Below are 142,687 nucleotides of genomic sequence, written 5' to 3'. Positions count from 1 at the left end.
TCACTCGAAAGACTCCACCACAGACCCTCAGAGGGGCTCCTGGCCCCCTTCCTCTGTTCTCTTCACTTCCTGGCCACCTACCTGGAGACCTCGTCTTCAAGATCCCCTGCAGGACAGTTGGCCTCCTCCCCACCCAGTCCTGGGACATTGAAGTCACCGATGGGGATTATCAAAATCCCCGGAGCCTGTGAGGAGGAGGCGGGGGAGGAGGAGGCCACAGGCACACAAAGAAGCTACCCCTGGCCTCTCCCTGAGTGATTTGCTTGAATGGTGGTAGGAGAAGCAGGTGGAAGTCAATTTTCATTCTCCTGGAACTACTGGAAGGGAGAGGGCTATTTGGAAGTTTCTGAGAAGTGAAAGGGATTCATTGGCCCCCAAATAAAAGGATCAGTAGGCATCTGCCCTTTCCTTTTTCCTCTCCTGAGGAGAACCAAGGGCTAAAACACAGTGGCAAGGAACTAAGGACTACCCCACAGTGGCAGCTGCACTTAGGCAGAAAATAGACTCCGGCAGTGGCTGGAGCGATGGAAGGAGCTGGTTCTAGCCCTCGACTGGCTAACAAGTTGGCCCACCGTGATCTGGCCTCTGGCTTCCTCTCTGGCTTCTGGTGCAAAGATCGTAACTCAATCATGTGGCAGATGTTATACAAATGTTTATTGAAATGAATAGTTTAGGTTCTCCTGCTAGTTTGCTGTGTGACCTCTGGCAAGTCACCTAACCTTTCTGGACTTCTCTTTTTTTTTTTTTAATATATAAAAGGAAAACATTGGCAAGATGTGACTCAAACACACTTTCTGGCATGTCCACCAGCCAAAGTGATATGCTGTCTGCTGCAGTCTCACACAGATCACGTAAAAGGAAAGTTTTACACCCAATGGGATAATCATGATTTTCCACTACTAACTATTATCTTTGTGAAATAAAACTTTGTCAAAACTTTGTCAATAAATTTGATTCCTTTGTCAAAACTTTGTCAATAAATTTGATTCCTACCAATATCGTTGTATCTTTTTACTTTAACATTTACTAAGATGTTTTTCCCCTTGGAGAGACAGTAAAATGTAATGGTAAAGAGTGTGAGCTCAGGAGCCCGACTACTTGGCTGTGAATCTTGGCTCTGCCACTTACCAGCTGTGTGATTTTTTTTTTTTTTTTTTTTTTTGCGGTATACGGGCCTCTTACTGTTGTGGCCTCTCCCGTTGCGGAGCAACAGGCTCCGGACGCGCAGGCTCAGCGGCCATGGCTCACGGGCCCAGCCGCTCCGCGGCATGTGGGATCTTCCCGGACCGGGGCACGAACCCGTGTCCCCTGCATCGGCAGGCGGACTCTCAACCACTGCGCCACCAGGGAAACCCAGCAGCTGTGTGATCTTCAATGTGTTCCTTAACCTCTCTGTGTCTCAGTTTCCTCATCTATAAAGTGGAGAACACGATATATCATAAGTTTGTGATCTGAAGGGCTTAGAACAGTGTCTGGAGCACAATAAAGGCATACCTGATAGGTGTTGGGTATTATTAATGTAATAACAGAATGCCTTTAAACACGTCTTAGGAAATGTGGGCTCTTTGTTTTTATCATGCTGGGTCCTGAATCTTTGCTAGATGATCAGTTAGAAACATAACTTCTAAAATCCTGAGAAGCCCTGAACAGGATGATCTTTAAGGTCATCCATCTATGCTTCCAGCTAGAGTGTTGGGGGTGGGGTGTATGTTCCTGGTTAATAGAATATTCTGGTTAACAGAGAGTAGCCCATTCCTTTTAGTTTCATTCCCTTTGTAGTTGAAAATTTATTTGAAATGCACAAACCCGTTTCCTTGCTTTAGTCAGCAAGGTGATTAATATTCCTTTCTGTGGAGACCTTGAGGTATTATTGGAAAGAGCCCCGACTAGGCTGTGGGGAGGCTGACAAGTCTGTCCTGCCTCCACCCCTGGCTTCTGTATCTGTAAAATGGGGTGCGGCGGGGGGAAGGATGAGACCTGGCGGGAGCTGGGGCTTTCCCTTCTCACAAGGAGAGATCAGGTGGGATGAGTGCTCCAAGAGAACTTTGTAAACTCTAAAGTCCTGGGCCCCCAAAAGGGTGCCTCATCTTCACCAGAGAGATTCTGCTCCCTGGGAGCCCATTTCCAAGGCAAGAAGTCACCCCTCCCCAGGCCTTCCAGGGGAGGCCCAGGAGATGGCCTAAAGGGTGCTGGGCCTGGGACTTTACCCCAAGGAACAGGATGTTGTTTTGTTACTTTTCTGATCTTGCTTTATCCTAAAGTCAAAATAAAAATCCAGTTAATGGACAGTTCTATGAACTGAGACTTTAGACGTTGGATATGTGTGTTAAAACATGTGATGCATGTATGTGGCATTCCCTTAGGACCCGACCTTGACCAAGGTTTCCAGAGTTCACCCTCACATCTGGCCAACACCACATGCTTTGCTGATGTAGTTGTTCATTCATTGAAGAAGAATTTATGGAGAATGAGTCAGATGCTGTTCTAGGCGCTGGGGAGACAGCCATGAATAGGACTGTGCCCTCATGGACCCCACTCCTAGTTGGGGAGAGATAGATAATAAACAGAGAGATAAATAAGAAGGGCAGTTTTGGGACTTCCCTGGCCATCCAGCCATCTGGTGGTTAAGACTCTGTGCTTCCACTGCAGGGGGCACAGGTTCCATCCCTGGTGGGGGAACTAAGATCCCACATGCCGCGTGGTGTGGCCAAAAAAAAAAAAAAGAGAGAGAAGGGACGTTTAGTTTGTGATGAGTGCTGCGAGGTAAGTAAGCCAGGTGGACATGACGGAGAGTGACTTGGGGCCTAGGTCACTTCCTCAGGACAGGACAGATTCTGCTGCATGGGCAGCTTTATGTAACAGAGATTGTCCTAAATTCTTTCTCTTTAATAGAGATACACTACCGTGCATAATAAGAATGACAGTAGTTAACAATGGGTGAGCTGGCAGGAATTCCCTGGAGGCCTAATGGTTAGGAATTGGTGCTTTCACTGCTGTGGGCCGGGTTCAATTCCCTGGTTGCTGGTGCCACATCCCGTCCTGAATGGTTTGCAAGACTCATCTAATCCCTTCAACAGCCCCACGAGGAGGGTATTGTTATCCCCTCTTTACAGATGAGGACATTGAGGCACAGAGGTTAAGTAACTTTCCCGATATCTCACAGCTAATAACGAGTGAAACTGGGATTTGAGAGTGCTGATGGATTTATGAATATCGTTGCTTTGAGGGGCTACAGTGTAGCTATTTGAACTGTCTCTGGAATAGTTACACTCCATTAAGTATTCTTCATTCGATTTGACCCATTTTCAAAATGCATTTGGTAATTTGTAGGTTTTATTTCATTTAGTGAAGAGGGCTTCCCTTGGGAATTGATTGGAAAGCTGGTGGTTCAGAGAGGTTCGTAGTTTCTAGGGTGGTAAAGAAAGCGCAAAGTCGTGGCATAGGAAAGCTGCCAATGCTGTGGAGACCATCTGGCCCAGGCCACTTACTGTATAGATCAAGAAACTGAGTCCAGAGAGGGTATGAGTCACCCTAAGACACACACACATCACACACCACACACACACACACACACACACACACACACACACACACACCACACTTTGGGTCCTCCCTCCAAGCCTCCCACACATTTTGAGGAGCATGTCAGATTCTATTAAGAGTAACCAAGTGCAGTGTTCAGACACCGTTTCAGCCTGTTTACCCAAGGACTCCACAGCTTTGGAGGCAGCAAACATGCCCATTTGTAACTATTTACAAAATGGTGTACACCAAATATGGGCTTTCTATAAACAGATTAAAGAGTAATAAAGTGGCCCCATTTGCATACTAGAGCGCCGTGCTTCCATTTTAATGAAGCTTGCTGTCGCAAAACCATTTTTATGGCTTGTCAAACAAGCTGAAGCCCATGGCTGAACATGGAGATGTGCTGTCACTCCTTCCTTCGGTGTGTACAGGGCACCTGCTGTGTGCAGATGGGGCTGGGCCCGGCCCCTGGACCATCTGCTATGCTCAGGAAACCCGATGCGTACCTACAATACTGTTAAATAGCAAGGTTGGACGCCATAGTCCACGTGAGCCGCGTGAACAGTAATACTAGTAATAAAATTTCATCAGCGTTTACCATATGTCAGGGTGCTGGATATCTTGTCTGCTCCTCCAAATCTACCCTCTGCCCGCCGCCACCCTGCCCTGTGCCCTGGGAGGCTACCTCTGTGGATTGCATCCCCCAGGCTTCCTGTGAAGTGAACTCCTCTTGTTGGCATTGCCCAGCGGGAGGCACCACTGGGAGATGAAGCGGGGAGAGAGTGGGGTTGAGGTAGGTGTTTCAGGATGCAGGGGCCACGCCTTCAGTGCTCATGGCGCCTGTCTTGGCCCCTCTCCTATAGTGTAGCTCTGTCTCTGGGTTCCTGCTTCTTCTCTGTACCCCTCTAGGCCTAGGGGTGCTAACAGTGCCCCAGTGGTGCCAGCCCTGGGGTTCTGCACCACCCCCTGCTGCCTTCCTCAAACCTGTGCATATCTCTGCAAACACCTGCTTTGGTAAACTCTCCTCAGTGGTTTGAATAAACCATCTGTTTCCTGCCAGGACCCAGATGAGCACAAACAGCCTGAGCTTAGCCTTTACGGATACGCTCTCCATCCTCCTCAAAAGATCTCTGTGAGGTAGAGGGTGTTATTAGCCCCAGTTACAGATGAGGAAAATGAGGTTCAACTTGCCCAAGGCCAAAGAGGTGACAGAATTTGGCCACCTGTGTTGCTTGATAGAATTTTCAGTCTATCCATCAACAGAGATAAACTCTTAATCACTGCCTCACCTGCTGGAGAGGAAGACCGACTCCAGTCCTGTTTACCTTCAGACACCTCCAGAAAGGGAACTGGCTCACCTGTCACGAAATCGTTTATTAACAAACATTTATAGAGCACCTACTATGAGCCAGGCACAGTGCTAGGCACTGAGATTTAGTGTTAAAATCAGCTCCTCCTTTCTATGGAGGAGACCACAGCCTGGTCCCTTTGTTCTCAACCATGGCGAACACAGCCTGGTCCTTTGGTTCTCGACAACGGCGGCACGTCAGAACGACCTGGGGAATTAAACAGAATCAATGTCCTGCCGCCCCACCCCCAGCCAACTAAATCAGAATCCCTGGTGGTGGAGCCCAGCCATTAGTGTTTTAGAAAACTCCTCTAGTGAGTCTAATAAGTGCCAAGGTTGGGGACTGGGCTCAAGGGCCACGCTTGTGTGCCACAGGGGGTCAGAGAAGGTAGAGAGAATTTGCGGCTGAGCAGGTTGGGAATGTGGGCTGACTTTGGAGGATATGGAAAGATGGAGGTCAGTAGAGGTGAGCCATCTAGGCTGGGGAATAACTGGCCGGCATGTTTGTGATTATTCATTCAACAAACACTAGTTGGGCAGAAACTCAAACTCAAGCAAGCAGTGTAGTTCATGTGCAGAGGTGGACCTTCTGGCCCCCAGGGCACAGGAGCTTCCCTCTGGGACTTGGGATTGAGCTGGGCGTAGGGGAGCCATCCACACTCCTCCCTGCTCCTGAAGCCAGGGACAAGCCTGTGAAAGCTGCTGGCTGAGCCTGGGGCAGGACCAGAAAAGAGGGTATGGCCTGGACACGACCTCCATCAGCTCTCACCACCGAAACATGGACCCTGTGGCTCTCACTGGGTCTCTCCACTTCCTGCCAGGACTTTAATTCTCTATCTTGCTTCCCACCGACCCAGACAGGATGAAAGCAATTTTTGAGTAAATGGAGCACCATCATGCCCTCCCTAGAGCAGCCATGAGGCCAAAGTCTTGTTCTAGGAGATAAGTGAGGTGACACCCGGGAAGGAGACTGAGGGGAGACACAGCCCCGTCCTCAGGGAGCCCCAGAATGAGAGGAGAGAAGAGTGACCATTTCTTCAGAGAGCTGGAAGTTTGAGTGGGGAGACACCACATGTGAGGGAGCCTCACCCCCATGTAGAGTTAGGACGAGACGCCTTCTGATCGGGGCTCCTGCCGGCTACTCCTGAAGCCAACAGAGCCTTCTGGTTCCCACTGCACACTCCACCTTCCCCAACAGCGGCGACCACCCCGTCCCAATGAAGTCCTAGGCCAACCCATCCTGGAGGCAGAGACCTTAAAGGAATGGTGGTAGCCTGAGGGCGGCCTTGTGAGTGGGGGACACCTGACAGCAGATGAGTTCTCTGTGTCTGTTTCTCCCTCAGGAGCGGAGCAGAGTGCGAAGTGCAGAATGAAGGAGGGGAAGCGGGAGCCAGGCTGGGCAACCTCAGCCCAGACTTCTCTTCCTTAGAAAGACCCCCCACCTCCCACCACTTCTGCCGCTGCTCCTTTCAGACACCCTCTGCTCCTCCCCCTCACCACTGTGTGGTCCTTCTGCCTCACTATTTGTATCTAGACCCTCCAGGGCCCACAAGGACACCAGAAGGACCAGCAGCTGATAATGACAATTGACATTTACCATGTGCCTGGGATTGTTTGAAATCTTTGTCTATTATTATTTAATGCTTACAACAGCATTGGGAGGTGGTTTCTATTATTATCTCCAGTTTATAGGTGAGGAAACAGAGGCACAGAGAGGGTGAGCAATTTGTGCAAGGTTGCATAGCTTGTAAGCACCAGAGGTTGGACCCAGGCTGCCCCTGCCCTTGCTGGCTTGCCCTTCTGTCTCCTGGTAAAGTGTGTGGATTGATGAGGTGTAGATGCGAGGCCAAGGCTTTGGTAGATGGAATCAAAGGAAGCAGGCCTCATGTCCATGTCCCTTTGGCTAACTGTCCCTGGGAAGGAGGGAATTCAAGCTGGAACTTGTGTAGATTGTTTCCCCTGGTTCTCCTGTTGAGAGGCTGAGGTCTGGGGCTTGAGGGCCCTCTGGCTTGGTGTAGAGGAGGAGCAGGGAGGGTCATAAATTAACCACCCTCTGAGACTGGCAGGTGCATCCAGCCCTGCACAGATGGCAGCCCAGGGCGGGGGCAAGAAGCTCTATTGGATTGGCTACATCTGGAGCCAGCGTTGGCCTCCTTTCTTCTCTCCTCCTGGAGAGGAAGGTAAGTCACGCTGGCTTCAAGGTGACCCAGGGTGGGCCAGGAGGCAGCTTCTAGGCTGTGCGCCCAGCCCCTGCCAGAGGGGTCACCCATGGCTGAGTCTGTAGGAGGCTAAACTGCCATTGGAACAAGCCCTTCCTGGTGCTAGGATATGTGCATTAGCTCACTTAATCCTCATATCAGCCCTGTGTAGTAGGGATCGTTGTTATCCCAGTTTTTCTATAGGTGCAGAGAGGCCAAGTCGCTTGTCCAATGTCACACAGTCCCTGTGAAGTGCAGAGCCAGTGTCCTCGACTACCAGGTACTTGTCTTGCAGCCTGGTCGAGTCAGCCCACACAGCTGCACCTGTGCCTCAGTTTCTTCTCTGAGTCTGCAGCCCCCAGTGGAAACAGAGCCCTGCCTGGAACTCCTGCCTCTGAGCCTGGGGTCCTGACCCTTTTTGCCCAGCTTGGCCCCTTGCTCCACCATCTTGCTCCCCCAAGGGATTCATTGCAGAGATTATATGATGCCTACACCTGGGCCTACAGGTACCTGAGACAGAGCCTAGCATGGTGGTTCAGAGCTTGGCTCCTGGACTAGTTCTGGCTCTGCTGCATGGTCCTGGGCAAGTTATCTAGCTTCTCTGGGTCTCGGTTGCCACCCCTGCTAAGTGGGGATGATAATCTCTGGTGGGGTGGCCCAGGAATCTGAATTTTTAAGTTAATCCTCCAGGTGGATCTGATGTCCACTAAAACCTGAAGCCCCTGCAGGTGGAGGGGAAGGGTGGGGACATAGACTTGTTTGGATGGACGTTGGTCAGGGGAGATCAGATCTGCTAACCCTAAGATTCTCTGACCCCTCACCCTTGCACATTGTACTCCTGCTGAGGAAAACTCTAGGGACCCCACCTCCCCTCGCTGTAGTGCCAGTCTTCGAGTTGTATTTTCCATGATCACCTAAATCCCTCCTATATGACAAGGAGCCCCCAGGCAGCTCCATTAAATACTGAGTCTCTCTCCTTAGAAAGTAGACACAGTGATTCCCTCTGACACAGCTTTACGGGAGTCAGTGGGCACGTATGAGAGTGTGTGTGTGTGCCCATGTGTCTGTGTGTGTGTGCCTGTGTGTCTCTGGATCCGTGTGTGCACAAGCTCTCTCAGCAGCAGCATGTTTCTGGTGATGAAGGGCCTTGGGCTGGTGTTTCTGTCTGAGTGGCGGCAGCTGCCCTCCACAACTCGGATCATCTCAGCTTCCTGGCACCCCACATCCCAGAGCCCAGCAAACCCAGCTTCTGGCCTCTGTGCCCTCCGGAGCTGAGGTTACTTTAACTATTTCCTGCCTAAAGTCCGGGGTGACATCTTTAATTATTTATTGCCTAGCAGGCCAGCACAAAGCCACAGGCTAAGACAGCAGAAATGGGAGCCCCTGGAGGCCACCAGGCTGAGGCCCTGGGAGCAAAGTGTAAGGGCCATAAAGTCCACTTTGAGATCTGCCCGCTGGCTGGTACCAGTTGTGTGATCGGTTAATATCTCTGAGCTTGTGTCATCATCTTTGAAATGATGACAATAATAACGATGTTATGAGGTTGTTAGGAGGACATGAGAGGTCCAGAGCCCAAGGTCTAGTTGGGGAGACAGACTCATGATCAAATTATAATATGGTAAGAGCCAAACTGGTCTTAATAATAATAAAAAGCAACATTTATTGAGTGTCACATATCAGTGTCACACACTGGACTAAGCACTTTGCAAGCCTCATATAATCCCCACACCAATCCCATGAGGTGGCTTCTGTCATTATACCCATTTCACAGATGATGACATTGAAGCACAGAGAGGTGAAGTAACTTGCCCAAGATCACACAGCCAGCAAGAGGCAGAAGTGGGATTTGAACCCAGGCAGTCAACTCTTGCATCAGGAAAGACAGAGGAAGGTGGGAACAGTTCTGCCTGGATAGGTGAAGATGCAGGTCAGGAAGTCCATTCTGACCTCTGCTGTTGTGATGGGGGTGGTAGACGTGTCCCCAGGGGGACAAGGATGAGGAACAAAGGCCCTGCTGAGTCTGATTCATCCCCCCACCTGTGACCAAAGGTTGGTGGAGGGTCGCAGCCCCGAGGCCTGGTGAGGTGGGCTCTGTCACCTGTCATCAGGGTGGGTATTCCGGCTCCAAGTATCCCTCTTTGCTGAGAGTAATAAACCTGCCTCCTTATCCCCCTCTAAAGAGGTCCTTTTGTTACTCCTCGGTTCTCCCATCACCACAGCGCCAATAATCTGCGTCTTTATGGCCGACAGCAGACACGCTGAGCTGGTTAGGGATGCTCCCTTGCCTGGTGTTTGCCCAGCATCTAAGAGGAAGCCTGGGCCCCATTCCCACTCCTCCAATGCGGAGCTGAGGGGCTTCTTTCTTTTTTAATAGTTCCACTCCAGGAGCTGAGTACCCTAATCTCTTTTCCAATCTATGGTTACAACACTTTATTAATTCTATAGCCATATGGTGTGTAAAAGGTCTCCTGACACTTGTGAGTCTTGGCTGTAATGACAGACGCCTAGAAGGTACTGACTAGGTTGGAGGTAGGGTTGGGGCACTGATGCTTACCATGTGCCTGGCCCACTATGTGCCAGCCACTGGTGTACACAATGGACATCGAATCCTTCCCAGTGACACCCCTAAGAGACGCATGACCTTGGGCAACTTACTTAACCCCTGTGGGCCTCGGTTGCCTCATCTATAAATTGGTGTTAATAATAGGACTCACTTCCCCGGGTTGTTGTCAGAAATAAATGAGTTTGTCCAAGAAAAGCAACTTAGAATAAATAGGGTCTCCACAGAGCAAGCCTAGCTGGGGTGACAGCGCTAGTGAGGGTGACAGTGTTTGAGGTTCGGGGGCTGACATTACTCTCCCAGGTCACACAGCCAGGATTTATGTCCAGGCCTCTCTGGCTCATTCTCCTACAGTGTTTTGGCATCTAATCCCAGGCCTTCATTCTACAGTGAAGGCAAAAACGGAGCCTGGAGAGGTGTAGCGACTTCCCCAAGAGCACACAGCAGCAAGCCAGGAGGCATGTGAGAAAGTGCCCTGCATGGGTGACAGACAGCCCAGTTTGGGTCCCAGCACTGATACAACTCACAAGGCACTCCCCTTCTCTGGGCCTCAGTTTCCTCATCTGTAAAATGGGTTAGGGAGTTAGTCAAACCTGATGGGCTCTAAGGCAACTTCTAGTTCTATGTTTGAGTGGTAGAAGCTAGATCTAAACCATAGAGATTTTGTGTGTGTGTGTGTGTGTGTGTGTGTGTGTATGCGTGTGTGTGTGTGTATGCGTGTGTGTGTGTGATTATTCTGCTAGTGGATATTTAGTAAGTTTTTGCACAGAATCTGGGACGCCCTTGACCCTCTGCTCGGCCCCTTCCCCCACTGGCTAGGCAAATACTCATAGAATTGGGCTGGAAACACAGTCCCTGGGCCCCCAGTATTCAGTCTGGGCAGGAAGTAGCGGGCCGTCAGCCAGCCCTCCAGGATGCTGATGGACATCTTCCTGGGGACCAGCATCTCCTCAAGCTCCAGCTGACCCCCTTGCCAGGGAGGGAGGCAACCCCACTTGGGCCTGTTGGCTGCACTGAGGCCTGCAGGCATGGCGGCCCAGCACCCCCCAGACAGGCCGGGACTGACTGCAGCCTGCCCGGAGAATAGCCCTGAGCAGCTGAGAAGCTGGGCACACCAGGACCATGGTCTGTGGGTGGTGGCGCCCCAGGTGCTCAGGGGAGCATTCTGCCTCCTAAATCACAGAGATTTTTAATGGTAGATGGGACCCTAGACTCAACCTTCACAACATCCCTGTACTGTAGGCATCATAAGGCCCCATTTAACAGGTGAGGAACATGAGGCCCAACACCCCACAGCAGGACCGAAGCCTGGACACGGAGCACAATTTGCCCAAACTGGCAAAACAGATTCTCCTGATTCACTATTCTATGCTCTTCGCACAAAATTGTGCCCCAGCCAGGGTAAACATGATCTTGGGGGGCTCCCTCTGGCCCTGCCCTTTGAGATGGGGTGGAAGGACGGAGAAGAGGGAGTGTGCTCCCACCTCCACATTCTCTTTCCACCAGACGACGACCCCCCACCCCAGTCTCTCCAGGGCTCCTATGTTCTGATGGCTGGAAAGGATCAAAAAAACAGTGAGTTAAAAGCAAAAACCCACAGCATTTTCTTCACAATTCCTCTGCCCTTGAGGAGGCATGAGTGTTCGTGGAGCTTTCAAGTTGTCTGGAACAGAAACGGGACCCTTTCATGGCTCTTCCTCTGTGTTTGAGGCCCTCCGTGCAAAGTGCTATTATTAGCATTGCCTTCACTACCTGCCAAACAGGCTTCCCCTCCAAGAAGTAATTAAATGTGTTATTTGGTGCAAAATAAAAGCCTGTATCCGCGTCTGCAGCCTCAGACACCATCACGTTCATTTTTGCAATTTTTACAGTTGGGGAGTCTTGTGGCTACATGACATCTAAATAAGGCGATTGGCCCTGGGGGAGGGGGAGGGCAGGATGGAAGGCAGAGGGCAGGCCCTGCTGACATCCTGGCAGTCAGATTAAGTGGTTTGTGTATGGGCTGGAAGTGGGGGCCACTGGAGAGCTGGGAGGACTGAGGTGCCTGGGTTTGAGCCAGGCTGGGCCACCCCCTGGGTGATTAGGTGGAGAACAGGGATTAGAGGGTGTGACCATCGGCACCCCGCCAGGTGACCTGGACCCCCCCCCCCCCCCCATCGACCCTGGCCTTGGCATCTGGAGGCTCTGCCTCCTCTTGCTGGAGTGATCTCCGGCAAGAAGCCTCCTCGCCGACTCTACAGGAGCCAGAAACTGGGCTTTTTTAAGCCTCCATATCAAATCTGTTTGCTAGCCCTGCTGGTTTGATTTACTAAATGGCCTCAAATCCATCTGCTTCTCTTGCCAGCTGTCAGGCCTTAGTGCAGATCCCATCGGAGCGGAGGGCAATGGCAAGCTGGGGTTTGAATCCTGACTCCACCATCACTTGCTCAGTGACCTTGGACTCGGGGTGCCAGATTTAGCAAATCAAAAATACAAGATGCCCATATGAATTTCATATGCAACATTCAGGACATATTTATACTTTTAAACATTCCTTGTTTATCTGAAATTCAAATTTAACTGCTTATTCTGTATTTTATCTGGCGTCTCTACCTTGGACAAGCTCCTTAACGTCTCAGCTCCCTTCTCTGTAACGTGGGGATAATAATAGCACCTACTGCATGGGTAGTCCTGAGGGTCAAATGAGTTAAAAATGTAAACTACTTAGAACAGGATGGTAATAACCACCCGCACTCAATTAGTGTGTTAGGAAATGCTTTTTACCTTGAAAACTGCCTTGCAAACTCAACTGATGTGTTATTTCTGCTGTACCTCTCCTCTCCCTCAACTTCATCAGAGCCAGCAAAGGAGCAAAGTCGGGTCTGGGGATGGAGATCAGACCTAAGGGGAACTTGCAGGCAGGAGCGGGTGGGAGACAGCAACAGGTGACAGGCGGCATCCATACAGTTCCTTCCCGGCTCTGGGAGCAGTCAGTTAGTAAGTGTAGAGCAGTTAATCTCACCCAGAGGGAAGGCAGGAGGGAGGTTATGAGTCTGGGAGGGGTCTGCTGGCCTGTGGAGTCTCAGAAAGAGATGCAAGTGCCAAGAGCTGGCTGCTTGGCAGCTGGGAGGAAGGCAAGAAGGGCTGGCCACCTAACAGCCTGGTTTGAGGGCTCCCAGGAGGGTGGTCATTCACTCACTCAGCAAACATCTACCAGGCAACAGTTGGGCACCAAATGCTATTTCACGTTCTCTCGCCAGCCACTGGTGCCAACGTCTGGGATGCCATTAGAACTTCTCTCTGTGGGGGCCAAAGTCTCCCTAGGTTCCCTGTTAGCACGCAGCACCCCCAGCGGGTTGTGAGAGCTTGGGGGCACGGCCCGGAGGCTAGGGTTCAGTTCAGCCCCAGCGCTCCTCACTATGCGATCTGTCTGCAGAGGACCCTCTGTGACCAGGCCTCAGGCTGCTGGGAGGATTGTCAGAGACTTGTCCCCAAAGCAATAAGGTGCTGCCGCTGGGGAGACCTGGGCTGGGGCACACAGCCAACGACAATCTCTCTACGACAGTGAGAATGAATGAACTGTGACCACACCAACCACGCGGAAGAGACGCACAAACACCACCAGGTCGGCTGGGAGAAGCCGGACGCAGAGAATACATAACATATGATTGTATTTATGTAAAGTTCAGAAACGCGCCTAACTACACCGTATGGTTGAAGGAGCTCACACACTATAAAGAGCAACAGGAAGTGATTGCCTGGGACCTGAGGGAAGGAGAAGGTGGATGGGGAAGGATCCACGGGGTCGCTGGGTGCTGGCCATATTCTGGTCCTTGAGTTTGCTTTAAAATAATTCGTTAAATGGAACATTTGTCTCATGACCTTTTCTGGATGTGGATTTGTTTTGTAATGAAAAAAGAAAAAGATTACAGGAGAGAGAAGAGGTGTGAAGGGTCATCACTGGGGGGTACCACAGTCTCAGGTTTCATGGTCTACCTTCCTCCAGAGAAGGGCCTCCAGGGAGAAGCAGGAAGCTGACCTCTCCTTGCCCCCACAGTTAGAAAGTGAAGCTGGCCCATCCCTCTGGAGTGGTACCCTCAACCAGGGCCCACTGGCCTGGGTCAGACTCATTAAGATCCTCCTCAATTCTGCCCTCAGGGTCCAGTGGGACAAAGAGAAACCTGTGAGCCATGCAGACACCTGGAGTGAGGGAGCAAATTGGAAGAAAGAGGTGGAGGAGAGGGAGGGATGGGGAAAGGGAGGAGGGAGAGGGAGGGGAGAGAGACAGAGAGAGGAGGCAGGTGGGGATGGGGACCCCGGGACCGCAGTTCAGGTCTATATTCTTAGCCAGTCCGCTCAGATGATACAGCCTTCCAAGCCTGTCCCTGCTCCCTGCCCCAGGAGCAGGGATAATTATCGGAGATAATGATCCCCCGGCGATGGGGGTATCTTTTTTATTAACCCCAGACCTTGTGCCCAACTGTCCTTCCCGAAAAGGCTGACCCCCCCCATCAGCCCCCACCTCGGGCTGTGCCAATGGCAGGTCCCTCTGCCTGTCACCTTAATTCCTGGGTAAGTGACATTTAAGGGCGAGCTCTTCAATGGGCCATAACAATTTATAAGCTGTGCAGCGGCGGGTTGTTCCAGGGCCGGCAAGTGGGGAGCAGTCACCCTCTATCATCTGCTGGGGTGAGAGGGTCAAGTGATGCATCGTCCCTCATTAGAGCCCATGCCAACCACGATGACACAGCCAGAGAAGTAAAGCAGTTTAGCAACCCATTTACTTTTCATTTCAAGAGTCACCCTCCCTGTCAGGAAAGCTGCTCTTGACAGGGCAACAGGGAGACACTGCGGCCTTTAGGTGCCTTATTTCCACCCTCCCCTCCCTCCCAGCCGGGCTTTGTGCTGCTGCCCAGTCCCCAGGCCTCTCCCCACCCTGTTGCTCCTTCGGGCAAACCGCCCCCGCCCACCCCGCCCCCCAACGCCTCGCCCCTAGGACCATTTCTGTCAGTGTTTATAAAGCACTTTCATGCACTGCAACTTCACTGAGCGCTCAACCATTCAAGATCCAGTGCCAGAACACTCAGGGGCAGGATTCGAATGCAGGTCCACGGGGGACAGCAGACCCTTGCAGAGAAAGCTCACAGAGCGGGAGGCCTTGAGTGGTCCGGAAGCCAGATGAGGTATGAAGAGGGGAGGGGCCTGGCCCTCCTGGATCTCCTTCCAGTTCTTTCTCATCTCAATCTTCCCTACTTTCTCCTCTCTGTGGGAATCTCAGTTTTCTCCTTTTATCTGTACCTTCCTCTTTCTTGTCCTCCCTCCCTTTAGTCCTCACCCCACCCCCACCCCCCACCAACTTCCTTTTTGTCTGTCTCCATCTCTGACATCTTCTAGAGAACTGGCTTGGTGAGCGGCAAAAGGAAATGTCTTGCATGGGCCCTGACCTGCAAGTACCTGAGTTAAAATCCAGACCTCGCCCCCTTGGGCTAAGCCTCTTAACTTCTATGAACTTCCATCTCTCCCGGCATAAAACGGGTCTAACAGTCTTTACTTTTCAAGGGTTGTTATAAAGAATAGAATAAATCACACTTTATAAAAGGCCTGGCCCAAAACAGTTGTCCAAGAAATACTAGTACTGGAGGAAGAGCTGGCCTGCAATCCTCCACAATTCAGGACCCACTTTCCATGGCGTGGAGTTTTTGGCCGAGGAGCGGCTACCCGGCCAGTGACCCCTTTTACAGACCCCTTTTGTGTTTGGGTGGGGCAGTGTCTCTAGTTCTCACCAGTGGAACACGTGCAGGGCCCCCTCCAGGCAGAGATCAAAAATTGGGTGCACCCTCCTGAGTGTCTATCCTGTTGGCTGATCAGGGAGGAGTCAGAGATCTTAAAGGAAGGCAGAGCCACAAGAGGGACAGAGGCTGGGCCCCAGCTGGTCACGCAGCAGGCCACCCCAACAGCAACACTTGCATCAGACTGTGACTGAGGGAGAAGTGAACTTTTAGAGGTCAGGCCACTGAGATGTGGGTGCTTGCCTGTTACAGCAGCTTCCATTGCCTCTTCTTTTTTCCTCTACTCATCCCAACCCCTGGCTTCTCTCGATTCCTGTTCATCTTTCTGCCTGGTAGTGAGGCCGCCACATCCCTCTAGGCCAGGCGGTTCCATTCAGGCCCCCTGAACCTCTTTCTGCCTCCCACTTCGGGCCTGCTTGCCTTGCTGTCCAACATGGGGCTGAAAGCAGCTGTCTTGGCTGTCAGGCTGAGGGCAGAGTGGGACCTTCTTTCCGGGTACCAAGTGCAGTCCCAGCCTCAGTAGATGCTGATGGGGTGGTCTGGCCATCTAGGGCTCCTGCTTAGTCGTGTGGTCCTCTGGGAACTGGTTTATGGAGACGCAAACCACGCTGGATTTCAGAAACCCCCCTTCCCCCCATAGTGCTGCTCAGGGAGAGAGGAACCAACAGCCATGGGAGCAGTTAGCCTTGGCCTCCAAATCCTCTCTCTCCCAGCTTTCCATCTTTCGGGGGCAGGCCCTCCACGGACCCTCCTCCTGCTGCCTCCCAGTGGTAGTGGGCTGGGAGCCTCATGAATTTTCACCATTTTCTGCGATACTTCCTTCTTCCCAGGCTCACTTAGCCCCTGCCTTGCTTCTCCTGACCTCTCCCCACCTCTGCCTGACTTGTCATCTCTGTGCCCCACTGCCCATCCCCAGGTCCCAAGGGGGTGCCGTGACACCGATGCCCATGTCTTCCTTGAAATAGAAGCACAGCAAGCGTCTCAGAGAGGTTACCTCCTAGGGGGACAAGCTTTTTCTTGGCCTTTGCCCTGGTAACACATGCAGTCCTGGAGGAGATGAAGGCAAATTGGATAAAAAAATCTGTCTGTGGCAGATTCACTTTCCTAGGATTAAGCAGACTTTCACGCTGGCCCAGCCAGGACGCTGCCCTGAGTTATCCACCCCTGACGGCTAGTGGGCAGCATTTTCCCTCCCCGACCTTCTCACCAGGTCCCTGCCTCAATTACCTCAGCACATCCAGGCCCCTCGGTCACCCCCCTCCCAGCTGGGAGCCCCGACCCCTATTGCCAAACCACGACCTGCCCTTTCTTCTGATTTCTGACCTGTATTCACGTCCTCAAAAAAATGTTTTTAACGTTTTTAAAATTTTATGTATGAAGAGCTGAATGGATCACTTGGTCCAACCTGATGATGCCTGCGTCCTTTGCATACAGCCGGAGACCCCGGCACATACTGAGGCTGTATTTCCAGATCAGACTACGCTGGTTTGAGCAGCTGTGGCTACAGTGAGAACTCTGGCTGAAGTTTCTCCAGTAGAGCTGCTGGTGACCCAGCTTGTTTTCACGGATGCCATAAAACAAAAGGCTGGAAGGATTTCTTAGGCCAACCTCCTAGACTCTGGTTTCCAGTCTCTTCTCCCTACAAACTGGGGTTCAGCTCCGATTACCATGAGATGGGGTTGGAGAGGAGGAGCTGGAACAGCCCCTCTGGACCAAGAGCTCAACCTCTAATCAGCTCCGTGACCACGGGTGGGTCATTCACCTGGGAATTCTGACGAGCTCAGACCTGCTCTTGAGGACTCCATCCAGGAGACGGGCTTACAAGCAGCCAAGGGCAGTGAAGTGTTCCTGGGCGCCTGTGCTGTGAGGCCCACAGGGGTGGGAGTGGCCAGTTCCATTGAGGATGGCGCCAGGCTCGGCCAAAGCTTCACCCATGGAAGGAGGCCGGAACTAAGTCCTGAAGGCTGGCTGGGAGTCGGGCAGCGGGAGCGAGAGAGCAGCGGGGAGGGTGTTCCAGGTGGAGGACACAGCACCGAGCATTGAGTCTGAGGCAGAGGAATGGCCAGGGGGGAGTAGATGGGGAGGAAAGGGGGACAGGGTGCGAAGGTCTTGCCAGCCCTGCTAAGGAGTCTGGACATTTTCCTGAGGGTGGTGGGGGCCACTGAAGGGAGTTAAGAAAAGGAGTGACCTGATCAGATGTGTTGGTTTCCTCTGCTCTGCAACCCTCTTACTTCTATCCCGACACCTTCACTGGGTCCCAGCCCCGAGCTCAGTGCCTGACACATGTGGATGGATACCACTCACCCATGTCTCTCCCAGTGTCCTTAGAATAAAATCCACACTCCTCAGAGAGCTTGCCCTGCAGGCTCTTGCCCACTTGGCCCATCTTACTCAAGACACCCCCTGGCTCACTGCCCCCACCATTCAGGCCCTTCTTAGGACTTGGTACAGTGCCCAAGCTTGGTGTTGCTTTGTGGCCTTTGCTGGGGCCGTTCCCTCCTCCTGGGCCCTGTTTCCCCACTCCCCACCCCATGCCACATCCAGTCTTCCTCTTGGCGGCTCCTCACCAGGAAGGTCCTGGTCACAATATCCCCCGATTGGAGAGATTTCCTGAGCACACGATCTAAGGAGGCCCCCATTACCATCATTCCCTCCTGTGTGACACTCCTTTCCTTTGTAGCATTTAACCCAATTTGTCATTATGTAACTGCAGTTTGTTTGGGGTCTGTCTGCTCTACTAGACTACAACCTATGCAGGGAGCATGTGGCTTTTGCCTTCAACCATGACTCCAGGTCCTGGCACCGAGCCTGGCACAGGTTCCAGAACTATTTGGTGAAGAACTGAATGAGGTTTAAATCTCTACTCAGACCCAGGGCTCCCCAAAGGCAGGAGTTTGCCTGTCTTTTCAGCCTGGGACCCTCCACCCCTGCCCAGAGCAGGGGCTGCATTGCCCCCTCTTTCTTCCCTCCAGGTTCAGAGCTGGAGCACGCAGCACAGGTGGGGTGGAGGCAGCTGGGGATGTGCTCACAGTTCAGACCCTGCAGTCTCCCCCAACCGACAGAGCCAATGCTATCGAGCCAAACACACGGCATAAGAAATCTCCAAGGAAACCCCTCCCAGTCTCCTGAGCTTACCACCTAGCCTCAACCCCCAGCCACTTGCTTGAAAAGGGACATATCTTCTTCTTATCTTTCAAGATATCTCAGCACTCACTTTCCTGTGTCCATCTCAATGAAAGATAATGTGGCTTAAAAACCTGAGCTATATGGTAATAGACACACACACACACACACACACACACACACACACACACACACATATCCCTGGACACATCCCTACTTCCACCCTGGAGCTCAATAATCTTTTCTGTCTCTTTGTTCTTTTCCACATTCACCTCTCTGGCCCATTCTCTGTGTCTCTGTTTCTACCTATTTCAGTCATCTCTCTCTGTTTTTGTCTCTGGCAATCTGCGTCTCTTTCCATCTGCCTCTGTCACTGGCTGTGTCTCTGGCTTCTCTCTCTGCCACATCTTATGTCTCTCTTCTGTCGCTGTCCATTTGTGTCTGTTTCTCTGCATCTTGGTGTCTTTGTTTGCATCTGCCTCTTCTCCCCCTACCTGCAGGGCCTTCTGGGCCTCACCGCCATCTCTCCAGCTCTGCAGCAGCCTGTCTCTCCGTGAGCCACTAGCTCACACTTAGTAAGCTCCCAAGGCAATCACAGAAAGAAGAAAGGGAGGGAGCGGGGAAATGGAAGCAAGTGGTAGGCTGTCAGCGTGAAGTTGCCCTGAAAAAACATGCAGCTGTCCCTTTTATCTCTCCTTCGCAGGAAGAAGCATGGAGCAGGGGAGGCAAAGAAGAGTGGACATAGAGGGGTGGTAGATGACAGGGGCCCAGACAGGGCCTGAAATAAAAAGGGATGGAAATTTCCATGACCTCTGGCTCCTGGTAGTGGACTTTTGACTCTAATTGCTGGGAACAGGGAACTGTTAGGAGTCTGAGATACAAAAGGATAAAATAAGAAAGCTGTGGGAAGAGCAGTGAGTGAGTGAGTGAGTTTGTGTGTGTGTGTGTGTGTGTGTGTGTGTGTGTGTGTGAGCTATATTGTAGTAGTCATTAGTGCTATTTGCTATAAAGTTCTGTGTCTCTGGCTTCCTTTGGTGGGATCATATGACGGGTTCTGGCCAATGAACAGAAGAGAGAACATCACTTCTGGGCAGAAGAATTTAATTACTGGTGCGAGACCTTTCAGAGGTCTTTCTCTCTGGCACAGTGACCAGCAAGGTTTCATCAGCTGGGGTGACTATGATGGGCAGAGGCTGTGATGGACGTCTAGTCTGAGCAAGAATGAGGCCTCAGTGTTTTTAAGCCACTGAGATTTTGGACTTGCTTGTTAATGAAGTATAACCTTGCCCACCCTGACTGCTACTGTATATATGTTAGTGACTGTGTCTATGTCTGTACATGAGTGTAAAGTGAGCAAGCATGTTTGTTTAAGTATGTGTGTGTGCCTACATATATTTGGAGTTATACATACGTAAGCACGTGTGTTTATGGGTGTATGCGAGTACAGATCTCCATGTTTTTGGTACATGCCCAGCAGTAGGCAAAGAAGGAAAAGTTCCCTCTGCTGTCTCTTCACCTCCTGTTTCGTTTAGAAACACAAAGGGCCATATCTTGGTCCCAGCTTGCGTCTTCATCACAGTCCCAGCAGCTGCCACTTTCTCCCTCTTCCCTCACCCCAGGCAGTGTGACAGGCTTTGGGATGGGCACGTGACCCAAGACAACTTCTTCGGGATTTTGCTGCTGGAACTAGCAGGGAAGAGCAACTCCTCCCTTTGGGGTGCTGGACACAGGAAGGTGTTAGGTGTCCCTGCTGTGGAGGAATGGGTGGTCAGGCGTAAAGAAGCAGAGCTGAGAGAAAGAAACAAGAAGGGCCTGGATCCAGTGCCACCCTTTGTTACTAGTTACGTGGGTCAGAGTTTTTATTTGCCTGCTCACCAAGGCTGTGTAGCCCAGCGGTTAGTGCGTGGGCTCCAGGGCTGACCTCTGGGGGCTGCATGGCCCAGGCTCCCTGCCCTCTAGCTTTGGGTTAGGTCGCACCATTGCGGAGCCACACAGGAGATGGAGGGAGGGAAGAGAGTGAGGCTGAGGTATGTAACCTCCTGACTTTTTCCCTGTGAGCCACAGGGGGCTGGCTGTGTCCCTCCACACCGAAATGTAGCTCTTGTCCAGTGACCCCTCCACACGGCTCTCCCTCCAGGTCTCCTCAGGCCTGGCTCCCCCGTTACCAGCCCTGGAGCTTCAGCAACCCCTGCTCACTTTCCTAGACCCTCCCCGCATCTTTGCACCTTGCCCACACCTTTTTAAAACTCTCTCTGAATTACTCAGTTGGGAAGTCCTCTCAGTTTCCAGCTAGACCCTGAATATGAATAAGATGCCCATATATTCAGACAAAACTATAATTCAAAAAGATACATGCACCCCTATGATCATAGCAGCACAATTTACAATAGCCAAGACGTGGAAACAACGTGAATGTCCATCGACAGACGAATGGATAAAGAAGATGTGTTTTATACACACACACACATATATACATATATATATATATATATATTTACACACACACAATGGAATACTACTCAGCCATAAAAAAGAATGAAATAATGCCATTTGTCGCAACATGGATGGACCTGGAGATTATCATACTAAGTGAAGTAAGTCAGAAAGAGAAAGATAAATACCATACAATATCACTTATATGTGGAATCTAAAATATGACACAAAAGAACATATCTATGAAACAGAAACAGACTCACAGATATGTAGGACAGACTTGGGGAGGGCAGGGGAGGGAAGGACTGAGGGTTTGGGATTAGCAGATGCAAACTATTATATATAGGATGGATAAACAACAAGGTCCTATTGTATAGTACAGGGAACTATATTCAATATCCTGTGATAAACCATAATGGAAAAGAATCTGAAAAAGAATATATATATGTATAACTGAATCACTTTGCTATACAGCAGAAATTAACACAACACTGTAAATCAACTATACTTCAATTAAAAATTTTAAAAATGAATAAGATGTCCAGTGCCAAGTCCACAGGGAACACTCAGTGTTTTTCTCACCGGGGCTCTCTGCTGCACCTGACCTGGCACCATTCCCTCCCTCCCTCCCCAGCTCCCCTCTCCTCCCCTCCTTCCCCAACACAGCACTCTATCAACTTCCTTCTTTCTGACAGTTTCTTCTTGGCCCCTTCTGACCTTCACCCTTGCTCTGCTCTCTCTCCTGGGCAGTCGCCTCTACTCCCCCTTGGGGTTTCAGCCACCCAAAACATTGCTGGTCTAGCCTTTGTCCATGGGGCTCAGGCCAGAATATCTAACTACCCCCAGATAGTCAGTCTAGGTACCCTCAGGTACCTCAAACTCAACATGCTCCAAACTGGGCATATTCCCCTAAGCCTGCTCTTTCTCCCACCTCACCCTTCAGAGGGTGGCCAGACTGTACACCCACACCCAGGCCAGACACCCAGGAATCAGCCCTGACTTCTATTTTGTTCACTCTGTGTCATTCTCTTAGGTCCTAATGCTTTGACCTCCAAAATATTTCTTGACTCTCCCTTCTCCCAAACCCAGTTCTTTTTCTTTCTTTCTTTCTTTCTTTTTTTTTTTTTGCGGTACACATGGGTCTCTCACTGTTGTGGCCTCTCCCGTTGCGGAGCACAGGCTCCGGACACGCAGGCTCAGCGGCCATGGCTCACGGGTCCAGCCGCTCCGCGGCATGTGGGATCCTCCTAGACCGGGGCACGAACCTGCGTCCCCCGCATTGGTAGGCGGACTCTCAACCACTGTGCCACCAGGGAAGCCCCCCAACCCAGTTCTTATGACCCTGACGAGGCTCCCCATCGTTTCCCCTGGACTGCCGCAGTAGCCTCCTAACTGGCCTCTCAGTCTCTATCCATACCCCCTGCCTCCAATCCACTCCACATTACAAACCTACACTTGTTACTTCCTTGGCTCAGAACCCTTCAGTGGTTCCCTACTGTGAGCCTCCTAGATGGAGAACAAGACCTCTATGATCTGAGCCCTGCCTCTTTCTCCTCAAATCTCTTTCTGCTCCTGCCGAAACTTCACCCCAGGAATACAGAGCTGCCTCTACGCCCCCCACCCTCCATGCCTTTCTGCCTTTGCTATGCTGTCCCTTCTGCCTGCCATTCCCTCTCTGCCCACCCCCCTGCACGCCAATTCTGGCCAATGCTGGACAACCCCCACTGCTTGTTAAAGACTGTTTTGGTGTCACCTCAGGTAGAAGCAAATTAGCCGGATTTTTTAAAAATCTCGATGGCTGTGAACTGGATGCGGGTATGTGAAACAGGGATGAAGACTTGGTCGGGAGAGGGGGGGAAACAGTACAAGAAAAATATCCCACATTTTGCCCACTTCCTCTGCATTTTTCCTTCCCTGATGCTTTCTGTAACGTTTCAGGACTGAGAATTCCCTGGGTTTGATGGTGGCTACAACCCTGCAGCTTCCAGGCTGTACTGCACTGAGCCAGTCACTTAACCTCTCTGTGCCTCCCGAGTTGGCCTCTCTGCAGAAGGTTCTCTATGGTTCTCTGTTCCCAGGGGCCCTAGGGTAGGGTAATAAGCAGTCGCTGAAAAGAACCGTGAAGGCACGTGTTGGAGGCCGCAGAGTCTCTCTCCTCTGGAGGGCGTGAGGCTGTGCCTCTGGCTTCCAGCTTCCAGTGGACACAACGAACCAGAGGTTTAGGCAAGAGATCTTTGGTTCCAGCAGTGACAGCTCCACCTCCGGACCCTAACCCTCCCTGAAGGCACTGCTTTCCCGGCATATGCTCCTCCTATCTCCTCCTTTGTAGTTTTCTACCATCCAAGCTGCAGACAGATCTGAGCTGGGGCTGAGGGAGGGCCATCCACAGCTGTCCATCCCGGATGCATCTGCTCCCCATCTGTGTGTCTGGGAGGGCAGGGCCAGGGAAGGGCTGCCTACCCAGGCTGTGACAGGCCCCTACCCCAGCTAGGTTTCATCCCAGCGTCAGCTGATAGATGGTCTTATCTGCTTCACCCCTCAGGCCCCCCATTCTCCTAGGAGTTTGCCTTGCCCTTTCTAAAACAATAGCTTCTCTCACTGTCTCTTTCCACTCTGTACCAGCTGGCTCCAGAGAGGAGCTGGGGTCGGGAAGACCCTGAGCATTAGGGGGAAGGGGAGGGAAACGATTTAAAACAGGGAAGAGGGGCAAGCAGAGGGAGTGACAGGGTAAAGGAGCAAACGGACTTGGGCAGCTCCGGAAGGCAGAGACCCTGGCCTTCAAAGACTTGCTTCCATTCTGAGGCAATCGGCCTCTTGCCCTTCCTTGGGGAGAAGTTTTCAACTAGGGACAGCATCTATGAAGGCAAGGAGATGGGGGAGTGGGTCCCGTGGGCCGAGCAGTCATGGAAACAAACTCCTCGGTGCCGGACCCACAGCCGCCTGCAGCCCCTCCCCACCCCTTCTCGCGATCACCACGGCCGTGGGCGCCCCCGCGCGGCCACCAGCGGCTCAGCACCTTGCCACGCGGGGGCTGCACCCAGGGGCCTGGGAGCCCAGCTCAGGGCCAAGGGAGGACAAGGGGAGAAGCGATGAGCGTCTTGACCTATGGGCCTGCCCATCTGTTCATCTCTTGGCACATTCATCACCCATCCACGTGTCCAGGCTCCTTCAGCTCACCCCCTGTATCCTGCCATCCACCATGGTTACCTGGGCAGCAACAGCATCTGCGGGTGTAAGGCTCTGCCCATTGTCTTTTCTTTAGTCCTTTCTGTTCAGGAAGCCCTTCCCTGTGTCTATCCATCTGCCTTGTCTCACTAGGTACCGATCCTTCCTCTTATTTCCCTGCCTATCTAGGGTCAAGGCATCTATCACAGATCCTGGATCCTTCCATCCTCCCCTGTGTTGCCTCTGAAACTGTCTCTCTCCATCAATCTACATGTATCTACACATCTATTACTTGGGCGGCTGCCTATACATGATGTGGGCCCCATTATCCATCATTTATCTGCATATGTAACATTCATGCTTCCAGCCATCTATTATCCATCACCTCTCTTGCCACCTCTTTGATGTCATGCATTCCACCATCAGGGGTTAACATTGTCAGACCTGTTTTCCCCAGCCCCAAAGAACAAGGGGACGTGGAGGGAACAGAGAGGCCACTGGGAGGTGGTTAAGAGAGCCAGGGGCTCAGAGTTTAGAGGGGAGTGGAAAGAAGTGGATATGCATCGGATGAGGCTGTTCTGCTGGGAATTCTGTTCATTGTCTCTCTGTCCCTCTCTCCTACCTCCCAAAAGATCAAGAGGACATGGGTTTGATTTGCAGTAGGAGAGACCTAGGCTAGACATAGGTGTACTTGCTACTGAAAGGGTGGATGGAGCTCTCTGGAGGGAAGGCTGAATGGAGACGGTCCAGGCTTCGTGAGTCATGGGGTCAGGTGGAGATGGAGCTGTGACCGAGGCCAAGAGGACCTCACCCTCACCCCACACTTCTGGGATCACAGGATTTTGCAGAAGGAGGTGCTTTCCTTTGGCTGAGGAATTATGACTTAATCACAGCAGCGCAAATCCCTGCGGGGCCAGTGTCTCACATTGGTTTTATGAGCATCACTCCTCATGTTGTTGGTGATACTGCATCTTTTCCCTTGAGCATGGTTTCCTGGAGGAACTAGTAGACTGCAGCTCCTTTGCTCCTCTGGTTTTCACACATCCTGTTTCCTCCCCCGCCCCTTGCCTCCCTGGCCCCCCTCACGCACACAGAAGTTGCAGAAAGGGAAGCAGGAGGGCCCTGTGGACACCTTCAGTTGAGCTCTGTCACATCCATTTCTGTATCTTCTGTTCTTAGCTCAACTTTGGCTAGAAACTCACTCAAGGCCAGTTATAGGACTGAAATTTCCCCCAGAGTTTTCTAGCAGCCATCTGACCCTCAGGGCACTTCTCCAGGTCCTGGACCTCCTGAGGTGGTCAGGAATACCTTGTGAGTGAAGAATGGGGGATACTATCGCTTCTGTAATCTTCCTCGGGGGTTCTTGGTAGGGAGATACCCCAGGGCTGGGTTTCCAGGGGAGGCTGGTGTGAGGGCCAGATATTATGAGGATGATTTCGCAGCCCACCAACTCCAGACAGGGAGGAGAATGTACCTGTTCCTTTTACCCGGCGGGAAACTGAACACCTCAGCTCCCTAAGCTGCTTTAGTTTATGGGGTTATTGGCATCCAAATTTGCCAGGAGTGGAGGGCCTGGGGATGAGAGATGCAGGGGATGGCCTCCTGTGGGCCTCCCTCCTCACAGCTCCAAGGGTTAAAAAGCACTTAGCAGCAGCACATAATAAAAGCAAATGTAAGAGAGAGAATATCCTAAGGATTTAATAAACTGTAAACAAAATTATCACAATTCTTTTCCTAGCCAGTTGAGTTTTCAGTGATTAAGAAAATACAATTTCCTGTAATTAAATCTTAACAAGAAATGTTATTAAAAACACTCTGTCCCAGCTCCTGTAATAATTGCATGCTCTCCTAGAACAGTAAACAGAATTAGACTTTGCAGCGTACATGCTAATCCATGTGTCATTTTGATCAAATTTGTACTAATAACCTGTCTGCTTATTCTGAGACAGAGAAAGAAAACAAGAAGAAGCCAGGCTCGGAGGGCTAAAGCAAATCCTGGTTGGGGAGTGGGAAGCCAGGGGTGCTGGGTTGGGCTCCAATGATAAGTGTTAAATTTATTGAGCACATACTATGTGCCATACTCTCTGCTAAGCATGTTACACATATAATTTCACTCATTCCGCACACAACCTAGAACCATAGTTGCCATCACTTATAGACAACGAGACTGAGGCTCAGAGAGGTTTAGTAACTTACCCAAGATCACTGACAGCTGGGTTAGAAGCCTCACAGCCCAGACCCTCAGAGCCATTTGTGTAATATGGCTCTGGAGTGTGGCTAGGGCCCTCCTGGAACCTGAGCTGTACCATCGGATGAGAACATTCTTTGTCCATAGGAACTGGCCTGCCTGATTTTGCAGAGGACTGTTGCTAGCTAGGAGGAAGAAATTCCTCACACTGGGACATGCAGGCTGTGGAAGCAAGGGAGACTGTGGCATCTGCTTTGAGAAGTTTCTTTTCCTTTCAAAAAAGCCAAGCAGAGGGAGAGGAGCTTGTGGAGGGCCTGGGTATGAGGGCAGAGGGCTGGTGTGTGTTTGGTGCAGGGTGCCAGCTCTGCCAATGGCCCTGGAGCACAGCTGAGGACGTTCTAGCACAGTTAAGAGTTGGGTGTGGAGCCATGGAGGTCAAAACCGCACCTCCTGCACCTGTACATGCATGCGTGTGTGTACACGAGGGCACAGGAAATGTGTGTGTGGGGCAAGTGTGTGAATATGTATGTGAGTGTATGTGCGTGGGTGTGTAAGTGTGTGACGCTGGTGTGAATGTGTGTGCATTAGTGTGTGTGGGCACACGCACAACCCTGGGGCCTGTGGCTGGTGCAGGGGGATGGAGCCAGTCCAGCGCATGAGCCCTGGCTCTTGTCTGACCACAGCAGCCTCATCCCCGGCAGGCTTCATTCCCCTCGGAAGACCAGCCTGAAGTTATCCTCAGCGCGCACACAGGGGCCAGTGCCTCCATCTCTCACTCCCAGTCCACTAATTAGCTCTCCTAATTAACTTCCTGCTGGGATGGAAGGGGAGGGCTTTCCCTTTCCCTGATTCTCTGGGGACCAGGTTATGCTGACCTAGAAGTCTCCACCCGCTACCGGCATTCCCCATTCCCATCCCACAGCCCTTGCTCCTGCTCCGAGAAGCATGGATCCCGGCAAGAGGGTGAGGAAGAGGGGTCTCCATGTGTAGGACCCAGCTCAGCGAACACGTACAGCCCACCGGCTCTGTGCCCAGCACTGTGCTAGGCGTTACGGGGGAGGAAGTGGGGATGACAGTGGCCAAGACAAGGGGACTTCCCTATTTTAAGCCTCCTTCTCCCAATCCCTCCAGCTCTGAACCTTGGCCACATCCTCCATCCTATCCCTCCTTCCGTCCCCGGGGCAGCAAGCTGCCTCTCCCATCTTATCTCTCTTGTTTCACTGCAGAGACTTCCACTTTGCCAGAAGGCCTATGCCTTGGATCACCTGAGCCCTAGCTCATTCCTCCCGCCTCCTTCCTGCTTCTGGAAGTTTTAATCAGGCTGGCGTCTTCTCCAGGGAGCCCTCCCTGACTGCAGCTTGATCTCCCTTCTCTGCACGCCTGCTGGACTCTTGTCTGCTTAGGCCAACCGTTGGGCTTTGGCGTATGCTGTTCACTATGACCGTTTCCCTTTTTACAGGCATCTCCTGCCTCGCTAATTAGAATTTAAACCCTTTGAAATCAGCGGCCCTGTCTTGTGCCTCTTCTTGCAGAGCCCAGCAGCGTGTATAGCACAGGCAGGCTGCTCCGAGAATCTCTGCGCAGCGACTGGAGAAGGAGAAAGATGGACGGGACAGGGTTCCTGCTCACTTTTCTCACCCCTGGGGAGCTCTGTGCGTTGGAGAACTCCTGGCCCCTGAATCTCAGAGTGGATGGGCCTTAGATGTCTTGTCTAAGGTCTCCCCGCAAGTGGAGACTAAGATAGGAATTCTTTGTGGGTGACTTACTGTGAGAGTAGGAGAGCAGGCGAAGCCAAGGTCAGGAGAAAAAGCCAGGTCAGGATGAGGTCTAACCCACAGGAGACTCTGGAGCACAACCAGCACCGCGGGCAAGAGATCAGCTTTTTTTAAATTATTATTATTATTTGGCTGTGCCACGTGGCATGTGGGATCCTAGTTCCCCACGAGGGATCAAGCCTGCGTCCCCTGCATTTGAAGCACCGAGTCTTAACCCCTGAACCACCAGGGCAGTCCCAGGATCTGCTTTTTATCACCTCCTCCCTGCCCCCAAGCAGGCGGTCATTGACAGCCCAGGGTGGGGAGGGGAGTAATCGTCAGATATCTGGGCCAGGTGGATCTATTGGCTGAGAGTAATTCTTCTGAAAAAGGGGCAGCTGTGAGCCCTTAGCAGCTGGGGCTGGATGTACCAGCTGATAAAAACAATCTGGGTGCACCAATAACACCCACTGCATCCCCAGAATGCCCTTCATACTAGGTAGCCATGGTTTGAGTCTGTCCCAGAGGTGTGTAGAAGGGAGGACAGAGCGACACTGGTCCCAGACTGTCAGCCTATGGGGGCACCAGTCTGGAGAGTTTTTATGTCAATTTTGCACTGAATTACCCTCTTCCAAATGCATGAATACACCCTATTTCATTATGCATTTGCCCACATCTGGGTAAATTCTATCCCATTACTTTGCCCCAGCTTCATTTGCCCTCACCTGACCTCTGCATGGACCCTTGTAAGGGACACTGTCCCCACCCTCAGCCCCTGCTGCCTTTGTGCTGTCTGGACCCATGATCCCACCCCTCAGCTTTAGCTACAGTAGGGCTTTGCACTGAAACAGAAGGGGCTGGAGAAGCTAAGGTTTGGGGGAGGGAAGTCATGAGTAGGCGGAGGAATCTGTCAGAGACAGGAGTGCAGGGAAGGGAGAAGCAGTTCCTGGTCAAGAGGAGACCATGCAGTGCAGAGAGGTTGGCTGGGAGGAGCAGTGGTCCATCCAGAACCCCAGCTGATTCTAGTTCCCTGAGCAGTTGGGTTCCTGTGAGATACCCGGGGCTTCCCCGGGGAAAGTAAAAAAAGCCTGGGCCCATATGGCTGATTACCAACCTGGCACCATCTCGCCTTCTTCCTTAGACTGTAGAATCCTGATTTTGTCGGGGGGAAAACATGCTCAAGGAAGTGGACCCAGTCTCTGGCCCCAGGAGATGGAACATGGTTGGTCTAAGCCAACCAAGCTAATCCTATACACTTTTACTAGTTTTTTGTTCAAGGGTAAGCATGTGACCAAGTTCTGGCCAATGAGATGGAGGGGGAAGGCTGCTGGGGGCAGGGAGCCTTTTGTGAATGATCCTACTCCTTGATTAAAGGAGATAGGTAAGGAAGCATGCACCTTCTTCCTGTCTTGAATGTGGCTGAGTAAGGGTGTAATGTCTGGAGCTATGGAAGCCATTTTGTGACCATGAGGGAACAAACCTAAGGATTAAAAAGCCTACCATTGTGAGGATGATGAGGTGAAAACGTGTAGAAAGCCTGGTCCTCAATGACATCACTGAGCCCACTCAAGACACTGTGACTGCCTACAGACTCCTCATATGTGACATAATTAAGTGTCATTATTGCTTAGGCCTCTGTTTTGTGTGTGCGTATGTGTGTGTGTGTTGTCTGTGCCAGATATCTTCCTCCCTGTCTAGATCCACTGTGTTTCACTTCCCCCTCCTCCTCTTTGCCTCAGGAGACTTCTGATTGTGTTTGGCCAATAGTGAGCCCTGGCAAAAGACCAGAAAGAGAGAGAATAGTGACAATGGGGTTGTTTATTTCCCTGGCTCTCTACCTGTATGTAAACTTGGGCTGCTTGACGGTCACCGCTCCTCTCAAGGTGGCCTGTTCTCCATGACTCTCTCTTCTCTGAGTTCCAGTAACCCTCATCCCTTTGAGCTTTGGGGTGGTGACAGCTCCATTGCTGCCAGCCCTGGGTTTCTTCATTTTCCCCTGTGGTCTCCCTAAATCCCACCCATACCTTTGTAACAAATCCCTTTGTAAATAAGCCCTCCTTGAATTATCCTAGCTTGAGTGAGTTACCTACTTCTGTTGAGATCTTGACTAACAGTTTTAATAGCCACAAGCATTCTTAACCGATATGACCCTTTATTCTTGAGTTAACGTTAATGGCTCTCATAACCAGCAGAGCCTGGCTGGAACTGTCTCTACAATAGCTGACCCTCCAGGATCGCCATGAGTCCCTCCCGTGATGGCTGTTCACAGGTGTTGTGGGTGGAGCATCTACTTTGGACCTAGACAGACTTGGACATGAATCCCATCCTTTTTGGGTTTTAGTTGCAGGACTCTCTCTTGGCAAGTCATATATTCTCTTTGGACCCCATATTCACAAAATGCATACCTTGCAGAATTGCTGTATGGTTTGGAGATACTGTTTATAAAAAGACTATCTAGAAAAAGAAGAATCTTTAAATATATCAATCTCTCTCTCTCTCAATGGACAGATCTTTAGGATATACTATGAAGTTTTAAAATCACAATATCTGGCATTCAGTAAAAATTGGTAGGCATACCAAGAGACAGGACCAGATCACCTTAGTCAAGGAAAAAAAATAGACAATAGAAACAGACCCACAAGTGACTCAGATATTGAGGACTTAAAAACAGCGATGATTAATATGTTCAAGAAGAAGAAAAGACGAAAAATCATTTAAAATGGAATATTTCATCAGATAACAGAATCTATTAAAAATCAAATGGAAATTGTAGAACTAAAAAATAAAATAACTGAAATTAAGAACTCCATATATGGGTTTAATCAGAGGATTAACCATAGAAAGAGAAATATAACAGGCCAATAGAAAATATCCAGACTGAAGCAAATACACAGTCATGTGTATCCTATGTTACATTTTAGGTAAAGCCGGGGAGGGATAAGAACATATACATATATATTTGTTGTTGTTGTTAACATCTGTCACCATACACAAAAAATTTTTCTTGTGATGAGAACTTTAAAGCAACTTTCAATTATGCTATACAGTATTATCAATTATAGTCACCATGCTCCACATTCATCCCCATGAATTATTTATTTTATAACTGGAAGTTTTAACCACCTTCACCCATTTTGCCTACTCCTCACCCAGCCTCTGACAACCACCAACTAGTTCTCTGTGTCTATGAGCTTGTTTTGTTTTGTTTTTTTTAGGATCCCACATATAAGTGGGATCGTACGGTATTTGCCTTTCTCTGTCTGACTTATTTCACTTAGCACAATGCCCCCAAGTTCTATCTGTCTTGTCACAAATGGCAAGATTTCATTCTTTTCATGGCTGAATAATATTCCATTTATATATATATATATATATATATATATAGATAGATAGCACATTTTCTTTATCCATTCATCCATCGATGGTATTAGGATAAGAACATATGCTTTTATTTACATATGAAAGGTTTGGAAGGATGAAAAGCTGTATGCATGAGGATAGGATAACTTGGGATAGAACAAGCCTTTTCACCATAAACCTTTCTGTGTTGTGTGTTGCGTTTTGAGCCATGTGTATGTATTACCTGTTCAAAATAAACAAATAAAAATAAGTGCCTTCACTTATTTTTCAATAAACTATAGCTAGCATAATTTCTTTTTGAGGAAGTCTAGTTTGATAACTAGTTTGGTTCCTTATGTTAAACCCAAACCTACCTTTCTACAAGTTACATGCATGATTCTTGCTCATCCCTAAAGAATGGCAGAATACAAGTCCACTCAACCTTCCATGTGACAATTACATGGCTCCCAGCAATATCTTCTGTGCTCTGGTTAATACTCTCAGATATTTCTGTTGTTTTCAATCTGACACAGTTTCTAGGAGCTTATATTTCTGACCACTTTCTTCTGACCTGGTTAATGTTTGCCAGTGTACTTATATTAGGCCCAGAACAGAACACAACAGGTGAGCTGGGTTCTCACCACATTGGGACTATCACCTCCTTTGACCCAGTGGTTTTAGTTCTTTTAATGTAATCTAAGAAAGAGCAAGCTTTTATGGCTATCACATCAAATGTTTAGCAGCTGTTAAACTTATGGTAAGCTAAAGCTGGGTCTTTTTCACACAAACTTTTATTGAACTTAACACCCTCACCCTCTTCTGAATTTATGTAGATATTAAACAGCAGATCACTTTTTCCCCAATCTTTTTCATCTTTTACATTTCAGCCTGTCAAAGTCTTTTCAAAACTGGATTCTGGCAGCTCTCAGTTCTGAGCAGGTTGGACGAGCTGCTTAAACAAGGTAGCGTGTATCTAAGTGGTGTGATGAACGAATACTGAAACTTTTTATTAACGTGTCCCAGAGTCTCTTTCAAATTTATTCAGTGGGGGTTATCTTCCCCTGACACAAATGAAAACACCGGCAGGCCTATGATTTTTTTCTGCTTTCTTAGGTAAGTGATGGTTCCACAGTCACTTTTTTTTTTAATGACAGCTTTACCGAGATATAATTCACACATCATCAAATTCACCCTTTTAGAGTGTACAATTCAGTGGTTTTTAGTATATTCAAAGAGTTGTGCAGCCATCTCCATGATCAATTCAGGAACACTTTCGTCACCCCAAAAAGAAACCCTGTCCCCATTAGCAGTCACTCCTCATTCCCCTTGTCCCACCCCATCCCCTAGGCCACTATTGCTCTAATCTACTTTCTACCTTTATGGATTTGCATACTCCGGGTGTTGCATATAAATGGGATCATACAGTCTGTTGACTTTTGTGTCTGTCTTCTTTGACTCAGCATAACATTTTCAAGGTTCATCCATGATGTAGCATGGATCAATATTTCATTCCTTTTTATGGCTGAATAATATTCCGTCCTAAGGATATACTACATTCTTTGTCCATTCATCAGTGATGGACATTTGGGTTGTTTCACTTTTTGGATACTATAAATAATGATACAATGAACATTCATGTACAGGTTTTTGCATGTACGTGTTTTCATTTCTCTTGGGAATATACCTAGGAGTAGAACTGTTGGGTCAAATGGTAACTAACTTTTTGAGGAGCTGCCAGACTATTTTACAAAGCAGGTACACAATTTTACATTGGCTCTACCAGAGTATGAGGGTTTCAATTTCTCCACATCCTCACCAACCCTTGGTTTTACCTGTTTCTTTTTTTTTTTTTTTTTTTTGCGGTACGCGGGCCTCTCACCGTTGCGGCCTCTCCTGTTGTGGAGCACAGGCTCCGGACGCACAGGCTCAGCGGCCATGGCTCACGGGCCCAGCCGCTCCGCGGCATGTGGAATCTTCCCGGACCGGGGCACGAACCCGCGTCCCCTGCATCGGCAGGTGGACTCGCAACCACTGCGCCACCAGGGAAGCCCCCCCCCCTTTATTTTTATTTATTTATTTCTAATTTTTTTCTTTTCCATTATGGTTTATTGCAGGATATTGAGTATAGTTCCCTGTGCTATACAACAGGACCTTGTAGTTTACCCATTCTATGTATAATAGTCTGCAGGGCTTTGTCATGCTCTAGTCAGCCTGTCCTGACCTTATTGTTCTTAACTCTCTGTTCCTGCCCCCAGCTCTCCTGGAACCACTCGCCCGTCCCATCCCTCTGAAGTGTTTGCATGGGGCTTGTTGTTCACACAGTCTCAGTCTTAGAATTAGTGGGGAGCCCTCGGGCGCCCGACAGCAGAGTAGCCAGGTTTGAGAGCCCAGGCTTAGCTCCTTCATGCCAAGTGGGGTCACAACCCCTCACCTCAGCTTCCTCAGCTGTAAACTTGAGTGTGAGGCTAGCCACTCACCTTACAGGGCGGTGGATTCTTATGAAATTAGTTAAGTGGGAGGGTCCTGTAAACTGAGTGAGGGTGGGGAGAAGTTGGCCAGGGAGGCTGGGGTCTCATGGACACCCATTGACTTCCCAGTGCCACCTTTCCAAGGCCACCGGCCTCAGTGACTGGAGCAAGGTACCCCAGACCCTCCAGTTACAGGCCTGTCTGTGCCTCCTTTCCCGGGTCCCAGACTCCACTTCCATCCCTGTCCCACGTCTCTGGGGGTGAGGGGAAGAGTGGCAGTGCCGACGCTAACTCTAGGGTTAGAGTCCGTATACTCAATCCTCACCTGCGAGTCCAAAATGAACCTGTGCGTGTGTACCCTCAGCCCAGATTTGAGACTGAGGAGAACACAGTGACAGTGCAGTGCACACACCGATGGGCAGACCAGATTCCCTGCAGCCCACTCCTCTCCAAGGACCCCCCCATGTTCCCCGTGCCCCTCCTTTCCCACACCCCACACCAGCCTCCTAAACGGCCCCAGTATTTATTACTGCATCTTCCATCAGAGTTGGGAGGAGCCTTAGAGGAAGTCTGCTCCACCCCGTCTACTCTGCTTGTGGGGAAACTGAGGCCCAGAGAGAGGAAGCAGCTTGCACAAAGCCACGGGGGTTAGTCAGGCCAAACCTCACCTAGGGAGGCCCACAATTCCCCACGCAGTGGTTCCCCGCCAAACCTCAGCATCCGTTGCATTCCTGCTTTATTATTTAAACAGGTCCTGTTTATAGGAGCACTGGGCTAGGAGTCAGAACTCAGGGCCTGTCCTGGCTCTATCATAATCGGCGCATGGCTTCAGCCTAAGGGCCTCAGTTTTCTCAGCTCTAAAATGGGCTTTGAAGTTTCCCTTGCAGTTGTCAAAAAATAGTTGCTATTTGAGAAAATATAGATGGTAAACCAGCCCAGGCCCAAACCTCAGCTGGCTGCTAATGAATGACATGAAAACAAAAATATCCTTAAACAACACACCTATTAAATCAGTAAAAATACATTAAAATTGCACCAGCTGATGTTGGTTGGGAGGAAGAGGAACACTGGCTTAGAAATTCCGCCATGGCTCTATTGTTTGGGTTGATGTTTGGGAGTCCAGTCCAGCAAGAGGTAACAGCCGCTATTGCCGGAGAGAACGAGTCACACCCTTCAGCCTGGCAGGTTATCGCACATTTGGAAATAAGTCTCAAGGAAATAACACAAAGGGAGAAAAGCAATTTGCACTAATGTGGTTATCTGGAATGTTGAAAAAAATTAGAAAAGGTCCAAAGTGGTCATTAAACCATGGAATTTATATGTGACGGAATACCATCCTGTACTGTGGCAGTGACCGCTAGTTGCCTCCCTGGAACCACTTCTCTTTCTACTTTAGAAAAAAAAAATTAGCAGGGTACATGGCTGCCCAGAATAAGTATTTCATTTCCCAACCTCCTTTGCAACTAGACGTGGCCTTGTGACCAAGTGCTAGCCAATGGGATGTAATCAGAACAATCAGATGTGATGTCATTACAGAGAAGGAGCATCTCCCCTCCCTTGACCCCACGACTTCCTCCTTCCCTCTGGCTGGGATGCAGATATGATCATTTGAGTCTCAGCAGCCATCTTAAGCCATGTGGGGGAAGCCATCTGATGAGAATGGCAGAGTAACACGAAAGGAGCCTGGATTTCTCATTATCACAGGGTCACCATAACAGCCCCCAACTGCCTCCCTCTAGAGTTTTTACTTGAGAGATTGAAGTAACCTTGGGTCTTTAAGTCATTCTTAGTTTGGGTTTTCCGTTATTAGTAGCCAAAGTGAATTCCCACTGATGCATACACGTAGGGAGAAAATATTAAGTGGAAAAGTAGGACAAAAGAATGGTTGCTCTTCATGGGTCACAACTATGTAAGCTGTATGTTAGTGCAGAGATCATGAGTGGGGACTCATCAGTGACAGTGTGATGGTGCTGACTGGGTTTTTCCTCTACACCAGTTCAGTTGCTGAATCAGTCAGAGGTTATGCTGAGGTGACAGGTAACTCCTAAATTGCAAGGGCTTAAAACAGCCAAATTTAATTTTCACTCGCTCTTCACGTTCATCAGGAGGCTCTGCTCACTGCAGTCACTGGGAGAGTCAGGCTGAATGAGAAACTGTGCCAGAGGCAAAGAGCCAACTCTGGAGGGTCTTGCACCAGTAACTAAATGCTCAGGCCTGAAAGTGACACCTTCACTTCTGCTCCCAACTCACTGACCAGAACCAGTCCCAGAATCCCACTCACCCACCCTCCCACACTGAGGCCTCCACGTGCAATTCAACCATGTATCCAGAAGGCAGATAACTGGAAAAATTTGGCCACAGCTGCACTAAGGACTATCACAGATGCATCATGAAGAAACTTCAACAGCATAAACATTCGTGAAATAATTTTTAGAAGCTGTCCTTCCAGATAAAAAAGTTCTATGTTTCTGTAAGCCTTTGTGTTCTCAATTAGATTGTAAATTCTTTGAGAACAAGCTGTGTTCCTACCTTCTTCATTAGCTCCCGCCTGCCTGTCACAGGGCTGAGCCCATCAGAAGCTCGATAATAGGAATTACAGTCATAACGATGTCAGCTGACGTGCTCACTCTGTGCTATGCACTGTACACTCTGATCACAGCATTTATTAACACACAGGAGAGGTTCTCTGCACCTTATATAAATTAAGACATTGAATGCTCACAAAAAAAAAAAAAAACGCTTTGAGGCTGGTACTGCTATTATTCCCATTTTACAGATGAAGACACTGAGGCACAGAGAGGTTAAGTTGACTTGCCCAAGATCACTTCTAGGAAGAGGCAGGAATGAATCCAGGTAGCTCCAGAGCCCATGCGATCCTGTGATCCTGCACAAACTCTGGAGGGAGTTTGTGCAGGATCAGCAGCAAGAAAAGACAGGCTTCCCGTCTCAGGGACCTCACAGTCTGGTGCCTGCAGCAGGATACCCTCTGTGGGGCCCTGTGGTAGCTGAATGACGGCACCCGAAGGCAGCTCATTGTCTCTGCTGAGCCACCAGGGGAAGCAGTGGGTGTACCAGCCAGGAGGACAGAGTCACAGGGAGACATTTCAGATACTAGCCCAAGAGGTGGGCAGAGGTAAGGAGCAAGAGAGATGGGAATAGGTGAGGGCAGAGACTCAGAGAGTCAGAGCTGGGGGGAGGCAGCAGCAGCAGAAGGAACTAAGGAGCCTAGACACAAAACAAGCATGTCTGTTTCCTTTATCCACAACAGAAATGGCGGTGTGTGCAGGCAGAGAGTTAAGTGCACAGCTGGCTTACTAATTCCTGGTCCAGTTGGCTGTGGCAACAACAAGCGCTCCACATCACAGCAAAAAACCCACGCTCCTTCCGCGGCCTGCAAAGGCTGACTTGCTCTGAACCCTGGCTCTGCCTGGGTCTCATTTCCTGTCCCCACCTCTTCACCCACCCACAGTGCTCCAGCCACTCTGGCCTCCGAGAAAGCCCAAGTGCGTTCCCATCTCAAGCCTTTGCAGCTGCATTCCCTCTGCCGTCATGCCCTTCCCCATGACACGTGGCTCTCTTCCTCCTTTCACTCAGGTCTCTGCACAGGTCACCTCCTTAGAGGGACCTTCTCTGACCACCTTTCTAGAACAGCAGCCCACTACATCACTCTGTAACTTGATTTTTCTCCATAGCACTGGTCATAACCTAGACTGCATAGCTATTTGTCTAATGTCTGTCTCTCCAACTGGAGTATAATATCACGGATGTATCCCAGTGTCTCCAGTGGCCAGGAGGCCCAGGTGCCTATTTACATTTACATTTCAATTGCATTAAAATGAAATGGAACTTAAAGCCCAGCTCCTCAGTCACACCAGTCACATCTCCAGTGCTCAGAAGCCACGTGTGGCTAGTGGCTACCCGACTGAGCGGGGCAGATCTAGAACATTTCCAGCATCCTTTGTGACAAAAATCAGCTAATATGAAGCAGGTGGAAACACTGCCTAAGGCGCACAAGCAGCTTCATACCGAGCGGGTCTAATTCTGAAGGGCTCCCCTTCCCAGCCTCCCAGGTGCTCCCCGCTCTCCCTCCCGCCTGCCTCCCCTGACTCTTCCCCAGTCTGCCTCCTGCCCTCCTGGGTGTCCCTCCTGGATGCTCTCACACCCTCCCAACTGTACTTACTGGATTCTTTTTTTTTTTTTTTTGGTGGCTTCTCTTGTTGTGGAGCACGGGCTCTAGGCGTGTGGGCTTCAGTAGTTGTGGCACACGGGCTCAGTAGTTGTGACTTGCGGGCTCTAAAGCGCAGGCTCAGTATTTGTGGCACACAGGCTTAGTTGCTCCGCGGCATGTGGGATCTTCCCGGACCAAGGCTCGAACCTGTGTCCCCTGCATTGGTAGGCGGATTTTTAACCACTGTGCCACCAGGGAAGTCCCTCAACATGTGACCTTTAAAATTGTGGAAAAGATTTTTTGGTGCATATACTCCTGGAAGCCCTGTGCTGCCCCATGGCACGTCCCCCTCACCTCCTGCCATAAAGGACAGGGCCCCTTGGAGAGCCCTGCTGTCTTCCCTCCCTACCTCCTCTCTGGGGTCCTGGCCCAGGTAGCAGAGCTCCAGGTGGGGGCAGGGCAGCAGGGAGAGAGCAGGGCCCAGGGTCACATGAAGGGAGGAGAGGGGGCATTACACGGATTATGTGCCCCCCACACCCTCCACTGCCCTCCCCCCCACCCCCGTCCCTCCCTAGCCTGCTCTATCCCGATTCTGGGCCACCCGGTCCAGCTCCTCAGACCTGAGCAGGAAGCCGCTTTGTAGTTGTTTCCCTGGCCTTCAGCCTCCCCAGATACTCCCACCTAGAGCCCTGGGGGTGGGGGGGATGCCAGCAGGGACAGCTGAGGGCTGAGCAGGTTGGGAACCCCTCTCTCCCTGCTGCACCATGTGGGAACTTAGGGTCAGGAATTACATTTTTCCAGGGAGGACATTGTCCACAAGCCTTCGGAAACCTCCTGGTTGGAAAGCAGAATAGGCTCGCACGCCAGACACGGGTAGAATTGGGGGAACTTAGTGAGGGCAAGGGGAGCACCACTGGGGGAGGACTGCGGGGGCTTCCCTCCCTGAGTCCCTGAGATACTGAGAGTTGGAGTGTGTGAGGCTCAGTGCTGGGCTGTCCTACGTGCCTTAATAAAGACACTCCACTACCCTGGAGAGCTGGGTCTCAGGGGATACAGCCTCTCTTGGGCCCAGCCTGGGGAAGGCACTGCACTTGCCCCTCCCCGCCCAGGCTACCAGAGAAGCTCCAGAGCACCGGCTCCTAGGACAGGCACTGCCTGGCGTTGCATTCCTATAGCTGGAGCAAGAGGGTCCTCCCTGTCACCAGAGCCTCCTCCTTTGACATGAGAGTGCTCCTTCGCAGGGGAGTCCTCAGGGGGTTTCTCTGTGACATGGGGTCATTCTCTCTCCCCCCCTCTATAGTCCAGGACAGTAGCAGGACAGACTCAAACCAGAAACCCAGGCTTCCTAAGAGCAGTTCCATTAATTCTCCAGCCTCCTTGCTCATGCCAGAGCTGGACAGCACCTTGGAGAAGCCCCCATTCTACAGACGAGGTGGCTTAGCCCAGAGGGAAGAGGGACTCATGCAAGATCATGCAGTAAGTTAGGTCAAAGTCTCCCTCTAATCAAACTAGTGATAGGGGCTTTAGAAGCATGTGCTGAAGCCCGAGTGTGTGTCTTCCTCCGGCATTTGTGTGCGGGGTGTGTGTGTGCTTGTTCGAATGGGTGATTGTGTTCTCCTGTGTCCACTGCATCAGAAACTTGCTTTCTCCCCTCCTTCAGGAGCTTCTGGTCTGACTGAAGTGGGGGCCGTTGAGGAAGCTCCCAGCACCCACCCACCGGGGAAGTGGATATCACCCACCTGCTGGCCGCCGGGCACCCAAACTCCCTACCTCTTCATGGACTCTTCCAGTGTGAGTCTGGCTGGGAGGCAGAGCCCTGACCCATTGTGGAAGCCAAAGGGGTGCAAACAGGCCCCCTCCCCTGTCCCCGGCAGCTGGGCTGTGGGCACACAGGCCATCTTGGCCAGAGGGTGTTTTTGTCCAGGATTTTAGTTTTTACATTAACATGCATGAAATTGATTTAACTTTTTTTGTGTACAGTTCTATGAATTTTAACACAAGTATAGATTCATGTGACCACCATCACCATCAGGAGAAGTGGGGACCATTACACATTGTTCACAATGTGCCGGGGTCCCGACATGCTGCCGTCCGTAGGTGGCCAGTGGCCAGAGGCAGCAGTGTCCCCTGCCTTAGCTGGGCTGCCCCTGGGTGTAACTCTGCCTGCCTCCCCTTCACCAGCCTTTCTTTCTTCTGGCCAGTTTTCCGAGCCTGCCTCCTCAGCCTTCTCATCAATTTAAGAAGCTGTGATGTATCCTCCCAATAAATTCCCTCCTTACTTGAGGTGGACAGTTTTCTTGCTTTTTTACAGTTTGCAATGTGATCCTTGATGAGTTCAGGTGGGATTGGGGTTTGGGGTCTGGGGAGGGAAACTCCCCAAAGATATACAGGGCCAGAGAGAAACGGGATCTTCTGAGATTTCCTGGGAAGATGAGAACCTACTCCCGGGCCCTCCCTAGGGACTGGTTTCCTGGGCAGTCATTTCAGGAAAGCAGAACTTGCCCTAGCATCCCGCCCCCAACCCCCCCTCCAAAGCCCCATTTCTCTCTTGCCTAGGTCTTAGTGTCCCCCTTCTAGTCCTTAGCCAAGAGACAATACCACCTGCCGTCTCCTGAGTGAAGAAGTGGAGTCCCTGCTGGGAAAATGTGAGGGAGGGGGATTATTTTCAGCTTGGGGGCCCCCTGCAGGCTGGAGCAGGGGCGGTGTAGGGGGCAGTGGCGGCTGCCCAGCTCCTCCTTCCCGAGGTTGGTGGGGGGAAGGTTTCCATGGAAACAGCAGCTCCGGAGTCTCCGGAGATTTGGGGGAAAACTGGCTTTAAAAAATCACTGCACAGGAAGATCAGCTCGGTGGTTTGGGACCACCTAGAGGGGTGGGATAGGGAGGGTGGGAGGGAGGGAGACGTAAGAGGGAGGAGATATGGGAACATATGTATATTGTATAACTGATTCACTTTGTTATAAAGCAGAAACTAACACACCATTGTAAAGCAATCATACTCCAGTAAAGATGTTAAAAAGGGCTTGCCTGGTGGCGCAGTGGTTGAGAGTCCGCCTGCCGATGTAGGGGACACGGGTTCGTGCCCCGGTCCGGCCCGCATACCGCAAAAAAAAAAAAAAAAAAAAAAAAGGCAAGTAACAAATAATAGATTATAATAATACACTTAATATTTATAACAAAGGAAATATATATGTGATATAAATCGCTAAATGGGAAGATGATTATAAAATATTTTACTATGTTTCAAAAAAAAAAAAAATCACTGTCTTTCTTTCAGGCGGGGAGGGCAGCAGAGCTCCATGGAGAGGAGAGGAGCTTGAGGGTGACAGGGTCCTGGAAGAAGAGCTGGTGCCCCTCTCAGGCCCACTGCTGCCCCCATCAGTTCCTGAACCCCCTCCCCAAGAGGGGAGAACCAGGAAGTCCCTGGTTCTCTCTCTGCATTTCCTGCTGCCCCAAAGAGAGACCTGCCTCCTTCCCTACCCACGGTGCTGATTCCTCACACCACCTCCCTGTTATCTCTCCACCCAGCCCCTCTCCATCTCTTCCTGGTGGGGCAGAGCACTGTCCCTTGTCCCAGAAATGCTCTTCAGTGCCCCCCTCCCTCAAGGACCACAGCTTCCCCTTCTCACACACTGTGAAGATGCCCTCCCCCCGCCAGCTCCCAGCCTCAGTGCACTACCCCCCATTCCAGCCTTGGGGACAGAGGAGACAGGCGTGGGGACTCTTGCTGGGAGTTAATCAAAGTGTCCACAGCTTCTCGTGTTCCTGTTCCCTCCCTTGGGAGAACGGGGAGGAGGGGTGGCCACCAGTCTGTGTGTGACCGATGGAGGGGCAGCATCAAACACGCCAGCCCCGAGGCATGCACAGACATGAAATCAACTGGAACACTCGCTTTTAAAATGACTTTTCCAGCAGTGTTCTTCCCTGGCCAGGGTCCCCCATCTCTGCCAAGAATCTTCCTGAATTCCTGGTGCCACAGCGAACCTTGCCAGCCTGTTCCCAGAAAAGGAAATCACCCCTGTCCTTTCCACATCCAGACCCCATCCCACACAAATAGTCATTCATTCGTTCATTCAACAATGATCAACTCTGTGCTAATTTTGTGCCAGGCTGTGTTCTAGTGCCTCAGACACAGACGGGATATTGACGGTTGGGGCAGGGACAGGGAGGAAGCAGACAAAAACCCCAGCCCTGTGGAGCCTATACTTTGCAGAGAGACAGAGACAGAGAACAAACAAATAAATAAGTAAAACACATCATAAGTCAACTGTGATGAAATGCTCTGGAAAAAAAAAGCAGGAAGAGAGATAGAGAAAGTTTGTGTCAGGGTAGGTGGCTTGCATTTTTCAATGAGGTGCTCAGGGAGGGTCTTCCTGAAGGGTGATGCTTGCTCATGACCTCCAGAAGGTGAGAGTGAGCCATTCAAATTTCTGAGGAAGGAACACTCCAACCAGAAGGAACAGCACATGCAATGGCCCTGGGGTGGGGGTGTGCCTGGTGTTTGCAAGGAGTAGCAAGGGGACCAGTGTGGCTGGAGTGGAGCAAAGGGGAGAGGAGTCAGAGATGAGGTGTAGGTAGTGGTGCGGGATGGGTGAGACAGATGCTCCAGGCTCTGCAATCCACTGGAAGTGTACTTTGCTAGATTATCAACAGCCCTCTACCATGCAACCATATTTTGTGCATGCTATGGGGCTCCTAAGCTCAGATGGGAAGGACTAGAACGATGATATCAGCCTTCCCACATTCCGATCATCCCAAGTGAAGAAGCATGGACCTCTGCTTAATTCCCTGTATCCCCCTTCCCATTTGGAATGGGACTCTGAAAGCTCAGTGTGGGTATGTCTGTTGGTCACAATCCAGAGAGGCCTAGGGGCTGTCCCAAGGCCACACGGCCAGGCCTCCTGCCCACCAGTGGGCCTCTACCCTTTATTTTCTCCCTGCCCTCACTGGCACCTGTGGCATTGTGATGCTGGGCGCTGCAGCAGCGTCTGTGTAATTACGGTGATGATTTCACATGTGACTTTCCCTTCTCTTATCATCTCCCAGTGCAAAATAAACCGTTCAGTAAATAATTGACAAAGATGAACTTTTTGTCCTCAGCCGGGCTGGGGGGAGGGTGGGGGATGGCCACAGCCTCCACAGGCAGATGCTGTGAGAAGTAATTGCCCTAGGAGAGGAGGCGAGAGGTATTAAGATCAGATTTGCAAGGTCCCTTCCAAGAGCCCGTGGGCACCAGGCGACAGCAACTGCTGGGATTTATGTTGCTAATTCATCACTAATTAATGTTCCAAATTGGGCCTGACAGGAGGAGAAATAAATGTGGAGGCATCTGCAGAGATAGGGAGACCGAGGCTGGGAACAGAGAGAGACAAAGCAGGGAGGAGACACACAATCAAACACTCAAGTGCTGGAGAGAGATGTTGGAGCAAGAGCACAGGAGCAGAGGTGCTGAGACTGGATTCCAGGTCTATGTTCCCAATGGGGTGTGTGTGTGTGTGTGTGTGTGTCTACACATGCTCCTTTGCTACCACCCTGGTCCAGGCTGCCATTGTCTCTTGCCTGGATTATTGCAACTGCTTCTACCCCATCCCCTCTCTAGTCTACTCTCCACACAGCAGCCAGAGGGATCTTTTCAAACAAGCCAGTTCAAGCCTGTGTCTTTGTAAACCCTTTCATCTCACCCAGGGTAAAAGCCAAAGCTGTGATGGAGGTTCAGAAGCCCTACACCTTGTGGTTGCTGTTGTCCACCACAGCCGCACCAGCCTCCTTACTCTTTTTGGAACATGCCAGCCTCTCCCGCCTCAGGACCTTTGCACTTGCTGTTCTCTTGGCCTGAAAACTTCTTCCTCCATATGGTCACTCCTCTTTGTTCAGGTCTCTGTTCATCTCCTCAGAGAAGCCTTCCTTGGCCACCCTGTTTAAATGATCAGCCCTCTCCCCTTGCTACCGTAGCGCTTATCACCATGTGACTGTCACTTCTCTCTCTGTTTGGAGTCCATCTCTCCACTCTGGACTGTCAGCTTTCTGAGCAGGGATGTCATCTCTTTTGTTCACGGCTGCATCCCCAGCACCTGGATCAGCGCTGGGCACCAGGTAGGCACTCAGTGAACGTTATGGAAAGAATTCCAGAATTCTGTTTCAGAGAAGGACGGGCAAGACGAGAGAGTGGCGGATAAGAGCAGGATGAGAGGGGACAGGGAGTAGGCCATGTGGGAGCTCCGTCCTTTGTTCCCTTGAGGGGGTCAGCAAAAGTGAGCAGGGACTAAGGACAGAACTCGAGGGTGACCACGGAGAGGGCGACACCTCCTGAGACCAGGCCTGTCCCCAGGCCTCTCCCGAGCTCACTGCTGCTGCCAGTGGCACAGAGATGTTCTTCCTAGGCCAGTTCCTTTAGAAGCCACCACCAGCACAGCACAGGCATCCCTGACGCCTCCCCCTAGTTTAGGAGAGGATGAGAAACCATCCAATTGCTACACAATAGGGGCCAGTTAAGTAAAATGGAGTCTGTCAATAGAGTGGAAAATTAGGCAGGCCTTTAGCAGGCTGAGATGAGAATTCTGTCAAAACCTAGAGCAGTGTATGAAATGCTGTTATGAGACCCAAGGAGGCCGCCACGTTGGAGGCACATGTAGGTCACTCTTCCCACCACATTTACGGAGCACCTGCCGTGTGCGCGGCACCCTGCGGGGCACCCACAGCCTGGCTGGTAGACCGATGTGCACGTGGGCATGCGTCTGTCTCTAGGAGACAGAGGCCCTCCATCAGATCCTGGGCTGGCCTCTCACCAACAAGGAGCCTGGCAGGCCCCTGAGGCCGCTGGAAGGTTTCTTCCCCACTCAGTGCTGTGGGAGGCACCAGCGCTTAGTCCAGAGCCTGGAGTAACACTGTGGGTCTTCGTTCAGTATTACTACTGATGATTAATACTACGAGGATATCTAGGCCCGTGGTTAAAAATGCAGGCTCTGGGGTCAGGTGGCCTGAGTCCGTATCTTGGCTCAACCACTTACACAGCTCTAAGCCTCAATTTCCCAACGTGTAAATGAAGGCACTAGCACCCAGCTTGCAGCATCCCAGCAATGCACGCACTCATCCTGGCGAGGAGCTTAGTATCGGTCTGTGCTCACTGAGAGCTTAGTGGGGGCATTAGTGTCCTAGGGCTGCAGTTACAAAGTACCACAGACTGGGTGGCTTAAACAACAGAAATTTATCCTCTCACAGTTCTGGAGGCTGGAAGTCTGAGATCAAGGTGTCAGCAGGGTTGATGCCTTCTGACGACTGTGAGGGAGAGTCTGATCCAGGCCTCTCTCCTAGCTTCGGGTGGTTTACTGGCAACCCTTGGCTTTCCTGAAAGATGGTACTTTCACATCATCTCTCTGCATGTGGCTCTTTCTCTGTATGTGACAGTTTTTTATAAGGACATCAGTCACATTGGATTAGGGACCCATCTTATTCCAGTATGACCTCATCTTAACTATATCTGCAATGACCCTATTTCCAAATAAGGTCACATTCTGAGGTACTGGTGGTTAGGACTTCAATATACAAATTTAGGGGGACACAATTCAACCTATAACACTGAGTGTGAGTAGTGGTTACTGGGGTCTGTGGCAGGGGGGAGCAGAGTCCCCTGGGAAGATGGGGGAGGGCTTCCTAAAGGAGGCGGTGCCTGGGGGAGGGCTGGAGGATGCAGAGGACACATCTGCAGGGTGGAAGAGGAAGGGAGATGGGAAGCCTGTCCAGGTGGAAGGCTCATATGAAGATATAGCTGTCAGGCTCCAGAGGAAAGCTGGGCTCTTACAAATGGTTAGAAAGGTGCTTTTAGTGCATGAGGTTGTTTTCATACAGTCTGAAAATCAGGCAGAGATTTGAGACATTTGGGAGAGGATGCACACGGCCTTCATGTTACTCTGAACTACTTTCTCTCGGCATCTGACAGCTTCAGTGGCCTTCAGCGTTTGAGAAGTAGGGGAAGGTCAGGCGAGAAGAGGGAGGGCTGGGCCAGACTGGGGCACTTTGGGGGACATCAGAGACGGGCGGGGGCCTAACTAGGAGGTCCTGCTAACTCTGCCTTCCCCTCACCCTCTCGTGTATGTATTTTTCCTGCAGTTTCCTCCCCCATCACCCTTTCCTGCAGTCCCCAGAGGAAGCGAACATGTCAGCATCCCCATGTTGGGTGTAAACAAGGATGACCCTGTCTTCGCTGTGCCGGCTGCCTCATCTTGGGCAAGCAGCCCCCTGCCCCCACCCCCAGCCTCCCAGCTGCAAAGCGTTGGATTTTCTGTCCTGCTTGCTGCATAGGAATGCTGGAAAACCCTATGTGACCATCTGCACAAGAACGCCTTCTAACCTGGGTCAGGTGGAAGGGCTCCATTCAGGACGCTTATGGACTCCAGTTGCGTCCATATTCTTTTGTTCTGTCCTTTGAAATTACGTTGAAACCTACCCAAATTATTAGCACATTGGTCCTTTAATTCCCTAACTAGAAATTCATCCTACTAACAGCCTTTCTGTCTTTGATTGGGTTCCCTGGAAACAAACAGTCTCTGAGGCAGAACTTTTCACGCAGGAAGTTTTCTGGGGGAACATTCTAGGGAATGACACCTGTAGGGGAGTGAGAGAGGCAGGATGGGCAGAGGGTGGAGTTGAACGTCCATGCAGATCCCATGGGAGCTCTGGGCTGGGCTGGCCCTGCAGGGATGTCCCAGATTGGGGCAGGGGGCCCTTACGATCCAGTTAGTGGGTGTTTATGCCCCGGGCAGGGGCATAGCCTTGGGTGAGGGTCAGCTGAGGGCAGTGCCTGAGGAGGTTTGCAGCTGTGAGCTTTTAGCGATCCATGCTCCAGGCAGCTGGGGGAATGAGTGCCCAGTCCTGTTCCTGAAGGAGTCTGAGCAGTGCATCCTAACATCCACTCCACTTGCCTTCATGAGAAGCGACACATGCATGGGGATGTTTATTGCAGCAATTTGTTTAGCAAAAGATTGGACAATGTCCTTCAATAAAAACTCTGTTGCAATAATGATGGTATATCCACACAGTGGAATTCTATGCAGCCAGAAAGAAAGCAGAAGCTACTAGAATATTGATGTGGAACAACCCCCAAGATACAGTCTGAAGTGACAAAAGCAACGTGTAGAGCAGTATAAAGAGTATGCTATCATTTGCATAAAAATGGGGATATGGGAACCTCACGTAAACCTATTTTTGTGTAAGGATAAAATATCTCTGGTAACAGTGGGTGTTTCCAGCTTGGGGAACCTGGTGGCTGGGGTCAGCAGAGAGTCAGACTTCACCGTATACCATTTAATATCTTCTGAATGTTGAAACATGCACTTGTGTTACCTACTTAAATAAGTTAAATTATATTACCTAATTAAACATGTTCCATTAAATACTGTAAAAGAAAGCCACTGAAGAGCTCTAGAAGAAGGGATGGGGCCTTCCAGAACCCAGGCACTAGGGTGAGTAGGGTATTTTGGAGGCCAGTGGAGGCCCAGCCAGGGACCTTCCCCTTGCAGTGAGCAGCGAGGTCAGTGGACCCAGTGAGAAGAGGCAATGAGCATCTCTCTCTGAATCTGTGAATCAAGGCCAGTTCCTTACTGGCTGTGTGACCCTGGGCAAGGTTGTCTAGGTTCTCTGAGACTCAGTTACCTCACCTGTGAAGTGGGGACACCATGGAATGTTAAGCTGTAATGAAAAACAACATGCTAGATGTACAGACAGATGCAGGGATAGATACTAAACATCTACTGTTGAGTGGGAAAAAAGAAACAGAATTAAGGTCCATAGCACAATATCATATATGGAAATTAGAAACACGTTCTCAGGCAAACCAATACTACATATTTAACAAGGATAGACATACATATTCAAAGACACATCAAGTGCATCGGAATGTGTGCTGGTGTCAGGCAGTGAATGAGAGTGGGGGCTAGGGACGAAGGAGAGAAAAGAAAATGAAGATGGGGGGGTCCTTGCACAGACCCACGAAAGTATACCATGAACTGAGGGGCGATTTTCCCTTGCCTTGGCCCCATGGTCCCCTCCCCAGGGATGTTGCAAGGGCTTCCTGAGAGAATGTCTGAAGAATGAGCACAGAGTAGGTACTTAAGTAAATCTTTCAAAAAATAAGAATCCTTCCATGGGTGTTCTGTCATCTTGCTTTTCATTTTTTTAACTTCAGTAGCAACACACAAGCCAAAGACTTAGGTGTGAGCATCGGCCCCAGGAAAACAAAAACGACTACAGGCAGTGAGTAGCAGGGCTAGAGTTTATCCCTGGACCACCAGACTCCAAAGCCAGGACTCTTTCCCACCAAACCCACCAACCCCCTCAATCTATTACCAGTGGAAAACCTGAGACTCAGTGGTTAAATTGGGCTCGTGATGATAGAGGCTTGGGCCTTATGGGACTTGGGTCTGGCAGAAGAGGTTGTACACGCTTATCTACAGGGAACTGACATTGTAAGGAGGCATGACATGAGGTCTGTCTTCTCTTTGGCGGCTGTTAGGATTTTCTCCTTCTGTTTGATATTCTGTCAGTGAGTTTCTCTTAATAGCCAAGGGCCATCTGCAGGAAGTCAGTTAACCCAAAAAGTTACTGAGGTGAATTCAGTCCTTTAAAAAAACTACCTTGTCTGGGCTTCCCTGCTGGCGCAGTGGTTGGAATCCGCCTGCCGATGCAGGGGACACGGGTTCGTGCCCCGGTCTGGGAAAATCCCACGTGCTCTTCCCACATGCCACGGAGCGGCTAGGCCCGTGAGCCGTGGCCGCTGAGCCTGCGCGTCCGGAGCCTGTGCTCTGCAACGGGAGAGGCCACAGCAGTGAGGGGCCTGAGTACCACCCCCCACAAAAAAAAATTGCCTTGTCATTTTTAGACTTTTGTTGCATGATTGTCTTTGCCATTCAACTTTAAATTAAAAAAAATGTTTATGCTATTCTTTTGAAACCAGTGTCTAATTATCCTAGTATCTGAACTTCTTGGGAATTCACATCTGTGGCTTATTGTTTCTGCTGGCTCTCACTACGATGGTTCATTTTTGTAAGTGTTTGGTGAACTTTGATCATGAGATTTTTTTTTCCTAACCTTAATCTGTGGAAATCCTTGGGGACTAAGTTGATATATTTTCTTTCAGAGAGGATTTGCAGTAGGTTTTTCTGGAAGCCAGGGGATGTGGGCTTGAAGCACTGAGTCTCTACTTTTTTTTCTCTTTTTTCTTGCAGGTCAAGTCTGTACTTAAAGCAAGAGTGCCGGGTCAGTTTCCTTGCCTTCCCAGCTGTGGAGCTAATATCAGCGTGTTCCCTCAGGGCAGTCTTGAAGAGTCCCCTGACTTCTCCGAAGTCCCACATCGTTACATATGGTTTATTAAGGATTTGAGTGTTTTATAGTCAGAGAGCCCTTTGGCATGTCTAGTCCTTCACGTTTCTTCAAGTGGCGTATCTAGATGAGAGGTCCAGGACAAGTGCTACAGGGGTTCAGAGCAGGACAGGTCTACCAAAAGCTGGGGCAGTGGCACGTGATGGGATGAGGGTGTGGGTTATTAAATGAGCAAAGTCCCAGACATCCTCTCCCCCACAGAGTCTTGTCCAATAGATCCAGAGTGGAGCCCATAAATCAGCATTTAAAACCCACTGCCTGGGCTTCCCTGGTGGCACAGTGGTTGAGAGTCCACCTGCAGATGCAGGCGACGCGGGTTCGTGCCCCGGTCTGGGAAGATCCCAAATGCCGCGGAGCGGCTGGGCCTGTGAGCCATGGCCGCTGAGCCTGCGCGTCCGGAGCCTGTGCGCCGCAACGGGAGAAGCCACAACAGTGAGAGGCCCGCGTACCACACAAAAAAACAAACCACTGCCTTCTATACATTTCATGTGATTCTGATGCTGATGGTGTAAGCCGCTTCAAGAAACTCTAGGCTCTAGTAATCAAGGAAGGCTTTGTGGAGGAAACTGGATTTGACTAGAGTCTTTAAGGGGCTAAGGTGAAGAAGACAGAGACAAGGACAGGGAATAGACAGCCTAGTTTTCCAGAATGTAGAGTCCTGTAGCGAGGCAGGGATGTAGAGAGGGCCCAGATGGTGGAGGTCCCAAAATCTCAGAACTAGGATTTTGGGGTTTAGCCTACGCAATCTTGGGAGCCACTGAAAGCTCTTAGGGGAGAAGATGAAGTGACAAGAACAAAGAGGGACTTTAGGAAACTCAGTCAAGCATCAGGGAGCTGGATGAATGTATTTCTACAGTTACCCACTTACTATGGAGAATAATTAACTAAATCACGCTCTTGGGACTTCCCTGATGGCTCAGTGGTTAAGAATCCGCCTGGCAACCAGGGGACATGGGTTCGAGCCCTGGTCCAGGAAGATCCCACATGCCGCTGAGCAGCTAAGCCTGTACGCCACAACTATTGAGGCTGTGTGCCACAACTACTGAGGTCCACATGCCTAGAGACCATGCTCCGCAACAAGAGAAGACATCACAGTGAGAAGCCCGCGCACCGCAACGAAGAGTAGTCCCCACTCGCCGCAACTAGAGAAAGCCCACGCACAGCAACGAAGACCCAACGCAGCCAAAAATCAATCAATTCATCAATTTAGTTAAAAAAAAAAAATCACACTGTGATTTTAATAGAGTTTTGTTTTTTTAAAAAGAGGAACCGTGACTAGCTAATGCTCAGTGTTCTGGGCTGTCAGCTCCTGGGGCCTGGGGGACCGGCTGAACAGGCAGAGTGACATGACCTCCACAGGCCCCCCCATCCATCTGGCCAGGCCGCATGAACCTTTGGGGATGGGCCCCAGTGGGTTCTAAATGGCTTCCTGAAGATGAGCCTTGGCTCTTAAGAGGAACCCATACATTAAGGCCTGTGTTCCTGCCTTGGACTCTGCAACCCCAGAGGGCAGGCAACTGTCATGTCACCCTTGACCGGAGACCCAGGGTGCTACCACCACAGTGAGGTACGTGATAACGGTTAAACTGTAGTAGTAGGCCATTGTGCTTTCTCAGTGATTTTCGGCCTGCCAGCTGCTTTCACCGACAGTCTCATCTAACCCTTACAACAATGCCAGGTGCTGGGCTCTCTTCCCTCTGTGATGGATGAGACTCAGAGACGTTCACTGACTTGCCAGGGGTCACACAGCAAACCAGCAGAGCTAGGACTTGAACCTAGGCCTCCTGGTGGTAGCCCAGAGCTCTGGCCATCGCACTGCTGGTGGTGGAGGAAATGGTGAGGGGCCTTCTCAGTTAGGGTGCTGCTGACGAGGGCAGTGGTGTTCAGGGGAGTGGGGGGAGTTCTATTTTTCCTGAACACCTGGACAGGGGTTCTTGCTATAGACACTCTTCATTTTCAAGGATGGTACTTCCTCAGAATAAAGAAGTTTTGAAAAGTGGCCTGGCCCTCCCCCTTCCGCCATGTGGGATGGCAACTGAGCCTCAAGGGTAAACATCCAGTCAGGGGAGAGGCCCTGCAGCTTGGGCAGATCTCCCCGGGACCAAACCCCACCGTCCCAGTGCCTTCATTTCTCCTGGGTAGGAACTCTTTCCTGCTGCCTGCCTCCAGTTCTCCTGCCATTTCAGTACTTTCCCAGCAGAAGCAGAAATCAATGGTTTCTCACAAGTTACAATAATCTCCATAGACCTTAGGTCTAGAACCAGGGGTCTTTCATATCCCAGCGTCTTCAGTTTCTCCCTTATGCAGAGTGACAACCAGGCAAGCTGGGAGCTCCCCTCCCTCAGACTGGGGGCTCCCCAGCATTGTCTCCTCAGTCCAATTCACAGGGGCCGGTTCACAGGGCTCGGTAGACCCTGAATGCACTTGGAGCAGAAAACTCTCCGTGTTATCCCTCCGCCCCGGGGCCTGGACTTTCTTCCTACCTAAGCATTTAGACTGCGCTGGGGCAGCTAGGCCAAGAGTGAACAGTGGGAGATTGTCCCTCATCAACAAGGGGATCGCTGAGTGATTTAACGATAGGGGTGTGAGTGTGTATGTGCCACAGTGAGTGGGCTGACACTGGGGCTGAGAGGCCACCTCTAGGCTATTTTGCCTCCTCTCTGCTGCGGAGCAGGTGCCCCAGACGTGGTGTCCTGTGCGAGAGAGACTTGCCTCTCCGCTTCTGGAGGTAGAAAGGGCCCCTCGGCACCAGCACAGCTCCCACCATTGGCCTGCGCTACCCCTACAGCAGGCGCCTGTCTACATCCTCAGCTTGGCCATCGCAGGGGGGAAGGCGGGGTGCTTCCGGCGCTTCTTCTTTGGTGTGGGCAGCTGAGGAGTGTTGTACCTGTCCTGGACTATCCAGAGTGCGAGGCAAGGCGGGGCCCACGTTCTAATTCACTGTGCGGCCTTGAGCCCATCCATTTGCCTCCTTGGGCCCCTGAGCTTGAAGCAGTGGACAAGAGCCTTGCTCCTCAAAGAGTGGCTCACTGACCGGCAGCATCAGCATCGTGCGGGGATGGTTAGAAACGCAGAATCTCGGGCCTCACCCCTGACTCACTGGGTCAGAATCTGCATTTTAATAGGGCCCCAGGGGATTCCTGTGCACGTTCAAATAGGCAAAGCCCTGGATTCCATAGTCTTGAGGTATCCTCCCAACTCTGCTTATAGAAGTTCCTGGAAGGTGGCTTTAGAGACTATAATGAAGAAAGCTCCCGGATTTCTCCTTCTGGCTTCAGAGAACTCTTATTTGGGGGTGGGAAAGGCCCTAAACTAGGAAAGGAGCAGCAGACTGAACCCAGGGGTGGGGCTTGGTTCTGGAGTGGCAGAGAGATTTCTCCAGCTTCTAAAATTCCAGAGGCAAGTGGTCTGCCAGGAGTGGCTGTGTTTCCAGGATGCTCACCCACTGCCTTTCCCTGAGGGCAGCTTCTCCACCAATCCATCCAGGACTGGCTGTCACTTCAGCAGCTCAGTGCAAGTGCAGACAGGCCAAGACAGGCCCTTCTGCCTGGCCACAAGGAGGCCCAGGTTGACGGGACCCAAACGGCCAGAGATGTTGCCCACACCCCAGGCCAGCTCAGAGTGCCCCAGCCTTCCTGTAACAGCAAGGTGTGTTTCGGTGGAGGGGAATCACTGCCTTTGAGGAGAGAGGACATGCTCCCCACCCCCTCAGCAGGTCTACGGGCAGCCTGGCCAGCACCTGCAGCCTCTCTCCACACCACCAGGCCAGCTCTGCACCACTCTGCCCTCAACTCACTCTGGGAGACCAGGCTCCAGAGGAAGTTTGTGGGCTCAGAGATGTGTTTCTGTTCCCTGGGGAGAATACTGCTCTCCATTACCCCCTTTCATTCGTGTTCTCCATCACCCCCTTAGGCCACATCTGTACCCTCCATTATGTTTACCTGCCCTTCCCAGGGACCCATGGGAGCCAGTGATAAGTGCAGTGAGAGAGGTGCCCTTGCAGGAGCAGACAACAGGTTGCAGCCCAGAAGCAGAGGGGTGAGAAGGCCAGATCCCCATGAGATTCTCCGTTTCCCCTCACCAGTCTCTGCAGTAAAGCTATACTGAGCTCCTCCTGTATGCACCCAACCCAGTACTGGGCTCCTTGGACATACAAGAAGGGACTGTAGCCATCCAGGAGACAGGACGGACTGAAGAAGAAAGCTGGACATCAGTGCAAAAGGATTGGAAACAACCCAAATATGCATATGTAGTATGATGCTTACATAAAGTATGATACACCCATGTTCCTGTTATCTGTTGCTGTGTAATTAACCACCGTAAAACTTAGTGGCTTAAGACAACAGCAATCAGTTATTTTTCCCACATATCTGCAATTTGGGCAGGGCTCAGCAAGGCAGCTGTGTTCTCTACTGGCACCAGTTGGGACAGATTGATTAAGGCTGGATGAGTCGCTTAAAAGCGACTTCTTCACCTGGCAAGTTGGTACTGGCTGCCAACTAGGAGCTCAGCTGGGGCTGTGGTTCCCAGGGCCTCTGCTCCTCTCATGACCCTCTCCATGGACTTCCTCACAGCATGGTGGCTGGTTCCAAAAGCCAGCATTCCAAGAGGACAAGGTGGAAATTTTTTGACTAATCCCGTAGTGTTTAGTGGTCAAGGCAGTCACAAAGGTCAGCCCAGGTTCCAGGGGACGGGGCTCAGACTCCACTTATTGAAGGGAGCTTGTGAGATGGGAGATACTCTTCTAACCATCTTTGGAAAATACAATCTGCCACAACCCATAATGTGGGATACCATTCAATCATTTAGAGATTTTTAATGCATATTATCAAATGAAAGAAACAAGTTGTGAAAAAGAGAAAAGCATGTGCATATTTATGAGAAAAATACTGGAAGGATATATACCAAAATGTAATTTTCCCTCTGTGCTTTCTACTTTGTGTTTGCTCTAATGCATTATCAAACTTTTTTTTTTTTTTGCAATTGGGCATGCATAATTTTCCTAATTAAAAAAAACACAAACTATTTCTATGTTAAAAAACAAATAATGACACAAAACTCACAACTAGGAAGTAAATGATATGAAACAAGTGAAGGGTCCCAAACAGGAGGGAGTGGGATTCTTTGATGCCCAACTTCTAGAAGGCTTTGATATTCTGATGTGCACTGGGAACCTACGGGGAAGGGTCAGGGGACAAAGCAATTCCCACTTTTATCTGACCAAGAAAGAGTGTGTGTGTACCCACACATGGGGTGTGTGTATGTGTTATATGTGTATCACTGTGTGCACATGTGTTTTGCTGTGTACACAGGGGTGTGTGCTGTATGTGTGTTTCTATACATGTGTATCTGTGTGCATGGTGTGTGTGCTTGCTTATATGGGTGTGTGTGTGTTATGAGTGTGCATGTGTTGTGGCATCTCAGGAAACATGTGATGCTCACATACACTTTGGGTAATGCTGGTCCAGGCAGAAGTTCTCCTGAACTCCATGGAGGAAGAGGGCATTTCCCCTCGCCTGCATTGCTCCTTTCTTTCTGTTTCTGCCTCTTCTGTTTCTCTGTCAGTGGCTTGACACTGTTTCTTCAGCCCTGGCAGCTCCCAACCCCTCACTCATGGCAAAGATTGGGGATGAGGGCCTCTCTTTTCCTTTCCCACCTGTTCCCCAATGCCTTCTCTTGAGCTCTTGACAAAAGTTGCAGGACTGGGGGCTTCCCTGGTGGTGCAGTGGTTGAGAGTCTGCCTGCCGATGCAGGGGACACGGGTTCGTGTCCCGGTCTGGGAAGATCCCACATGCCGCGGAGCGGCTGGGCCCGTGAGCCATGGCCGCTGAGCCTGCGCGTCCGGAGCCTGTGTTCCGCGACGGGAGAGGCCACAACAGTGAGAGGCCCAAGTACCGCAAAAAAAAAAAAAAAAAAAAAAAAAAGCTGCAGGACTGGGATAGGGAAAGTGAGAAAGAAGCTACACAGGCAAGGCAGGAGTTAAGAGAGAGACAGAAATTCCCAAGGAAGTTTGACAAATAGCATCTAAATCCCCTTCCAACAGAGACATTCTATGCTAAATACTTCAAGCGCTTGGTTCAGGTACAGAGACAAGGCTCAGTGACTCCTGGTCATGGTCGTTCATTGTTACAGTATGACTCTTTCTCCCCAACGCTCATAAATACACACTCATCACACACTTGGATTGTGACCACTTCATTATGGACTCTGGGTGAAGCCTTAACACCCAAGGATTAGACCAAGCTTTTCCCCTCCCTAGAGAAATTCCCATATTTTCACACACATACACAGGAAGGTTCCCAGCAACACTGGAAAGGCGAAAAAAAAAAAAAAAGGAAACAAATTAAAAGTCCATTATAATACAAGAATGGATAAATAAACTGTGGCGTAATCCTGCAGTGGAATACTATAAACGGTAAGGATGAAAGAATAAGATCTATGCACATAACATGGATGAATATCACAATACATTATTGAGAAGAATAAGTAACAGAGGAATTGCATACAGTGTGATACCATTTATATATAGAAACATTAAAATAAACCATGTATGGTTTGGGCGTATATACACATTAAGTAAAAGTATTTTTTAAAGCATGGGAAAGATGACACATTCAGGATAGTGGTTCCCTAGAGGTTACCAAAATATTTTCTCTGGGCGTATGAGATGGGTGGGAGAAGAAATACAGAAGAAATAGACGGGTTGCTAATATTAATATTAACTGTGTTGCTAATATTAATTATCTATCGCTGAGTATCAAATTATCATAAAACTCAGCAGCTTAAAACCACGTAAATTTATTATCTCAGTTTGAAATGATCATGTGGATTTTCTTCTTTCGTCTGTTAACATGACGGATTACATCGAATGCTTTTTGAATATTTAATTTTTTTATTATTTACTTTTGGCTGTGTTGGGTCTTCGTTGCTGCATGCGGGTTTTCTCTAGTTGTGGTGAGTGAGGGCTACTCTTCGTTGCAGTGCACAGGCTTCTCATTGCGGTGGCTTCTCTTGTTGCGGGGCACAGGCTCTAGGTGTGCAGGTTTCAGTAGTTGTGGCTCATGGGCTCTAGAGCGCAGTCTCAGTAGTTGTGGATCACGGGCTTAGTTGCTCCACGGCATGTGGAATTTTTCCGACCCAGGGCTCGAACCCATGTCCCCTGCATTGGCAGGCTGATTCCTAACCACTGAGCCATCAGGGAAGTCCCGATTTTTGAATATTGAACCAGTCTGGCTTTATTCCTGGAATAAACTTCACTTGGTCATGGGGTATACTTTTTTATATGTATTGTTGTATTCAATTTTCTAGTATTTTGTTTAAGATTTTTGTTTGAGGGATATTGGTCTGTAGTTTTCTTCTTTATCTGCTTTGGGCAATCTGACAAGGCTAACCTCGTAAAATGGGTTGGGGAGTTTTCCCTTTTCTGTTCTCTGGAAGAGATTGTATAGAATTGGTGTTTTTTCTTCTTTAAGTGTCTGTTAGAATTTACTAGAGATACCATTCAGGCCAGGAGATTTTTTAGAAGTTTTTAAACTATGAATCAATTCCTTTAATAGGTATGGGATTATTCTGGTTATTTTTTTTTTATTGGGTGCATTTGGTAAATTGTGGCTTTTAAGGACTTGTTTTATTTCGTCTACATCAAAGGTCATCAAACTTTTCTGTAAATGGATAGATAGAAAATATGGTTGGCTTTTGTGCCATACAGACTCTGTTACAACTATTCAGCTCTGTCACTGTAGTATAAAAGCAACCATAGACAATATATAGATGAATGAGCATGGCTGTGGTATTTGTTTCCCGGGGCTGCCATAACAAAATGGGTGGCTCAAAACAACAGAAGTTCATTCTCTCCCAGTTTGTGAGGTTAGAAGTCCAAAATCCAGGTGTTACAGGGCTATGCTCTCTCTGAAGCCTCTAGGGAAAGATCATTCATGCTTCTTCCAGCCCCAGAAGAAGCATCATGGCTGCATACCTCCCATCTTTAATTCAGTCTTCACCTGGCCTTCTTCCGTCCATGGCTCTCTGTATCTCTGTATCCAAATCTTCCTTCCTGTATCCACTCCTCTTCTCATAAAGACATCAGTCATATTTGATTTAGGGCCCATCCTAATCCAGTATGACCTCATCTTAACTAATTACACTTGCAAAAACTCTAATCTCAAATAAAGTCACATTCTGAGGTTCTAGGTAGACATGAATTTGAGCGTGGGGTACTATTCAGACCAGTGGAGCCATGTTCCAAGAAAACTTTAGTTAAAAAACACAGGTGAGGGCTTCCCTGGTGGTGCAGTTGTTGAGAGTCCGCCTGCCGATGCAGGGGACGCGGGTTCGTGCCCCGGTCTGGGAGGATCCCACATGCCGCGGAGCGGCTGGGCCCGGGAGCCATGGCCGCTGAGCCTGCGCGAGCGGAGCCGGTGGTCCGTAACGGAAGAGGCCACAGCAGTGAGAGGCCCGCGCAAAAAAAAAAAAAAAAAAAAAAAAAAAAACACAAAACAGGTGGGCCAGATTTGGGCCATGGGCCATGATTTGCTGACCTTTCACCAAGGTTGTTAAACTTATGGACATAGAGATGTTTGCAGTATTCTCTTTTTGATGTCTGTGAGATGGGTGGTTACATTCCCTCTTTCATTCCTGATATTGGTAATTTGCATCTTTTCTCTTTTTTTTCTTTGTCAATCTAGCAATAGGTTTATCAATTTTCTTGATCTTTTCAAGGAACTAGATTTTAATCTTATTGATTCTTTTCTATTTTCTTCCTGGTTTCAATTTCATTGATTTCTGTTCTGATCTTTATTATTTACTCCTTCTGCTTACTTTGAGTTTAATTTGTACTCCCTGCTGTCCCCCCACCCAGTGTCTTAAGGAAAAAGCTTAGATTGTCAATTTGAGACTCTTCTTCTTCTTTAATATAAGTATTTAATATTATAAATTTTCCTCTAAGCATTTCTTTAACTGCATGCTACACATTTTCATATGTTTTATTTTTATTTTCATTCAGTTCAAAATATTTTCTTTTTAAGATTTCCTCTTTGATCCCTGAGTTACTTAAAAGTATGTTGTTTAATTTCAAAGTGTTTGGAGATATTCCAATTATCTTTCTGTTATTGATTTTTAGTTTAATTTATTATGGTCAGAAAACATACTTCGAATTCGATTTTTCAGAATTTGTTAATGCAAATGTTCAACTTTTGGTATTGTCCCACAGATCCCTGAATTTCTGATCATCTTTTTTTCAAAATTTTTTCTGTCTGTTTTTCAAAATGAATAGCTATCAGTCACCCAAGTTCATTCATTCTTCCCTCTGTCATCTTCACTCTGCTATTGGGCCCATCCAGTGAATTTTTAATACAGTTATTGTATTTTTCAGTTCTAAAATTTCTGTTTGGTTCTTCTTCTTTATATCTTCTGTCTCTTTGCTGAGTCTTTCTAACTTTCTATCTACTTCAATAGTGTTCACTCTGACTTCTTGGAGCATGGTTATAACAGCTGCTTTGAAGTCTTTTTCTGATAATCCAACATCTGTGTCATCTTGGGGTTGGCATTTGTTCCTTTTCTTTTCCCTTGTGAGTTAAGATTTTCCTTGTTCTTAACATGCCAAGCAATTTTGGATTTTATCCTAGCTATTTTGGATCTTATTTAAATCCTAAGAAGTGTGTTGGGTTTTGTTGTTGTTGTTGTTGTTGTTAGCAGGTACTCAACCAAATTAGGTTTAGGCTGCAAGTTCTGCCCTGCCTTCTGTGGGGTGTGGTTCCAATACCAGTTTAGTTTTCAAAGTGTTGGCAGTGCTTTGAGGAACAGTCTCACGTGTGTGCCACCCACTGGCCAGTCTGAAATCTAGGTGGTAATCTGCACTGTAGCTCAGTTCTCAAAGCCTGGATCAGCTGTTTAGCATCAGATCCAGGCATACACAGCTCAGAGGTGACGCCTGAGAGTCACACACAGGAACAAGTAATGGGAGAACAAAGAGGAAGAAGAAAGTAGTGGGGATTCGCCCTATGCCCTTGGGATCACAGCTACTCTGGTGAGAGATAAGAGTTTCCCTCTCTCAGAGATTTAGACACCTGCTCTGCTGACTAAATCTCCTTCACTGTGCAACCATCACCACTGCCACCAGAGTATTGCCTGGGGGCTTGGGCCAGAAAAAAGGGGAAAAAAATAAAAGCAACAGGGGCTGTCCCCTACTCTCAATAACCCATAGGGGTCCCCTTTCCCTCTCCTTGGTCCAGAAATAGAAAGCTTCTCATGGAGCTCTTTCTGTCCACACCCAGTGAGCACTTCTGAGTTTCAGGCTGCCTTTAAGTCCAGGATGGGCAATACCAGAGGGGTGAAACTTGTCATTCTTCCTTAATCCGCCTGCCACCATTTATTTTTCAGAATCCTTTGATACCTGCTCCAAGAATTCAAGATTTATAGTTTTATGCAGTGGGAGACAAGGTGGGGATATGCCTACTCCATCTCCTCAGAACCAGAACTCAAAATCTTATCAAAGAGGAAACACCCACCTCCTTTCGTTGATGTCTGAAACTGCACCATCAGAGACCCGCTTCACGATGGCAGCCATTTTGTCAGTCTACTTCTAAGGACCAGGTTGCCCATAACTCACCCAACAACAACCCAAGACACAATCTGCTGCAAACACCCAGGTCTCTCCTCTTCCCCACCCAGGCTCTTCCTAACCCACCTGTGTGCTCACAGGGAAAGTTCCCCTCACTTTGAGACAGAATAGGAGAACTCTCCCCTGCTAATGACGCTCCCTGATTGATGGCAGGGCCCGCACGGCAGGAGCGGCGGACCCAAGCCAGTACCTTGGAGAGCTCCCACCACTCTCCTGGGGAGGAGGAAGACAGAGCTGTAAACCTGGCTGACACTGTGAGGCAGGGCTTTCCACTCTATCATGATTTAATCGCTTGTTTACTTGTCTGTCTCTATGGGTGGGGAACTTCTTCAAAGGGGCCAGAGCCTTGTCCCCGGTTTATCTCCAGAGTCCAGCACTGTACCTGGCATGCCAATAAAGAGATGATGAGTGGATGCATGAACGATGTTATGATCTAATTCTTTCCCCTTGGCCCCTCTTCTCCCAGTCCTTTCTTGCCTCTCAAGGGCTAAATTAATTTACCATTTATTGGGCATCCTCTATGTGCCAGACATTTTGCATTTAATATCTCATTTAATCCCCCAGTGGGGGAGGTAGTATCATTCTCTTTAACTAATTAAAAGCTTAGGCTAAGAAACTTACTTGACTAAATCACATAACAAGTAAAATGGAGAACCCAGGATTTGAACCCAGGACAGTTTGTTTCAGTTGTTCATCATTCTTGGTCCTCCCTTTGCTTCTCCAATCTCAGCACCACCCCTGGGGCTTAGGCACCACCACGCCCATGGCAGAGACTGTTTATTATCCCTCCAAATCCATTCTCCTCATATTCCCAATTTTAGCTGGGCATCTGGAGTCACGTAGAATAAAAACTAAATTTTCCAGTCTCCTTTGCTGCTACGTGTGGTGAATATGTAAGTAGAATCGATACATGCAACTCTGTGGAGTGTACTCGAAGGGAGGGGGCACTCCCTTCCTTGCCCCTTTCTTCTTCCTGTTGACTAGGAAGTGGATGTGACTCGCTGCTGGTACCCAAGCAGCCATCTCTTTCCATGACACAGAAACCATCTACTAAAGATGGCAGAGCAAAAAGACAAAAGGGGTCTGAGGATCAGCCCTAGACTGATACACTAAGACTTCTTTTATGTGAAAGAAACAAATGTTCACTTTGATTTAGCCACTGTTATTTGGGGTTTTCTGTCAATCTGAACTTAATCCTATTTAATAACACCCCTTACCTGGATGACCACAAGAGGCTTTACATAGCCTTCCCTCTTCTTTCATTGCAACCTAAGCTATCTTACAAACCACCTCCCCTTTAAACACTACTTTTCTCATGTCTTTCCCCAACTTATAAACTTTAAGTGGCTCCCTATTTCTTACTGAAAGTAATTCCATATTTATTACCCTGACATTCAAGGTCCCACTAGTAACTGGAGTCATCTTGTCTCACAGTCTTCACACATGCTTACTGTGCTAAACAGACTGGTTTCTGTGAGGTCTCCATCACATACTATCTTGGTCAGGGTATGCCAGCTGCTGTAATAAATAACCCCCAAATCTCAGTGACTTATCATAAGCAAGGTTAATTCCCCCTCATGTCACAATCTGATGGGTGAGAGGTAAAGTTCTGTCCCACATAGTCATTCAGGGACCCAGGCTCTCTCATCTGGTAACATCGCTATCCTCAAGTTGCAGACTCCAAGGTTATCATACAAGAGGAGGAAAGAGTATGGAGGATCAAGCAGAAGAATTTATGGGAAGCCTAGAAGCAGTGCTCATTAGTTTCATCCATAGTCTGTTGTCCAGATCTCGGTCACATGGGCCAACTGAACTGCAAAGGTGTCTGTGTCTGGGAAATGTAGTTTTTCTGAATACCCTAGAGAGAAATGACAGTGCTTTGTTGAATACATAACATTGTCTCTGTCACACATGCCTTACTCTTCTTAGCTCTGAGCCTTTGCATATACTTTTCCTCCTACCTTGGAGTGCTTGCCTTCAGTCCCTGCCAAATCCTCCCCATTCTTGGAGGCCATACAAAACCTCTTCCTTGAAGCTCTCCCTGATTGCTCTCTCCCCTGAATGAATAAACCATGGAATTTCTCGAAACATGAAATTTGGCACAGTTTGTTTTTATGTGTGAGGGTCCAGACAGCAGCTAGAGGACACTGAGAAGTCAAAGACAATGATTTATATACACATGTTCAAAAAATGTTTGTTGGAAGTGAACGTTATCAGAAATTATACATATTGAAACCTGATAGGATGCAATAAGAACACAGAATCACTTGATGTTTTTGGCCAAAGATGCATAACTTGAATCTAATTATGAGGAAAGCAACTGAAATTGAGGGACATTGTACAAAATAACTGGCCTGTAATCTTTAAACATGTTGAAGTTACAAAAGTCAAGGAAAAATCAAAGAACCATTTTGGAGTGAAAGAAGCTTCATGTGACAGAAACATGACAACTAAATACAACACGTGATTCTAGACTGCATCTTTATGCTATAAAAGATATGATAGGGACCGTGGTCAAAACGTGAACAGAGTCTGAGGCTAAAATGGTAGTAATATATTCATTTTAATTTCCTGATTTTGATGGTTGTATTGTGGCAATGCAGGAGAATGCTCTCGTGGGTAGGAAATAGTAACGTATTTGGGAGTGATTGGACATTAGGTCTGCAACTTACTTTCAAATGGTTCAGAAAATACATAGTTATTTGTAACATACTTCCAGCTCTTCTGTGAGTTTGTTGTTGTCTCAAAAAATAAAATACTTGTTGGAGGAAAATATCAGTAAATCTCCGAGTTCAGGCAAAAAGGCACATTTCACAGGCGAGCCTCGTCTCTTGTCCCCTGGGCCCTGCCCTCGGGATTTCAGCAGTAATTATCACCGCTTTGGTGTGGGCTGCGGATGGCCCACACTGCAGCCACTCCCCCTCCTCCTTCTCTCAGTGAACCCTAACTTTGCTGGGGCTCAGCAGTGTGCCCAGCCTCTGGCGTGAGTCACTGGTCTAAGCCAGGTGTGACAGACCACTCCTCTTTGTCAGACACTGCAGTTCCTGTTCCAGGCAATGACTTGTTAGGTCTTTCAGATCAGCCCTTCTTCTAGAAACAACAAAAAGCACTGGAAAAATCCATTTTAAGAAGTAAACTTAAAAGCTTCAAAAAAGATGAAAAGACAGCAGGGAATACCAAGCTAATGTGGGGATGAAATCTCATAACCCGAGAGGTAAGCACCAATGCTGCTTATCCTGAGGTTCTTTGCAGACACTGTTCATTGGGCTTTGGTTTAGGGGATGTTCCAGATGAGAGGCACAGAAGTCAAAGTCCGCCAAGGCCCAGGTGGGGGGATCTTCCAGGAGGCCCTCCCTACAGCAAGCTGGAGCCCCACCCCGAAGGGTGCACCCTTGGGGTAAGGGTGCCAGAGGCTGGCTTTCCCATACTCCCTTGCAGTTCGGGACGACTGTATGTACGACTCAATCCTAACCAATGAGACATAGGGGAAATCTGCGGGACAAGTTCTGGGAATGACTTTTCTCCCTGATGAAAGGAGAGAGGGCATGAGGGGAGTCCCCTTCTTCTCTCTCCTTCCTTGCAGCTCCGGATGCTGTCTTTGGAAGTTGTGATGTGGTGCTCTAGCAGCCATCTTGTGACCATGAGGTGGATACTATGAACATCCTGAAGGTGGCAGAGCTGAGGGATCTGTGAAGAGCCAGGTCATTGACCAACACTGGAACCACTTCCAGACTTTTAGCTCTTTGAGAAAAACCATTTAAAGCCACTTTGGGTCTAGTATTCTATTCCTTCTAGTGGAAGACATCTCTCTTACTTGAGAAAAACAAGTATACACCACAACTGTGTGGCTGGGGGCTTGTCTGCTCTCACTTCCATCACTTATATACCCTCAGAGTCTCAGGGGCACCCCCTCTGTGAATTCACTGGGATCTCAGGAAGAACAAGGAAGGTAGGGGAAGAGTAAATATCCAAACCCCTCACCCTCATAGGCTCAGAAAGTCCACAGCTGTTTATACTCGACCCTCATGTCCTCTGCCACAGGGTTGCTGAATTCAAGGTTAAGAGGGAGATCCCAGTCCCAGTCTCTGTCTCATCTCCCTGCAGGATTTGATTACATATCTGGGGCTCCTTTGTTTGCTCTGTGAAGTGGAGAGATTGATCCCTGCTATACCTGTGTCTCAGGGTTGACATTAGGGTTGGCTGAGAAAACCCCTTATCCTGCTTAATTAAGCCTCTTATCCCTTGCTGGTGCTTTACATACTTTATCTCCTTTAGTGTAATCCACCCACATCCTGAGGGGTGGGTATTATTAATGCCCAGTTTACAGACAAGGAAACAGAGGTTCACTGAGCTTATATGACTTGCCCAAATCACACAGCTCTTAAGTGAGTTAATAAACTTAACTCACATCTGTCCAACTTCAAATCATTGCCTTTTCCCAGCCCCCACCCCACCTCACCATGATGGGCAGCTTGGGGCTGGGGGCATATATAAGGTCAGAGGCAATCAGGGAAGACTTCCTGGAAGAGGTAGGGAAAGCCAGGCCTCGAATTCTGGGGAGAAATTAGAGACAGATGAAAAGCCAAACACCCTTGAAGGAACTGAGTTAGAGCTTCAGAGCTTGGGAGGGAGGGAGTTCCAGGGAGATGGGGCTGGGGCTGGGAGGGGGCCAGTGGGCATAACTTCGAGGGACAGGGAGTAGAGCCTGAGGCTAAGCACCTAAACTCAAGAGGCAAAGGGCTAGATTACCTCCCAGCTCTGCTACTTACCAGGTATGTGACTCAGGGCAAGTTTTCTAATGTCTCTGTGCCTAGTTTTCCCATCTGGAAAGTGAGTTTGATAATAGTAGATACCTTATTGGTTTTAGCTACAATGATGTCCAGTACTTGACAAGTGTTATTATCATAGCTCTCCCTTTCCCCTCCTGCAGATTTGTTTGGCCAGTCGGGGTGCCACAGAGAGCGCCTGGGTGTGCTCCACCCCTCAAGGCCTTGGTCCTTCTGCTGAAGATGCCCACTGCCCCCAGAACTCCACCAACATGGGCTTCCTCTAACCCCAGCTGTCCTCCTCCCTCCCCTCTTCTATGTGGGAGAATGAGAGAGATAAGAACCAGAAGCTTCAATTAAAACCGAGTCGCTTGAACAATAATGGAAAAGTAATTGAGCTAAATTGAAATGTAATTGGGAAAAAAAACCAACAATCATGGCTTAACATGAATTTAGAAACCAGGTTGGGGGCAGGGGACTTTCTACTCTCTCGTCTCCAAATCTCCTTCTTTCTTCCCCATCCCTCAGGGGACCCCATCACCTCTCAGTCCAGGGTCCCCAAAAGCTCCTTCCTATCTTCCCGCAGCTCCTCTCTACCCTCATCCTCACCCCCAGGCTTCCTAGACAGTGCTTCTCAATCGGGGCAATTTTGCACACATACACGATCCAAGAGACATTTGCCAATGTCTGGAGATATTTTTGGTTGTCACGATGGACGGTGGGTCAGTGCTACTGGCACCTAGTAGGTAGAGACCAGGGACACAAGGCACAGGACAGTCCCCCACAGCAAAGAATTATCCAGCCCCAGATGTTAACAGTGCTGAGGTTGAGAAAGTGCCCTGCTCCAGCTCTCCACCCTGCCTAGGCCCAGCCCTCAACCAAAGGACCTCTAGTTTCCTCTCCCCTCTCCAGCATCAGGAGGCACCCTCTTTTTTATGTGTCCCCTGTAAATTTCAAGACCTTCACCCTCAGCAGAGACAAGGGCAGATGTCTTTACTTTATGGGGACCACTTATCTCCCCCCTGGGGAATTCACCCTGACTTCCTTCCTCTCTTCCCATACCTTTTCCCCTCTCCCCTTCTTCTTCTTTTCTCCCTCTGTCCAACTCCCTTGCATGGGCCCATCTGGAGACCAAGCAGTGGACAGGATGACCTTTCAAATCTCCCTGCCATCTCTATCACCCAAAAAGCCCTCCACGGCCAGTCCTTGGAGAGACCCATCACCACGCTAGGATGTGGAAGCCAGAAGTGTCCTTAGAGATCATCTTCATGGGTGGAAGGGGAGGGCATGCCCCCTCCAGACTCCCTGTCCCCACTCCAGCCACTGTGCTACCTGGGCATCAGGAGTGAGGAGCTCCCCGTCCTCAGGCCCCCTTCCCCTCTGTCCACATCGAAAAGTGGACCTGCCACCCACAGAAGCAGGGCCTGCCCTCCCCCACCCCTCCATCTCCTCCCATCTCTCCCCCTTCCTGGCCAACTTCTGAGCTCTGGTGTGTGACACCAGTGCGGGGGGGCAGCGGGGGGGCGGGGAGGTGAGCTGGAGGTGCCAGTTTGGGCTCCTGATAAACTCAGAAGTCAGCCGGCGTGAAATGAAGAAATATGGCTCCCGGTAAATGTTTATTTTCTATCAGAAATTAGCAAACCAAATGTAATTAAAAACAACTCTGTGTGTGCCTTCTCCACTCCCACCCCCAACCCCAAGTCTAGAAAATGACATCTCAAAGTACTGAGTCATAAAGACCGTGTCCTAATTAGCAGGCTGCCCCTGCGGCTAAGGCCACCTCCCTCAGACTCCCCAGGAAGTGGCTGGTACCCCGCAGGGGCCAGACCTATGAAGCCTCTGCTGGTCCCCTCTCTCCTTTGGCCCTCATCCAGGTCTGAAGAGCTTGAACCCTGAGCAGGGCCCAACAAGGTTGGAGGGACAGCAAAACACACCTCTCATCAGTGAGTCTGATGGGAGAGGCAGGACCCCAACCTCCTCCTCTGCCTGGCAACCACCTGTCCCTGGGGAAGCAGCTGGGGTTGCTCATTGAAAAAATAGCTTTGGGAAATCAGCAGAACCTGATTCCCTCACTTTCTAGCCCTGTGACCTTGGACAAGTCCCTTTAATTCTCTGAGCCTCAGTTTCTCTATCTGTAAAATGAGGGGTTGTGAGGCCCCCCTTGCAGATTCACCAGATGTGTAGTGAGCCCCTACTATGTGCAGGACACATACAAAACAAACATACAAAATCCCTGCTCTCAGGATTTACCTTCTGCAGAATGTGGTAAAGTGTGTAGCACACAGTAGGTGCTCAGTAGTCGAGAGTGTTCTCTCTCACGGTCTCCATTCATCATCAGGCTGACAGAGTAGTCCTGGCAGCGTTGTCACCACCTAGTCTGGGTAATAGTTACCACTCTTTATTGAGTGCCTACTCTGTGCCTGGCACTGTGCTAGGCGCTGCTCCTCCAGTGTGGCTCAGCTCGTTAAAGGGCTGGCTTCCAAGACTAAGGCCTGTGCTGCCGCAGGATGGGCACCAGCCCAACTCCCAACTGCCAGCACCTGCAGCTCTTTGCCTGCTCACTCTCTGGAGCAGCCCAAACCATCCTGCTGTGCTCACAAATGACACCTCCTCTGGGAAGCCTATCCTGATTGCTAGAGCCTGCTCAACTCGGCCCCATGGAATCTGGCTTCCTTCAGCTCTGTGTAGACTCTGCTTTGACACTTGGCACAGACCTCCTGGTGTTAGAAGTTCTATTTCACATGTCCAACTTCAGCGCATCATATGCATTGATTCTTCCTTCCTCCCCCACTTATGCCACCCAAAGTTTGGGGTTCAAATTGTGGCTCTCTCACTTAACAGCTGTGTGACCTGGGCCAAGTGATTTAACTTCACTGAGCCTCAGTTTCCTCATCTGAATACCATGGATGATAATAATAGGAATTTATTTCATGTCTGTTTCAAGAAATAAAGGAGATGAGGCAGATAAACTATTTGACAAGTTGCCAGGCACATTGTGAAGGAAGGAGACAGCTGTGCCCTCCTAACTGATAATTCTTATATGGTCTTCCCAGCCCCCACCACTCTCCTGGACTGGCATACCCCTTCTTCTGGGGGATGGACCCCACCTATCCAGCTCTGAGATCCTGGTAGAAAGCATCTATCAGGCACCTCCCCCACCGTTGGCCATAGATGACCAGTTGAGGAGTTAGCCTGTGCCCAAAGCGGGGCCAATCAGAATTCTTCCCTGGGATTCTTCAAATTGAAGCTGGGAGTCACGAGGGAGAAAGCCGCAGTGCCTACCATGTGGAGGAAGAGGGTCTGAGAGACTTCAGTCAACAGGCAGAGAGGTAGAAACCAGAGGGAAAAATGACAGAAAGTTTTGGCAGCATTTGAGTCCTGGGATCCAGTTGTCACCAAGGCTCTCCTGCCTGCTCGGCCCTCCCTTCCCTTGATTATGAGAGATATTCTGAATCCTTCTCATAAGTCCCCCCCCCCCTCCTTTTTAATTTTTTTTCCCCTTAGTTCAGTCATTTAAGCTGGGTTTCTGTCATTTGCTCCCCATCCAGTAGTTCTGGCCAACAGAGAACTCCCAGGAAACCATCGTTCTGGAATCTGCCCGAGAACAAAAGGGACAGGACTTTGTGAATGGAGAAGGGGAGGTGAGAGGGCCTCTGGGCATGTCCTCAGAGTACTTCCTGTTTTCCTTCCTCACAAAGGATATAGTGAAAAGAAACTGTAGCCCCAAAGAAGGCTGATTAGTGATCAAGAAAAACTCCCCAATGCCATGAGCATGAAGTTCAGAAGCTGAGAGTGTATATTTATTGCCATGATAAGTTAGTGGAGGGCAGCATGGGGCGGGGGGCTGGCCATGAAGTACTCTAGAACCTTGACCTCAGGTGGGGTGTCATTGCCCCTTTCTACCCACTGGCCACAACTGAGTGGCTGGGGGCACTCCTGGGAGGCAAGGGGGTGGGCAGGGGCCTCCATGGAGCCAGCCCAGGAGAGGCTGCTGGTTTATTGTCTGCGTATCTTTTCACTCCATTCTCCAGACTGCTCAAGGAAAATTACTTCCCTAATTGGCTCTTCTCTCCAACAAGCTGTAATGAGGCTAAGCTTCATTCCAAGGGTGCTTAACCACCCTCTGCCATCACTGGATGCCATCTGCAGCCCCTGTCACAGTCATTGCCCAAATTAGAGGGGGTTAGGAGCAGGGGGGAAGACCAAATATTCTTGCCTGCACTGGTATCAGAAGCCAGGCACTGCTCTGGTCCTGAGAAAATAAAGGGGCCAGGAGACTTGCCCTCAGGGGATTCCAGATTTAAGAAGGCTGGGCGGGAGGAAGAGACACAGCCTTGCCTTAGAGAAGCCCCGGTCTAGGGGGGGAGATACATTACAGCCCTCAGAAAGCCCCAGTATGACGGGGAGACAAAATTCTGCACTCAATAATTTCCAGACAGGGTGGGGGAGACAGCCCCGCCCTCAGGGAGCCCCAGTCTGAGGGGAGACACAGCCCCACCCTCGGGGAGCCCCAGTCTGAAGAGGCCAGATAAGCACTGTCCTTGGATTAGGAAATACTATTTTTTCCTTGGGTCACTTACCCATTGGACAAGTACTTATTGAGCATCTACTGGGTGTCATGCTGCATTTCCAGCACTGGATTGAAGAAATAAGTCTAAAGAAAAAGAATAAAGGCCCTGCCCTTATGGAGCTCACACTGTATTAAGAAGGAAGCATTACCCACTTTCCCACAACCTCCATTGTCAGACCCAGCTCCAAGTATCTAGACTTGGGCTGCTGCAGGCCGCCTTGCAGGAGAGGCTGGTTTTATTAAACAGGATAAAACTAAACCCCTATAACAGAGAATCCAAAATGCAAGTAAGAGGATTATAATTTCCTCGATGCAGTTTGAGTGCCAGGGTGGTAAGAAGCTCTTCTCTAAAGGGGATGTGGAGACCCTGACTATACGCTCCTAGTCTGCTGGCCTCCATCACTTCCCACCACATCTCACAGAGAGAGCTTAGTCCCATGGTTCGTGGGTGCAAGGGAGGTTGAGAACAATGTGCAGCTGGGCAGCCATGTGCTGCTGGGCTACTATCCCATCACCGAGGGAGAATGGTTTGGGTTGTCAGCTAGCAATCTACTCCAGTATGAGACTTCATTTTCCCTGACATTCAACTACGCAGTCAGCTCCTGGGGTCAACGATCTCATCCACTTTACCTGTGCCCACACCTGGTACAGCACTGGGCGCTCAAAATACCTCTCAATTCATATGTTGATTCAGAACTAGGAAGCTGATATTATGAATTCTCTACTGATATGTGCCAAACTCAAGGGCTTAAAACAAGAACCATGTTATTTACTCTCAATCCTGGGAGTCAGCAATCTGGGCTGGGTTCTTACCAGGGATTCCTCACGTGGCTGCGGTCAGTGGCTTGACTGGGGCAGGATGTTTTCAGGTGAACTCACTTACACATGTCTGGAGGTTGGTGCTGGCCGTCAGCTGGGCCTTGTTGTCTCCAGCGTCTAGCAGGAGAGCTCAGCAAGAAAGCGAGAAGAGAAGTTGCAAGGCCCTTGAGGCTTTAGGCTTGGCCGTTGCCCGTGACTTCTGCTGTATTCTACTGAGCAAAGCCAGCCCAGATTCAAAGGCTGGGGAAGCAGTCTCTGTCTCTTGATGGGAGGAGTGGCAAAGAATGTGTGGCCAGTTAAAACCTGGTTGTCTGGGACTTCCCTGGTGGTCCAGTGGTAAAGAATTTGCCTTCACAATTCAGGGGACGTGGGTTCGAGCCCTGGTTGGGGAACTAAGATCCCACATCCTGCGGGGCAACTAAAACCCGCACACCACAACTACTGAGCCCGCATGCCGCAAACTGTAGAGCCCATGCACTCTGGACCCGGGGCGCCACAACTAGCGAGAGACAACCCGCAAACCACAAATAGAGAGAAACCTGCACTGCAACGAAAGATCCTCACACCTCAGTGAAGACCCCGCATGCCGCAACTAAGACACGATGCAGCCTAAGTAATCAAAGAAAATAAATAAATAAATAAAATCTGGTTGTCTATTGCTGCATAACAAACCACTCCAAAACTAAGTGGCTTAAAACAATGACGGTATTTCTTTTGCTCATGAATCTTCAAATTGGACAGGGTTTGTGGGGACAGATCATCTCTACTCCACCAGCACTTCAAGCTAGGGTGGCTTGAAGGATGGGGGTGAAATGATCTGAAACTCACTCAGGTGACTGGGGGCTGATGTTGGCTCTCAGCTGACATCTACCTGGGGCTGCCGTCCTGGACACCTATTTGTGGTCCCTCTCTGCGGCTTGTGCTTTCTCCCAGCATGGAGATGGGTTCCCAGGGAGAGTATCGAGAGTCGGACAGAAAGAGAGTGGCAGATAGATGGACCCAGGCAGAGCTGTATCACATTCTCTTGGTGGAGGCAGTCACAATCTACCCAATTTCGAGAGGAGAGAAAATAGATTCACTTTTACATATATATATATATTTTTAAATTTATTTTTGGCTGCGTTGGGTCTTTGTTGCTGTGTGCGGGCTTTCTCTAGTTGTGGCGAGCAGGGGCTACTCTTCGTTGCGGTGCACGGGCTTCTCACTGCGGTGGCTTCTCTTGTTGCGGAGCACGGGCTCTAGGCACGTGGGCTTCAGTAGTTGCAGCACGTGGGCTCAGTAGTTGTGGCGTACGGGCTTAGTTGTTCCACGGCATGTGGAATCTCCCAGACCAGGGCTTGAACCTGTGTCCCCTGCATTGGCAGGCAGATTCTTAGCCACTGCGCCACCAGGGAAGTCCCCAAAATAGATTCACTTTTGATGAGGAGTGATCAGGTCCTGGAAGAAATATTGCTGAGGCCAATTTTGCAAAATACAATCTAGCACACACTCCTGATTCTTCATCCATGTACCCAATTCCTGTGGTGCCCAGGAGTGCCAAACACAGAGTGAGGACCATTCACACAGAGTCTCTGCTTCCCAAAGGAAGTGAGTCACTTTGAAACCCCAAGCGTGGGAGACTGACAGCCTATCTTCAGAGGCATCAGAAGGGGGCCCGGGGGAGATGCCAGTACTGATGCCTGTCACACCCAAGAACAAAGAGAGAGTTCACATTTCAGCAGGCAGGATTCTCATTAAAACCTAAGAAGGATTTTTTAAAATTAATTAATTAATTTATTTATTTAGGTTGTGCTGGGTCTCGCTGCGGCACATGGGATCTTTGTTGTGGCACATGGACTTCTTAGTATGTGGCACGCGTACTTAATTGCGGCACGCATGCGGGATCTAGTTCCCTGACCAGGGATTGAACCCAAGCCCCCTGCATTGGGAGCACAGAGTCTTACCCACTGGACCACCAGGGAAGTCCCCAGGAAGGGTTTTTCTAAGCACAGATTTGTTCTGAGAGACATGCTCTCACTTGCCATCGTCACTGTTCTCCCTTCCTTCCTTCTACATCACTGGTTCAGTAGGGGTAGTCCACGTGAGAGGACAGGTGGGCCAACACACAGCCCCCCAAAAGTAATGTCATTGGTGCTCTTTGCTTTTTGGTTTGGATGCATGTCTGGGCAGAGGAGGTGCTCACAAAAGTGTGTTGGATGTGAATGTCTAGACTTGCCTTATTCTCCCACTAGATCATGAGCTCCTGAAATCTGGGGCCTTGGCACATGGCACAGTGCTTTCTACAAAGTATGTGTTTATACATGTTTGATGAATGAACAAGTGAATGAATGAATGAATGAGTGAAAAAATCAATGACTGCTAATTGCCCCCCATATCTTTTCTCACTTTCTTTTACAGTAAAACAAAAATTATAATTTATTGCTAGACACATAGCAATGTAGAATAGAGCATGCGTTTCCCAGTCTCCTTTGTAGCTAGGACGGGCCAGAACTTTGTAGCTAATTCTGGCCAATGACATGTGAACAAAAAAGTGTGGGATATGTTAACTTCCAGATCACACCTTCGAAAGAGAGAACAAGGCCCTCTTGCCTTTCTCCCTTCCCTCAAGCTGAGATGTGATGCAGTGGGGACACCTTGAACCATGTGGACAAGAGAACACCCCAGGGCTGGTGAAGCAATGAGCTAGATGGATCCTGGGTCTCTGACATCTCAGAGCTGCCACCCCAGCCCTTGACTACTTACACTCAGACTATTTTGTGAGAGAGAAATAAATTCCTATTTAACTTAGCCACTGTTACATGGGGTCTCTGTTAGAACATCCGAACCACTATCCTAATCAATTCAGTAAGAAGGTGAATACATGCATGAGTGAATTTGTGAGTAAGTAAATGACCAACTGAATGAATGTCTAAATTGTGCTGTTATGGTGACAGCAAAATAATAATAATAATATTTATAAAGCTTTAACAATTATGACACTTGTTTACTTAACAAGTAGTATGAAGGGGTCATGGGATGGTTTCAGGAATGACTCAACAGCTCAATCATTAAGGACCCCAGGTTCATTCTACTTTTCCACTCCACCATCTTCAGAGTGTTGGTTTTTATCATTGTGCTTGGTGCCTCATGGTCACAAGGTGGCTACCACTGTGCCAGGCATCATGAGCTCACACAATCATGCCCACGGGCAGGAAGCAGGATGAGGGCCAGGGTGGTTAGATAGGATTATTCTCCAGAGTTTCCTTCTTTCAACAGGGAGGAAAACCTTTCCCAAAAGCTCCCAGCAGACTTCCTCTTGTATCTGTTGGTCATAACTGGGTCACATAAGCCAGCTCTAGCTGCAAGGGAGGCTGAGAAATGAGTACCTCAGTTTTTCAAGCTCTATGGTGGGAGGTGGGCAAAAAAGAAGGGAGTTACTGTGACATCAGTAACCAGCAATGTCTGCAACAGTGGCTAAGTAGGTGAATGAGTGAATAAATGAACAAATACTACATAGTAAAAAAAAAATGCTACTATGTCCTCTCAGGATCAGAATCCAAGAAGGGAGAAGCAGACAATGGAGGGAAAGGGATAGAGATGCTCCTGTTTTGTTTTTTTTTAATTGAGGTATAACCAATTTACAATGTTGTGCCAGTTTCAGGTGTACAGCAAAGTGAATTTGCCATACAAATACATATATCCACTCCTTTTCTCCTTGGGCTTAGAGGAAAGAAGGAGGTCAGAGTTTCTGCAGTCAGAGTGGGTGGAGAGGATGGTAGGCTCAGAAATGACTAGATGGATCCAGAGTGGACAGGGAACCTGGAAGCTGGGCGGGGTGACCCACATGACAACAGGGGAGAGAGAGAAATCCACCCTGGCCTGAAGATGATGTAATTCCTGGAAAAGGGAACAGGGCTCAGTCAAACCTAAGAACCTGGACAGAGCCTGGGGGACAGACAAGGGTGCTGCGTCCCAGATGTGGGCAGTGGCCCTCAGATTAAATGTGTGTTGCAGGAATCTATCCTCTGCTAACCCAGAGAGACAAACAAACAATGATTCTGGCTATGAGTGATGGTCCTTCATGCCCAATTCTTTACCCTAATAGCAAATAACACTGGAAGTCAGAGCTTTAGGACCCTAAGAAAATCAATCAATCCAAACTCCTTCCATTTTACAGGTGGGAAGATTGAGGCTCAGAGACAGGAACTAAAGAAAGTCCATGGCAAAGCCTGGGCCAGAACCCAGGTGCCAGGACCCCGGTGTCTACCCCTCCCATTGGGCATTACATCGCTTCTCAAGGCAGAGCCACGGCCTCAATGGAGTGACTCAAGGGAGACAGACTGGGGTTCCCCAGCCCATTCTGAAATGTTGGAGTGGGGAACAGAGCCCTCACCCCATTCTGCCACAGCCTTCCCCCCACCATCACACAAGATGCAGAGGGTTGGTAGGGGACAATGGCTGGCCAAGAGGGGGTGACCTGCCTGCAAGGTACTGAGCTCCTGGCCACTGGCACAGTTTGGGCAGGGCTGGAGGGGTATTTTAGGGAAGACTCTGGCCAGCCGTGGAGGGGGTGACCAGAGGTCCTCTTCAGCGCTGAATCTCCAGACTGAGTCAGTTCTCACCAGCCACGAGGGGCCGGGCCCTGCTCAGGTCTGGTGGCAGCAGATACCTCTGCCAGCCCTGGAGGCTGTCCCCATGGTGACAGGTAGGTGAGAGAGAGGCAAGAGGAGAGACGTTTGGAGGCTTCCAAAGGTGTGACTGTGTGCCAGCAGGGGTGTGGTTAAGGCCACAGCGGAGGGGGCTCCCACAGAGGCAGGCTGCTCACTTCCCTCAGAGAATGGGGGTCTGGACAGAGTGTCGGAGACAAGGACTCCCACCTCACCACCCCACCATCACTTCTCCACAGGCCAGGAGGCACCAGACGCTGCACTTGCCTCCTGCCAGAGCCCCCACAGCGGTAGCAGCCTGTGTGTGGGGGAGATTGACCTGCTCTGCTTCTCAAGTTTTAGACAAAGAAAAAGGGCCTCAGATTCCCATTTCAGCGGGAGGGGAAATGGGGAATTTTCACCACCCCCCTCCCCCATCTTGTCCCTATCTCTGTACCTAGGGTGAAGAGGTGAAGGGACATCTCTGAGACCCAGTTAGGTCCTGCCTCCCACCCACTTCCACCCTCACTCCAGGAGAGGATGTCCAGGGTTGGCCAGTGACCTCCTGGAAGACTTCTGGGTTTACTATGCTGTCGCCACCACCAGGGTAGAAAGGCCAGGCTGAAGAGGGCTTTTCTGATGCCTCTGGGGAGCCATGGAGGGGAGGAGCTCCTCCCCGCATCCTTGTAGCTGCCATCCCCCAAACCCCCAAGTCCACATGTAGCCACCTCCCACTCGGAAGCCATCCTCCCTGAGGACTGTCCCTCTTTCCTCCTCTGTCTTTGGCTCAACACTGATGTCACCCCACCCTGCTAAGACCCCCTGCTTTAGGTCTCAGCCAGACCCCAGTGGGTCCCACTCATCTCCCACCACACCACTGGCACAGCCGGCATCTGCCCGCCAGCGCCCCACAAGGACCCTGGCCTGCCCCTTGGCAGGGGTGGGCCCCAGTTCAGGGATTGGGGGTGCGCCTGGGTAACAGGGGTCCCCAGTGCTGGGAAGGGGGACATAGACAGAAAGGTGCTCAGTCCCACAAACAGAAACAGGGCTATGTCGTTGGGGTTCCCATTGACCCCTTTGGGGGAGCCCCCTTTCTCGGGAACACCCCACCCTCTCACTTCATTCAATCCCAGAGTTGGAAGACCCTTTAAGTTTAAAGTTCCCCATCCTGTCCCCCAATTTACAGGGAAACGGAGGCCCAGATGGGGCTGGCTTACTGGAGGTCACAAGCCAGAATTTGGGTCCAGGCATCCCTGTCCCTCCTCTCAGCGCTCTTTCTACTTCCTGGGCTCGGTCTCTGTCTCTCTCCACCTCTCCTCAACCCCTCTCTCTCCCTCTCTCCCGTGGAAGCAGGACACCTTCTCTGACCCCAGTCTTGAGGCAGAGATCAGCACAGGCCTGGATGCTTCCAGTCAAGGGTCTGAGAGTTTCCAAGGGGCTTTCTGCCACCTGGGTCGGGAAGGAGTCTGGGAAGGGCCCAGAGGCAGTTCTTGCCCATCCCCTCCAGGCCTTGTCCAGGCCACACAGGCCAGCCCTCCCACTCCCCCCGCCCAGTGGGTGTGTTTGTCCACACACTCACCTTGGCCAGAGTGAAGCCTCATTAAATGGCCCTGCATTCATGAGAGGGAGGGAGATGCCAGCACTGCACGGGGGCTGCCAACACCACGGCGTCCAAAAGAGGGCATGCACACGCACTCACCCACGTGCCAACACCCATGCACGCGTTCACACACTCACACATGCACAGGGCTTGGGCATACCTCAAATGTTAGTATTTGTTGCTGCGAGTAGTGTTATTCTTTCTCCTTGGGATTTCTCTTAGTCAAAACCTGGCTTAACAACCCACCTCCTCACTCCCGATCAATGCAGGCCAATTCTTCTCCCTTTCTTTCCAACTATCTGTTTTTATTTGAATACATCAGCAGGAAAAAGATTTCGAGGCCTAAGTTCAAAGCCCTTTCCCAATCTCTGTGATGTGTAGTTATAAAAATAATGCTAAGAACAGAAAGTGACCTTTATGTATAATCTATAGTCCTTGATGACTTCTGGCTTTTCTTTTCTCGAGAAAATAGATTTTTTTCCTGGTTATTAAAAATAATACATGTGCTTGTAAAAGTATTCAGACAATACAGAAAAGTCTAAAGATATGAGTCAGAAGCATCTGAAATTTCACCACTGAGAGAACGACAGATAACCTGGTGAATATTCTTCTGGACTTAAAAAAAAAATGCACACACACACACAAGTACACACAGATATTTTTATATAAAAAAATGCCAGAGTAATAAGCATGCTCTTTTCTAGTCTGCCTTTCTCTCTCAACAATACATTATAGACATCTCTAAATGGCAGCAGCGACGTTCACTGCGTGGACATTTGGCACTCGCAGCCTCTCTGACTCACGCTCTACTCTACTTCTCACCACCTCACAGTCGAGAGTGAATTGGTGGGTGTCCTGGGAGGTGGGGACACTGAGAGTGGGGCTCTACTTAGCACAGCATGTGTAGGTGGAATGGGGCCTTGCAGAGTGCTGAGTCCATTCGGCCGAGATTTGGCTGGCCTCAGGAGGCCTCAGAGAAATGGGAAACTCAAAATATTTTTAAAGACCAGAACTACTAGAGAGACAGGGTGATGGATGGAGTGGTAGGATTTGCATTTGCGGGGGGGGGCCTGCCAAGTTGACCTCAGAGCACAGAGACCTGCTGGGTGCTGACAGGGCTCCATGCCCAGGAAAGGTGAATTTGGGAGCAGGCAGTTCAAGAAGCAGTATGGAGGGATACCTCCATGTGGGGTTGGGGTGAGTTCAAGAAGAGTTTCAGCTTTTTTCTTGGATTTATTTATACCCAACCTCTTTCTAAAAAGGTATTATAGTAGCTTTCCACAAAGGACATATGCAAAAAGGTCAGGCAGCTAGAAATAGAAAATCAGGCCCGGGAACAATTTCCATCTGAAGTGAAGGGCCACACAGGAAAGGGCCCTGCTTTTCCCAGCTCCTGGGGATGAACCGGTGAGAAAAGCAGAATGATCCCAAAGGGGAGGAAGAGGAGAGGATCTGGCTGACATAAACAAACACTGCACCAAAAGTCAGAAATCTTGGGCTTCCCTGGTGGCGCAGTGGTTGGGAGTCCGCCTGCCGATGCAGGGAACACAGGTTCGTGCCCCGGTCCGGGAAGATCCCACATGCTGCTGAGTGGCTGGGCCCGTGAGCCATGGCCGCTGAGCCTGCGCGTCCGGAGCCTGTGCTCCGCAACGGGAGAGGCCACAACAGTGAGAGGCCTGCGTACCGCAAAAAAAAAAAAAAAAAAAGTCAAAAATCTAGATTCGTCTCCAGGTTCTTTCCCTTCCTAATTGTATGAGCTTGGGTAACCACAGCATCTTTCTGAGCCTCAGTTTCCTCATCTGTAGACACGAAAGTAAAAATATCTGAGTCACCACAAGTGCATAACACAAGACTCCGCTCCTGGAAATTACCTGACCCACCTGTACAATTTGCATTGAGACCCGCCCTTGGATGGGATCAACTTCATGGTGCACACCCTGCATAACTGTACCCCTGGGAATAGATCATCATTAGAGGAGGAAAGAGAGGGAAGAACCAAGGAAGTACGTTTATGGTGCCTGCCAGCCCCTTGCCCTTCTGAAGTGGGTCCACGCACAGTCTCTCTGAAGCAGTGGCCCACAGGCAGCCATGTTTTATATTCATGACCCCCTCCTCCAACCCAGTGGATTGGATCAGGGGTGGCACTTAACCCAAGGGCAAGTTATCAACAGGTTTCCCAGGGATGTACGTATGACCGGGCACAAAATGGTGGGCCAGTCGAGTGGGCTCTTTCTCTCGAGAACTTGAGTCTGTGAATGCTGGGAGCTGTCACTGGAAGGTTGTGAGGGAGACTTAGAGCTGGAGATGTCTGGAAAGCAGAAGTCATGAAAGCGCAGACACTATGAGTCAGGAGAGAACTGCATGGGTAAAAAGAAGCAGATGCTGGAAAATGGCTGAGTCACGCCAGGGTGGTTAGCGACTGCTGTTGTAACAAACCATCTCTAACCTCAGGGACTTAAAACAACACTTATTTTATTTTACCCCATGACTTCATGGGTCAGGAATTTGGGCAAGCTGGGCTGGGCAATACTTCTGTTCCCTGTGGCATCAACAGAGGTGTTCAGCTTGTGGATGGGCTGGTCTGGAGGGTGCAAGGCAACTTCATGCCCATGTCCGGTGCTTTGCAGGAGACGGCTGGAGGTCTGGACTCAGCTGGGATGGTCTACTAGAGCCCTTCACGCAGCCTCTCCAGCATGTCGGTCTTGGGGGAGTTGGATGTCCTACATGCTGGTTCAGGGCTCCCAGAAAGAACATTCCAAGAGGCCTGAGCTGAAGCTGCAAGGCATCTTCAACTCAGAATGTCACATTCTATGGGCCAAACAAGTCACCAAGACCAGTACAGATTCAAGGGGAAGGGAATTAGAGTCCTGTTCCCTATAGGTAGGATAACAAAAGATTTGTGGCCATCTTTACTCTGCCAGGTGAGGAGCCATAAACTCCTAAAACTACCTTGAATGCAGAATACCCATCTGGTTTAAGAAATTCATCCCTGTTATGGCTCTTGTGTTTGGCTTTCTGAGAAAGTCTATCCCCCTCACTACATAGAGCCTCACAGTAATGCTCCTGTACTTGAGTGAGGTCGAGTGAGTCTCTCTTCCTGGTACCCAATGAGCCAACCCAACGCAGTGGTGGGCTCCAAGCTCCAGAAGAGAAATCCCAGGTGTGGCAGCAACAAGTTACCCAAGGTGTGAGCTGACAAAGGTGGGCATGGAGCCTGCAGTCTTGTCACCTTTCTGACCCTGTTTGCCCATCTGAAACAAGGAAATGAAACTCTCTGCTCTACCTACCTGTTACTACCGAGTAACACGATAAAGTCTCTTCCTGTTCTTTGCCTGATCTCCCGGTAGTTCATATCATGACACATCTGCCCTTGATTTGGGATCATGTCACAAACCTTCACAGGGAAGTGAACGTTCCCCATCACTGCCTGTCCCCATGACCTTGGCAAGCCTGTTTCTCCCAAGGAAAGCATAGGAGTAGATGATTGAAATAAGTGACTTTAAGGACATCCCAGCTGTGAAATTTTAGCATTCTGAGAGGTCTGGGAAAAGGGAAAGGTTGGCACAAAATGATTTGGGGGCAAGTGGGCAGCTAACTGGTGGTGAATAAGGGAGGCCAAGTAGAGTGCAGAGTGGGGCTTACGGGGCCAGGACAGAAACAGAGATTGGGGGTTGGGGGTGGGCAGTACAAGGGTATAGGAGGGATGGTGGGGCTGGGTGTTGAGAAGGGAAAGGGCAGAGTTCTTACAGGTAGTGGATCAATTTTATTCCTCCTTCTTTGTCTTCCTTCCTCTTCCTTGAGCCTTCTAAGTTTTTTTCACCCCTCGTGGCCTGTGCGTACTCTGTTTCCTCTGCTTGGAAGATTCCCTCTGCCCCCCAAAGGCTAACTCCAATCATTGTTTAGGTATCTTCTAAATGTCTCTTCTTCAGAGAAGACTTCCCTGGAGCCCCAACCCAGATAAGACCCTCCTCTTACCTTTTTCCAGAGCACCAATTTCCCTCACAGCATTAATTGTGCTCATAAGGATACATTTCCCAGTGCAATTATGAGCTTAGTGTCCACTAAACAGGAGCTTCCACGAAGGCAGCATTTAGGAGTTAGTTGGGTTGGGCACCAGGCTGCAGGTCCCCACTGTCCACGCCACAGAGCAGGAGCCATGATGTTGGGGCCGAAGGGAAGAAGGGCTCCCTCCAGGGGCCTGAGGGGAAACCCCAGGCTCTCACCCATACCCCCTCCAGGCCCAGCCCACCTGCCGCCAACACACACCGCCTGACCCGGAGCGCTAGAACACCGCAGCTTTATTGATTGAAACAACCGCGTCCGCAACTAGAGGTTACATCTGGGGGGTGTGGGGGGGAAAGGGGAACAAAGAGGGGGCAGAGGCTGGGGCGGAGACAGAGAGCAAGGCAAAGGGGTGAGGATGGGGTCATGTGACTAAAACAACCCCAGTCCCTTTCACCCGTTAATGAGGGTCTCCGGTTGTGCTTTTTACCTTGGTGGTAGGGTGGGCCTGGGCACGGAGGGGTTGGCTTTCTCCCAAGTCTGGAGGCCGCAGGGCTGGAGCAGTCCCCTCCTTCCCCTGCCCTTTCTCCTGGGTTGGAGGTAAAGGCCTTGGTGAGCTGGCTACCCTGGGGCAGGAAGGATGCTTGGAGGCCATGGGTGCAGAGGGGTCAGCAGAGTTGTGCTGAGATGGTGATGATGTGAGCATCTGTGGGGGGATGCCAGGAGCGAGGGCATTCCTAGGGGTGCCCCTGGGAAATGAATGCAGGTGACATGAGGGGAGGGGCTGGTGGTGGGCAAGGGCCATCTCTCTGGACCTCAGCTTTCTCACCTGTACAGTGGGGACACTGGATTAAATGGTCTCTAAGGTCCCTTCCAGCTCTAAGGGTCAAGGGATCCCCAGGAAAGAGTGGTCCTTCTGCCCTAACACACACCCTCACACACACACACTCTTACTCAGGCATACACCCTCTCTCTCTCACACACACACACACACACACACCCTCTCATCCACGCACACACACAGCAGCACTGACTCAACAGAGAGGGGGTGCTATCCTGCCTTTGGAATTGAGGAGGGCTCCCCTGAACCCAGAAACTCAACCAGTGGCCCTACAGGGACCCTCCATTGCAGGTTCACCCACCCCATTCCTGAGGACCCTGAAAATACCCCCGTCCCCCTTGAGCTGTCCAGAGAGAGGAAAACACAAGGATTAGCCCTGCTCCCCCAGGTTCCTCTGGTCCTTAGGGGGAAGTCAACAGGATAAGGACACCAGGACACATTGACCTTCATTCCCAGCCCAGGCTCATGTGAAGACAGAGGGGAGGGGAAAGAGAGTCCCTTTCATCTGGGAGCCTGGGGGAGGGCAGCAGCCACAGCCAGTGTGGGCAAAGGGCGTCAGCCTCCGTGTGGCACCCAGGCTTGACCTGGGGCAGGAGGGGCCGTGGCCTGGGATGCGGGGCCAGAATTGGGGGCAGGGAGACAGTACCTCTCCCAGTGCAGGGCCCAGTAACATCTGTAACATCTGTACCGGCACCCAGAGAGAGGGATGTTTGACCAAGCTCCTCCTTGCTGCCTGGCATGAGCAGTGGCCAGAGGTGTGACAACCCCAGGACTGTAGTACCTGGCTTCCAAGGCTGGCTCCACCTTAACTGTCTGTGTGACCTGGGGCAAGTCCCTCCCCCTCTCTGGGCTTAACTCTCATTCTTACCATGAGAAGTTAGGATCTCTATGCCCCATCCCAGCACCGACAGCCTGAGCCAGGGGCTTTCACTGAGCATAGGGAGAGGGCAAAGTGAATGAGAAAGAAGAGTCAGAGCTATCCCAGAGAGGGCAGAGGCGGAAGGAGCGTCCCAGGAGCAGGGGGCTTAGTCTGCAGGCTTAGCTCGGCACCCCGGGTGGCCGTCTATGGTTCCAGGGGCAGGACAGCCAAGCTGAGGCTCCCTGTCTCTTACCTGTACAGCACCTGGCCCCAGGAGTCCCTTTGTCCCCCAGACACCAAGCTGGAGGGGACAGGGGTAGAGGACCCTAACACCCTGAGGGCTGACCCTGGACTCCCTGTTTTAAGGCCACAAAATGCCTCAGCCACCCTGACCCAGAGGGTGAGACTGCCACTGGGGAGATGCACTGGATCCAGCCAGGCTGGTCTCCCCCGGGCTGGGGGTCCTCATGGGCCACCAACCAACACATGGACACTGATACCCACTGGCACACAGACACGCATGGCACAGGTGATGCTGACACAGAGGTGCTGACTCATAGGCACACAAACACTGACTCACAAGTCACCCAGGGACACACAAAGACACTCATTCCTTGCAGGACCCCCCACCACACACACACAGGCTAGCACCCCCCTAGGTGCTCGCATCACACACTGTTAATGTCAGCACACACTGACACCCACATCCGCTGCAGACCTGCTGGCACATGCAGACACACGCAAGGACCAAGGATCTCAGCGGCTCCCTCGGGCACTTTTTTAGCCCAGGTCAAGCCACCCTGGAGTCAGGGCTGCCCCGGTCCCACCCCAACCTCCCTCTGGAAGTGCTCCCTGGTGCTCCCCCACTCTGCACTCTCTGTCCACATGACCATGTCCCCTCTCTCCAAACAGACCAGAACTCAGAGGCCATGTGTATGTGCTTCAGCTCAGCTGACATATGCTGACTCCCTTTTCTGTATCCAGCTCTACAGATGTGGAGGTGAACAAGGGAGAGAGGGTCTCCATTATGGAGCAGCCAGAGCAGGGGACAGATGTATTCAAAGGTCATCTGAGGGCAGTAGGCATGGGGCAGCATGGAGCCCCAAGGAGGAAGCGCTCTGATCTCCAGCACCCACGCCAGCCGGGGACCGAGGGAAGCACCTGGCAGGTGACAGGCCAGTGGTTCCTACTCTAGGGTTCTCTTGAGGAGCTTTCAAATATTTCTGATGCCAGGTTGCACTCCAGTCCAATTAAACTGGAATCTCTGGAGAGGGCCCCAACCATCGGTGTTTTCTAAAAGAATCTCTGGTGGTTCTATTCTGCTGGGAACCACTGATTTCTATAATCCATTCCGCTAGGCAAAGCCCGTTGAGAGATTTCCATAACAGACCCACTTGTGATGGGCATGAGGGTGGGATGGGGTCAGGGGAGGGTTGGAAGGCTCAGAGGAGGAGCTCACAGTCTAGTTGGGACAACAGACCCTGCACAGATGGGACAATTAAGAAGCAATACCTGCAGAAAAATGGCAGCACGTTCTGGGAACCTGGAGCCACTCATTTCGGACAGAGGCCTTGGCTGGGCCGGGAAGGCAGCCACGCTGGTCGGGTATCAGGAGTCCCCACTCCAGCCCTGGCCTGGCCACCCACCAGCTGTTGGTGATGATGATAACACCAGCCTGGCAGAGCTGAGATGGGCAGCGCTTACTTTGGTTTCCTGCCTGCCTCCTGGCATTGCAGTGCTGCCTCTTCTCTGCAGCTGTCCCCACCAAATGCTCCAGGAGGAGCCCTGTGACACCTCCACCAAAGATGCCTTCATTTCCATAGGGTCATCTGTAAGCTCTTTGTCACCCATAGGGGATAAAAGGTAGAAATTCAGGTGGTAGCAGGCAGCTTGAGACTACAGAATAGGGCTGAAGTGGCATATATAGCCAGCACTCCACAAACATTCATGTCACAAATGAAGATGGACATACTGACCTACGCAGGCACTCACAAGAGACGGGGGTTAGACCCAGCCTCACATATGGATAACTGCACACGCAGATACATATTTGCACACACTCCTGCTAGAGATATACCCACAGTGGTACACAGACAACAGATGGGCCCACACGTGCTCACACGTGCACACCCACACAGCCACATGCACACACACGTGATGACTCACCCTGGAAGGGGTTGGGCTTCCTCTCTCCCATGGACCGCTAGGAGGGCGGCTCAGGGATGATGGTGAGGAGGAGGTCTAGGTCCCATCATGTTCGTCTCAGTCTCCCAACCCAGGACCAAGGACATGGAGCCCTTTCCCAGTTTTGGGGCACAAGGCTCAGCTCCCAGGGAACATGGTGACCAGCAACTGCCCCACACACCACCCCCAGCCCTACAAACCCCTCCTCCTTCACTGACCCTGGGCGGGGAAGGGAACAGCCTATTAGACAGTGCTTTGCGGTGGAGGAGGACAGGGCAGCCCCCTACACACACCCCGTCCAGAGCACCCCTTCATGGCAAGTATATAAGAAATGGAGGTTCCACTCTACTCCTAAGATCAATGTCCAATATGGGGGCATGAAATCATAAAAGCAGGACTTCTCCTCTGCCCCTCTCGGAGCCAAGCCTCACCCCAGAAAATGGCTTGGCCACCACCCCTCCCCCCTGGCTCAGCTGGGGGCTGAGGTTAGGCCAGCCGAGCAGGGCAGGGACTGTGTTCTCAGGAATACAGCTGCTTGTGGGGCGGGGTGCAGTGGGATGGGGACGGTGGGGAAGGGGTCAGTCTCCAGACTGTCCGGGCCCAAGACCCTGCGCTAGGTCCCTTCGAAGGGGGCACAGTGAGGGGCGGGATATGACATCCCAGGAATGAATGGGTCAGGGGATATTGGTGGCCTGGGCTCTCCGGCTTCTGGCCTTCGCTCTGGGAACAGTTGTGTGCAGCTGGTGCCTCATGTCCTTTGTCGTTCGCAGAGTCAGTCCCGCTTGGCCCTCTATGACCCCGGCCTCCTCCATTCCAGGGGGCCCCAGAGTCCAGCCAAGGGCAGGGCTCCTGTGTCTGCTCCCCTTCTGGCTCCTTCTGGTAAAGCCACGGGGCTGAGCTCAGCCTTGAGTCAGGGACAGGGGAAGGTCAGAAACACACCGCAGGTGCAGCCAGGACAAGGCCTGTGTGGCGCCGAGGTCCCTGGAGTGGTGGATGCCATTCAGGCGAGTCCCGTCTCTGCAGCAAAGAAGATGCTGGCAGGTCAGATAGAAACTTGTGCTTTAATATATCTCTGTGTGTGTGAGCGTGGGTGTGTGTGTGCGTGTGTCGAACAAACGTCTCCGGGGCCTCAGTGCTGGGCCGCTGTCCTTGTTCTCTGCTCATCCTCACAGCCAATGCAGGCCCCCTCACTGGCGGGCGGCTCTGCCCCTGGGCACCCCGGCTGGCATGGGGTCAGTCTTTGGTACGATGCGGACACTTTGGTGTGCCGGGGGCGGGGTGGGGGGGCCACGAAGCGCTCATCATCTCTGCAACGCCAAGAGGAAGATGGCCATGGGCCCCCAGAGCTGTGGGCGGGACTGCCAGGGGGCTCCACTGCCCGGCATCACCACCACTGTGACGGGAAAGAGAAGGGAGACAGGCCAGGGCTCCGGTCAGCTCAGCAGGGCCAGGGAGGGCTGTTCCTCTGCCCCCTCTCTGTGCTCACAGACACACTCGTAAGACATGAGGTGGTGTGCTCTGCCTGCTGGGTCCAAATCCTGGCTCTGTGGCTCACTAAATAAGACACAGAGCAATTCACTCAACCTCAGTGGCCTCAGTTTCCTCGTTTGTAAAATGAGTCTAATAGGAAGAGCCACCCAGAGGACTGTGAGAAATAAATGAGATCACGCATATACAGGTGTTGGTACCTTGCCTGGTACATCGTAATCACTTGGTAAACTCCAGCTGTTATTATTGCAAACATCTGGCCCTCAGTGGCGGAGGGGGAGGGGTACACATTCACACCTGGACACACACACACACACACACACACACACACACACACACACACACACACACACACGGATGTACCCAGACACAGATGCTGCTACTGTAAACTTAGTAAGCTCACAGGAGGGTCTGGTGGTCTCATTGTCCTCCATACGGCCCACAGCCTGAGCCAGGGTGGGGCCCAAGGTGGGTACCAAACACATCAGCAGCTGTTCCCACAGTCACCAGCACATGCATCCCATCACCCAGCCACTCCGAACCCCAATTCAGACAGCAACGCCTCCCCTGACACAGGCACCCACCCACACAGTCCCCCAGAGATTCAGCACCCCGCCCTCTTTCCATCCTGCACCTTTATTGGGATCCATCTGCTTCCTGGGACACTCTCCCTTCTTCAGTGTGACGTCATCTATGGCGATATCCCCCAGGTAGCCCGAGCCTCGAACCCCCTCAAAAATAATCTGGGGTGGGGTCAGAGAGCAGGGAGCAGGGATGAGGGAGGTTCTGCACCACAGACTCCCAGCCCTTAGCCTCCGTCTCCCTGGAAGGCCCCCCATCCCTGCAAGCTTTTCTCCTCAGCTCCCAGGAGCAAGCCCTGGGCCCTCCTGAGGGCTCCCCGGCTGGAGCGATGGCCCAGGGCCTGGAGAGCTGTGAGGAGCCCTGGGCCCAGCAGACTCACCTGGAAGGGCCCACTGGGGTTGATGGGCACATGCGCCTGCTGCCACACGTTGCCCTTATTGCCACTGAGGGACCAGGCGTGCGTGTCCAGTGCCCCTTTGTTCCGGGACCGCACCAGGAGGTTGAGGGAGCCTGTGGTGGGTGTGAGGAGAGGGGGCAGTGAGGGGGCACCCTCACCCTTCCCCATTCACCAGGCTCAACTCCCTACCACTGCCCACAGCACAGTCCCCGCTGGGCAGGACATTCTCCCCATCGCAGACTGGCTCGGTGTCCTGTTACCCCAGAGGGGACCTCAGCATGGGAAAGAGAGGGGACAGCAGCAGGGCAGCAGGGCTTCCACTTATCAGGACGACTGGCAAATTCTCTTTCATTTCTTCCTTTCCTTCCTAATCAGCTCATTCCCCCCACACACTCACTCACTCACACACACAAACACACCCACACACAGCACCCTTCCCCCCTCTAGACAGGGGAGTTGTCCCAGGACACTGGGGCTCATATCTGAACACAGAGCAGGATTCCCGAAGCACGTAATGCACACGCTTGGTGGTACACGATACATGCAATGATTTCTGGAGGTACAGGAACGGACTTTAAAAATTTAACACTTGGAGGGTGGCAGGTGGGTGAAATGGGTGAAGGGACTAAAAAGGTACGAACTTCAAGTTATAAAATAAATAAGTTCTGGGGATGTAATGTACAGCATGGTGACTACAGTTAAGAATACTGTATTGCATATTTGAAAGTTGCTAAGGGAGTAGACCTTAAAAGTTCTCATCATAAGAAAAAAAGATTCTGGTGATGGTTGGCTGTTAACTAGACTTATTGTGGTGATTGTTTTGCAATATGCACAAATGTCAAATCATTATGTTGTACATATGAAACTAATATAATGTCCATTATACCTCAATGAAAAATTTCATACTTATATATATGTTTTAAGAGGTGAATAAAGCTAGCCTTTCAAACCCACAACTTCTCTAATATTGATGCTTAGGACAAAGCTAAGGAAAAAGGAGTGAGTTGATTCAAAGAAAGATATTAGTATATGTGCTACATAGCTGTGGTAAAATGTGAAAATTTGGAGTTATTAGCCTAGGGGTGCTGAGCCCCTTCGCCCACAGACCCAGGGGCCTGGGATTGTGGAGATGCTGAGGGGCAATGGAAGAGAAGGAAGGGATCAGGCCTTGATGAAGAGCACCCAGGCAATGTCATGCCCCCTCGCCGGCTCTTCTAGCCTATCTCAAGCCTCCTTTGATATAAAGACTTGGCTCAGAGAGAAGGGGAATCAATCTTAGACGGCACCTGGTAGCTGGCATTTCCATGGCACTGCCCCAGACAAAGCCACACCATCTGTGACACCAGATAGACGGACCCCCAGTGGGGGAGGGCCACCAAATGTTACCTGCCTGAGATTAAAGGAGTTGGCTTGGACCTAGGAGAGCCAGTGAGGCACAAGGACTGGGGACAGCTGGTGCCCAGAGCTGCCAGGTAGGGTGGGAGGGGAGGGGAGAGGAGGGACCAGGACAGCCAGAAACACCCACCCCTCCCCAGCAGCAGACCCAGGCCTGGGGGAGGAGCAAACAAAAGTTCAAGGCATGTGCAGAACCTTCACCAGCAGATGGGGCCCTGAGAGGGCTGAAGCCAGCACCCAGTGGGCCGGGAGATGCCACACTGGCTTAGGCAGGGCCCAAGCCCCAGAGACTTTTGGGCTTCTCACCAGCCCCAAAGGGACCTCCCTCTCTTCCCCTTCCTACAGATCTTCCCCGGTTCCAATCCCCCAACCTCCAGGGTCCAACCTCAATCTCCAAACCATTTCTTCCTCCTCCACCACCCTGCCCCAAGGACCCTAATGGGGGAACCCCACCTTTTCACTACTCAAACCCAAATTGAATTTCTGCCCCCTTCCCTGATCATCCCACCAGCTCCAAGATCTCCCCTCTCCCTGACAGCGTTTCACAGGGTCAGCCAGGGCCTTAAGGGTGCCTGCTCACTACCTTCTTCCCTATCTTCCTGTCACCTCCAAGGCCACACCGAGCTACATGCTGCAGCCTGGACACAGCCCAGCTTTCCAGACTCCGGGCTTTTGCCTGGGTTGTTCCCACTGCTTGAGATGCCCTCCCCTACTATGTTCCCCTGACCAAATCCTTTTTGTGCTTCAAGCCCTGTCTGAAATGTCACCTCCTCCAAGAAGTTTTCCCAGGCTTGAGCTGGGAGCCCTCTGTGCTTACTGTGAACTCTGAGACCTTAAACTGCAGTTCCCCATGCCCAGACCACTCCCTGCTCTACAGTGTGGCAGTTACTGGGATTCATATCCTCTCTCCCTATTTGGCTCCTGAGGGAAAGTCCCCATCAAATTCCTATCTGTTCTCGATATTTGAATGCTCAGGGAAGAACTTTCCATCACTGTCATCAGGACTGACTGAAAAGAGGCTTCTCAGGGTAAGAAGTTATCTCAGGGTTCATCAAGCCCAGCCCTCCCTACCTCCTCATCATTCATTCATTCATCTAATTGAGCAGGCACTATTCTAGACACCAGAGACACATCCATGAATAAGATAAAGAACTCTGCTTCCTGAAGCTTATGCTCTTTTGGCAGTAATCACTATAAAGAAAATAATGCAGGAAAGGGATACAGAGGTGTTTTACATGGGGCTGTCGGGGACCTCTCCAAGGAAGCCTGAATGAGGGGAGGGGAAGAACATTCTAGGCGGGGGGAAATATCAAAAGCAAAGACTTCTAAGGCCTCAAGCACTTAAAGAAAAGCAAGGAGACCGGCGTGCTTGAACTGAGTAGAGTCAGGGGAGAGCAGCAGAAAATGAGGTCAGAGAAGCAGGCAGGGGCAGATCGGTACGGGAGGCCTAGAGAAGATGGTGATGGAAGGGGGCCGAGCAGGGGAGTAACATGACCTGGGACAGGGGTCACCTCCACAGCACCCCTGCTGGACAGTTCTGTCCAGGCACAGGATAGCCCATTCCTTTGCTGGGAAGATCTGATACTTATAGGATCTTCCTCAGGTGGAATTCAAACCTGCCTCCCAGAAGCTCTCAGCGACTGGTGTTTGTCCCGCCTGCTGGGGGACACCAAGCAAGCTCTGGAGCACAGACGGCTCCCTCAGGGCTTTTTCTGCACCCAGGCACCTGGGCATCCCAGCTCTTAAGGCTTGATCTCCCAGGGCCCTACTGTGTCCAACATGCTTTTCTTGCCAGCTGGGTCTCCCGTGCCCCTCCTGAGCTGAGGATAAAATGACCAACTGTCCTGGTTTGCCTGGAATGTGGGACTTCTAGTGTTAAAAGTGGGAAAGGCTGGGGCAAACCAGGATTGGTTTGAAGTGGTTACTCTAGCTGGGCAGGGAGGTCCTGGTCACCCTCACCCCCACCTACCCCACAGGAAGCTTCTCACGAAGTCCAGACCCAGGTCATGGGTGAATTGGATTGTGTGGATGGCCCGGGGGACCCCAGTGGATGCAGAAGGTCCCATCCCACCTCATTCCAGTTCATCAGTTCGGCCCGACCCATCACTCTAGCTGTGGACACTTCACAATGAGCCTTTAGGTCCACACTTGCTTAAAGTCACTTCCTCTACCATGTAGCTGAGGAAAACAATGAAGCTTTCTAGGGTCTGTTAAGGCCTGATCACCAAGAGGCACAGTTTAGAGGGAAAAGCAAGGCACAGAACAGTGTGTGTAGAATGGAGGGAAACAGAATATATGTGTACTGGCTTCTACATGCTTAAAGCATTTCTGGAAGTTTGCCCCCAAATCTAATACATTGATTGCCTCCGGGAAGGGACTCTAGGTGGCAGGAGGACTGGGATGGGAGAGGGACTCTCCTTACGCACCCTTTTGTACCTTCTGACCTGTGCAAAATATATTACCTTTCCCATAAATATGTAAACAAACAAATAAATAAAATTTAAATTGTCATTTCCTCAGCAGAGCCTTCCATAACCAGCCCCCAGAGTCAGTTGGCTATTCCTTTTATCAGCTGTCTTGGCCTCTGTCCTTCTGCTGCAGACACACATCACAGTGGTCACCAAATCCTATCTGGTGCAATTAATTATTTAATGTCTGTCTCTCCCACTTGACTGTAGGTGCCAAGAGGATGAGGGATTTGTCCATCCTGTTCACTGCAGCACTAGATGCCTGGCACAGAGCAGGAGCTCTGGAAATGATGGCTGAACTGATGAGCTCATTGACTAATGTGGCACTCCTACCAGCGCCATCTCTTCCCAAAGGGCACTCCTTAGGTTCATGGTCATGCTTACGAAGTAGTACTTCCCCTCACTGCTCACAGAGCAGCTCCCTTCCAACCCTGCGTTTAGGGCTTGGGAGAGTCAGACAGACTTGGGTTGCTGTGTGATCTTGGGCAAATGCTTAACCTCTCTGGTCTATATGGTAACACCTCCCACACGTGGTGGTTGTGAGGGTTAATAAGACCACAGATGCATCCCTAACCCAGGATGTCACCTGGCACCTGGCAGGCACTCAATACATGCAACCTTTTAGCTGATTTCTCCATCCTCTCCAAGACTCATCCTGGTGGATCCATTTTCTTTGCACCCTCAGAAAGCCTTGATCATCTCAAAACCTCAGACAAGCTGGCTCTGGACTTCCCCCTTGCCCAGATTCTGCTCATATGCCCTACAAGGATCTGTGATTCAGCCAACTTGTGATGCCCAGGCCTTACCCGGGCCAGTCCCCAGCTTCCTGTGGACACCCCTCCCTGCCCCAGCACACACTCGTGCAGCTTACCTGGTCCCTCGACTCACCGATATGCTTCCCGTACATGTGGTAGAAGAAGGAGACGCAGTAGAACTTGGCGCTGGCGTTGTACAGGGGACTCACCAACCTCGCACGGTCCCCCAACTCCCGGGGCCTTGATGTCTCAATGAACATGTAGTAGCCTGCAGGGAAGGGGGAGATGTGCCAACAGCCTCCCCCTCACCCCTCCCAGGCCTCTTTCCATCTGATTCCTTTTTGGCCTTAGTATCAGCTGCCTGAATCCCAGGTGCCCCACCCCACCCCACCCAGTCCTCCCTGCCTCACGGCACAACACAGGAGTCTGGGCCAGCAATTGTGAGTTCTTAGCTCTGCTGCAGTTTCTCTTCTTCCCAATCCTCTAGCAGCTCAGAGCTGTTTCTCTCCTCTCAGACCAGGGCTCCCTGAGGCCGGGGCTATGTCTCCTCTCAGACCGGGCTCCCCAGGGCTAGACCCCTCCCTGAAGCTGTTCTCCATTCCTAACAGCAGGCCATGTCCTCACCCTCAGGGGTGCCACTTATGTCCGTGGGGGGACCAGTGTTGGGGGAGCGCTTGGGGTTCTGGGTGAGGGCATTCTGCCGGGTCCAGTCAAAGTTGTCTGTCAGGTCCTGGGTGTAGCCGCAGATCTTCTCATCCTCAAAGTGGCAGGTGTTGTCTGTATTCAGGGCAGAGTTGGGAGGGAATGAGACAAAGAGAGTCAGCCTCCTCAAGTCCCCTGGTCCAGCTTTGCCTTCCTGGTCACCCATGAGACAGCTCCCAAGCATCCAAGCAGCGGGCCCAGGATCCCAGGGCTTCAGAAACCAGGCAATGGAACCCCTGACCAATCTATTCCCGGAGCAGGACCTCTTCATCTTTTTTGTGCCACAAACCCTTCTGGCGTCTAGTGAAGTTAAGAATCTCATCTCAGAATAATTATTTAGGTGCATAAAATGAAAAACACAGGGTTACAAAGGAAATCAATTATACTGAAATACAGTTATCAAAATATTTAAAAAATAAATTTGTGATATAATAGTAAGTGGGCTTCTCTATTATCTATTTAAATCACAGGATCCAGTGTTAGGTCTAACTACTGTAGTTTGAAATACTAATAAATGGAAATGATATTTAGAGATGGCTGCAAAAACTTTTAGGTGATGTGAAAACATTGGATTTCCACTGATGACAGAGTCACAGGTAGTGATTATACCACATTCCTACATTCATCATTGAAGATGTTAAATTTCTAGAAGTTAGGGAAAATAAAGAAGTAATTGTATGCCCTTCCAGGGTCCAGTTTCATGGACCCTCCTCATCCTTGGTAGGGGTGGTCCATGGATCTCAGACTAAGGACCTCTGCCCCAGGGAACAGAGAATGTGGATTAGCCTGGTCTTTCCATTTTTCTTTTCGGGACAGTGAATGGTGCTGAGTGAGGACAAAAGGCCCTGAGTTAGAGAGATGTCCTCCTGACTCCACCCTCACTTCAAGCCTTTAAGCCCCAGAATAAATCCTGGATGCAAATATCTCCAAGCCCAGCCTTGCTCCCTTCTGCTTTTTCTGCCAACTTCTGGCCTCCACACTATTTTCTCTCTGGGTTATCTCTTGGGGTCCCTCCCACCCGGGGAGCCTTTGTGTCCCTAAAGGGAAGGGGAAGTGGGTAGGGGTGTCTCACCTGACAGATTGGGAGAGTTGATGGCTGAGAAAGCAAGCAGGAAAACCAAGTCAGAACCAAGGTGTGGGGCTGTGCAGAGGGTGCGTGGGCTTAGGAACAGGGTCCCCAGAGTAGGCCTGGGGGCCAGAGGCTCCTGGCCTGCAGTGACAGGGTAGGACACTGCACATTGGAGAACCCCAAGCTCAGGAACCACGTGGGGAATATGGAGGGGTCCCCTGGGCATGAGATGGGCCCACCTATTCCACCACCACAGCCACCACCACCTACGCTCTGTGTAGTGGATGATGCGGGAGGCCGTATCTCCAGCCCCGAAAGTGGTGTAGGGCGTGAGGCGGACCTCGTAGCTGTGGGGCACTCGAAGGTCGGTCAGGATGTACTCCAGCAGCTGCCCCTTCTCCACACGCCGCACCGGGATGGCCTTCACCATGGCATTTTGCTGATTCAACTGTAGATACAGGGAGTTCCCAGATGCCCGACACCCTCCACCTAACACCAGCCCAGGCCCTGGTGTGACTTTCGGGGGCAGTGCAGGGGAGCAGAAAGAGCAAAGGACTAGGAAGCCAGGCCCTCAGTCTCCTCATCTGTAAGATAGAGCAATCACCCCTTCCATGCCCACCTCCCAGGGCTGTCTTAATAATAAGTGATAGTAACACGTATTGAAAAATTAATGTGTGCTAGGCACTGTTCTAAATGCTTTGCAATTATTAACTCATTTAATCCTCAAAATAATGATCCTATCAGTTGGAATAGTATAATTACCCCCATTTTACAGATGAAGAAACTGAAACCAAACAGATGTAGCTTGCCCAAGTTAATACAGAACTGAATTTTAGCTTAGGCAGTCTGCCTCAGAGTCACACTCTTACCCCCCACCCAACTACCCCTTAGTCTGGGCAGAACCACATGCAATTAGACTGGACTCGAGACTCGTATAGTGGCTCTGGCCTTGTGTCCTAGAGACCCTGTAGATGAGACTTAAGCTCATGCTTTAAGCTTCTGATATAAGAGTAGATTCTCTGTTTTGTGAGCAGGACTGGCTTTACCCGCCTTCCCCGACATGAACCCAGCAGACCCCTGCCTAATTCTCAGGGCTGTGCCCAGAGCATGGGTTCAAAGGGGACAGGTCCCTAGAGCGTCCCAGCTCCTGTGTCCAGAACACTTTTTCCCTGGCTCTGAAGAGTTATCTCTAAGAGGGTCAATGTGTCTCCAACCCCTTCCCCCTGGCTTGATGAGTATTCCCAGGGCCAGCCTGCACCTGAGCCCCTGTCCCCCTTGGCCCACCTGGCGGACACTGAGTCTGTAGTTGAGCAAAGGGTCGACAGCGTCAGGCTCCCTCTGGGTCCACTGCAGCACGTAGGAGTAATTCTTGGACAGCTTGTGGCTGCGGGTGGGGTTGGGGGTGTCGAAGTAAAACTCCGGGCTGTAGGCTTTGGCTGAGAGGGCCGGGAGGGGGGCACGGGGCCGTGAGGGGCAGGGGATGAGGAGAGACACAGAGAGAGGAGGTGTGGGAGAGGGCGACAGAAGAGGATGCGTGGTACGGGGGGGCGGGGGAGACAAAAAGAAGGAATATTGTGAGGAGAGGAGATGGTGGGAGAAGAGGAGATTGGGGAGAACGAGGGGTAGGCGGGGAGGTGGGAGATGGAGGAAAGGGAGATTGGGAATCCAAGAGGTGGTGTTGGTGAGAAGGGAGTGGAAAGGCCAAGGAAAGGACGGAAAAGAAAAATGTGGTTAAGACACAGAGAAGGGATATTAGAGAAGACACAGGGGAAGAGAATTGGATAGAAGACACCAAGAAGGGTCATGGATTTTGAGGTAGAAGGAAGGGAAGAGAGATAGCGGCCAAAAGGTGGGGAAGACAGGGAAAGTGTGGGAGGACAGGGGAGGGGGAAGGAGGTGGGAAATGTCACAGGGGCCTCTGGCTGGCAGGGCTGGGTGGGGTGGGGAGGGGCTGGGTAGGTGGCCAGTGACCTGTGGCCCTAGCCCCCCACTGTGAGTGAGGAGATCCAAACAAGAGCTAAGGGGCACCCAGTCAGTCAGAGGCTGTTGGGAGAGCGGGGGCACAGTAAAATGGGGGACAGGCACACCTGGGGCTCTCCTCTGGGGTGCTGCTTCTGACAGGGTACCGGCTCTCTCCAAGGGAGGAAGAGAAGGGAGTGGGTCCGGCCTTTCCCCTCCACTCTCACCACGACCTTCCCCCCTTTCTGACTCACCCACGCCCATCTGCAGCCCCAAAATGCCCACCTGAATGACGTGAAGAGATGGGGCTGAAAGGGATTTCTGGGCACCGAGGGGCCTGAACCTCTAGAGTGACAGCTCAGGAAATGTGTGCTGGCTGGCCCAGCGCCACCCACGACGTTCCAGAGAAGCTGTTGAGGCGCTTCTTCCCTCCTCTAAGCTACAGCTCAGGCCCCTCACATGGGGCCCTTAGTCAGGAAGAGATTTCCTATCTGCAGCCTCTAGGGCCAAGGACGAAGGAGGAGGGGCTTGAGAAGTGACGGCTGAGATGCGGCGGTGCCCACGGCTTGAGCGGGTCGGTCTAAACCTGACGTGGACAGGGCTGGAGGGAAAGCGATGCCTGCTACTCAAACAGGTGGAAGCAGAGAGCTGGAAGGGGTGGAGCCTATGCCTCACGTAGGCAGGGCGTAAGCCAGGTGTGAATGGGCCTTTAAAGGCAAGGGCCCATACCGGGTGCTCCTGGGGCTAGAGGGGCGAAGTCTAGGCCTGGTGAAGGGAGCGGGCCTGTTAGATGCCAGGAGCCGGGCAAAGCTAAAACAGGCGAGGCTTAGGCCAAGTCGAGGCGGGCCTCGAAAGGGGAAGGCCTAGACCTAGAGTGGGCAAGTGGAGGGTTCAGGGCAGCGAGAGAACGTCCCGGTTATTTCCGGGAGGCCTGCGCGGGATCTGTACCTGGCATGGGCGGGTCCTGGAAAGGCAGGGCCCTAAAACAGGCGCAGTGAGGCCGGAAAGGGCGGGGCCCCAGGCGGAGCCTGGGCAGGGCTGGGGTTGGGGCGGAGCCTGGCGCCAGGTGGGCGGGGTTGGCTGGGGCGGGGCAGTCGGGACACTCACCCGAGACCTGGAAGAGGCAGGCAGCGGAGCCCACGTCGTTGGAGATGCTGCACTCGTAGCTGCCGCTGCTGTCGCGGGTGACGGCGTCGAGGCGCAGCTCAGAGTGGTCGGGGGCCTCGGCGGCGACGGGGACGGCAGGCGGCAGAGTCAGCAGTTGCCCTTTGAAGCGCCACACAGCCGAGGAGATGCGCTGGGGGCTGCCTCGAAGCAGCGAGCAGCGCAGCAGCACTGGCCGGCCCAGTGCCTGGCGCACGTCCTGGGAGCTGGGCTCCACCTCCGGCGGGACTGGGGGCGGGGGCGGCGGTCAGCGGGGCCTCTCTCCACCGAGTGGGGTCTGAGGAGCGGCCCCATGGGGAGGCGATGTACTCGCCCCTACTCCCGCCACCCCTCCCCCCACCCCCCAGCATCCTGGAAGGGTCTCAGGGTGGATACATACTTACAACATACAAAATAGACACACTCATACCTCCCCGACCTGCAGATACCTACTCCTTCCCAGCCGAGCTTCCCAGACTGGGCCTCTATTCATGCCTCAAGTGGTCCCCTCACCCTCCGTGTAATGAAAAGCAGCATAACGTCGGGATTTACAGCATGATCTCCGGAGCTAGATAGCTTAGGTTCAAACCCCAGCTCTGCCTCTAACTAGCTGTGAGATCTTAGGCAAGTTACTTAACATCTGTGTGACTCGGTTTCCCTATTTGTAAAAATGGGTGAATAACAGAATCTATACATAAGGACTGTGGAGGGCTAGATGAGTTAGGGCATTAAAACACTCAGTGCTTGGCACGTGGTAAGTTAACTCTCGTCATTATACTATCAGAAGCAGTGTGTTCCCTTGAAGGTTCCTTCCTCCTTCAAACTCCCAGTTTCACTTGGCAAAATCAGTTATTTCTTTGCTCACTGGGTCCCTGGGAATGAAGATGGAGTAGAAGTGCGGCAAGAGTCATGGACCTCCATGTCTTAGAGCACGGGGGTCAAGGAGGGTTTAGGGGTATCAGCAGAGGGGTTTGGTTGGACTAGGGTGGGTGAAGGGGTGAAGAGGGGGCAGGCCTGACTGTAAACCGGGAGGGACAGCTCTGGACGGTAGTCTGGGTGGGGCAGTGGGACTCACACTGCACGTTCAGCTGCACCTGGGCCTCGCGGGGGCGCACGTTGAAGCCATTATAGCGAGCCGTCTGGCAGCGGTAGGTCCCACTCATGTCGCGGCTCACACGCTCCAGCCGCAGCTTCCCGTCCGAGGTCTCGAGGGGCAGCCCCGAGGGCAGCAACGCAGCGTCCTTGTCCACACGGGACCAAAGCACAGGCGGCCGCGGCTTGCCCCGCACCTCGCACTGCAGCTCGGCGGGCGAGCCCTCGCGCACGGTCACCACGGCCTTGCCCTTGGGCACGCTGATTGTGGGAGGCACTGCGGGGCAGGGAAGAGGTAGGAGCGGGGTTAGAGCTTCCCCTCACCCCCCCCCCATCCCCCGGCCTCTGCTCTGGGGCTCCTGCTTCCCTCCCACTAAGTGCGAGCCTCCTTTCCCATCCCTGATGTTCCACAGATCCTGCAGTATCTTCAAAGCAGAACTCCCCTCCCCAAATCCTCTCCACCTCCTGGGTCTCTACCTCAAGGTCTCCCAACTCAGAAAGAGTGTTGAAGTCGTCCAGGCCAATTCTTTCTATCCCCTTATCCCCAACATTACTAAGTTTGGGGGATTCCACCTTTTATTTATTTATTTGGGGGGGTTCCACTTTTTAAATAGTTCTGCTAAATATCTTCTCCCTCAATCCCTTCCTTCCTGCCTACTGGCCCTGCTCTAGTGAAAGCCTCCATCTTCTCTTTCTGGAGTGTTATCACAGGTTGGTAGTCTGTCCCCCAACATCCTTACCCTTTCTTCAAAAGTGAAAGAATATCTGGGCTTTAGCAGGACACACAGCCAGAATAAAAACTGTATTTCCCAGCCTGCCTTATGGCTAGCTCTGGTCACGTGACTAAATCCTGGCCAAGATGGTGTGAGTCTTTAAATGGAGAGGCAGTGCCTCTCTTCCTCCCTGCAGGCTGGAATGCAGACTGATGGCTGCAGCTGGCACTGCCATCGTGGACGAGGGGGCACATGCTAAAGATAACAGAAAAGCAAGACAAGATGGAGCCTGGGGCTCTGAGGATTTGGTGGAGCAGAGCCACTATTCCAGCCTGGACTTCTCACTCTTACATAAAGAAGAAATACACATCTAGCTCATTTAAAGGCACCATTATTTAGGTTTTTTTCTGTTATTCACAGCCAAACCTAATCCAACCCAACACATTGCCCAAATTAAGGGTCTTTTAAAGACTTCCATGGGTCCCATCCCATATCACATCAAACAAATTAAATGTCTACATTAAATATAAATCGTAAATAACTCTACAAGGCAAGCTGAAGTCCAGTTATCTAGTTAGCATAATTTATACTCTGTAAACATTTATACATTTATTGGCTTTAATTCTGCAGTTTTCCCTTTGTATTTTGGAGCCAGTTAATTTTAATTTATTTTTCCAATTCTAAACCGTCTCCACAGGTCCTTAAAAAGCTTCTATGTCCTAGGCATCAAGCTGATGAATGAAATGAAGGAAATGGCCCTGTACCCCATTGATTTCCCTGTTTCTAAAACACCCCAGCTCCCAACCCTTCTTTGCCCCCACAAGATAAAGGGCTGTCCCATTTTGAGGCCATACTGCCCTCAGGCTAAAGCTCAACCTCCTTGGCTCTTCTAACAAGGCCCTTGTGCTCTGGCCTCTGTCAACCCCCAGCCTCATCTTCCTTTCCCATCCTGTGCTCCAGCTGTGGGATCCACTTGTAAGGAACATACTTCCTGAACCCAGCAAGTCTCATACACCTTGGGGGCTCCCTGTCCCTCCTCTCATGGGCTTGAGCACGGGCAAATGCTCACATGGAAAATGGCTCCTCTAAGAAGCCTTCCCTGATGACCCCGGGCAGCCTGGTACTCCTCTTGTGCCCCCAGATGCTCTGCAGACCCCACCTTTAGCTCCTGAGTCTTATCTAAGGTTTGTCCTTCCTTTTCCTCCACCTTGCCTGACCCTTCTGCAACAGGTCTATCTCTCTGTCTAGGCAGTGAGCTCTGATGATGGGGCTGTGGCATTCGTGTCTGAGTCCCCAGCTCCTCACCCCAGACATGGCTCTGTGATTTGCAAAATGGATTTGTGGAATCTGTGGAGGCCTAGTCCACTCCCAAAGCCCAGCTCAGGTCTGTCTCCTTCTGGAAGCCTTTCCTGACACCTCCAGCTACACCTGGCCTCTCCCTGTTCAGATGTCAGGATGGGAAGAGCTTCCAAGGCCATCTGGTTCAATGTCTCATAGAGGAGAGACTGAGGCCCAGAGAGTTGAAGAGGCTTAGCCAAAGTCAGCCAGCAACTCAGTGCAAGGTACTGGGGGCTGGAGATGAGATTCCAGAGACCTTCTCCAAAGTCACTCCCTCCAAACTCTTATAATTTTCAAAGTGTAAACCCTTCAGGGGTGGCTGAGAGCAGGTTCTGAAGTCTGGTTGCCTGGGTTTGAATCCCAGCTCCACCACTTATTGATGTGTAACCTTAGGTAAGATTCTTAAACTCTCTTAGCCTAAGTTTCCTCACCTCTAAAAACTGAAGATGAACCATCTACCCCATAAAGTAAATCATGAAGGTGAATGAGATAAATATAAAATCATCAGAACACATAGTAAACACTCAGTAAATGTTGGCCATTATTTCATTATCGTTATTTATTATTATTGGAATAAAGACCCAAATCCTCTGCAAAATCTGGCCCCTGCCAACCTCTCCACTCTCATCTCACTCTATTCTCCCAGCCACACTCTCCTTCTTTCAGTGCACCAAACACTCCATGTACTTTCCTGCCTCGGTGCCTTTGCATATGCTGATTCCTTGGCCTGCTTTTCTCTTCCACCCTCCCTTTGCTCTCCTTTGCCTACTAAAATCCTGCCCCTCCCTCAGATCTCAGATCAAATCTGCTATCTTAGGAAACTCTTTCCTGACTCTCATGCATCACAGTTTGCAGTGATACATTTATTTGTGGGATGATCTGAAAAACATTTGCTACTAAGTTCAATGTGGCCTGTTTTGCCCACCACTTTACTCCAGTGCCTAGCATAATGCCTGGCATATAACAGGTGTTTAATAAATGCATATGGCATGAACAAATGATATCCTCCTCACTGTGGCCTCCCTTTCCCAAGCTGCTGCCCCCACCTCCCCTCTGTGGGTCTCTCCAGCCCCCTCATACCTCCCTGTTGCCCCCCTCCAGCTGCCCACCTGTCTCAGAGGAGATGTTGACCTCGACGCTCAGGTCGGGCACAGGTGCTCCCGGGAAGGAAGCCACACACAGATAGGTGCCGTAGTCGCTGAAGTGTAGGTCAATGAGCTCTAGGCTGCTGGTGACAGCAGGCAACTCAGGGTCATTGCGAGTCACCAGCAGCCTCTTGGACATGCGTGCTGGCTTGCCATTCTTGAACCACTGGTAGGTCACCTTCTCCTGGGGCACTGCATCCACATGGCATGACAGCTTCAGGTCCTGGCCCAGCTGTATGTTCTCGCTCTCTTTGATCACATCTGGGGTGATCTGGAATGTGGCATTCTTCATGGCTATGGGTGGATGGGGAGGGAAAGGTGGCTGGAGCTGGCCTAAAGCCAGGGTTCCCTGTCTCACCACCCCCATCCAGATGCAGCTTCTACCCTCCAACTGGCCTTCCTGGAGTTTGGGGGCTACGATCCCACTCCCAGGAGAAACCATCACTTTTTCTGCTTGGAAATTGTTCTCCTCTCTCAGATGTGTTTCCAAAAGTTAAAAAAAAAAGCTCGCTGTAGAAAAGTGGGTTTAGTAATCAATACAGCCACTGTTGACCAAACATACGCTATGAGAGGCCCTGTTCTAAGCACTGTATGTGGGTTTCCTCGTTTAGCCCATCCCACAATCTTTGAGGGAGGCATTTTATTTTCCCTATTTTACAAAGGAGGGAAATGAGGCTCAGACAGTTTAATTCACTTGCTCAAAGAAGTATTGGTAAATAGCCAATCTTGAATTCACACTCAGAGCCTGTGCTCTTAACTACTACGCTGCTTTATTTTTATTGTTGTTTTAAACCCAGAATATACAAAATACAAATTTTGGAAAGAGGCACCAGAATGTAACACTGGTTCTATCTAGAGAAAGGGACTGAGGGAAATTGAGGGGAACTTTTTAATTTGCCCTTTTGTGCTGTTTAGCTCTTTGCAACAAGTTTGTGTCATAAAAAAAAAAAGACCAATACAATCATTTTACATGCAATTACATAAAAATACAGAGTTTAGAAAGAAAATGGTCTGGCCTCCTTTAAAAATCTAAAAATTGTTTTATGTATGCCAAGAGTTAGACAGAATTCTTAATATTAGGTGCTCATTGGAAAGGACTCTGCTACAACAGCCATAAATCAGGACTGGGCTGAGTGAAGCAGGCTGTATGTCACCCCGAGAGGTGACCACAAGTATTTGATGAAAATGGCAATCTTATCAACCCAGGTTTTAAAGGGCATATGGATCAGGTGGAGAAGAACAATCTTCTGATGGGAAAATTACCATCAAAGGAAACAGTAGTCATTAGATAACCACAGTTTGACTATTATCTTTCTCACTACTTAATCATAATTAAGTAAAAAGTCATAGAGAGCTAGCTTCTCTTGGTGAGGAGAGTCAGGGAGAGACTGGTCAGTGACAGATGAACAAAGAAGAGTGTTCATCAGAAGATGCTCAATTGAATTTGACAGAAGCTGTACTTTACTTTCAAGTGCTAAAGAGCTGGAAACAAGCCTGGATCTTTAAAAAAAATTTTTTTTAATAAATTTTAAAACAACCACCTAAAGCTGCACAAGCAGAAGAATTTAAAGTTTCCTCCTTAAAGCAGAGTAGTAAAATCAAGATCTTATCGAGCAGCTAATGATAATTACTGAGGCTGAAATTTAGTTAGGAAAGTATTTGTACTTCTTTATATTGTGCTCCAAGTTTTAATCATTTTTACATTTAGTAATTATCTTTATACTCACTGAAATGCTTTGCTAATAAAGATTTACATATGAGGTATGTGGAAATGTGTGTTATTTTCACTTTAATTCTATTAATCATGTAGAAACCATTGTACAGGGAGAAAGTCAGGAACTTTCTCTTAGAGTCTGGAATGTCCACATTTAGCTTTTTGCAGCCTCAGTTTCCCAGTCTAAAAAAAATCTAGGTAATCAACACCAGCCCTTCCTACTTCTTGGGTTGTTGAGGTTATATTTGAAAATGTATTGATTGTAAACTGTAAATAAAACTTTATGCAAATTTTAGTCCTGCCATCTGCTGGCAGACACCTGAATTGCAGGGAAATCAAAGTGCCTGGAACCTGCCTTCTCAGCCTACCTCCCCTACCAAGGAGAAGCAGACAGGCCCCTTTCCCATTTCAGTTCCCAAGGTACAGGGACCCTGTCTGCTTCCCAAGTTTCCTTCCACCCCTCCGGAGCCACGTACATCGCACCAGGAGGTTGACAGTCTTCTTGGCAGGGTTGCCCACATTGTTGGTGGCTGTGCAGTTGTAGTAGCCAGAGTCTTGGGCCTGCACTGAAGGGATGCTGAGGGTGCCACCCTGGGCCAGGGCACCCAGGGGCAGTGGACCTGGTCCATGGGACCACTGCAGCTGGGGCAGAGGATCACCGCCTGTCAGCAGACACTGTACCGTCACATTCTCCCCAGGGTTCACCACCAGAGTTTCGTTCACAGACAGCTTCAGGGCTGGTGGTGCTAGGAGGACAAGAATGGGGTCTTAGGGGACCAGGAGGCAGGGCCAGATGTGGGGGAGGAGAATCAGGGAGCGAATGGGGGCCGGGGAAGGTCTGCAGGGGGAGAAGGGAAGGAGCAGGCAGGAAGGAGGAGGGGAAACACTCGTGGTGATGTGCTTGGAGTCTAGCATGAGATGGGCACCACCTCCTGGTTGAGGACTCAGCCCAGGTGGGAAAGGGGATGGGTGGGGAAGTGCCTGTACCCGTGGTGTTGGTGAGCCAGAAGGTGACGGCCTTGTCCGGGATGCCACACACGTTGCGTACAGACACCTGGCAGGTGTAGCTGGCATAGTCCTGGGGCCGCAGGTTCTTCAGCTTCAGGACCTTGGTCTCCCCCTGGGCAGTGACCACTGGGGTGAGGGGCCTGCTTGGGTCTCACACACATTCACCAAGCACCAGAGGCTAAAGCAAATTCCTATTCAGGACTGAGCCTGGGGTGGATGGCACACTCCCCATACCCTGGGCTTCCATGGGTCTGAGGGTGTCCTGGTACACACTGGTCAGGACCAGGCCTCAGTTTCCCCATTCTAGGAAATGGAAGGGTAACGAGGGAATCCTGCTCTGTCTTACAACCCATACAAATATAGGGCTGGCCCTACAGGCCATGGCTACATGTGGAGTTCTGACAGCCACCTAGGAAAGCTGCCTCTGAACACTCTCTTGCAGGATGGCTTCATCACCATCTCCTAGGACTGCAGGAGAGCCATGGGAAGTGACTCATCTTTCTACCCCAACTCCTGCTGTTCCTGCTCGTCGTTCCAAAGACCCTGACAGCCAGCAACAGGCAGGGATGACTTGTCTGCCCCAGGAGGTGCCTCTCCTAACTGGCAAAGTTCTTAGAAGACATGTTGCCTTGAGGACTCTCCTGTCCTCACCACTGCTTCCTGAGCTTTCTGTCTCAATTCTGTCTGCCCCAGGTGGTCTGAAGCCCAATCAGAATGCTTGCTTCTGATGTCAGAAGAAACTTGTTGGAGTCAGGGCAGTCCCTGGAACTCCAGATGGTGAGGCTTCAGCCCCCCTGGCCCCCTCCCTTGTGGGGTGCAGAAGGAAGAATGTGGGGTGAGCCATGAGGAGACCAAGCCAGCTGCCGCCCATCCTGACCTGGGTGTAGAGGGGCTCATAGATGTCGACCCCATTGTCCTGGCTGTGAGACAAGGTGTCCAAGCCCCGCTTCCAGATGAAGCGGGCAGGTGGGTTGGAGTTGACCGTACAGCGCAGGAACACCGTCTTCTCCTGGTAGAAGTTGCCTCGAACATCGCTCACTGTCTGGTGTACTGTCAGCACTGGCTCGTCCAGGTCTGCAAGGGCACAGCCCCAGTGGAGTCAGATGCGTGACCCCCTAGGTGGAGGGCTTGGGCCCCTGGCAGCTCTCAGGGAAAATTAAGCTACCCTCATGGGATGCTTCCAGAGAGCAAGATGCTCTCCCAGCCCTGCAAGCTTGAGCAACCTGTCAGAGGCAGGGGACTGGATGTGTTGGCTTCTCAGCAGTCCCTCCCCAGGGATCTGCATTGGCTGGGGGGTGGGGAGGGCGGGGGTATGTGTGTGTCTATCTTCACCCTCCTATCATGGGATGGAGGAAGCAGCTGCACACTGGAAATCAGGCCATGCCTGCCAGACCCTTCCAGCTGCAATAACTTGAGAAACGACCCTCAGCCCCAGGGTTTGTCAGGCCCCTGGGTGGCTGAAGGGGGACAGAAGAGAGGGCCTGGGGTTCCACCACTCTATCAGGTCCCACTTGGGGCAGGGGGGTGTATTTAATGGATAGGTTCATTGTAGATATTAAGATGGTGGCAGACAGACCTTTGGGCCTGGCCCCACAGCTTCTGGTACCTAGGTCAGCCTGGATGGCACAGAGGCGGATGGCAAGAAGGAAGATAGCCTCTGAGTGGTCAAGGGAATATCCGTGGATGGCAGGCAGGGACTGAGGGCTTCCCATTCAACCTGTAGCAAGGACTGAGGGGTGCCTGGTCCTGCAGGTGTTGGGATAGGGAAGTTTCAGAGCTTCCCTGGGACAAAAGCAGAGACATGAGGTACTGTGGGAAGGACACTGGACCATAATGAGAAGAGACCTATGCAGTGAGCAAGTCACAAGCCTTTGGTCTCAGCTTCTTCATCTGTAGAATGGGTATAATCCAACCTGTCCTGCCCTCCCTGACCACTTTGCAGGGATGCTGCAAGGTTCATATGGGATTAAAGATAGAGATGGGTGAATGGTATAAGGTAGTGCACATCAAAGGAACATCAGGGATGCCCTTCTCTATCCCGGAAAAGAGAAAGTCTCTACCGTTGTTCTCCACGGAGGTGCCACTTCTCTACCCTTCTCCCCACTCCTCCTTCCCAGCCTGAGCCCCCAGAAGCAGGCCCCTGGCCCGGGTACTCAGAGGCAGACCCGACTCACACTGCACATCCACCCGGATGGACTTGATGGCAGGCACGCCCACGCCGTTCTCAGCCTTGCAGTAGTAGCGGCCGCCCTGCGTGCGCGCGATGCGCTCGATGCGCAGTGTCTCATTGAACACCGATGTTTCCTGGAACTTGTCCGACGCGCTGCCCGCGGTCTTGGTCCAACGCACCTGGGCCAGCCAGGCAGGGCAGAGTCAGACCGCACAGAGGGGGAGGGGGAGGGGGAAGGGGAGGGGGGTCCCCGCCCACCCCCATACTTTTCCACGAGTGCACATAAGGCATACACAGGCCTGCAAAACTAACCCAAACAGCCTCGTGGGAATGCACGCTGGAGGTAGGACCTCTCAGTGAAGAGCCTGGGGAATCTGGGATCAGGTGGAAGAGGCTTTTAAAAAGGCAGTGTGTGCAGTTGTTAGCATCATGGATTTGCGGGCAAGTTACCCGACCTCTCCTGCCTTCCTTTCCGCATGTGTAAAATGGAAATATTACTCCCTTCCTAGGCTTACTGAGAAGACTAAATGAGTATATAATTCATTCCTGGAAAAGTAAGAATTTGATTAAATTTTTGTTATTCCACTTATTAGCTTAGTGGCCTTGGGTAGGTTACTCATCTCCTAGCTTCAGATTTCTCATCTGTGAAAGAGGTCTATGTGATAGCCAGCCTCCACCATGGCCCCCCGTGGTCCCCACCTCCTGGTATTCACACCTTTCTGTACTTTCCTCCCATTTTGTACCAGGGCTGGTCTGTGTGACCAATAGAATTTGGCAGGAGTGACGGTGTGTCACTGCTGTTCTCATCTCCTCACCACCCTCAACTCTACCCTCATGGACCCAGGGGTTACAAAACTTGGGGAAGGCTACATGCAGTTTCAGGACATTCAGACGTAGATCAGAGGGTGCTTTGGAAAAAGAACAAGACCATGAAAATGTTTTTGCTTTTTGTACTTGACATTTTGCAGTTTTACCATGATTTATCTAGATGGGGTTTGTTTACAAATGCTTAGGACTTGGTTTATCCATCTGAGAGTTCATACCATTCTTCAATTCTACAAAATTCTCAGGCTTTATCTCTTTAAATGTTGCCTCTTCTAAGTTTTCTCTAGTCCTTGTAGAATGCCTAAATTTGTTACAGCTTCTCATTCTATCCTCCATGTCTCCCAACTTCCTTTTCACATTTTCCATCCCTTTGTCCTCTCCAGACTGCATTGTAGCTGATTTCCTTGCATCTATTATCCAATTCACCAGTTTCTTCTTTAGCTACTTCTATGGTATTGAGGCCAAATTTTTCTAAAGACTATTATTTTTTATTTCTAGGATTTCTATTTGCTTTTTCCCATATCTTAACTGATCAGGTTTTATAATCTCCCATCTTATAGATTCTATTCCTTCCATTATCTCTTTAAACATTTTAAGCACATTTATTTTAAAGATCCTTTCATATTGCTCTATCATCTCTGTTTTCTCAGATGTGAATTGTTCAATTATTTGGGTCTATGGACTGGCCCTCCTAGCACTGTATTTTTAGATATGCTTTAAAATTTCACCCCATGGGCTTGTATTCAGTAGGAATTATCTTCCTCAGAACTCCCACTTGGGCACTGACAGGCCTGTCTGTGGTGTAGCTTTATGGTTGCCTATGCCCAAGATATATGCATTCACAGGTTTCAACCAATTTGGGTATTTTTCGGCCATGCCCCGCGGCATGTGGGATCTTAGTTCCCTGACCAGGGATCGAACCCATACCCGCTGCATTGGAAGCACAGAGTCTTAACCACTGGACTGTCAGGGAAGTCCCAGTTTTTTTATTAGTTTCTCAGCTTAAGGTATCCTCACCACTTGGATAGTGCAAGACACAGACCGGATTAGGGTTATTCCCTCATAGGTGACTCTGTTTGCACCCACACCCTGAAGCAGAAAGTCTGCTCCCTGCTGTGACTCTGGGCTATGGGGCAGAGATCTTCTGGTCCCCATTCATAGGTGGTATCACTCTTATCAACCTTCCAGCTTTAGGTAAGAAGTCCAGTTCTAGCTCCAGTCATAGATGGGCCTGTGGCCTCAGCGCTTACCCGCCATGTGTGTATTAATACTACTACCCCTGAGGTGAGTACGCAGTTAAGTCCCTCAAAGTACCAGTTTCTTCAGCTTTTGCTCACTACCATCGCTATAGATTTCTTCTTCATTTTAACCATAGAGAGCCCCTCTCTCTTGCTATTAGTTTGGAGTAGGGAATTCCATGCCCACTCATTCTTCCATCTGACAACAAACTGGGCTATGAGATGATACTTGCTCCACCCCTAGACTGGATGCTCCATGACAACAGGAACTGCAGCTGTATCCTCAGGACCCATCACAGTACTTGGCACATAGCAGGTGCTCAATAAATATTTATTGTAACGAAATGAGCAAAAGGCACTAGAAGGCATTTCAGGACAGGTAAAGAGCAGTGGCTAAAGCAAGAATGAACAGGGTGTATTTGGACAGGTTCACTGAAGACGGGGTGTGAGGAGGATGGCCGTGGGACATCAGACAGGACAGGCAGGTGGGGGCTGGATTGTGGGGGGGTGTCTTTAGTTCCACCCCTATGAGCCTGAACTGGGTCTGGTAGGTAATGTGGAGTCATCGAAGGTTTCTGAGCAGGGGAGTGATATCATGTAGCAGGTCTAAGGATGATGATTCTGGGAGTAGGGTGCAGGAATGGATTGGAGGGGGAGATGTAGGAGAATGGGAGGCCAGTTAGAGTCTACTGCAGTGGTCCAAGGGACAAGGCTAAAGGTCTGACCTCAAGGGGTAATGAGGAATAGAAGGAGACCCATGCAAGAGACATAAAAAGAAAGGCCTCGGAGCCTGGCTAGGTGTGGGGAATGATATGCGGCTGAGTCAAATATGAGCCCAAGGGTTTGAGCCTAGGTAGCAGGAAGAATAATGAAACTACAAATGGAAATAGAAAATGGGTGCATGGACTCACAGCCACAGCCACAAACGACTCCTACATGTGATGCGCAAGGGGACACACACAGATGGCCAGTGCAGCCTGAGGGAGAGGTGGGCCAGCTGCCTCCCTGGCTTTAGGGAGCATCATGCCTAAAGTCACACCTATGCAAACACCAACCTGAAGACTGGCAGCGTTGTTTACACTTCCAAAAAACAACCTTAAGAAGGAGGAAGCAGTGATGATAGTTTCCGTTTGAAAAAGTCTTTAGGAGTTTTCTTGTCCATCTGCTTGTCTCAAGACCAAACCTACTAAAGCTGTCCCTGTTCCCAAAATTGTCCCCCCAGAAAGGATTTTGCAATCACTGTGCTTCCTAGGATCCAATCAAAACCTTTTCTGTTGCTTTTAAAGGTCACCGCAGCTCGCCAGCAAATTTTACCCATCCCTCCAGCCCCCCCTCCTGCCTCCACCTGTCAGCTCTCAGTGAACCAGCCAATACTTCCTGCCTGAACCAAACACTTCGTCTGGGACAAAATCCACCCAGATTTTCCAGATCCGCATCTTCTGTTTCTTTCTAATAGCTTTGAGTCTCTTAATGTCAAAAGTGTGGGGCTTGCCTACCGGAAGCCTCCTGAAGTAGGAGGAAGTGTACCAAGTTACAGAGAATGCTGGTTCTGGATGTGAATTCTGCTCCCACCCTCACAAGAGCTGGGGACCTTGGGAGTTTACCCAACCTCTCTGAACCTCGATTTCCTCAGCTTAAAATGGAGGCCCTGATGCCTTCCTCACAGCACGGTTGCGAGGCTCCAAAGAGAAAACGCTGGAGAAAGTAACGAGCACAGTGCTTGGCGCGTGGTCTGCCTTCAGACAGTGGTTGAAGGTATATATCTGATAGAGCGTCTGCTCAACAGATACAGGGATTGGACCGGAACTGAACAACTGACATTCAGTTTTTGCCCTCAGTCATCAATATTTCCAGGTGAGTAAGCCCACAGCCTCTAGCCCTTCCCCACAGGGTTTATTTTCCAGCTCTTTCCCCAGCCCCAGGCTCCTGTCTTCTGCTGACGTGCTGCTGTCTGTCTCTAGTCACAGCTCCCACTGCCTCTTCTGATCCCAGAGCGGGGTGGGGCAGGAGGGGCCTGCTCAAGCCAGGCCAGGGGCTTACCTGGGGCCGAGGGTGCCCGGTGACAAGGCACTGCAGCACCAAGGTGTCCCCCTCCCGGATGGTGTAGACGCGCTCACTGATGTTGTCCTCTTTCACCACACACGCCTGGCCCGCGTGCACGATCTGAGCCTGGGCTGGAGCTGGCGGGAGATGGGGAGGTTTAGACAGGAGGCACCAAGGCCAGAGGGGGTCTGAGGCTCCCTCCTGAGTGTGTCAGGGGGAGGGGTCAGCCCATACTTCTCCATGACATCCCTCAGAGGCCTGATGCCATCGAGCTCAGGAAAGAATCCTCCTAGGGCCCCGGGCCAGACCAGAAGGGCCAGGGACTCAGGACAGGGGCAATTCCTCCCCATCCCACGGCCCTTGCAAGAGATCTGTGCTCTTCAGTGAGCTGAGGACTGTGAGGGGGCTTTGTAATCTGTGCAGAGTGGTTATCACCCAGTGAGCATCATGTCTTAGCAGCCCCCTGTCGTGCAGGCTGCTGGTGCTCTGCCCAGCTCCCTGTATCTGGCAGGTGCCTCCACTCCCAGCTGCTGTGTTAGCTGCTAGGCACGCAGAGCTCACCTGCCCCAGGGAATTGCCCTCAACCAGTGGGAGCTGCCTGGACCAGACATGCCTATAGGAGGTCATCCCTTCCCCAATACATACACACCCCAATGACTGGTGGACATGATGCAAAAGCCCAGCCACCTTGCCTCAAGCTGGGGTGACCGTGGTTCTGTTCATGCTCCAGAGGCCCCCTACCCCACCCCAGGGAACAGGCTGAGACTAAGTCAACTAAACCACATTTTCACCTGGCTGTTTCCCTTGTCCCCTTTCAGTTGGTCCTTAGAGCACTTTCTCAGCAAATCACTTGCCTGAACTCACTGCCACCAACCATCCAAGGCTCAACCTTCAGCGAACCTAACTAAGATGGCCCCCAGCCCCAGGGACTGCACGTTCCCCTCACCCAAACGCCTGTTACTTTTCCCTCATTGCTCTCTGAACCTATGCCAGCCTCCTCTCCAAGGGAGGGAAGTTCTCACCGGGGGCCTGGAAGCTCTCACAAGACTTTGGATCCTCCCTAACCTCTCTCACAGTGGCCAGGGCTGGGATCTGACCAGGGCTGGGGGACCAGAGCTGCGATATGGCTGGGGGACCCAAAGGGAAAATGATTGAACCAGAAAAGTTCATGGCCCTCCTTCAGTGTCTTAGTCTCACTGTCCTGAAGGCAAACCAGCCCCCAGCCCACCAGTACTTGGGCTCTGGGAAGGAGGGCAAGGCCCCCAATTTCAAACCTGTCTGCTCACATATGAGGATGGAGGGAGTGGAGGCAGGAGAGCTAATCCAGGGCACGAGGGACACAAGGGGGTGAAAACTCAGTCCTTGCCCTAAAGAGGTGCAGGGAGGTGAGATAAAACCTTTTCATAAAATGTGTAATTTCCTCCGGGAAGCATTCCATGATTGACCTACATCCTCCCTCCTTCTGTATCCATCACTTTTCCAGTGCAACAGCAAAGCATCAATCTGCGTGTCTACCAAATTCAGCATTCTTATCTTTCTGCCTACCAGACCATGAGCTTCACACCTCGGTATCCCCAGCGCAAAGCCTTGAATATAGCAGGTACACAGTGAACACTGAATGAATGAATTTATAGGAATATGCCATGGTGAAGTTGCTAAGCATTGTTAAGAAAGGTAAAGAGGAGGTGAGAGGAGAGAGACACCACTGTCTGCTGGAGAAAGAATCACAGAAGGCTCTATGGAAGAGGCAGCTTTTGAACCAGCCCTCAGAAAACAGGGGGGCTTCCTGCAGGTTGATAGGGCAGTTTTATATTCCATATTACCCGGGGTAAAACACTAGTGATTTTTGGACCTTCATTTTCTCATCTCTAAGATGGAGAGAATGCTACCAACCCTGAGAACTCACAAGGGTGGATGTGATCATCACACAGGATAAATGAGAAGTGCTTAGTAGAACTCTGATGTGTTCTACTGTCGCCACAAATAGCACCTTAACAGAGTCTTTCCAACCAACACTGATGGGACAGTCATGAACTCATTACAGAGGTGGGTCCACAGAGGCAGCCCGGCCACACATCAAGAAGTTTGTGGGGCAGCCATCTGGGGGGTGATGTAGGCTGTGTTTAACCATGAGAGTCTCTGCAAACAAACAGTGGCAGCGGCTACCAACCCAGAGTCTGAGTGTCCAGTCTGGCTGCCATGGAGGAATGAACCTAGGCCAGTTGTCAGGAGACAAGCTGTGTGACCTTGGGCAAGTCAAACCTCATGGGCCTCAGTTTCCCCACCTATAGGAGGGGAGTGTATTAGATGACTTCTGAGGTCTTTTTTCAACTCCTACTTTCTATGAATTTTATAAACAGCACGTGGGCCCTGTATAAGATGCACCCTGGAATCTAGGGAATGGGTCTGAAACTATCATCCCCTGCAATGAAGATGCTTTGGAAAAGATAGCCATCTGTGGCCAAGGTCCTCAGGAAAAAACCCACCAATGTGTGATGTGTGTGCCAGTTGTTGATAAGCCCAGAAGGCTGCATGGATGTCTGCAAGAGGCCTGGGGTGCCTCTCAACAAGGAAGACATTGATTTAACAGGCTCCAATGGAAGATAAGCTGTAATCTTGGACACTGTGGCTTGCCCGTAGCCAGGCAGTGTTGTAATGAAAGACACTTTGGTGACTGATAAGGAATACTGAAAAAGAGCTGGAGAGCTGGACTTTCTCAGGGCCTGGCTAGCCCAAGCCAGAAAAGGTGAGGCCTGGCCAGCAGACACAAGGCCTCTGGCCACCTGACAGGTACTCTTCCTCATTGGACATTGGGCTATGAGCTGGCATCATGGGTGATGACATCATTAAGATTATCTAATGCCCTTTAATGACATTAACTCCTAAGACTATCCAACTCTAAAATAGTAGAACCACTTTGGAAGAGATTTTGGCAGCACCTACTCAGGCTAAACAAGGGTACACCCCATGATGCAGGAATTCCACTCCTGGGTATGTACCCAATAGAAGTTAGTGCTGTGACAACCAAACAATAGGTCCGAGAATATTCATAGCCGCTTTATTCATTATAGCTAAAAACAAGAAACAACCCACATGTCCGTCAAGAGCAGCAAGGATGAATAAATCCTGGCACGTTCATACAATGGAATATTACACAGAAGTGAAAAAAAGAGCTACAGATAGACACAACAACCCTGTTGAATCTCACAGCACAATTTGAGTGAAAGAGCTCATACATAAAAGAGGAAATAGTGTATGATTTCATACATTTGAAATTCGAGACTGGAAAAACCAACCTTATAGTAACAGAGATCTAAACAGTGGTGGCCCTTGGGTGGAGGTGGGCGATTATTTACTGGGAAGGGCACGAGAGAAGTTTCTGGGGAGGAGGTGGGATCCCATCTAGTGAGATGGGAATGTTCATAGCCTTAATCTGAGCGGCTGTTACACGGGTGGATGTACACGTAAAAATGCATCAAGGTATTTGCTTAAGATTTTACTATATCACTTTACACTTCAATTAGATTTAAAAAAAAAAGAGCATCCACCCCCGCTTTGATGACATTGTCTGTTGATGTTACCCAGCTTCCTCAGTGGACACTAACCATTACAATTACCCACTCCCTTTACTCTGAGTCCTACCTGAGGAGCCACTTCCCATGGCTGACTTCTTCCCGGTTCAGATTTGCCTTCTGGTGCAAGTGCTGCCTAATTGCAAAGCACTCAGACCCCCTTGGCATAGACATTCCAACTTGCCCGTCACCCCCACTGAGTTTCATTAACATGAGTCAGCCTCCCCGACTCTGCTCACCCCTGGAATGGCTGGAACTGCTTTCCGACCCTAAACCAACGGAGATCCCACCAAGTTACAGACCCCCAAAGGGGTTCTGTCCCACTGAGCCTCAGCCTCTCACTCTACACACCCCAGGAAGTCACTACCAGCGGCAACATTTTCTGATTCTAAAGGCAACCAGGCCAGGGCCTGAGTCAAGAGGCACCATGACATAATCCCTTCATTCAGTCTATCAAACAACAAAAGCAGGCCGCTGCCCTGGATGCTAGAGAGACTGTCATGAAAAGCAAACAAAGACCAGCTCTGAAAGAGCATTGTTGGGGAGATGGATGGCAAACAAGGAAACAGAAATGAACGGATGGTTTCAGAGTGTGTTAAGTGCTAAGATGACCCTAAAGCAGGGCGTCGTGAAAAAAGGAACAGTGGGCGGAGAAGGGATCTGCTGGAGACAGGTGGAAAGAGCAGACAATCTGGGACTAATTTCTGGCTCTGCTACCCACTAGCTGGGTGACATTGGGCAAGTTACTTAACCTCTCTGAGCCTCAGCCTCTTCATTTGTAAAATGGGAACAATAATGCCTTCTCCCAGGGCTAGTGTGAGGGTTGAATACAATATATGTAAAACATCTGGCCAAACAGTATGTGTTCTGTCAACAAATGGCAGCTCCTGAGATGACTAAGTAGGAGCAAGAGGTGGGGACAGAAGACCACCCTCTGTGGCCCCCTCTATATCTCAGGGGTGGAGCCGCTCAAAGCAGACACTAAACCATTAGGGATGTTTCATGAACGTGTTCAGAGTTCATGTTGAGGACTGTGCAGGGAGTCGGAAAACCAGAGGGGAGGGATGGAATGGAGCCCTTTCTGAGCGTCCCTCTTACACACTTAACTCTCAGAAAGTTACCTTGTGACTTTTAGCAAGTTCTTTAAGCCGTAGTTTTCTCATTTGTAAAATGGGGTTGTGGAGAGGAATAAATAAGTAAACTCAGGTAAAGTGCTTAAAACTGTCTGGTACACAGTAAGCCATCAAGCGTGTCAGCCAGCATTATTATTCCGTAAGTGATCCTGCACTCCTCTTAAAACCCCACCTCCCCAGCGGACTGCAAGGCCTTCGCACGAAAGGACGATGTCTTATCTGCCACAGATGTTGAGGTCTGATACATTCCTGGGGTCCACTGTATATTTGCAAGCTCCTTGCCTCAGTTCTGAGAGCCAGAAAGGGCACGTCCTAGTTAGCCTCCTTTGGCAGAGAAGGAGACTGAGGCCTGGAGAAGGGAACACCCTGTCCACTCACAGACACAGGACAGTAGCAGAGCTGGGGCTCGAACCCAGGCCTTCTTCCCACTAGCTTGGAACTCAGTTCACTGCCCTCCACGGACTCCTCTACCCCCGCTTTGTGTCACTAGGGGAGCCCTTTGCAATGCATATTCCCAGGCCCATGCAGAACCACTAGCCCTGACTCTTCAGGGGCGGGCCTCAGAGGTTGTATTTGTAACAAGCTCCCTTTGAATTCCAGAGGCGCTGCTGGATTTGTTTATCTCTGCTTGACGCCACGTTGGTGGATAGAAAATAGGAAGGATTGTGGAACAATTTCCCTGCTTCTGGCCTATGAGACTTCTGCTATTTCACTCTCCCAATATTTAGCAACAAACCCCATGGAAAAGGAAAACACTGTCTGCCAAACCTGTGTGCCATAAAATGCTCACAGATAGCCCATCGCCAAATAAGGATGCTGCATCTTCTCCCTCTCAGAGTCTCAGCACACAAGAGTATACTATTAAAGGCCCTGAAAAGTCCTGCAATAAACACATCCATGTAACTTGGTTTAATCCAGTGCTTTCCACTTGACCATAAAGCTCTTTCCTAACAGAGTATAATGGCTGTGGAGCCAAGTAACATTCCCCTCCCCAGCCCCTTGGTTGAGAGTAACCAAGCGGCATGAGACATGTCACCAATGAGGCAGCATCCTAAGGAGGGCAACTGAGCAGAAATGGCAAGTCCCTGGCACATGCTTCTGGTCTATCAGCTCACTCCTTTCTACCTCCAAAAGTGTACACCCCAAACCGTAGGTAGGGGTGGGGACTGCCAGCACCCAGGAGGCCCAGTGAGGAAGCCACAAACTCTCAAGGACGCATGTTAAGGCAAATTCCAGCTTGCTCCGTGGCCTTCTGAAGAGAATTCTCGCTGGAACCTAGAAGGGGAATTTCATCAAGGACCCCCATCCCCCATCAGAGAATTTTCTCCCCAGCTGCGAGCCAAGGGGGTGGGGGACACTGGCAAAGTACACGAGGATGCAACAGTAGGATGTGGAGCCAAACAAGGCTGACAGACAGCAAAGGGAATGAAAACCCTTGATGAAAAGCCCCATCACATCAGCTTTCCTGCAGCTTTCTTCCCCACCCTAAATTTTAAAAGGTTAATCATGACCAAGTGGGATCTGGTGTTCTGCTTCCCCCTCCTGACTATTTCAGGGGAAGTGTGTCTGCAGGCTGCGGAAACTTCCAAACAGAGCAGAGTGGTGGGAAGGCAAGGAGAGAAAAGAAGAAGGGGGTGCTGCCGACTCCCCCACCTGAAGTTGGTTCTATCTCCCAGTTACTGGAGGATGGCAGGGCAAGTACCATCACCCTAACCACCTCCTGGAAGCATCACTGAGTGTTCCGGGCCAGGCGATATGGAAACAGAATCTGTGGTCTGGTCCTACCTTCTATCAGATAGTCATTCAACAAATCCTTATAAGTGTGACGTGCTGAGCTTGGTGCTGGGGGTACAGAGAGCTATGGCACTCAGGCCCTGCACTAGGGAAGTGCATAGTCTAGAAGAGGTGGGATAAGAATGATGTCTACAAAGGCCTGCTGAGAGGCAGAAAGGAAACAAGGAGGGATTACTGTGAGCTGGAATTATGTCTCAGGTCTCCCTCCCAACACCATGATATAACGATCACATAATAATATATACATAATAATAATATTACTCTGCGCAGGCGTTTTATTGAGTGTTTTGTATCTATTATCTTATTTATTGCCCACAACAAGTCTATTATTGTTCCCACTAGTCAGATAAGGAAGCTGAGGCTCAGCAAGTTTAAGTAACTTGCCCAAGGACACCCTGCTGATTTGGAGTCCATCTGACTCTCTGACTTCTGTGCTAAGCCCCATGCATTTCCAGTTTGCAAGTGCCGGGCACAGTGCTGAGGACACAGGGCTCCAGGTGCAGGACATAGTCTCTGAGTCACTGGTTGGGCCTGTCGCACATGGCATCCTTAGAAACTACTCCTCCCTCATTCTCCCAGTTCCTGGCACACACATGTTTATCGATCCTTTTGTGTATGTAATGCAAATGGACACTTAATAATTTAGCAGAGTTAACAGTGCTGAAATATTAACAGGCTTTTCTCTTTTAATTAGCTGCTCAGAGAATGGCGGCCGGGGCCTGAAAGGAGGCTCTCAGGGCAGGCGCTCGGCTGGCTCCTCCTGGGCCTCCTTCTGCCAGAGATGATGCTACACACCTCTCCTGCGGACCACAGGCCATCAAATGTGTACCTCTCAGGAAAATTAACCCTGCTCTCTGTGCTCTCCACAGTGGGGCTTCGCCCTGCCCTCCCCACAGCCCTGTCTGCAGAGCTGGCTGAAGTCTGCCCTCTGTTTCGGCCGCTGGCCAGGGGGCAGGCCAGGTGGCTTCTCAGGAGTTCTGGAGTCTAGGGGAGGTGCCAATTCCATGCTGGGAAAACAAGTTTGAACCAGTCCCCCCACCAGTACCACCTCCCTGGCCTCTCCTTAATGTCAGTCATCTTGAGGGGAAGCATCAGCACACCCTGCCCCGTCCACCTCTGGTCACTGTCTCAGGGCATTAGACCTTGGTCCAGGATGATTCTCTCTCCATCTTCCCTCTTGCTCCCTGGCCTCCCAGCCCTTCAAAGGCACATATGATCGCCTGTTAACTTACCATTGATTGATGGATCCCTTCTGTAACATTTCCTGAGCACCTGTTGTCCTGCCCTCGGCTCTAGGATGCAGAGGCAGTCAGGCACATCCCCCTCCCTGAAGCACCTCTGCCCTCCCCTTGCTGCCGACTCTATTAAAGTCTGCTCTCAGCAATACGTCTTTTTTGCTTACCAAAACCAGATCCACATTCAGCCGACCTCCCCTTTGGCTTCAAAAATCTCTCCCCAGCCTGAGTATGTATGTATCTATCTCTGACCTCCGGGTCCAAGAGCACTGTTACTGAGTGTGGAAAGCAGCCACAGCTGAAAGATCAGGGCACAGGCTGCCAGCCTGTCACCATGACTGAGCATGAAAACAAGCTCTGCTCTCATAGTCAGAGGCAGGGCCTGGTAGGGCTCGCAGGGTCTGCCGCTGTGTGTAAGGCCCGGTTCCATTTTCAGGAGCTGATACTGTTTGCACAGCCTGATGCTTCCGGCAGAGCCTGGCACTGCTGAAAGTGGTGGCCAGTCCATCTGTGCCCCCGTCCCTGGGAAGGTTTGGCACCACTGCACCTACACCCTGGCCCCATCAGAAGGCACACAGGTTTTGAGAGTGCCAGGTTCTACTCATAGAATCTTCACTGTCGGCATACCAGTGGAAGTCTAATCTGCACACAACTAATGCACTCAGGGATGTTAGGACAGGCCACCAGAAAGCCCTCTAAGTGGGGGCTCTGAGGTCCCCTGGGGGAAACTATAAAGGGACTTTCTCCCTGGTGGGCAGGGAGATCAAAACTGTCAACAAATGAGGTGCCCTAGGACAGTGCTAACATTATAGGCAGGACACTCAGGGAAGAGAGATCAGAAAGGCACATGCCTCAAGTTGGGCACTGCTTGAGCCGAAGCTGTAAATGCAAGTCTGAGGGGCTGCCCAGATGGTGTAGTATGAGGGGCAGGAGGTAGGGCTCTATCTCTCCTGTAATAACTATGTGACCTTGGGCAAGTTATTTAACTTCTCGAAGCCTCAGTCTCTTCATCTGTAAAATGGGGATAATACTACATCTCAGCTCTAGTGAAAATAACTTCTGGGTTGTGAGGATTAAACGAGATAATGCACATTTGGTACAGAGCATAATCACTAGCATCTAGTAAGTGCTCAATAAATTTCAGTTCCCTTTCCATTTGATCATATAGCCTGGGACCCTTTGGGAACCTGTTCCAAGGGCCTGTAAGAGGAAAATGTAAAACTGAATGAAGAGTTCTACTTTGGGGGGATGCCAAGAGCCATAATCCCGAGAGACCAGAACATCAATATGGACAGAAAGAGGTAATCACTGGAAGGAAAGCTCTCCCCAGAAGAACATCCAGGATGATGGAGAGAGAGAGGGGCTACCACCTATCAGAGCAGAGAATGGTTTCTGGAACCCAGGACCTGAGTCTGCCTGGCCCGGGGCTGTGGGGCCCATGGACATAGGGTTTCTCATGTAAAAATTTTCTGCTGGGGTCCCGCTACGCAGCCCCACCAAGATCTGCAGTCCTGGAGACCCCATCGCTGCAGTTCACTTGGCCCTGGACCCTGGCAGTGGGCCAAATTCTGGAGGTGACCAAGCTTCCCACTGACCAAGCATACCTATTGAACCAAGCCCATGGGAGGGGCAGGGCTGGAGCAGACACAGCATTCTCATTCACATTGTGTGCAATAATTGCTGTGTGACCTGGGGCAAATCATTTAACTCTCTAGTCTACAGCCTCAGTTTCCTGCCTGTAAAATGGGCATAAGAATGCTCCCTATTGAGAGTGTTAAATACAATAAGAATGGAATCCACCAATCACAGCACATGCTGCCTAGTAGATGCTCTAGAAGTATAGTTAGAAGGGAGCAGAATAAAACCAAACTCACGGGGCTTCCCTGGTGGCGCAGTGGTTGAGAGTCCGCCTGCCGATGCAGGGGACACGGGTTCGTGCCCCGGTCCGGGAAGATCCCACATGCCGCGGAGCGACTAGGCCCGTGAGCCATGGCCGCTGAGCCTGCGCGTCCTGAGCCTGTGCTCCACAACGGGAGAGGCCACAACAGGGAGAGGCTCGCCTACTGCAAAAAACAAACAAACTCATACCTAAGGGTGTGTCCACCCTGAGAAGGTCCCCCTAGTCTGAGAGTTGAAGCCTCCAGTGTTGAGCCTGACAGGCCCCTGAGGAACCCTGTTTATTGGAGCCTGAGGCTCAGTCACCTGGGCACCAGCGTACCTGTGACCAACACTAGGGATGGGGGATATCCTGGGTGGGACCAGAGACACACTGCCAGGTCCAGGCCCCCAACCCAGAATGCAGAGCCTTGGCCAACCCTGGGCCAGGGAATGGAGGGAGCAGTGGCCTCGCTAAAGCAAAGAACCCTCAAAGGCCCCTATGACCCAAAAGCCCAGTGTTTTCCTCCCACCCCCCGAGCTGAGACCCAAGCCTGAAGCACAGGGCACAGCTTGCAGCCTGACACAGGCCTGGCTGTGGGAACCGAGGGAGACAGGGGGCTGAGGCACTGGACTGGGGCTGAAATGAGCATCTGGGGACCTGGGTCCTCAGAAAGAACAGGATGGTGGGGGGGCGGGGCTTGGGCCCCCTGAAAGAACGGGATGGTGGCAAGTGGGTGGGAGTTCTTTCCAACCAAACCTGCAAGAACTGGCTGGAAGTTCCACTCCAGCGCTTAACTTGACTAAACCCCCATTTCACCATACAAAACAGAGGCCAATAATATTAGGCTCATCGTGTCTCACGTAAACTGTAAAGTTCTGCACAGATCAGGTCTTATTATTATTAGGTGTTCAAAAGACCCAAATATAGCTTCTGGAAGTAAAAACTGGAAGTTAAGAAGCAGGCCATAATGCACCTATTAAACCAGTGAAAATAAATTAAAATGAAAAAAATCCATTGTGGCTGGGCTGCGCACAAGCCCGGCTCAAACTTTTTGTAGCACGGGCCGGCAGTGCGAAATGAGAACCATAAAACTGTTCCTATCCTATGACCTATTAGGCAATCTCACTTTGGGGAATAGGCCCCAAGGAAATAATTTAAAAGGAAAAAGTAATTCACATAAGGATATTCACGGCAGAGCTATTTAGAAGAAGAAATTGGCATCTGCCCAAATGCCCAGCACTGGAGAAATGGTGACCAAACTCCAGCGCATCAATGCAGGGGGTGCCCTGCGGCCATTAAGCTGACAGGTCTGAGGGCTCAGTCAATACCAGGAGATGTGTGTAGGAGATAAAGTCAGCCAAGAGAGCCGAATGGACCACTGTTTACTGCTATGTAAAAATATATTGACAGGTGTGGGCAGGGAATTTAGAATGAATGGTTAATGTTTGATGGTCACTGGGTTCCGTTTTTTTCCTATGAAGTTGTTTAAGTGGATAATAACAACCCTGAAAGCAAAATCAATCTTGAAGCTTAACAGCAGGTGGGGCCTTAGATACCAGGACAGAAGGACAGTGTTTCTGCAGAGCTTACCACCGCCACTCTGGCTGGGCAGCACTCTGCCCCCCCCCCACCCCCACTCCAGGCTACTGTGGGTTCCTGAGCATTACCCCACCCATCTGGGGGTTAGAATTATGGGGGTCACAACCTGACGGCTTGAAACCTCTTAAAGCTGCCCCTGTGTAGTTCCTCCAGGCTGGAACTTCACCCCAGCTCAGGAGGCAGGAGGAGGATTGCCTCTGAAGGTTTAAAAACCAGGGATCAGAGATGCAAGGGCCTGATTAACTTTATGCCTCTGTCCACACCCACTGACCTCAGGAGGACAGCACTTAGTGACCCCGCCACACACCCAAGGCCTGAGAGCCATTCCTCACCCTCCGTCACTGAAAACACACTGGCAGCCAGAAACCTGGGAGTCATCCCTGCCTTCTCTCCGTCCACATCCCATGCCCAATCCACCAGCTCAACCTTCGGAACTGATCCTGCATCTGACCCCTGAAACACCAACCTGGTCTTAGAAACCACTACCACGATGCCCTGCCTGGATTTTTACAGCAGCCTCCAGAGAGCTCTACCCTGCTTCCTCCCTTGCCTGGCACAGTCTGTTCTCCACAAGCAGCCAGAGGGATCCCTTTACAACATTAGGTCAGACCCTGTCCCTTTTCTTCTCAAAACCCTACCGTGGGTCTCCTCTCACTTTGAGTCAAAGCCATAGCTTTTTCAATAGGCTGCCACACCCTGCATGTGTCCTCCTCCCAGCTGCGGCCACACTGCTGTCTTTGCTGTTCTTCACGCAGACCAAGCCCACTTCCACCTCAGGGCCTTTGCACTTGCAGCTCCCCCTGCTGGATTGCTCTTCCCCGGATTTCCAGAGCTCACCCCATTGCTTCCTTCAGCTCTCTTCTGAGACAGGCCTTCCCTGACCACCCTTTTTAAGACAGCCTTCCTGCCCCCACTACCATCACTCTCAATCCCCTTACCTGCTTTGTGTGTTCTTCATACCACTCATCAACACCAGCATATTAAATAGTCACTTGCGGGTTTCCCTGGTGGTGCAGTGGTTAAGAATCTGCCTGCCAATGCCAGGGACACGGGTTTGTAGCCCTGGCCCGGGAAGACGCCACATGCCACGGAGCAACTAAGCCCGTGCGCCACAACTACTGAGCCTGTGTGCCGCAACTACTGAGGCCCGCGTGCCTAGAGCCCCCGCTCCACAACAAGAGAAGCCACCGCAATGAGAAGCCCGCGCACCACAACAAAGAGTAGCCCCTGCTCGCCACAACTAGAGAAAGCCCGCGTGCAGCAACAAAGACCCAATGTTGCCAAAAAATAAATAAATAAAATTTTAAAATAAATAAATAGTCACTCGTGCATTCTCTTTCTGTGTCCCTTTCAAAAGGAGAACACCCCTGGGAGGGAAAGCACGTTAAATTTCTGAAAGGGATGACCAATCTTTGTTTTCTTTTTTTTTTCAAGAGTCAATTCCAGAAGCATAAAGTTTGGGAACATATTTTCTTTTAGCATCAGGTATATTTATAAATTGGGAAATGTAATACTTGCCCCCCTGCTAAGTATTCTCATTATTTTTTTCTTCCATCACTGAAGGGTTTCTCTCCTTCTTTGGCTGAAATTTAAGAATCCACATAAGTGGCGTGCACTGTAGGATCTCAGCACGCCAAGTCTCTGAACAACTTGTAAATGACTTGAAACCCAGTCGGCTGGGGGAGAAAAGTGAAGGATCTGTGGATGGGGGAGGCCAATTGGACCTAAGTTCAATCACAACCAGGGACAGAAAAGTCACTGCCATTAGGAGGCTCCTGGGGGCTAAGGACAGGAGGTGGGGGGCACTGCCTCTTAGGAGGAAAGTGAGGTCTGGAATGGGCAGCCATGTGGGTAGCAGTAAAGGGCTGGGTGCGAAACACACCTGTCTCCCAACTCATAAAGTAGCTCATAGGGAACATTCTTACTATAAATTTCCCCAAGAGGAAGATGGGAGGAGGGGTGGAATTCTGCCACACTTTCTCCAGGACCAGGGTCTCAGCCTTTCCTCCAATATTGTGTCACATGCCTGTACATAGAGCCTCACATGCCACTTCCCTGGTGGCAGCCTCTGTGACTCATCAGAGCAGGCCTGAGCAGGCCTGGGCGCTGGAATCACTCACTTAGCAGTGCCTCCGCGGAAAAGCCCCAGGCACTGGGCTCAGAATGGTTTTCCACAAGTTCCCGTTTCCTCTTCACCACAGCCCCCTGAGGGGAGCACTATTATTATCATTTGCTTGCGCACAGGGAAACTGAGACACAGAGTGTACCCTGCCCAAGACCACACAGCCAGTGAGTGACTGGGGCAGGACTTGAACCCAGACCTGTGGCAGAAGCCTCTGCTACGAGCCTGCAGGCCACACTGCTTCCCACACTCCCACCTGAGCGAGAGAGATGACTTTGATATATTTAGTTACTTGCTTCTGAAATTAGACCTCGGGGGTGTCATGGAGCCTGGCAAGTCATGTGCACAGCTGACCTGAGAGCTGCTAGTCACTGACACCCTGGTGTGAAGAACTTCTCCGGTTACTCTCCTCCCTGGGGCACTGAGGCATGAGGGAAGGAAACAGTGGAGAGCAGGGGTTGGGGGCAAAGCTGCAGGACCACTTGGCTGACCCTTCCCAGAATCCTCCTCTCTGGTTGCCATGGAGCCACCTCTGCAGAGACTTGGGCCCTGGTGGGGAGCGGAAGACCAGGTGGCGCCAGAGAAAGTGATCCAGAAGAAAGGAAGCTGGCCTGTCTGTGGAGGCCCTTGGAAAAGGGGGGCTGCAGAGGCATCAGTCCTGAGATCCTAGGTCGCTAGGGCCAGCCGCAGGTGGAAGGGAGAAGTGATTCCCAGGAGAAACTGAAAACACTGAGCAGAGACGGCTGAGGGAGGTGACAGAAGTATGCAGAAGATTGAGGAAAGTGAGGTGCAGGAGGACGCCTGGACGCTGCCCAAACTGGGTGCTTGGCAGCACTAGCCCAGTGCCCAGCAAGTAGTTGGTACTTAATAAATGTCAGCCAGAGCTATCGTTATCCTAGGTGCTCAAAAGAGACTCCCTGGTTAGGACACCCGTGAGCTCCAGTCTGCTCAGGCCAGGAATGAAGCGTGAGCGCTGTGTCAGGCAGATGTGCTCAGGGCTCCCGCCGTGAGGGGCCCCCTGCCCTGCAAGGGGACTCTCCAAGGTGCCAGCTCCCCTCTGAGCCTGGGCAGTTCTGCTCTTGCGAGGATGGCTGGGGAGGGCTTCAGGAGAAGAAGAGGCCCCCCTGCCACTCAGCCCAGCTGGGGCCACTGTGCCCATGCGTTCAGCCCAGCCCCCACCCTGGCACGGGCACAGCGGGTGAGCGCACGCCTGGCACAGGCCCCGGTGCGGGGAGAGAGGCTCCAAGCAGGCAGCTTTGTATTTTGTGAAAACCACATCCACAACTGAGCTTTCCAGCCAAGCAGGGCCTGCTGGGAAGGGTCTCTCTTCCCATCCCCCTGCTGGGGCCCACCCTCCCCTCCTCAGCCCTCACCCCCAGGAGCCATAGGGAGTACCAGCTGCCACCCCGGCTGGCATGGGGAGCTGAGGGGGATGGCCTGGGCCCAGCTCTGGCCGTGCCAGGGCTCCCCGTCCCCCCACCCTGGCCCCCTTCCTGCCTGGAATAAACTGGAATACAAATCAGAGGGAAATGCTTTCCTCCGAACAAATTGCTATGGATTCCTCCCTGTCGCAGGTCAGGGCTTGAAATGGGGGTATTTTCACTCGCCGACTGCTAATAGACTCAGGAGAAGTTTCTGGATCGATGGAGCCCGGGAAAATTAGCCAGGAGCTTCAGGCCAGCCTCAGCCTGTCCCTGCCCCCCACTTCAGGTCTCCCAGAAGCGGTGGTGGGCAGTTATAACCCAGGCTGGACATAGCGCTGGGCTGACGATCCAGAGAGCTGGATGCCCATTCCCGCCCCCTGCCTGGGGACCAAGGCAAGGATGACCAGGGGCTGCCCAGAGGAGCAGTGGGATAAAGGTGGACCCAAAGAAGCCCCCAAAGAGGTCTGCAGTCCCCCCCCCATACATACATGACTCCCTGCACATAAACCCATGTTCTTGTGGGCATGATCACATATATGGACATTTTCAGCACATGCATGCCCACGTATATTTATGTGTGCACGGAAAATACTGATGAAGTGTACATGCCCAGCATAGAGAGGACCTGGGGAATGTATTTCAGCTCCGGCTGAGGGACCCAGTGAGAAGAGCTTATCTCCTGCCAATGGTTCTCCATACACAGACAGACAGAAAGACACACACACACACACTGATCTCCACCAGCAGCCAGGGCTCCCCACCAATCATTCCTTTCACCCCTCAGCCCCGCATCCCTGGCTCTATAATTCTGCAAGGGAGCCTGAAGGAGCCACTGGCTTCACCGGCCCCAGCTTCGCCAGAATGAAGGGCAGGAGACTGTGGGGAGATGCAGCCCACCCTCGCCCTGGACAGCCTCACAGTCCCTGCTCCCTCAGCTCCCGAGAAGGTGAGGGAGTGAGCCAGGCAGGGTGTCGGTGCTTCAAGCAGATTAGGGCATCCCTCAGGGCTGAGCCCTCCCAGCACCCCCGAGGCCACTGTGCCAGTGGGCAACGCCAGGGGCCATGGCTGTATGGGGAACTGGAGGAAGCCAGGAGGGGGGGCGAGAACTCACTGTAGCTTCTGAATGCCCCAGAAGGAGGTGGGTGGCTTGATCTGGAGAAAGCCTCTTACGTCTCCTGCCTGCTGCCCCTGGCACATTAAGCCACACATGCACACGCACGTGTACACACGCACACACTCCTCTCGGCATCCTAGAGCCCAGATATGACTTGGGAGATAGAAGTGTGAGAGAAGGGTGTATTCAATGGCAGGTAGAGCTTAGAGCGACGCTTCACCTCTGACCACTGGTTTCTGCCTCCAAAAACTGACCAGTTAGGGCCAGGTAACCTCTAAGCCCATTACCTGTGACCTTCCATGATTCCAAGCTGGGCTGCCTGTTTGCTCTGTGGTCTGGGGACTTCTCTTGCCCTCTCTAGGCCTCAGGTTTCTTTTCTAACAAATTATTATATTTGATCTAAGTTCCCTCCTGGCTCTGACAATGCCAGTGCAGTTTTGAACTTCATGGGAGCTTATAAATGCCATGCAGATGTGTCCTTGCTTCTCTGAGCCCACAGGATAATATAGGAGAATGAGAAAGATCCAGCTGAAAAGTCCTTTGACGTGACTTTTAACCTCAGCCTTGGCACCTAATTGCTGTGTGACCTTGACCTTACCTTCTCTGGTCTCAGTCTCTTCCTGCACAAACTCCTTGAGATTCAAGTGCCTCTGGGTCAGTTAAGACCACTGTATCACAGCTGAGCTCACTTCTTACCACACCCTCAAGCTCCAACTCCTGGCATTCTCTGTGTCTGGAATACATGGCCTTATTCCAGAAAGGAGAGTAAAGCCAGGTCTTGTGATGGCACAGACCTTCAGCTTGCCTTGTGGGCTTATGTATTTTGCTAGAGATAAACTGACCTCCCCAGAGGTCCCCTGCATTTTACTGGAACACCAGAACCCAGCTCCCTCCCCAAGTCTACCCTCCGGATGTCCCTCTCAGTGATGGGATAAGTGCCTTCATTTAGAGTTTCACATAGGAAAAGCCTCAGGGCTAAGGAGATATTCATGTTCAGGTCAGAGGCCTCAGCTTCTGAATCTTCCTGATAAGAGATTATGTTACAACAAGCTGAAATAAGGTTAGACAATGAGAAGAACTTCCCAACAAAGGATTAGACATTGAGCAAACAGCAGTGGGGTTGCCTGGGCTCATGTGGGTATGGGCTTGCTGAGAGGCAGAAAGATGAGGTAGATCATGGTTTCTAGCACAGTCCCTCAGTTTCTGGTTCCCCCAAACCAGGAGGGTCCACAGAGCTCTCCTGCGGCTGGGACTGAAAGGAGCCACCTGCTAGTGGAGGGAGGTACCAACCAGTGGAAATGAACAACCTCATGGAAATGTGGATGAACAGTGTGTTGGGGTGAGGGGGAGCAAACGAGCATTAGCAGATGGGAAGCTGGACCCTCACATGAACGTCTGGGTTGCCCCAAGCAAGCCTTTCCCCTGCTCTGGTTCTCTGTCTTCTCTAAGGTTCCTTCTGGCCATACTCAGAGCCGCCAGAGCACCCCACCCAACCCGAGCTAGACTGCTGGCAGGGTAGAGTGAGGTGGGGAGAAGAACAGCTGTTCACATCCATCTAAATCCTTTCATTTCAAGAAACGCCAACTGATCCTGAGGTGGGGATTTGTGGTAAAGACTGCTCATGACCTATCCAACTTCCATTCTCCCCTTCTATCTAAATAAACCCTGATATTCTCTTAGGTGAGAATATGTCCATCTAAAAGGCTACATTTATCAGCCTCCCTTCATCTGAGAATGGCCAGTAAGGGACTTCCCAGGTAATCCAGTGGTTGAGAATCCACCTTCCAATGCAGGGGACACGGGTTGGATCCCCGGTCAGGGAACTAAGATCCCACGTTCCGCAGGGCAACTGGAGCCCGCACGTCGCAACTACAGAGCCCTCACGCCACAACTAGAGAGAAGCCTGCGTGCCACAACGAAAGATCCCATGTGACACAACTAAGACCTGACTAAGCCAAAAAAAAAAAAAAAAAGCATGGCCAGTAAGATGTAAGCAGACATCATTGGGAGAGGGCTTCTGGAAAAGCTGACTCAACTGATAAACGACTCAGCCTTTTAGGTGTTCCTCCCTTCTTCCTGCCTGGAATGTGTCACGATGGCTGAGCCCCAGCAGCCCCTCGGTGACGTTAAGGCAAAGTGCTCTAAGGCAGGGGTTCCCAAACTTTGCTGCACATCTGAATCATCTCGGGATCTTTCTTTTTAAAAAAAAAAAAAAAATGCTGATCCCTGGTTCTCACTCCCAGACATTCTGACTTAGTTGATGTGAGGTATGACCAAAGCATCACAAATTTTAAACACCCCCGGGTAATTCTCATATGCAGCAAGGTTTGAGAAGCACCACTGTGAGGAGATCAGAACAGCAAGAGGAAGGGAGCCTGGATCTCTAGTGACCAAGGAACAACCAGAGCAGCCGTGGATAGCCTACTTCTAGACTTAAGAAAGTCACTTTAATTTGTTGGAGACTCTGTAGTCAGGTCTTTGGTTCTGGCAACAGAATGTGATTCCTAACTGCTACAGGACTGAGGGTCCTCGTGCTGCTCCCATCAGCAACCCATTCTCCACAGCACAGTCTAGGGGAAAAAAAAAAAAATAGGTCAGATCCTGCCCTCAGGAATTTCACACGGGGGGCAGTAGGCAAGTACCAGACTTGGTATCGGGCAGGCTTGAGTTCAAATCCTGACTCGACTACCTGCTAACTTCAGGGGCTTGGGCAAGTCCCTCCAGCTGAGCCTCAGCTTCGCCATCTGGAAAATGAGGACGCTGGAAAAGCCTGCATTCTCCCGCACCACTGCGAGCTCCTTGGGGGCAGGTATCCTTCAGCCCTCCCTGCAGTCACAGCGCCCACCTCCCTTCCAGACACTTAGCAACTGCTCATTAAACATTTGCTCGGTTTACATTTGAATTGAATTGCTACGATGGGGCCCCGCTCTGAAATTTTCATTTTCTCTAAACCAAAAAGAGAAGAGAATAAACAAAAGGGCCACATTTCAAAAAGGTAACAGAATTTACCTATTGAAAATCAATGAAAACAACATTTCTGGAGCAGTTTCTTTCGGTCTCTTTAGGTTCAGGTCTGGAAATTCCCTGGCTAGAAGCAGAGTGAGAGAGGCTACTCTCCCAAGCTCCTGACCTTTCCAGTTAGACTACTAAACTAGAAAGTCCCCTGGCTCATAATTTAAAAAATGGTAAGTGCGTTTTTTTAAAGACCCGAGGGTCTAGATGAGCATGGTTGAAACAAAGCTTGGGCAGTGACCTGGAAAACCCAGAAATGCCCTCAGAAAGCCCAAGGGAAGAAGGCATCTGTTTGGGCCTGACTCATTCAGATGCACTGTCTACACCAGCTGTGCCTGAGAATCAACTGGAGAGCTTCTGACCACAGCTGCCTTGATGCCACCTGCAGAGTTTCTGATTCAGGAGGTCTGGGGGCGGAGTCAGGCATCTGTTCTTGAAAAAGCTCTCCAGGTGGCTCTGACATGCCCGCCGGGCTGAGAAACACTTCTCTACACAGCTCCCAACCCTCCAGATAATCAAAGTCAATCCCTGCTGAGTTTCTGGGACTGGAAAGGAACCAAGAAGAGCCTGGGGTGGAATCTCCAAAGCTGGCCAAGCAGTGGCCTCACGCCGGCCCTCATCTCTCTCTCTCTCTCTCTCTCTCTCTCTCTCCCTCTCTCTCTCTCTCTCTCTCTCTCTCTCTCACACACACACACACACACACACACACACACACACACACACACACACACACACACACACACACACACACACACACTGAGGTCACCCACCCCTGCAGCCCCAGCTTCCCACAGGCAGAAGGCCCGGCCTGGGTAGGGGAACTGCGGTTCCAGCCCTCCCTGGCCTGTGACATTTCTCAAAAGCGCAGCCTGCACCTCCTGCTTCCATACACCACCCACACCCAGGGCTCCCTACCATCTGCCCGCCATCTCCTCTGCTCTCATGAAGCAAAGTCCACATAGATTGCCTTAGAGTTTACGAAGTGCTATCAGTCTCGGCTCCTCTGTAATCCCAAGAGGTGGGAGCGCCTGAACCAGCCTTCCAGACAAGGACACTGAGCTCAGAGAGGTGAGGCTCCTGGGCCAGGCTCTCTCAGAGGCAGCAAGCTGACCACTGACCCTCCCACCCAAGTCTTCCCATTTGAGTCCAGTCCTCTTCCCTGTCTGCCTTGCTGTTCAAAGAGCAATCTGTGGGCTAGCAGCGTCAGCATCACCCAGGAGTTTGTTGGAAATGCACAATCTCTGCTCAGCTCCAGACCCACTGAGTCAGAATTTGCATTTTCACAAAATCCCCAGGGGACTCCTTGGGAAGTCCCCTTGAGAAGGAGCCCCGCTCTGTGCTGCAGCCGCATCCCCACCAACCTCCCAGTCCCCAGATGGCCCTTACTCTGTCTCCTCCCCCACCTCAGATGGCCCTTCCTCCCATGGACTCCATCCCTTCCCTGCCTTTCTGGTCCCTGTCCCCTCCTGGGTCTCCTCCTACCTCCCTGATGCCACCTGCTCTGTCTCCTCTTTCTCCTCCCACCCCCAGGGCATTGGTCTCAGCCCAGTCTCCTCTCTCACTCTACTCTCTCTTCCTTGGCAATTTTATCCCACCTCGTGGTCTCACCTCACATCATTGTGTAGACATAAATCCAGATGTGCAAGTCCACCACTCAGAACAGATCTCTCCCCTGAGCACCGCCACTCATGTCCATCAACATCTCTCCCAGACATCCCAGCACCAGAATCCCATGAAGTTCAAAACTGCACTGGCATTGTCATTCAAATAAAACTATTCACCTTGCTAAGTGCCAAGAACAGTGCTCAGGGCTTTCCAGGTATGGCTTATTGCATGCTTATCACAAACTCATCTGACAAGCAGAAGAGCCACGGCTTTGAAAGCAGATGTAATTTCTCGGGCTCTCACAGCTGGTTCAAACACGGGTTCCTTACCCAGAAGTCCAGGCATTTAATTGCTTCACTCCACTGCCCCAGACCTGTCTGACTTCCCATGGCCTTCACTCCATCTCATTGCCATTGTGTGCCAAGCCTCCCAACACCAAACTTCAGAGCCGTTTTCAGCTCCCATCCCTTGCCCAAGCTCTGAAATACTGTCAGGACCCAATGATTGTACAGTCTCACTTCTCGCCTTTTGTAACAGTCTCTGACTGGATCCTTCCTCCATCCCCAACCTCCTACAGTCTATGCTCTACATGGCAGCCAGAGGGATTCTATTAAAAAGGTGTCAGTTCATGTCTGTCCTCTGCTCAAAACCCTCCCATGGCCCCCACCTCTCTCAGGATAAAATCCAAAGTCCTGGGCTTCCCTGGTGGCGCAGTGGTTGAGAATTTGCCTGCCAATGCAGGGGACACGGGTTCAAGCCCTGGTCCGGGAAGGTCCCACATGCCGCGGAGCAACTAAGCCCATGCGCCACAACTACTGAGCCTGCGCTCTAGAGCTCACGAGCCACAACTACTGAGCCTACGTGCCACAACTACTGAAGCCTGCGCGCCTAGAGCCCGTGCTCCACAACAAGAGAAGCCACTGCAATGAGAAGCCTGCGCACCACAACAAAGAGTAGCCCCCGCTCGCCGCAGCTAGAGAAAGCCCGTGCGCAGCAACGAAGACCCAACGCAGCCAAAAATAAATTAATTAAATAAATTAATTAATTAAAAAAAATCCAAAGTCCTTACTTAGCCTTCAAGGCTGCAAACAACCTGCCCGCATTAACTCTCTAACCCCACCTCCTACTCCCTTCCCCATGGCTCACTCTGCTCCAGCCATACTGGACTCCTCGTTGTTACTAAGTAGTCCAGGCATGTTTCTACCCCAGGGCCTTTGCACTGGCTATTCTCCTGCCTGGATCACACTTCCTGCAGACATCCACGGGGCTTCCTCCCTCCTCCCTCGGGCATCTTCAGGTCTCTGCTCTGGTGGCACATACTCAAGGAGCACTTCTACCCCCAACTAATGGGTATGAACTTGAACCACAGCCTACCACACCTTGTCCCCTTAGCTGCTTTACCCTTATTTTATAAAATTCATCACCATAGAATGCATTACTTATTCACTGACTTGTTTACTGCCTGTTTCCCCTCAACTTGAACTTAAACTCTAGGAGAATAAGAGCATGTTTATTTCATCAAACATCTCAAGTGCCACTTACAGAGGCTTCACTTACATGTTTGTTGGTTGGCTGCAGTTCTTGTACCCACTCCCTCCTGTCCATTCTCACAGTCACCACCCTGGATCAAGCTCTCATTACGACTTCCCCAGACAACTTCTGGATCTCATGACCAGTCTCCCTCCGCCTGACCGCAGCCTCTTCAAACACACAGCTGCACGGCTACCCAGCCTGATATGAGGTACCTGGGCTCATATCAACCCATTCCCCTGCTCAACACCCTCACAAACCCAAGATTCCAGCCTACTCCCCACAAGCACAGGCTTTATAATCAGCAAATCTGGGTTCAAGCCCAGCTCTGCCCCTTGGACAAGTAACTTCATCCTTCTGAGCCCTCAGTTTACTCATTGGTAAAATGGGCTGATGAGTGACTCTCTCTTAAGGGATTATGGTAAGGATTAAAGAAGACAATACATATTCCTTATCTCAGCCTGGGCAGCAAATGTTAGCAGTTTTTATTATTATTCCTTTACTGTTCCAACTCTAACCGCCCTGACTCCCTTTCAACCTACGCTCCAGCCCAAATCAACGACTCACAACCCCCCCCACACACCCAGGTTCTTTACGCTCCATGCCTTTGCCATAATGAGTCCTCCACCTGGGATGCCCTTCTCACTCCTTACTTCTATGCCCTTCTCCTCTACTTCTGGTTCAAATGCCCCCTCCTCTACCAGGCCTTGGAAGTAATTTCCTCCCTCTTCAAATTCCCACAGCCCTTTATCTGCCCTTGTCACATGGCATTTATCAAGATCGTCCAGGAACCACCATCGTGTATGTGATTCCTCTCCCCTTCTCCTTGAGAGCTTCTTATTTATCTCAGTAGCCCTGTCAATGCTCAGAACAGGGCCTTGCTCAAGGGAAGTGCTCAGTAAATATTTAATGAATGGCAAGAGGGACACCATACTGTTTTCCAGCCCCCAAATCAGAAGATCCACTGGGATCGAGTCTACAAGCCACTTCTTACCAGCTGTGTAACCTTAAGCAAGTTCTTAAACTCTTAGAACCTTGGTTTTCCCATCTGTTAAATAGGGACAATAGGACCCCCTGTTCTGACCTCTCAGAATGTTACGGAATCAAAGGAGGTAGACACATGAAAATGCTTGGCAATGCACGTGGTACTTACACACCTATAAGATATGGTCGTCATAACCAACGATTCTCCCCTAAAAAGTTCATTCCTATTTGCCCAAAAAGATGCCTGAAAGAATCATCATCGAATGCAAGGCAGGATGTCAAGTGAGTTTTACTTTCTTCCTTATACTTTTATGTTTACTCTGATTGTTTTTGCAGAGAACACGTGTTACTCATAGACTTGGGAAAAGGGAGATTGCGTTGCTTAAGAAAAAAGATTCATTCCTTTGGGTTAAGCATTGCTTTTGCCTTCCATATCAGCATTTAAATGCAATAGGGGCCCCTTAACACCTAGTATCAGCCGTCAGCAGATGTGTGCCTGCAAAGCAGGGTCTCTGACTATGGGCAGGAAGATGCAGAAGAGGGGCCATACCCAGGTTCACAAAGAGGCAGCTCTGCCGAGGCACAGGCCCCTGCTCTGCACACAACCCAGCCAGGCCCCACCAGAGAGCTCTCCTCCAGCCTAGGGTTCAGGAAGTGTGGCTTTGGCCACAGGCGAATGCCCTGGGACACTGGGGTGGGGACACAGGAGGCGGAGGGCGGCCTGGGGCTTCAGAAGGCCCTAAGGAGCTCCCGTGGGCCCCAGGCTAAGCTCATCCTACTGGGAGTCTTGAGGCCAAGGGAGCCCAGGAAAGGCAAGAAGCAATGTGACAGCCAAGCCCTCCCCCTGCTGGCCATTTCTGGAGTGGCAGTGCCAGCAGCACAGGGCAGGGTCCCCAGACACACACCCTCACACCTGGAGCCTAGTCAGGTTCAGGTGTCCAGAGGCATGTCAGAGCTGGGGAGCGCTCTTCCAGCACTGAGTGGCCCAAGGTCCCATCTCCCAGGCCCCCTGTTTTTGCCAGGTGGGGCATCTCCTGGCCCATCCTCCCTGAGTCCAGCCACAAGGAGATGAAAGGGAGGAGTGGGGGAGAGGAAGGCAGACGAAGGGGAGGGGGGAGGGTGTGGGGGAGAGGAGGGTCCTCACACTGCTGCCTCTGTCTCACTCCTCCCAGGCCCACCTGCGCCTCCTGGGCAGCGGGAGAAGCCATGGCTGCTACCACTGCCCGGATTTCCACTCCCGCCCCCAGGTATTGATTTCCTGCATCATTCATTTGTTGGCCTTGGCAGCTGTGATTAGCTCCCTCCATTCTCCCTATGGAGCCCTCACCCGTCCCTCCATGTTCCAGCAAAGCAGAGCTAATACGAGGCTCTAATCGAGGCTTTGTCACCCTGGCCCCAGCAGCTCACAGCCAGGCCTGGCCAATTACAAGTAGGCTCTTGGCATGTCCCCAGCCCGCCTCTCGAGGGTGCCTTCCTGGCTAGCAAACTCATCCTCTCTAACCACCCCCAGCCCCATTCCCCAGAGCCCCCTTCCAGGCAGGAAGCACAGGTTTGCAGCCTGCAGTGTACGATGGGACATCATGGGGCTCTTGACCTGAAGGAGGACTCTCTGGCCCGACGTCAGGCCTGGGAGCCCTCAGACTAGCACAGGGGTCAACTTAAACTCGGTGGGGCAGGGGTGCAGATGATGCTGGCAAAGCAAACAAAACAGCCTGGATTTGTGGGCGCAAGGCCCTCTTTCTCCCTCATGTAGTTTCTATAACTGAGAAGGAAGGAGGGACAGAGGCAGGGATCTTCCTGAGGACATTTAGAAACCCCCAAGCCTTCTGCTTGCCCTGGGAGGCAAGAGTTTTCTGATGCGATGCCTTCCTTCTCCAGGGGACAGCCAGTTTCAAGGCATGGGGTAGAAATGGCAGTGAAAAATCCCAAGGGTGCCCACACTCAGATCAACACCCAGAAGACGGCACTGGGAGACACACTTCCTGAAATTCTCTCTCTGCACCCCTCAGAGGAGGGAAAAAAACCTGACTTGGTGATAATTCTGTAAGCTATGTTGCTCCTGTCAAATTATTCAACATCTGTCTTCATGTTCCCACAAAAATTAGCATAGGATAGTAGTTTCTGATGACACCTTTGGTGAAATATTTTGACTTCCACCAGTAAGTTGCAAACAACCTGTCTTAAGGATAATGTCAATTTGCACTCCTGCATATTAAATAATCCAGGGGTTTGTTGTGTTTTTGTAAAGGAGAGGAGTCCCACTGACCTGCCCCTGGCTGGAAGTCCAGCAGCTATGGAAGGAAGAGAGGAAGCCAGGATGGAGGAGGGGGTGTTTTCTGATGCTATCCACACATAGATTATTCCTCCTCCATCACCTAGCTACTGTCTTTGCCCCAGAACTAGGCGTCTGGGGCCAGCCCACCCCCCTGGCTTGCCAGAAAGCAGATTACAGGATCCACTGGGAGCACAACAAACTGGGCCAGGAGATTGGGAGGTAGGAGGGAAGAGGGGACAGGCTCCAAATGGACCATCTGGTCCAGTACTCAGCTCCTGTAGCATCTATGCCCCCAAGAAGAGCAAAACAACCTGACCAGACTGACAGCACCTCCCCAGCCCTATTGTAGACAGCGGACCTCAGAGACGACAAGAGCACACTCAGAGGGAAGCCAGGCATAGGGCTCCAGGCACCTGCCTCCCACCAGCCTCATCAGAGACCCACAGCCCAGGCCAGATCCTGATGGGTTTATCCTACACAGTCTGCTCTTCCTGCCTCTCCTCAATTCAGTTTCCATGTCAATCTGCCCCTCCCTCAGCCACACAGGCTGGGGTTCCCTCCCTCCGGCACACTTCTTCTTTTGTGCCTTGAGTAAAACCTGCCTCCCTTCTCACTGCCAGGGAAGCTGAGGTCCCCTCCGGCTGCCGGCCTAGGACTCCATGACTCTCCCTAAGCAGAGACTCTCAGAGAGACCCCACTACGCTGCTGGAAACCATCCTAGACAGAGTTCTTGGAGAGAAAGAATTTCAAGAAGCATTTCCTCAACTTCCCCCCAACAATGGCCCTTCATTCGTGCAACAAGTACTTGCCAGCTCCTGCTGTGTGCCGGGCACCGTGCTAGGTGCTGACATACAATGATGGGCATGAGTGGCCATCCCTCACCCCTACACTCTACTCTTTCTCAAACTGCTTCATCTGCTTTGGGGGGCGGGTGGAGCAGAAGAACTAGCTCACCATATGATTTCTTTTTTTTTTTTTAAGAACTAATATTTTTTTAATTAATTAATTTATTTTTGGCTGCGTTGGGTTTTCGTTGCTGCACGCGGGCTTTCTCTAGTTGCGGTGAGTGGGGCTACTCTTCATTGCGGTGCACGGGCTTCTCATTGCGGTGGCTTCTCTTGTTGTGGATATGGGCTCTAGGTACGCGGGCTTCAGTAGTTGTGGCTCGCGGGCTCTAGAACGCAGGCTCAGTAGTTGTGGTGCACAGGCGTAGTTGCTCCGCGGCATGTGGGATCTTCCGGGACCAGGGCTCAAACCCGTGTCCCCTGCATTGGCAGGCGGATTCTTAACCACTGCGCCACCAGGGAAGCCCCTCCCATACTATTTCTTTAACCCAGACCCGGTGATACCATAGTTCTCCCTTCTGCTATATCTGGCCAAAGCTTCTAGCATCACAAGGAACTCGGCAGCCTCTTGTGGTCCTCCTCCTCACTAGATCCTCCACTCTCCATCCACCTCGATTAAGACTTCTCACCCTGCAGTTCCCCTGAGGCCTTCCTTGGAGTCATGCTCTCAAAGGGCAAGTGGAAAGAATGTCACCCAAGAGCTCCGGGTTGGCCCCAGTGCACAGCAACACACCTTGATGTGCTCTGAGTGAGAGCAGCTGGGACCCAGGCACACGAGGGAGTGGAGAAAATACAGAGAAAGGGGGACTTACAAGCCAACGGCTAAATCCTGGCCCCAAAGTACTCTGAATCAGGGTCCACAGAAACTACTGCCCCACCCCCTGCCTTCATTGCTGAGGTTTCCAGGCTAGGCTCAGGGGAGCCTCTTCAAGATGGGTCCCATGTAGCCCCGATAAGGTTGAAGAAACTGGAGGGGATAGAGAAGAGGAATGGCCAGGAGATGGGCCTGCCAGATCTGCCCAAGGGCACTCAGAGGGAGGAGCAGGGTGGAGGATAGCAGCAGAGGCGGAGGGCTCCCCATCGCTCTCCAGAGCCCCTGGGGTGTGGTGAGAAGGCAAAGACCTCAGCAGGTCCCTCCTTAGGCCACCTCTTAAGGAGACAGTGAAGCTGTAGGGAAACCTTGAGGAGAAAAAAGAAAGAGGACCCCCCAGTACACCCTGATGTCTTCCCCTACCCTGGGGAGGCCAAGGCCCTTGGAAGACGCTCAGTGGCCTCCTCTCCACAATGCAGCCTCTCTCAGTCCCTGCTGCATTCTTCCTCCTTCTTTCCCTTTCTTTCCTGGCCTATGTAAAGAGCTAGGCAGTAAGAGACACACAAACTAATTAAGAAGCAGAGTTTGGCCAGATGCCTGGGCCAGCCTCCCCAGGGAATTAAGCCCAAGCCAGCTAGCTGTGTAGAGCCAGGAGGATGTCACCTCCCAGATACCCCCAGGACATCCCTCCCTCTTGCCGGGCTCAGGGAGACAGGCCAGGCATCCCCAGAAGGAAGCATTTAGCATCTGCACTTGAGGCTGGCAGCTGAGGGACAATGCCTCTGCCCCCGCCCCCTCAACAGAATAGGTCAAACCCTCTCCCGATCTAAAGGTGAATAATTAGGTCCTCAACCCTAGAGAAAGAAGGAAAGAGAATCTTCCTCACTCCAGCTACACATCATTAAAAAAGTGACCTATACAGACCACCCTGCAGTTAGAAGAAGGTAAAGTAAGGGCCACCGGGCCCCAAAGACTTTTTGTGCTGTGGGTCAGGGCATTGCTGGCTGCCAGAACTCAGAGAGAAAGTCCCTGAGAGGGATGAGCCCTCGTCCTCCTGAACGGATGATGCCCACTCCCGGGATCTTTCTCCCGGAAAACCCACGAGGGAGAAGGAAAAAGGGGTAACCAGAGTTCCCTTGGCGCCTGAGAGTGTGGGTGCGGACGCGGGAGCAAAGCTGCGTGGCAGGAGGCAGAGTTTCGACACGTAGCCTGATGGGTGCGTGCAGTGTTTGCTTTTCTGGGGACTGTGGCTCAATGTGTGCGCGCAGGCAGAAGGAAGGTGGGGCTGGGGTTTTGTAGCTGGGAACCGGGGACAGGAAGAACTAACTGGCTCAGGAGAGGTCCGAAAAGGGATTCTCGGGTCTTGGGAGCCGGATCTAGGGGATGCCTGCATCCGCTTGGGCTGTCAAGAAGCGAAGCAGCGAAGCCCAGCGAGAGCCGGGAAGGCGAGCCAGCCGCCGGGCCGCGGTACTGACAGCCGGCTCGCTCGCCAGCCGGGCTCAACTCCTCATCGTGCATCGCTCGGCTTCCACTCCGGAGGCCGAGCCAGGGTGGGATGAGGCTTCGGTGCAAGTCGTTTTCCCAGCCCCCGGTGTGCGGTCTGTCAGGGTCTCCCGAGCCAACTGGGTGCTCTCAAGGGTTCCGATTCACTCCCGCCCCTGGCAGGGTTTGGGAAAGTGGGTACTACCTCCCCCTCGCATCCCTGGCTTCACGCCAGACCCTACAACCTGTCTCCGTGCTCTGAAGCAGCTAGCTCGATCTCCTCGCTCTCTGGAAAAGGGCGGGGACCCGGGCATCCACTCCAGAGTCCGAGCCGGGGTACCCACCAAACCCGGGCAGCGCGCACTTTGCGCCTTTTGCAAAGTTTCCGCGCGGTGCTAAGCCGGCATGGAGCGGGACGCGGGCTCTTACCGTAGACTCCTTGTCCCTGGCAGTGTAAGGGGATCAGCGCCAGAAGTAGAAGGCAGGTCACCTCCATCTTCACGGCCCGTGCTTCATCCCCGCGAGGCGGCACAGCCCGAGAGGCGGTGGGGGGCGCCTCCGCCGGGGCCCTGCGATGCCCCTTGCGTCTTCCCCTTCCCCGAGAGGCGACGGAGGGGGCGGCGGCGGCGGCGGCGACGGAAATCAGGAGGCTGAGGAGTCGGCGGTGGCGGCGGCAGCGACCTGGGTTTCTCCTCCGGCGGGGCCGCTGCCCGCGTGGGAACGCAGGGGGCGCTGGCCCGGCCCCGGGTGCCTCGGCGCGCCCGGCGCAGCAGCCAGCGCCCCGGCCCGAGAAGTCCGGCCGCCGAGCCTCTCCGGGTTCCCAGGGATGTCCGCTCGGGGTTCTGGGCGCCAGGGACCCCTTTGCGGAGGCGAAGGCGCTTCGATCCAACAGGCCACCGACGACTGACAAACTTGTCGTTTCCCCGCCCAGGGGACGCCCCTCCGCGGAGCTGGGGCGGGGAGGCCGGGGCTCCGCTGGGGTTAATCCGCTGTCTCCAGTTCTGCGGCTGGTGCTGGGGGCTCAATGGCCCGATCCAAGGGGGCCGGGCCGGGCGTCCTCTCGGAGGCGAAAAGCCCCGGCTCTGGCCCTCCTGAGCAGGGGAGAAGCGCGGGCTAGGCTCCGCGGAGGGGCGAGAGTCACGGGTCCACGGGTCCGCGAAGTTAGCCGAGCCACCGAGGAACCCCGGGGAGGAATCGCGCCCCAGCGCCCCGCGGGAATCAGGAGAGCAATTCCATCCAAGAGAGACCCCAGAACGCGGGGAAAGAAGGAAAGTTTGAGTCGTTTGAAAAATATTCGCGCTCTCGCCAAGGCCTGGGCTGCGGCGCGGAAGTCGCTCGCCGCCTCTGCTCGCCTCGCTCCGCTCCCGCCGTCTGGCCGTGGCGGTGGCGCTCCCGGGCTCGGCGCTCTCGGGAGAGCCGGGATGCGCCGCGACCCAAGTTGGTCGTCCCCGTCCCCGCCCCCGCCCGGCGGCCTCCGCCGGCGGGGGCCCAGAGCAGGCGGGGCCGGGCCGGGCTGCCGGGCGCGGCTGCAGCTGGGCTCCGGGCCGCGAGAGCGCTCCGCTCGCTCGGCAACTTGGGCTTCGCTGTGCTGCTTTTTCCCCGCTCCGAGCTTTTCATTCCGCGCTCCCCCCGCCTCCCCCTCTCCTCCCTCCTCCTCGCGTCTTCTCGTTCGGTCTCTCGCTCTCCCACCCTTTGTCGCTCGTTCTCCTGTTTGATTCCCCTCCAGTTAAAAAAAAGGAGCCAATTAAAGGCAGCGCAGCTCGCCGGGTCCAGCCTCTGTCCAATTTCCTCGCCTCCCCCAGGACCAATTAGAGAAAACAAAACAGGGCTGGGGGAAGCAGACTGCCTTTCTCTCTCTCTCTCCCTCTCTCCCTCTCTTTCTCTCTCTCTCCCCCCTCCCCCCTCCCTCTCTCTCCCCCTCCCCTCCCCCTCTCTGCACCCACCCTTCTCTCCCTCTCTCCGCCCCCCCATCCCCCCAGCAGGAAAATGTCAGAAAGCAGAAATGGATCCATCTATCCCGAGGACAGAGGCGAAGAGACGTGGGTTTCGGCGCGGGCTCTGCAGCGCGCTCGCACACTCGCTCTTCGCCCGCCCTTGCACACCCAGACCGGCTGCCCGAGCCGGGCGCACCGATCCCAGTACTCTCGCTGGGCAAGCACGGCCGTTCGCCCCAGGGACTCTAGCCTAGCCTGCGGGGCACTGCCCACTTTGTAAATGTTTTGTACTTCTGGGGGGGCGGGACTGAAGCGGGGGTCGAAGGGAAAGGCCGGGGGCCGGGGCGCCCGCGGCTCTTGGGGTCCTGCAGGCTCGCGAGCCGGTCGCCTGCTGTGGGTCTGCAGGGTTGTCTGCGCGGCCCTGGAGTCCCTCCGCCCCTGGCCGAGCCCCGCCCCTTTCTAGGCAGCCTCGGCCTCTCCCGGCGTCCGGCTTGGGGGCCACCGCCGGAGCAGCTGGCTGAGCCCGGGGCGAAAAGGGTGCGATCAGAGCTCCTGCCCTTGCCTCGGCCCGCAGGTTGCCAACAGGTTTGTCCGCAGGACCCCGCAGCCAGAGCTTCCCCAGGCCACCTTCCATTATCCCCAGCTCGCCCCTCTCTCCGTCCAGCCTCCCCTCAAGACCTCAGGCGCCCCAGGGGCGCCCTCTCTTTCAGCAGCCAAGCCAGGGTCCAGCTCCACCTGCGGGGTCCCGCACTCCCGGACTCCGCTACCTCAGACCGGCCCTCCGAGAGCAGGGATGGGGAGAGTGCTCCTCCCAAACGCCGGCAGGGAGAGGTAAAGGCTAGGAAGCAAGGCGGGCGGCCTCCCCCGCACCTCCGATCGCTTTCCTCTACCCAGGTCTTGCTAATCTCACCTGCTCCACCTGTCGCCGTTATTTATCTCGGCGTGTGCGCAAGGATTGTATTAGGGCTGCCCGTGGGAGCGCGGAAAACCGCAGCAACTAACAAGCGGGGAGATTACAAACCCTCCTCCCCCACCCCCCGGAACTGCGTAATATCTTGGTTGTGATGGTGGTCCACGACTCTAAGCATTTGTCAAAACTCAAAGACTGTATACCAAAAAAGACTTTATTTTTCAGTACTCAAATTAAACCAAAATTTAAAAAAAAAAAAGCCACCCCTTTCCCAGGCGCATGTCCTGCTGGTTCCCTCCTCTCCTGACCCTCCAGGGGCTAACCCTCACAGGAGCACGTGCCCCCAGCTTCGGAGGTGGGGTGGCAGGAATGGGAGGTGTCTAGAGAAATTCCAGGCAGCATGGGGGGGTCGTGCCATCAGGTAACATCTCAGCTTCCTTCTGTCCATCTCGGAAAGTCCGAGACCATCGGAAGAATCTCTTTTTTAAAATTTATTTTATTGGAGTATAGGTGATTTACAATGTTGTGTTAATTTCTGCTGTACAGCAAACTGATTCAGTTATACATATAACATCTTACGGAAAAACCTGAATGAACTTTCTGGCCAACCCAATACATACATTCTTTTTCATATTCTTTTATTGGAAGAATCTTATTCTGCAGCCCACCCTCCACTTGATCTCTCCTCTTTCAACCCTTCCTTTTTTTCCTCTCCTTCCTTACCTGTGGGTCCAAGGCTGAATAAGGTGAACCAGATCCAACTTAGTTTTGGGCACCCAGCAGATGCCAACTGAAGATTTGTTAAATGAATGAGTGATTCCCATCATAGGCCAGATACCACAGACCTAGGATACCCTCAATGCCACCATCTTTTCTACGCAAATTAAAACAAAATTTAAAAAATTTCACTCCCCACTACCGCCCCCCCAAACCAAAGAGAAAAGTCCATTTTCTGCCTCACAGAGATACAGAGCTATCAGGCTCTGTATCTTCCCACCAACCTCCCCCACCCAGTCTGAAAAGGAAGTGGCACGAATTGAGGGCGTGATGGTGAGTAGCTTCTTTTATTGTCATCTTTCTCCCATTATTCAAAAATCGTCACCTACTCCAGGAAGCTCTCAGGGAGTGATCACAGTGATTCCCACCCTCCTTGGCTTTGCCCATTTTGAGTTGAATGAGCACTTGTCCATGTCATTGGAAACGGCCTTCCTATTTTTCAATTAGCTAGTCCAACCCCAAATAGTTAATTGATCCTCTTTGGCTTTGGGGTACATTACTGGTGAACAAGGAACCCCACTGACTCAGCTGACAGTCACTTGAATTTACCATCTCTGAATACCTACAATGGCCTAGAGAGAGAAGAGTTGCGATGCGGGAGGGATAAAAGGGAGGGGGAGCAGAGAACCAAATTCTAGCCAGGCTGGGATTGAACATTTGCTGTAGCTAATCCACTTGTGAATACTCTGCAGCTAATTGTAGGCAGTGTAAATACCTTGACAGCCTGCTTGCGCGTGCCTGTAAATTCAGTCATCTCCTCCAGTAGGTGTGCCTTGCCTGTTGCCTCTGACAGAGCCCTGAGTCTGACAATGGGAGGCAGCCTGGAGAAGGAAAAGAGCACTAGGCTTGGGAGCCATCTGTCCTGAGCTCCAGTCTTAACCTCTCTAGGCCTCAGGTTCCCCAGCTGTAAAGTGAGTAGGGTCCCTATTTCAGAGAGTGGTTGAGAGAAGCGAGTAATAATAGTAATAGCTGACACCACATGCCAGGCACTGTTCTAAACCCTTCACGTGTATTAACTATTTAATCCTCATAACAACTATGTGAGATAGGACTGTTATTCTCATAGAATAACATAGAAAGATTCAGTGATTCACGCAGCTGCTAAGTGGCTGAAG

The 142,687-nt window shown here is 51.1% G+C and overlaps 1 protein-coding gene across 3 annotated transcripts; it reads right to left on the bottom strand.

The window, feature by feature from the left end:
* Window positions 1-80,694: 80,694 nt before the first annotated feature.
* On the bottom strand, window positions 80,695-138,583 carry MDGA1 (MAM domain containing glycosylphosphatidylinositol anchor 1). 3 transcript variants are annotated; one of them, XM_067753111.1, is made up of 17 exons: window positions 138,381-138,583; window positions 109,533-109,672; window positions 105,434-105,608; window positions 104,137-104,333; window positions 103,239-103,371; window positions 102,728-102,997; window positions 100,502-100,831; window positions 97,325-97,618; window positions 96,214-96,498; window positions 94,432-94,583; window positions 93,418-93,595; window positions 93,151-93,174; window positions 92,001-92,153; window positions 91,510-91,644; window positions 86,741-86,871; window positions 86,414-86,522; window positions 80,695-85,684 (listed from the first exon to the last, which is right to left on the bottom strand). In XM_067753111.1, exons 1-17 carry the CDS (start codon window positions 138,445-138,447, stop codon window positions 85,593-85,595), a joined length of 2,865 nt encoding a protein of 954 aa, XP_067609212.1. In that variant the 5' UTR covers window positions 138,448-138,583; the 3' UTR covers window positions 80,695-85,592. The 3 variants fall into 3 exon arrangements, 2 of the variants coding, with proteins under 2 accessions (XP_067609212.1, XP_067609213.1); XR_010946852.1 differs by having other exon boundaries at window positions 85,546-85,684; window positions 91,493-91,644; XM_067753112.1 differs by lacking the exon at window positions 93,151-93,174.
* Between the last annotated feature and the right edge of the window lie 4,104 nt (window positions 138,584-142,687).

Source organism: Pseudorca crassidens, chromosome 10, assembly GCF_039906515.1.
Source record: "Pseudorca crassidens isolate mPseCra1 chromosome 10, mPseCra1.hap1, whole genome shotgun sequence".
NCBI classification, from domain to species: Eukaryota; Metazoa; Chordata; class Mammalia; order Artiodactyla; family Delphinidae; genus Pseudorca; species Pseudorca crassidens.
Note: the sequence above shows the minus strand (reverse complement) of the source record. Positions and strands in the feature narration are given on the sequence as shown.

Excerpts from the sequence above, each read along its gene's own strand:
- MDGA1 (XM_067753111.1), bottom strand. The coding sequence starts at position 138,447 with ATGGAGGTGACCTGCCTTCTACTTCTGGCGCTGATCCCCTTACACTGC. Across the intron at positions 100,832-102,727 it reads TGTCAACCTCCTGGTGCGAT|CCATGAAGAATGCCACATTC; the intron begins GTACGTGGCTCC and ends ATCCACCCATAG. Across the intron at positions 93,175-93,417 it reads CATCATCCACTACACAGAGC|CCATCAACTCTCCCAATCTG; the intron begins GTAGGTGGTGGT and ends TTGCTTTCTCAG.